At 31.9% G+C, this 121,896-nt stretch overlaps 9 protein-coding genes and 2 long non-coding RNA genes across 14 annotated transcripts; 3 read left to right on the top strand and 8 right to left on the bottom strand.

Moving 5' to 3' along the window:
• Positions 1-478: 478 nt before the first annotated feature.
• LOC145323123 (xyloside xylosyltransferase 1-like) lies at positions 479-6,313 on the top strand. Its single transcript, XM_080165511.1, has 9 exons — positions 479-546; positions 973-1,061; positions 1,778-1,822; positions 2,306-2,420; positions 3,033-3,164; positions 3,595-3,633; positions 4,584-4,616; positions 5,164-5,252; positions 6,145-6,313. The coding sequence occupies exons 3-9, from the start codon at positions 1,815-1,817 to the stop codon at positions 6,311-6,313; spliced, it is 585 nt and encodes a 194-aa protein (XP_080021637.1). The 5' UTR covers positions 479-546; positions 973-1,061; positions 1,778-1,814.
• Positions 6,314-6,900: 587 nt separating this feature from the next.
• On the bottom strand, positions 6,901-16,902 carry LOC145322767 (uncharacterized). The gene is made up of 14 exons (XM_080165023.1): positions 16,772-16,902; positions 15,473-15,634; positions 14,828-14,913; positions 14,331-14,455; positions 13,913-13,983; positions 13,281-13,499; positions 12,577-12,652; positions 11,930-12,041; positions 11,556-11,615; positions 10,512-10,672; positions 9,982-10,153; positions 8,699-8,780; positions 7,882-7,939; positions 6,901-7,495 (listed from the first exon to the last, which is right to left on the bottom strand). Exons 1-14 carry the CDS (start codon positions 16,852-16,854, stop codon positions 7,343-7,345), a joined length of 1,620 nt encoding a protein of 539 aa, XP_080021149.1. The 5' UTR covers positions 16,855-16,902; the 3' UTR covers positions 6,901-7,342.
• Positions 16,903-17,255: 353 nt separating this feature from the next.
• Positions 17,256-29,351, bottom strand: SecS (Sec synthetase). Of its 2 annotated transcripts, XR_013880803.1 has the most exons (18): positions 29,278-29,351; positions 27,800-27,894; positions 26,923-27,050; positions 26,426-26,524; positions 25,923-25,981; positions 25,205-25,269; positions 24,945-25,039; positions 24,192-24,364; positions 23,796-23,884; positions 23,131-23,224; positions 22,755-22,839; positions 22,381-22,462; positions 21,363-21,482; positions 21,031-21,115; positions 20,386-20,475; positions 19,600-19,722; positions 19,040-19,252; positions 18,378-18,573 (listed from the first exon to the last, which is right to left on the bottom strand). XR_013880803.1 is itself a non-coding variant. In XM_080165024.1 (17 exons), the coding sequence occupies exons 1-17, from the start codon at positions 29,318-29,320 to the stop codon at positions 19,203-19,205; spliced, it is 1,575 nt and encodes a 524-aa protein (XP_080021150.1). In that variant the 5' UTR covers positions 29,321-29,351; the 3' UTR covers positions 17,256-19,202. The 2 variants fall into 2 exon arrangements, 1 of the variants encoding a protein (XP_080021150.1); XM_080165024.1 differs by having other exon boundaries at positions 17,256-19,252.
• A 1,049-nt stretch (positions 29,352-30,400) lies between these two features.
• On the bottom strand, positions 30,401-32,906 carry LOC145322770 (acylphosphatase-1-like). 2 transcript variants are annotated; one of them, XR_013880804.1, is made up of 5 exons: positions 32,821-32,906; positions 32,236-32,315; positions 31,794-31,863; positions 31,156-31,481; positions 30,401-30,622 (listed from the first exon to the last, which is right to left on the bottom strand). XR_013880804.1 is itself a non-coding variant. In XM_080165027.1 (4 exons), the coding sequence occupies exons 1-4, from the start codon at positions 32,866-32,868 to the stop codon at positions 31,383-31,385; spliced, it is 297 nt and encodes a 98-aa protein (XP_080021153.1). In that variant the 5' UTR covers positions 32,869-32,906; the 3' UTR covers positions 30,546-31,382. The 2 variants fall into 2 exon arrangements, 1 of the variants encoding a protein (XP_080021153.1); XM_080165027.1 differs by having other exon boundaries at positions 30,546-31,481.
• A 3-nt stretch (positions 32,907-32,909) lies between these two features.
• On the bottom strand, positions 32,910-33,605 carry LOC145322771 (uncharacterized). The gene is made up of 2 exons (XR_013880805.1): positions 33,358-33,605; positions 32,910-33,137 (listed from the first exon to the last, which is right to left on the bottom strand). It is a non-coding gene; the product is annotated as an uncharacterized LOC145322771 (long non-coding RNA).
• Positions 33,606-35,276: 1,671 nt separating this feature from the next.
• betaggt-I (geranylgeranyl transferase type-1 subunit beta) lies at positions 35,277-42,552 on the bottom strand. The gene is made up of 10 exons (XM_080165026.1): positions 42,461-42,552; positions 41,884-42,010; positions 41,352-41,457; positions 39,950-40,059; positions 38,701-38,750; positions 37,931-38,046; positions 37,491-37,549; positions 36,826-37,032; positions 36,381-36,473; positions 35,277-35,615 (listed from the first exon to the last, which is right to left on the bottom strand). The coding sequence occupies exons 1-10, from the start codon at positions 42,548-42,550 to the stop codon at positions 35,410-35,412; spliced, it is 1,164 nt and encodes a 387-aa protein (XP_080021152.1). The 5' UTR covers positions 42,551-42,552; the 3' UTR covers positions 35,277-35,409.
• A 595-nt stretch (positions 42,553-43,147) lies between these two features.
• On the bottom strand, positions 43,148-48,097 carry LOC145323122 (U8 snoRNA-decapping enzyme-like). The gene is made up of 8 exons (XM_080165509.1): positions 48,018-48,097; positions 46,619-46,678; positions 46,162-46,247; positions 45,029-45,120; positions 44,507-44,592; positions 43,933-44,017; positions 43,648-43,698; positions 43,148-43,320 (listed from the first exon to the last, which is right to left on the bottom strand). The coding sequence occupies exons 1-8, from the start codon at positions 48,089-48,091 to the stop codon at positions 43,276-43,278; spliced, it is 579 nt and encodes a 192-aa protein (XP_080021635.1). The 5' UTR covers positions 48,092-48,097; the 3' UTR covers positions 43,148-43,275.
• A 3,434-nt stretch (positions 48,098-51,531) lies between these two features.
• LOC145322766 (uncharacterized) lies at positions 51,532-52,495 on the bottom strand. Its single transcript, XM_080165022.1, has 2 exons — positions 52,325-52,495; positions 51,532-51,745 (listed from the first exon to the last, which is right to left on the bottom strand). Exons 1-2 carry the CDS (start codon positions 52,348-52,350, stop codon positions 51,589-51,591), a joined length of 183 nt encoding a protein of 60 aa, XP_080021148.1. The 5' UTR covers positions 52,351-52,495; the 3' UTR covers positions 51,532-51,588.
• A 526-nt stretch (positions 52,496-53,021) lies between these two features.
• Positions 53,022-56,359, bottom strand: LOC145322764 (E3 ubiquitin-protein ligase HUWE1-like). Of its 2 annotated transcripts, XR_013880802.1 has the most exons (5): positions 56,227-56,359; positions 54,640-54,788; positions 53,946-54,082; positions 53,482-53,664; positions 53,022-53,114 (listed from the first exon to the last, which is right to left on the bottom strand). XR_013880802.1 is itself a non-coding variant. In XM_080165021.1 (3 exons), the coding sequence occupies exons 1-2, from the start codon at positions 54,708-54,710 to the stop codon at positions 53,971-53,973; spliced, it is 183 nt and encodes a 60-aa protein (XP_080021147.1). In that variant the 5' UTR covers positions 54,711-54,855; the 3' UTR covers positions 53,527-53,664; positions 53,946-53,970. The 2 variants fall into 2 exon arrangements, 1 of the variants encoding a protein (XP_080021147.1); XM_080165021.1 differs by lacking the exons at positions 53,022-53,114; positions 56,227-56,359 and having other exon boundaries at positions 53,527-53,664; positions 54,640-54,855.
• A 15,176-nt stretch (positions 56,360-71,535) lies between these two features.
• LOC145323396 (uncharacterized) lies at positions 71,536-72,767 on the top strand. The gene is made up of 3 exons (XR_013880949.1): positions 71,536-71,719; positions 72,235-72,313; positions 72,540-72,767. It is a non-coding gene; the product is annotated as an uncharacterized LOC145323396 (long non-coding RNA).
• A 23,540-nt stretch (positions 72,768-96,307) lies between these two features.
• Positions 96,308-97,204, top strand: LOC145323121 (uncharacterized). Its single transcript, XM_080165508.1, has 2 exons — positions 96,308-96,399; positions 96,839-97,204. Exons 1-2 carry the CDS (start codon positions 96,343-96,345, stop codon positions 97,202-97,204), a joined length of 423 nt encoding a protein of 140 aa, XP_080021634.1. The 5' UTR covers positions 96,308-96,342.
• Positions 97,205-121,896: the final 24,692 nt, after the last annotated feature.

The following is a 121,896-nucleotide window of genomic DNA, read 5'->3' as shown; positions in this document are numbered from 1 at the left end:
GACAATTTACTTTTTTTCTTCTTTATAAATGTGAAATTATTATTTAAACACATTATTGGATTGACTTTAATTTGTATAAAAATATAATTAATGAAAAATTGTTTTACAGAAAATTATTATTCAACTTTTTGTAAAGAAAATTTCTCATTTGTAGTTCAGGAAATATATTTGTTCAAAATTTATTTTTAAGTTTTAAAATACAGTTATATTTTCATTATATTTCAAATACATTTCAAGTAAGAGGATTTAAATTGTTTAATAAACCTGACAAAAACCTGCAGAATCAGATTTTTCTACAGAAAGCAAATTACCGTCAGACTATTTCTAAAAGACTGATGGACCAAGTGAATTGTGCACTGGATGCTGACAAACGTATGGACAGACCAAATGACTGGCAGAAAATCAGACAGACGGTCATTTTGAATAATAGAGTAGAGTTTAAAGTTTCTTTAAATAAATTTTGAACATATGTTTTAGGCACCTAAAAGTGATTTAAATATACAATTCTTAAAGATCAATTTTCCTAATATAAAAGGATGTAAAAAGGTAAAAAAAAATTAAAGTTTATAGGTTGTTTTTATGAAAAATCAGCCCATCCTTCTTATAGAAATAGAAGGATGGACTGATATGGTTCTTCTTTACAGTGGAGCTTATCATTGGCCCTAGGAAGGTTTATAACTATAGGGAAGGTACATAGACGTCTAAGGGGGGGGGGTAATGGGGTGATTACCCCCCCCCCCAAAGATTTTGGGGGTGCCGTAGGCAAAAATTTTTACCCCCCCCCCAAAATAAAAAGTTTGGACGCCCCTGGGAAGGTACTTACACCCTCCCAAGATAAATTGCCCCTGGATAAGTACCTCTCCTCCCCCCCCCCCACTCAAATGTAAAAATCAGGGTCGTAAAAAGTGTTATTGTTTGTTTGTCCTTTTGAGCTTCACTCTTATGGATGTTGTCATCCTTGTTTTATTACAGGCTTACAAGTTTACTCAGTACCTGTTATGGAAGACTTTACCTACATTTATCAAGAAAATCATTATTCTAGATGTCGACTTAAGATTCAGGTAGGAAATATAAATGTGCCTATTTTACCAGGGATCTAAAGGGATAAGACAATGGCCGATAAATTGATGTACAGCACCATTGATGATACACAAAATTACCCCTTATGTAGATTAGAATTAGTGTTTTGAACACTCAACTTAATAAACCAACCAATAAAAATTTACCAAAGTCCCCAAAATTTTTAAGCTAAGGAATAAGAGGACGTTAATATAAGACTTTGGGGACTAGTGTGATAAACAGTCCAATGTTCCCTCCCTCCATTCTATTTTACACAGTTCGAATAATTTTTTATTGGACAAGGTTGACAACATCTAAATCAGCGAAGCTCTAAAATAGGACAAACGATTATTAACACTTGTAAAAGAACTTTAAAAACACAATATAAATTTAAGTTTTGTAGCAAAATTGCGTAAGCAAAGAACGCTGTTTCAGGGCATATGTAAATTTTTAGGACTTGAATATCTGTTCAAGATTATAGACCTTCCACGCTTTCCTATTTGTATCGAGCAATGTAATATGTAGGATGATTATAACATGCCTAAATCAATAATCAGAGACTGACCAAGGATATAGGGAAGCTTCGCTTCTCTACCTAACTGTGATGTGAATCATCATGCAAAGTTTGTAATTCATATATCTTTATCAAAACCACAGGTCGTCACCATTTAAACATTTTAAGAAAAACATCCATCTAATTAAATAATTTTTATTTCAGAACAGACTTAAGTGAACTTTACAAATATTTCAACCTTATGAAAAGGTAAGTCTTGACATTTAAACTGAGTTAAGATTGGTACTAGGCCTCTAGGGGCACTTGAGCAAGTTAAACCCGCCCATTTTCAATTTTAGTTAAAAAACAAAAAAGGGGAGGGACGGTTTTCTCTTGTGGGGGTGGTGGTACCGTAAAATAGTTATAAACCTTACCTGGACCTACATTGTAAAAAAAGAGCAATGTCGGTTTAGACAGACAGACAGACACACAAACACAAAAACATCCTGCTACTTTTATATAAGGATATATATTTGTTTATAGGGTATAGTCTCTTTCGCTCCTTAATGGGCGATTCTTCGTTTTTTTTTCACAGTAGCTTTTCTCCTATTTCTAGCCCCTGCGGGAAGCTCTAACCCTGCGGGGCAATCATCTAACCCAATATAACCTAACCTAAAATAACCTATCAAAAACCATTCTAAAAATATGACGATTCGCCCCATAAGGGTATCTATTATCTATTTATTTTTCTAGTACAGAATATATTGGTATAGCCAAAGACTGGGGTGACTTCACCAAAGAAACAGAATGGTTTAACCAACAAAATTCTAACAAAAATATCGAACTCGGTGCTCCTGGCATATTTCAGGTCAGTGGTCTAAAGGGATAAGACAATAGCCGATGAATTGATGTACATCCCCAATGATGATACACAAAATTACCCCTTATGGAGATTAAAATAAGTGCTTGAAACGCTCAACTTAATGAATCAACCAATCAAAAAGTCCCCAAAGATCTTAAGCTAATGAACAATAAAACAATGTTATAAGACTAGTATAAACAGTTCATTGATCATGATCTCTCTGATTCCAGGTATACCTTGGGTAAGCAGGAATTTAGGGATAGGAAAATTCAAGATAAAACCGGTGCTCAGAGTTAATGATAAATCATGTATAACATAATATTATAGACAATTTTTCACAAATATTAAAAATAAAACCATAAAATTAATACCAGTTTTGTTATAGTAACGTTTTCTTGTTCATTGACTTAACAATTTTGAATTTGGATTGGCTGGTTCATTAAGTTGAGTGTCCAAAAGTTTCAACCACTAATTGTAATCTACAAAAAAGGGTAATTTTGTGTATCATCTTTGGGGATGTACATCAATTTATCGGCCATTGTCTTTTCCCTTTATATCCCTGAAATTTTTAGCAATTTAAATTTTAACAGAATCATAGATTATTATTAATTTTTTTAGCATTTAAATTCTGGTGTAGTATTACAAGATTTGGAGAAAATTCGCGCAAACAAAAATCTCCAAGAATTATTCAGTCCGATCTTTATGAACAAGATAGTTCAATACTTAAATATTCCTACTTGGGGAGATCAGGTAAATTTTGTTAATGCTAAGCTTCTAGTTAGCGAATTGTGCTTTTTTAACCCTTTTTACCATTAAACTGGCGGCTATGCAAATGCCCCTAAAGGCCTCTCTTTTAATATTAAATTATTATATAATATTAAATCAGCTATTTACCAAAAAATATTTTCTCTATTAGATAGGGTTTGTTATGTTTTCTTTTGCGATTTCTCTTAGGAGGATGGTGGTATCCTCCCCCAAAATAGCTATAAACCTTCCCAGGACCCAAGAGAATCTACACCGTGAAGTAGAACCATGTCGGTTCGGCGGTTAGCGAGATCCTTCGGTACACACAGACATCCTGTTACTATAATATAAGGATATGCTAAATTACAATACTCAGCTTATTTTTGTTTGTAATTGCTACGTTAATTGTGAATATAATTGATATTGTTTATTTTAGATTCTTTACACTCTGATTAATTGGAAACATCCAAATAAGGTATTATAATATACATTAAGTTAACCTATCTCTTACCCTTTTTTTTTTACAAAAGTAATAACTGACTTATCCCTCAAAGTGCATGTTCGAGCACAAAAACTCCCACTCCTTTATTTTAAAACTAGCAGCTACGCCCCTAGAGGCCTCTAGGGGCACTTGAGGAGGAGAGAGTCGAATTTAATAACCCAATTTCTTATTTTAGATTTTAAAAGAAAAAGTTAAAAAAAATTTGGGGGGGGGGGGGAATTTTTTTTGTTTTGGAGGGGGGGCTCCCCCCCCCTCACTTTTAATTTTAGTTCAAAAATAAAAAAATAAAAATTTGGGGGGGGGGATTTTTTTTTGGGGGGGGGGGGTTAGGGGTGTCCCACCCCCCAAGAAAATAGTTATAAACCTTCCCGGGACCTATGAGAAGCCACCCTGTTCAGGAGAACCTGATCGGTTCAGCGGTTAGCGAGATCCTTTGCTACAAACAAACAGACACACAGACAAACACACAGACAAACAGACAGACATCGTTCTACTTTGTATTATAGATAATTTTTAAAAAAGAGGTTGGGTCAGTTTTTTTCAGGCTTGATTAGGTTAGGTTATATTGGGTACAGAGATATTTTTTTAATCTATTCAAAACATATGAAGAATGGGGGTTTCTGTGGTCGCTATACACTATGAGGAAAAACACCTGATTTATTGTACTGAAAGGAAATGCTCTAATCAAAAAATTTAGACGTGTTAGAAACCTATCATATAGTTGTTCATAAAATTTATTATTGAAATTGTAATTTCTCTACAAGGTATAATGTCAGAGAACCTCTTCAGGCTTCGTCCCAAGAGGCTAAGGGCAAATCCGCTAGCCCTAAGGATAAATAGAACTTCTAAATTATTGACTTTGTTTAAAACAAAATTATTTTTAAACACATATACGTGTAAATTATATATAACTTTAATTCTAGGTTTTTAGGCTGCCTTGTAGCTTTAACAACATGGTAATTTTTAAAAGCTAAGCTTTTCTGTAATAGGGTTTGTCCGTGTTTCCGTAACAGGTAGATCTTTTAGTTAATTTAGGTCTACTAAAATTGTCCTATTTATTTCAAACTTTGTATTATGACTCCTGTAACAGTTAGGTACGTTATAGAAAGCGTAGCAACTCTATAATTTTTACCAGAAAGTCGGCACGCTCATTTTATTTTAGTTAAGAATTGCCAGGTTTAATTAAAAATGTTTATATTATATATTATTTTTGTGAAATGGTGCATTTTTTAGGATTTCTTGTTAATTGTTACAGCTGCGCCCCTTAATGAATTAATGCTTAAAAAATATAAATATCTTTTCCAGTATGGCTTCGAAACCGATTAATATCCGGTGGATTAGAACCGGTTCTCATCCATACTGAAAAATCATATTCAGCATCATACTACAAACAATTTTCTTCGAGTCTTAAAATACACTTAAAATTAATAAGAATTTTGTTAATAACCGTCTATAAGCTAAGGAAAGCTGTCTATAATACGATGCGCTAAATACCTATTGCAGCCATTGCTTGGTGCGTGTAGAAGGTTAGAAGAAACACATGGTATGAAAAATGTCACTAGTCCAGAGGATGGTTTAATCTGGTCATCCAGGTATAAGCAATATTCAGGGGTATATTTTCTGCATGGGATCCTATGCTAAAGAGGGGGGGGGGGGGGGGATAAAAATAAGTGGCAGGGGAAAAATATGAAAAAATAGAGTTCTGAAAAAAATTTCCTTTTTTTTTACCCTCAAAAAATATGTAAGAGGTAAAAAATGAATAAATTTTTTTGCATCCTCCCATCCATTCCCTGACTGTTTTTGCGGGATGAAGGACACTTGGGGGGTGTAGTCACCACCCTTTAGTTTGCCAGGGGTGTTCTGCCAACCTCTAATTGTACAAATGTTTTATCCCTTCCGACTATTTATCCTTGTTAAAAGCGAAGCTTTTTAATAATTAGGATCGGTCCGTCCGTCTGTAACGGATAGCTTTTTTTGTTAATTTATGCATGTTAGAATTGTCCTATCGATTTCAAACTTTGCATGGTGATTCCTGTAGTAGTTAGGTACGATTTAGAAAGCGTAGCAACTCTATAATCGTTACCAGAATGTCCGTACGTCCATTTTAAACATGTAGATTTTTAACTCTTTTAACAAAAAAATTTGTATTTGATAAAATTATCCGATTGATTTGATTTTTGGAATACTGATTCCTAGAACAACAAAGTAAAATGTTATAAGCGAAGCATTTCTATAATCAAGTCTTAAAAACGTAAATATGTCCTTAAACTTATCCTGTATTTATTCAGTTTTTCGACAAATTTAATTAAAATTTTTATTCGACATTTATACATTTATGTTCTGATTTTTCAGTTTTGACAAACTACAAGTATTAATGTTCGTTTGTCCTACCGTTTCAGAGCTTCGCTTATATGGATGTTGTCATCCTAGTTTAGATTATAATTTACTTTTGTGAAAAATAATAATCTATTTTTTTCTGCGCAGATACCCAAAATCCAAGTTCCAGACGTGCAGAGGACCGCCAGAAATCCAGCATTATGCCATGGACATCCAGTCAAGATGGGGAGCTTATTTCAATAAATTATATAAATATAATTATTTATTTAAATTGTCTTTTCAATGTTGGAATCAGAATTGGACCCACTGCTACTAGACTTATTGAAATATACTTATCTTTAGTAGTTAATTCTAATTTGCAATACTCTAACGCCCAAAGTTGGATATTATGTTAAGTAACATCCTACAGACAACCAACCCTTTCAGTAAACAACCTTTGTCTGAGAAGTCCTGTTTATGGGCCAATACATTCCCCCGGCTCTAACTATTTATTTCGCGCACCTGATGTAGCAGCAGTAGGAACCATTTTAAATGTTATTGGACATGACGCGATGTCAGACCGAGATCCGAGCCTATTACCTCCCCGATGACGAGCGGATGCGCTACGAGTTGAGCCACGGTCGCGGGTGTTCTTAGAAGTACTGGTCCATAACTTTAAAATATTTCTTTTAGTAGCGAAGCTACTCTTTAAATGTTCTTGTCTACCCTTCTATCTGTAATGCTAGCCTGACCCATTTTTCTATAAGTAGGAACGGAACTCTGTTCGTAACGATAGTTTTTTTTTTGTCTATGTAGTCATGTTAGCATTGTCATATCAATTTCAAACTTTGCATGATGATTCCTATAACAGTTAGGTACGATTTAAGAAGCGTAGCAACTAATAAAATACTATATTAGAAAGGATTTTATATTAATAAACATTTATTTATTAAAAATACCAACTTTTCACAGCCAATTACAATACTACAGTAAGTATAGATTTTTAAATTATCACTTTAAAAAATTCTATACATGATTTTTCAGTATGGCTTCAAACCCGATTAATATCCGCTGTATTAAAACCAATTCTCAGTCATAATAAAAAATCGTGTATAGCATCGTATTACAGACAATTTTCCACGAATATTTTTAAAAATCATAAATTGATGACAGATTTGTTTGCCCGGGCCTTCGGCCCCTCGTGTCTAACAAAACTGGTTTTAATCTTATTATTTTTACTGTAATATCTGCGAAAAATGTCGCAATAATAACTAGTATAGAATTTAAATCTACATTAGGTTCAGGTACAAGGATATTTCACCAGAAGAAAAAAATATTTTCTGAAACTTTAACCAAATGACAGTTATTAGTTAGAATCATTATTTTTCTTATCTAATTTATTTTCTGTTTTTTCTTCTTTTTTATTTGAATACAGTTTATTAAATCTTTTGAGGACAGATTTAGCCCAGGTTTTTGAAAGTTCGCCAATATTTTCTCCTTCGTGTAATTCATCACGAATCTGAAACAATAAAAATTAAAATAACATTTTTTTAATAATATTTTTTGATTTAATGTGCGATTATAGTTTTTTAGCACAATTACCATATATCAGGGATCTTAAGGGATAAGACAATATAAAAAAAAATATATACATTCTAATGTTTGTAAAAAAATGACTCCTTCTGTAGATTGAAATTATTGGTTGGTTGATGGGTTTTGACACTACTTGTTTAAAACAAAAAATTAAAAAACCAAAAGATTGTGTGCCAATAACAAGATACATGGCTAAGCTTTAAAGCTTTGGTTTCCAATGGTTACTCCCCCCCCCCCTCCCCCCTGCTATATAACAACGTCTTTAGTATGACGCGGTTTCTGACTCGAACCTGTTAATATAAACAAACAGACCTGTTTTGCCACAGCTATTATAGCAAATGTTGTCATCTTTTCACCACTTGATTGTAACCTTAAATTATTGATAATATAATGTCTTAATTAAATGTAGCCCACCGTTCATGAATAAAATTCAAGACAACACTTTGATTGCTTTACTTTTGTCTTGGACTGAAAGGGCCATTGAAAACTAAAGTCGAAAAATCTTAATTTGAACCGTTGGTGTTTTCCCTCAAGTTGCCAATCGAACACTGACCCCCCTCCCCCCCCCCCTATTTCCCAATGCCTAACCTGTTCAGGGCCCCTAACTGCGGTACCCTAACACTGCAGGGCTACCCAGTACCCAATTTTACCTAACCTAAAGTAATGAGGAAACAAAAGAAAAACTACTCCTCTCTCTGATTTTCAATCTATTTCATATTAATTTAGAAAGGGGAATTCTGTGCTCTAAAGGGCACCTTGAGGTAAATTGCAGAAGCATCTTTCACTAAGACTCAAAGTATGGTAGACCTGACCCATTCCCGACAAGTGGTCGTGTATCAATTTACGCTTAAAAATAATTACAATAGTTTTTTATCACATCGTATTATAAAGAGCTTTCCGCAGATATAAAAATATACAATTATACAAGATTAAAACCAGTTTTGATAGCCTCGAGATGTCGAAGGCACGTGCTAACAAAACTGGTTAAAACATTATGATTGTAGATTTTTATATTCGTAGAAAAGTGGACATAATACAATCCGATACATGATTTTTTAGTGTGGCTGAGAACTGGTTCTTATCCACCAGATATTCATCGGTTTCAAAGCCACATTGAAAATATTTTTACCTGCACAAAGCTTTCATAAGAGTGTGATCATATGAACCCATGATGGCAGGTCGACCCTTTTCTCTTTGCGAACTTTTGCCATCTAGAAATACGTGGACGATTAAATCCAATAGCAAAGTTTTTGTTACTTTTTGTTACTTTATAAGTTCATGCTAGTAGCTAAGCTCTTAAAGGCTTCTAGGCAGGGTTGGTAAAAACCCGGTTTTTTTTAAATAACCCAACCCAGTGGGTTTTATTAATTAAACCCGGTTTTTTTTGGGATTTATTGTATCATAGGATCTTGCTAACCGCTGAATCGGTATGGTTCTCCTGCACAGGGTAGCTTTTCATATAATAGGTCCAGGATAGGTTTATTTAAATTTTGGGGGAGGGTACCACCACCCTTTAAAGTGAAATCTCCCCCCCCCCCCAAAAAAAAAAATATTTTTCTTTTTGAATCTAAATTGGGTTACCAAATTCAACTCCTCCCTCCTCAAATGCCCCTAGAAGCTTCTATGGGCGTAATCGCTCTTATTAAATATTTTCGGTGTTAAATTACATTTTTTAGAAGGGTATTTTTTCTATGGGCAATTTATTTTTAGAGGGTGGCGGTAACTTCCCCCCAAAGTAATTAAAAATCTTCAACAGACCCGTGAGAAGCTTAAATTGTAATTGAAAACCATATCGGTTCAGTGGTTAGGGAAGTTATTTTGGTACATATAGACAGACATTTTGTTACTTTTATATAAAAAATAAGCAGTTAAAATGCAGTTATACAAAAGTTAAAATAAAATGTTTTTATAATTTCTATTAGTTGTTTGAAATTAGTACTCCTTGTGAGTCAAAATAGAGTAAACATTATCGACAAAAGGTACATTTTAAAAAACCCGTTTTTTTTTGGTTTTTTGAGTTAAAAAACCCAATAAAACCCAACTTGGTTTTTTTACTTGTTTTTTTTATGCCAACCCTGCTTCTAGGAGGACTAGAGTTTTTTTTAAAGGGGGAGGGGGATATTTTCCAGGGGGGATTTCTTAAAAAAACTTTTTCTGGACCTATAAGAAGCTTCACTTAATTCATATCTGTTCAGTAGTTAGCGAGGTATATACGACACACATACCGACATTTATTCTGTTATTTTTATAAAGTATTACGCAATATTCCACTTTTTTCAGGATTAATTTTTTTCAGTTCAATCAACTACCTATCTGTTTTTTTTATCAGGCAAAGATGGAAAATAGCCATAAAATCAAGAAGCAACAATTTAAGAGAAGCAAACAAATAGGAATAAAAATAAAAATCTTTACCTATAAGTTTCTCCCGCATAGATCTAATAGTAGATTCACTGACAGGCGCACTAAGTTCCGAGGAGAAGTGTCTCGACGCTGCGGCCACACCGTGCAACTGCGCATAATCAACTATGCGCATGCGCGTCGCTTCGTCATAGCGCACATATTTACCACGTGGAATAACTTTGTCCTAAAAAAACAAATAAAAAAAAATAAATGTGATTAGTAGGTACCTAAAAAAAATAATTTTTAAGAAAGTTTATAATTTACTTAACCAAACTAACCCTTTACCAAGAGAGGGAAGGGACATTGGCCTGTTTATTACACTAGTCCCCGAAGTTTTACAATACATAATCTTATTCATTGGCTTAATAACTTTGAAGACTTCTATTGTATTTTGATTGGTTGGTTCAAGTAAGTTGTGTCCAAAAGTTACAACCACTAATTGTAATCTACAGAAGGGGTAATTTTGTGTACCATCATTGGGGATGTTATTGTTCATTAATTTATAGGCAATTGTCTTATGCTTTTAGATTCCTGCTCTTTACCTTATTTGACTTGGATTTTCTTTGGTTTAATGAATTTGATTTTATGGAAAGATCTTGAGATTGTTCTTCTGCTATATTTTGCTTGTTATTTTCCATGGTTTTTAAAGCAGACTCGTACATTTGTTTATAACTATCACAGCTGGATACATTAATACCACGGCCTGTAATATTTCATTAACATTTAAAGGGATTTAAAAGCCTAAATTTTAAACTGCATTAGGTTCATATTATTGTAGGAATTTTTTATGTCTATAATTTTTTACACAGAGGGTCATTTTTTTCACGTAATTGCGTAAAGTTGGGTTGTAGTCAAATACTCTTATTAGTTCAAATTGTTCTTAATTTTGACCAACCGCATAATTAAACACAGTTTGACCTAATAAGCACATTTGACAGGAAGCTCGAACCCAATTTTATATTGCGAAAAAATTCACCCCTTTCTTTAAATCTACTACCTAGTCTTTTAAAATGTAAGTTAAATTAATTTTAGACTGAAGAGGGTGCCATGTTCACAGAAATATATTTCTAAATCCTTATACTAAAGTAACAGGATGTTTATCTGTGTGTTTGTACCGAAGGATCTCGCTAACCGCTGAACCGATCGGGTTCTCCTTAACAGGGTAGCTTCTCATAGGGTTTATAACTATTTTCTTGGAAGGTGGGACAACCCCGCCCCCCCCCCAAATGAAAAATACCCCCCTCCCAAAATGAAAAATCCCCCCCTCCAAAAAAAAATAAATTTATTTTTTAACTAAAATTAAAAATTATGGAGAGGGGGGGAACCCGGCACCGCCTCCCCAATTTCCATCCCCCAAAATATTTTTTTTTACTTTTTCTTTTAAAATCTAAGAGGCCTCTAGGGGCGTAGCCGCTAGTTAATCTATAAAGTAAAGACTATTGTTTCAATAAAGTAAATTTATCAGCATAAACTTTGTCTTAAAGTAATAACTCTTCAAGGTGGCAATATTATAAGCAAAAAAAATATTTGTCATTGCTGCTCTATTAATGAACGAAATTGTCATATTGTTCGAAAAAACTACTCACCTAATAATGTTGTGAAATGTCTTGATGCTAATTCCGAACCATACAGCTTGGCATATTCACCTAAAAGAGTTTCATTTTATTACTTTTGACTTTTACATAGCAATTAACACTTATCTTTAAAATTCCTATATAAAAAGAAGATATATGCACTTTTTTTCATTTACAACAAAACTATTGGACTCTCAAGAGAGCTTCATAATAGTCCTATCTATCTTCCCTTATATTTTTTTCATTTTCTAAATATATTTTTATAAAATAATGATATTTAATAAAAGTACTAAAATGTAAAAGTCCTGATACAAAGCTTTTGAGATTATTTATCACAACTATTTCTAATATAGAGCAAAACATAAGTGATAAAACATTAATTGTACCTATTTGAAGTTTAAGTTGATCAGAAGTGTTATTAAAACTGGTGGCTATACTTCTGATTGTGCTCTCTGCAATGGGTTGCCCTTGTTTCTGGCTCAACAGGCGTGAAGCTTCCTTCAAAATTGAATGAGTGTCAACATATATCTTTAGATTTCCAATTATGAAAACAATTTTCTTATTTTAAGACAAAAGAAAAGTAGGTAAAAAAGATAATATTTTTATATATGATCACCTGTATACAAAACAAGTTATTTTTATATGACAATTTTATAATGTAAAGTGCTACAGGTCAATGGCCGATAAATTGAAGTACATCTCCAATGATGATACACAAAATTATACCTTCTGTAAATCAAATTAGTGGTTGAAACATTTGAACACTTAACTCAATGAACCAACCAATCAAAAAGTTCCCATGGTTGTTAAACAGCTTAATGTCCCTCTCTGAAATTGTTACCTTGACACCATATCTAGAAGCATATTCTTTAATTGTACTCCTCTCTGATTTATATGCTAGGGGCACAGCCGCTAATTTTATAATATAAATTATTACCTTGACACCATATCTAGAAGCATATTCTTTAATTGTACTCCGCTCTGATTTATATGCTAGGGGCACAGCCGCTAATTTTATAATATAAATTATTACCTTGACACCAAATCTAGAAGCATATTCTTTAATTGTACTCCGCTCTGATTTATCAAAACTCATATATTGGCCTCTCCTAGGATTAAAATCTAAAAATTATTTTTACCAGTATATTATAATTCTTTGACTAGTTCCTTTGCCCCTAGCGTCTAGGGGAGGGTGGAGGATGTCAGGAAAATAGCCTAATATCTTTCCAAGACATTTATAATGCTTCTCTAAAAAGTACAACCAACAATTTCCGAGATCTTTAGCTTCAAACAAAACATACTACTTTAAAATGGAGGATAATGAATGAAAACAGTTGAAGAGTTGGGGTTGGGGACATTCCTCCTATAGTAAAATTTTTCTTTAAAAAGCTTTAAAAATATTCACAAATGTGTTGTTTCATATAGGTATTTTGTATTACAAAACCGAAAAAGAATTGATTAATTAATTTCAAGCTCTTACAGACAGGAAAGTTAAAGATGAAGTGACAAACCAAAATTCTTCATTGTTAAATAGATTAAAGAAACTTTCCTTTTTAATTATATTTATTTATACAAGTTTCACGATGTCTTAGTTTATAGCAAAAGATCTCACTAACCACTGTACTGATATGGTTTTCCTTTACAATGAAGCTTCACATAGGTCAAGGGAAGTTTTTGGGGAATGCCTGTATAAATATATACATATAAGCGCTAATACAATAAATAGTAAATACTTACTTTAATCTTTCTTCTTTTGTGTGCTCCAAAAACATTTTAACATTATCAACTATCTTCAACTCTGATTCACTCGACAGTCCCTTCTTTTTCGTGGATATTATGTTATTCCTTGCAATTTTTCTCAAGGATTTTGCTTTGGTTTTCTTTTTTACTTTTCTCGGGTATTTTTGGCCATCTGGAGATTCGGATTCGCTGTTGGAAAGTTCTGATTCTAGTGGCCTAGAAAAATAAATGATTGAAAACGTGTCGTGTGCAAAATGCAAGACTTGAATCACCAATCGGTTCAGCGGTTAGCAATACCCTTCGGTATGGACCGACACAACACAGATCCTGTTACTTTACTATAAGGATTAAAAAAAGTAAAGTATATTAAGAAGGTACGTATTAGACGCAAAAAAAAACTGTTACAAAATTTATAATGATTCAACAGGTATTATGCCTTTGTAAAAGTTAAAGGATGTCTAACTGTACTTATGTATTTTAATTCTCACTATTAGCTAAAACGATATGGTTTTTATTTATAGTGAAGGTTTACAACTATTATGAGGGAGGGTACCATCATCCTCCCAAGAGAAATACTTTATAAAAAATCCCCCACTCTCTAGTGCCCTTAGTTATTACATAACTTTTACCTTTCATGATAAGGGTGATGACAATTTGAGCAAAACGTCGGAACTTCTTTCATACTCTGGTTTCTTTTGCCCTTTAAAAAAGTATACAAGTAACTCATGGGTAACTAAAGCTTTTACAATAAAAAAAAATCATGAATAAACATATGTATTCAGTAAATAGTTTGTTATTTAGTGTTATATGAAGCAATTAGCGTCTGCATTCCTTAGAAGGGGTAAGAAAAATAGCCTAAAACCATTCAAAGGTTATAAATGTAAAATAGAATGGCCCTTAACAGTCTAGAGACCTATCTGAAGTTTCCATGTAATGGAAAATTAAACTAGTTCAGTGGTAAGAGAGATCTTAACGGACAAACATTGCAACCTTACATGAGAGGATGTAAAAGGGTATTTTAGGTCATGTTTTTAAATATTGTTTTACCTTTTGCAATATTTTTTCTCGTCTATGGTGTAGCAATAGCAGTTGGAAATCCAGAAATATATTATCATGTTCAACTATCTGGTTGGCATCACAGGTAGAGTCAATAAACCCCGAAATGGCAACATCTAATATAAATATTCAATAGCTTCAATACATACCTAGTCCTATTGCTGTTAAAAGGTGTAAATTAAGTTTCGAGTAGGTACCTAATATGTGTGGTTTAGGACATTCATAAAAAGAAAAAAATATTTTGACATTTCTACTAAAAAAAATATCTTTTTTTTTAGCTGAGATGATGTAAATTGTTTTTCGTACAAAAAAACATCTGTAAAATTCTTTTGACTTAAATATTTGAGGTAAAAAGTTTTTTTAACAAAAATAAAAAAAAGGGTGGGGGCTGGGTGGCGAATTCCCCCGCCTCTCTCCAACTAAAGTGTCTATAAGCCTCTATAGGGCCATAGTCCCTAGCTCTTAATATTGTAGTAATTTATGCATACCTAAATCAAAATAGGGAGCATTCTGAGCTAGTTGGAGCGGTGGTAAAATAGATGCCTTTTCATCCTCAAACTTTATACAGATTTCTCTAAATGAAAAGAAAAACTTATTATTAAATGGCTTTTTTTAATAAAATAAACTAAGGTAGGTAAAACAAAATTTAAAAAAAAATGATTATAGCAGAAGTTTAAATATTTTTCAGTTTGACTTTTTAGGCTAATATGCAGGGACACCCAAGGGGTGGGGGTACAGGGTGAACAGAGGGGTGAACACCTCTCCCCACTATACCAAAAAAATGGGATGGGATAAAAGCAGAAAATAGCACCATTTGAACCCGCCTTTTAAAATAAATAGCTGTCTTTGCTGATGTAAAGGGAAAAGTAGGTTGCGAGTAAAATCCGTAAAGGTTGTGTGTTTCAAGTTAAAAACAGTAGTAAAACGATAAAAATTTATGTTAACTTTTTTTAAAAAAATTTTTGTATATAGTTCTTTTCAATATAAGAAATACACATATTTAGTAAATATTATCGTTCTACTACTATTTTTAAGCCTTAAAACTCACACTTTTACGGAATTTATCCGCAACCTTCTTTTCCCTTTTAGATTTTTGCAAAAATAAAATAATATTAAATTATATTAGGTATTACCTTAAAAGTATTTGAACTTGGTGAAATATTTCCGTATTGATATTAACAATACGTATTTCTTCATGATTACTAAATGCTGATGACTTCAGTATGAATGCACAAAGTTGTTTAGAAACCATTGATGAACTCTCTTCATTAGTCAAAGTTTCTCCAAATAAACATCTAAAATAGGAATTTATGACTAGATAAATTTATTAGGCTATTTGATAAAAGTTAATTCTTAGGTATGTTATAAAATAAAAGTTAGGTTTAGGTAATAGTTATTTATCGTATGTTCGTGATTTGATCATGTTGGGATGGATATATTCTGCAAATGTTTGATCATATGGCAAAACTTAATATTTCTATCTCCCCATTATTTTGGGGATCAAGAGAGTAAAAATTACAATTTTTACCATGTGATTATTATATTAACATAATAATTTCGAATAGGGTTGGCAGTCCGAATATGGAATCCGCAATCCGTCCAATTTATGGACGTCACATTTTTAAACCCAGAATCCGAGTCAGCAATTTAAATAACAATTAAATAACAATTTAAATAACAGCCGCAAAGTTGAAAATTGCGGAAAAAAAGGTCAAAATGTCATTCAAAATCAAATTATCCTCTCGTTTTTTGATCGTTAATAACACGCAGGAATTTCAAGTCACATACAAATCCTTGGAAACCCTGAAAATATGGCAGGATGGCCTCCCAAAAATTCATGACCCAACATTTTTCCCCCATTGGCGGAAAAGTTAGAGCACTTCAAAAAAAACTTTTAGGAGGCCTGGCGTATTGGCCGCTGAGGGCCTCCCGGAGGGGCTAGGAAAAATCGGAAGGTACCTATAGAACCACAATGGCCGGCTCTAACTATCATTTAGTGTTGCCTTAAATTGGCGGCAAAGTTAACGCACCGTTTGGCCGACAGCAGCCGTCAAAGGTCGCGAAAATCGTCAAAAATCGCTGTTTTTGCGGATGTTTGGCGGGCCAGTGCGGCCAGACCATGCAGCCGACCGAATAATTTATTTATAAAAAGACCGTTTAAAAAACTGCAAGAATCCGCAATCCGGAATCCGAAAATCCACGGATTAATCCGCTTTAATTTTTGTAAGAATGCGAATCCGACCCAAAAATTCGGCGGATTGCCAACCCTGGGTAATTTCGAAACTTATTCCCGTATGTGAAATATTACGAAAATGCAATACCTACCTTATCTTTCGTATTTTATGCGATAATTTAAGACATTCAGTATAAAACAAATCCTACATTGAAGTTTAAAATACGATAAAAATGAATATTATAGTTATAAACACTACCTTCCTTCATTATCAAACAAAACAGACGCTGACCACTTTTTCCCAGGATAAATCTTCAGCCATGCTGCTTCAACACAAGACATCCTTGTTTCATCAAATTTCAATCTACATCCTATATATTAGTTCTTTCTGAAAAGATAAACATTAATATAATAAGTTTACTAGACTAGAATTTAACTTTAATTTTAGAAAAATGATAACAATTTGATATGAATTTAACATTTGAATCAATAAATGCAGCTAAACTATTCACCGTTCGCGACTGGAGAGATATATAGAAAGAGGGTCTTTTTTATGTAATACCGTAAAGTTGGGTGTTGGGTTGTATTCAAATGCTCTAATTAAGTAAAGGTGTTTTTAAATATAAACAAATATATATATAAATACATATGAAATGGTCAATAATTAAGAACAGTTTGACTTAAAAAGAGCATTTGACTACAACCCAACCTCCAAATTTATGATATAACGCGAAAAAAAATACCCTCTTCACTTTGGTTTTAATTACATGTATATGATGTTTTTGTATACTTCTTGTAGTTTTTTCTACAAGGAAATCAAACCGTTTCAAATTACTGAATATATCTTCCTCTACATATTTTAAATAAAATTTTAAAATATTTGAATTAAAATTTAAGTTTTAATTTGACAAAAAAAAAGAGTTCATTTGAGGCTTGAGGCTAAGGGACTAGTTCCCCTTCAAATACTAAGACTTAAGAGTATTCTTTCAAGTAAAGATACTAAGAGCTAACATTCTTTTAAAGACTTAAGAATAAAAAAAGGGTGTATAAAAAATGGTAGGGTTAAAAGTGCAGTAAAAAGATAAATATATAATAGAATAAATTGTTGTATTAATATAAATTTGATTGGTTTAAAGTTGTTTAAGTAAACTATTTTCTATTTGGTCTTTTTGAACAGTAAAAATACCTACCTAACTATGTTAATATTAAATAGATACCTACCTATTTTTAACTATTTGGTCTTTTTTAAGTTAAAATACTTTAAAATATCAATAATATTAAATAGATTATGATATGGTAAAACTAATTTGTAAGAATCAATATGACTTTACACACAAGCTACTTAAGGAAAAGACATTAAAAAGCTTCTAATAAATACAGCTTTAAAAATATCTATAATTGTTATTTATAAAAGCCAGCTTTTAAAGATTTAAAGGCATAAGTTGCATAGAGGAGCATAAAGATTTTTTTTATATAATAATATAACAATATTTCTCGTATTCATTCGAATCCGGTGGATAGGAACCGGTTCTCATCCATACGAAAAAACCATGTCTAGCATCGTATTATATCCAGCTTTCTACGAATATAAAAATGTACAATCATAAGATTAAAACTAGTTTTTTTGTACATTGTACATTCTATATCCGCGGAAAGCCGTTTATAATACGATGCGAGAAATAACTATTACATACATTTATTAAAAAGGAATGGACTTCAGTAGAAATCTTGTAATCTAGTAGAAGAGTGAAATTTTACCTACCTTACTAAAACAGACCATGTAGATATAGATTTAGTCAAGAAGAATTCTTGACTAATAATGATGTAACAATTATGTTAAAAAATCCCCCCCAACTCTAGATTACGAGATATCTATAAAAGTCGTCCTCCTTTTTCTAGGATAAAATTATCTGGTGACAAAATTGGTCAGAAAGTTTGACAACATGTATCGCAAAAAATTACAAATTCTACAGTAAATTTACAAAATTTGATAAAAAGCACTATATAAAGTTAATAATTATTGTATATCATTATTTTTTAAGTAGCGCAGCTACTCTTAAACTATTTGTATAACAGTAAAGTGATGAAAAGTTGTATGGAAGCTAATTGTTTAATTATTGCTAATACTATATAAACATATTCATAGAGCGTTCATACATTTACCAGGGAGGATGGGATAGTTTCACTCAAATCCAGTATCTATCAATAGGATGGTGTCTTAAGTTCCTTCCCCCCTAGCCAACGCCTTCTATTTTTACTAAAATATTAAATTTTTGACACATCTAAACACTATGAAACTTTTTTATAAAGGGATCTATGTAATCACCTACATAGCAAATAAAAAAGACTAAGATACAGGGATGTTTCAATTGCAATCTTTTGTTAAAGCCAAAAAGTACATAACTCTGTGTGTGTGTGTAAATATAATCTTAAGCTCAAGAATTTATTAGCAAAATATTGCTAATTATAAAGCTCTGAATTGAAAAATTTAAACATTGCAATGTTATGAAAATTGTATTACAATTACCTAACTAAAAATATTATTTCAACAAACAAAAACATTTCTAAGAATTATGGAATGTAAATTGTAAATGGCCTGAAAGTTGAATATATGTTTTACAGCACAGATGCTCTGAAGTAAATTTGACATTAGGTTTTTCTTTCTATGAGCACAGTTACTCTGTGATAATCTAAACCATAAGTTCTTCTGTCCTTCGTTGTAGCTCTTCTTCAACTTTATCTAAAATGAAACAATATTTTCTTATCTTTATGATAAAATCATCTTATAGATTTAAAACTTGGCATTTGTACATTTGTACAGCTCTTATTTTTAGTGTACTCTGTCAAGCTGTCTGTACATAGAGTAAAAAAGGGTTATTTTTTCGCATATTTTCTGTAAAATTGTGTGTAACCGTCTAGTCAAATGCTGTTATTAAGTCAAACTGTTCTTAATTATGACCAAATTTATACTATGAGCATTTGACTAATCCGTTAAAAACAATTTTACAGAAAATACGAAAAATTTTTTCATCCAATGTTATTGTTTTTCATTTACTACGCTACTCAATAATAAAATTTTCTATTTACCTCTATTATCCGACTCTGCCACTCTTTGATCTATTGGAAGAGAAAGATCTTGTTTACCCACGACACTAGCGCCACCACCACCTGCGGACACTCCGTTAACTAATTCTCCGCTATCTTCAACACCTATAACAGGAGTATTGTGCATTTTCATTATGACTTTGAGAAACCGATTAATATCCGCTGGATTAGAACCGGTAATCAGCCATGCTGAAAAATTATCGTATTACAGACAGTTTACCACGAATATTTTTTTAAAAAAGTGCTAGTTTTGTTTGCCCGGGCTTGCAACCCCTCAGGGCTAACAAATCTGTTTTTAATCTTATAATTTTTCATTTTTATATCCGCGATAAGCTATTCTATTTTGTAACTTTAAACCTACAATTTTTTAAAACCACTTGTGATATATGCATACTTTTCTTTAAATATACAACAACTGATGACTAGAGGCGTGCAGAAGGGAGGGGGTTGTATCCCATACTACTGTAAAAATCAAGGGGGGAGGGTCTATTCCATAAATCTTAGGTTTCTATCCCACTTCTCGTCGCTTACACCCACCTTAACAAGGGTATACAATACCACCCAAAAAAAGCTAAAGTTGGTGTTGTGTTAAAAAGTCAACCCCTTTCCCTCAGATTAGTATGAAAAAATTTAATTATTTAGAGAGGAGTGGACACTTCATGGGGACGTAATCCACCCCCTCTGATAATAAAATCATACTCCTCTTGTTATCTGTATTACACTCTACCCAACCTTAAAGATAAAAAAGGATTCAAATAACGAACTTACCATTTGTTCCTTCAATATCCTCAGATTTTGCTTTCTCAAGAACTTTACCCAATCTTTTTATAAATATGTCGATTTCTTCCTCTTCCATACCTTAATATAGATAGATATTTTCTCTAAATGTATTCATAGAAAAAATCACCTTTTAGCAAGACTGTAGCTGTTTAACATAGTTCTTTTTTATTTATTGTAATACAATTTTCTTAAAAATCCTCTGAAACATTTGTAAAAAATCCACATATTTATTTTTAATGTAAAAAATAGTATCTTTCTGATGATTGCAGAAGCATGAAACTCTGGGTAAAATAAAATAAAAAAATAAAGATGAAATGTTGGTTCACTTTTAAGTAAGTTAGGTAGGTAGGTATATAAATAGATACAATAAAAAAAAGTTGAATAATATTGGATTTACTAAAAAAATCCTTATAATAAAGCAACAGGGTGTATAATTGTCTCTACCAAAGGATCTCGCTAACCGCTGAACCGTTAGGGTTCTCCTTTACAGGGTAGCTTCTCATAGGTCCCAGGAAGGCCTATAGGGGGCGTATCCGCGAGTATTTTAGATAATTATAACAAGCTAATAAGACAAAATCCGTAAACCTACCTAAATTAATATCTAGTGGCTGCGATTCTAAAAAATAAACTAACCCATAGCTGCGGCAGCGGTCAAGTAAGCTGGGAAAGGCTGGTTTGTATGTCCACCCCATCCCTCAAATCTGTAACCCTCGATATCCTTAAATAGAAAACATTAAATCAGGGATCTAAAGGAATAAGACAATGGCAGATTACACCCCCTTTGATGATACACAATATTACCCCTTATGTAGATTTATATTAGTGGTTAAAACGTTATGACACTCAAATAAATAATCCAACCAATCAAATATAAGTCCACAAGTCAGCCAACGAATAAGAAAACAGCCCATTGTCCTCTCGCTCCATGCGTATAACACTTCACGTCAATATTAAAGAAAAGCTACCTTAGAGTTTTTAGCCACGACCCTTGTACCAGACACGCCTCTGGTGAAGAGCATAGATCCTAGATGAGTGGCAGACCTGCCCTCCTTACCAACTGTCATCGCCACTGAGATCGTGTTGTTCTAAAAAAAAACTAAGTTCTAAACCAAACAAACAAATAGGGTACAAAGAACAACTATAACTTGGAATTTGTAGTACAATAAGTATGTGTTTTTCTAATTGTGTGTATTTCACTTTGATCTGCCTAATTGGGGGTATAGAACATGTACATGTTTACAGTACACTGAGCACTATAATGATTTGCGTTAATATCATTGGATTTTTTCAGCTCCTTATGTCTTTTCAATGTTTCCCTATGGATTTTTTCATTGCTTTTGACCCTCTCGAAAAATATTAATCTTTGGGTTTAACATTTTCAATTTTTTTTGTTAGTAGTCGAAACATTACCTCAATGTACATACAGCAAAAGTGCAGAAGATATACTTAATGTATAAAACATCCACTGTACTATTGCTGAAAGTACTAATGGCAATCCCCCGTTTATTACTATTGCAATCCTTTTTATGGAACTATCCCTTTAGCATTTATAAGAGGCAATAACATTAAGAGGGAATGGATTTATCATTACTTGGATCTTAAACCAAATTATCATGTACTCTAATAAAGTGAAACCTGTAGCTTGCTCAAATAACAATCATCAATATCCACCCCCTTTACCACATTCCCTCCCCTCCCACTGATAAACGAACAGACAATGATGTCTATGTTAGCAAACTAAATTGACGACAATTTCCCCTGTCATAATATCCACGTGTATATTCTACCAGCTTCTACCAATAACGAAATTAATTCGGAAAAAAATCACGAAACCTATACGTGTTTTTCAGCTGTCGTTGGGGGGCAACACATCGTAAAATTGACGACCTCTCCATTTGCCCCCAAAATATTATTTTAGATTTATTTTGCTTGTTGGTTATACCTATTCCTGATATTCTACATCTATTAAGATGGGTTCTTTACCTTGGTTTCAAGAACATGAAGTTTGAACCTATCAGCCAAATGTTCCAATTGATCTTTCAGCTTCAGAAAATTATTCTTCCTCCTAAATATCAGATAAATTAGTTTTGATTTATTTTGAATAAATATCTAGGTGAAAAATAAACATAGTAGTTCTTTAAGATCTCAGAGACAGTTTACAGGAAGGAAAGGGACAAACACTAGTCCCCAAAGTTTTATTATTATATAACATTTTCTTATTAGTTGGCTCATCAACTTTGGGGACTTTTAGATTGGTTGATTTACCTATAAAGTTGATGCCCAAACGTTCGGCTATTGACGTATTCCTTTAGATCCCTGGAACATAATATTTATACAAGATCTCTATGAATGCTTACCTGGATAGCAAAGTTTTGAATCCGCTGGCCCCCATGGAAAGCAGAGTTATGAACATATCAATGGTAGGGCTTCCAGAAGCACGACCTAATCAAATATCATCTAAATGGTACCAGCTGTTTGTTCGGGATAAACAAAAAAAGAAAATGATAAAAATAATAAAATTCATAGGTAACAGTTTAATCTTTTAAGTACTCATTCTAATATCCGCGAAAGCTGTCTATACGATGTGATTTAGAATTTTCATAAACATTTTCCCTGTAAAGTGTAAATTGTTAAGTATTTGAAAACAAAGCACAATTTAAAAATCTAAAGTTGTATTTGAAAACATGGCCGGACCAAACATAAAGTAACTCAGAAGCAAGTCAACAAAACTACCTGGATAAGACTTGCTGACCTCAGCTACCAGCTGGCGGTCAAAGCCAGCTATAACAGCCCCACCCACAGGTACAAGGTAGTTCTTGTCAGTGCTCTAGATAGGTAGATAGTTAATTAGCTTTATTAAGAAAATATTAGATGTGCATAAGGGTGGATTTATAGACTAGATATACAGATAAACGTATAAATGATATTAAAATATAGGTATGTAAGTTAAATGTAAATAGAAAAGTAGGCAAAATGTTTCAAGATGGACAGACCAAATAGAAAAGTTGATAGAACTTAGTTTAAAAAATAGATTGTCAGACAATTGAAGTAGACAAACAGAAGACAGACAGATGAATAAAAATAAAAACAAAATACTCATGCCGATTTATCAATAAAACAAAAGACATTAAGAGATACAGACAGGCAGACAGTCAAATGGACAAAGAGAGACGGGTAATCATAATCACAGAGAAAGACAGACAAAGAACTGGTTATTCTATCAAAAAGATCGACTCTGCTAACTCTGAATATTTAATATATGATAAAATAGACAAACAGAAGGACAGACAAAAGGACAGACAGAAGGACAGACAAAAGGAGAGACAGAGAGACAGGCAGAAGGACAGACAGAAAAACAGACAGAAAGACAGACAGAAGGACAGACAAAAACTGTTTACCTGAACAAAGAGATCAACTCTGCCAACTCTAGCCGCTTCATCAATGAGATAACAGCATTTACTACTTTGTACTCCATAGGCATTGTTCACTAAATAGATATTAACTTAAAAACAAACAAACATTGGAGTAAAACACATCAGAGTTACTGTTAAAATCTTGGATTACATGTCTCTATAAACGATCTATTCTAAATGAACTATGTTGTTGATATAAGAAATATTTAAATGTATAAAGGGTAAGGACAGTGAAGCTTTATAGCTAACGTCTGTCTGTTTGAGTGACACATTCAAACATTAAAAAAAAAAACTTAAATGATAATGTTAAGGCATACGTGCCGAGTAAGGCAAGGCTATGTTAAAAACACGAATGTCAGTAAAAAATAAATCTAAACTTACCCAGATGCGGGATAGAATAATCCTTGCAAATCTGAGCAATCTCTGGAATACTGTCATGGGCCCGGGGAGCGAAGCAGCTCGTGGTTGAGAACACGCACAGCACGGAGGACGGGCCTAACTCTTCTATGCGTGCCTTTATGGCCTCCAGGTTGGTCCGTAATTCATCACCGACCCTAAATGGACTGGTGGTTAGTTTCATACTTATGCTATAAGGGGCGAAGGAAAATAGCTTAAAACCAACTCATGACAAATAACACAATCCTATGGGTCCAGTCGATACGAAAAAAGCCTTATTACTTTATTTTATACCCAGGATTTACTAAAAAAGTAGAAAAGCATATTTTTTGTGAATTTAGATCTCTAAAACAACTATGCTTATACTTAAGTCTTACATTTTTTAAACACATTTATTTCTTGGCTGGTTTAATGCTGTTTGTATTTAAAAAAAATGCCATGCAAGACATGTAAAAATTTAATTATAGAAATAGCAAAGAAATGTATTGGTCCTTAAACAGGTATAGCAGGTGCAACCCATTAAAATTTCTAGTTAAATAACAAAAAAAAGTTGTAGCAATAAAATGGTAGGTTTTCTGTAAATAGGTGTCCTGAATTGATGTCAATTAATATTTAAACACATAACAAAGTACCCAATATAAAAATCACATCTACTCTAAAAGTCCCTTACCTAGTCTATTAGTCGGTTCAATTAACAAGACTTTCTGGTTTAACCGTCCTATTAGAATAGAACTTTACCTTTCTAGTTGAATAATAATAGGTATGAATCCAGCAGTTAAAATACTTTTGAAGCAGGACTTCTGATCAATTCGAGACCATATCACATATTTAGCCTAAAACAAAATTATATCAGATACTAAGAGAAGAATATGTATTATGTAAGGTTCTTCCTATTAAAATTTCAAATCTAAAAATGGTAGAAAATTTAAATTGAAGGTAAAATTTTTTAACCCAAATATAAATAACTTTTCATTTTAGAGCCAGATAAAAAGTTGTACCTCTGGTCTTTTCTTTCTGAAGTAGAGAAGGCAAAGAGTCAACGCCATACCAGTTGCAGTAGGCACTAAATACAATAGACGTATAAGTATAGATGTATAAAACAGACAACCACCCAGTGGTGGGCAACTTTTTCGTCTGATCAAATTGCTTTCTGCACTTTTGTAGCTACTTGGCTGTGTTAATATTTTCGACGATATTGGCTGATATTCAAAGACATTATTGAAAGTAGGCAGAGGGTCCCCACCCCATTAAGATACAGCTATTAAACCTGTGCCCCCTCTATTCTTTTACTTTTAATACAAATACAATAATGATATAATAGGACACCTGCCATTCATGTTAAAGTATACAAGATTGAAAATAATAGGATAGATAGAATATTTCAACCAATTCAGTACTGAGCCCTAAATAGATAAGTTGATATACTTGTTTTTGTTTGTTTGTCCGTGCAGATCTGTTAACCAATAATAATAGAGTAAGAGGGGAGAGGGGGGGGCAAATATTTTAATTTGTCTTTAAAGTTTTTGTTATTGAAGCTGTAGGCTTTAAATTTAGGGTATTGGGTCTAATTGTGGCAGTTTTTAGCAGTTAAAGTAGTGTATTTCCTGTAGGCTTCCTTTAAAGAGCTGACAGTTAGGCAAATTTCACTAAGAAACAATATGTAGGTATACAAGAACAATCATGCATAGCACAGCGTAGTAAATATTACTTTCTTACCTAGAAAACATTGTTTTACCCGGCTGACACCAGCAACTTTTAGAGTATCCAGAAGCATACTGAAAAATTATTAAAAGTAGGTAAAACAAAATGTTATTTGGTTTCAGCTCTGTTTAACATTATCTTTTTAAAAGCTAATTTTAAATTACCAAAAGCTACACATATGAAATTAAATATAAAAGAGATAGTTGCATAAGGGGCATTTAGTAAGTTGAAGTACTTGGAGTATTGGACTATGAAATATCTTTCGTCGTATTTCTTCATTAGCTTTTCTCCTATTTTAGTCGCTATGGGTGGCTCTAATCCTGCGGGGCAATCATTAACATTTACCTCACCTACCTAAATTAACCTATCAAAAGCTAATGTGAAAATACGACGAAACCCGCTCAAAAGCTAATGTGAAAATACGACGAAACCCGCTAAATCGTTCACTTTCCTAGGTCAAAATTAACTTTTGTCGTACAGTTTTTAGATACACCTAAAACAGTGGAGCTTTATCTAACCTGTTTGTGAGTTTACTGATAATACTAGATCCAGCAGCTTTAGGCTGAACTTCACAAATATCGCCAGATCTACCAATACCATGCCCGAGACCAAAATGCCTAAATACAAGTGCTCCTATAATCATCAAAATATCAATGTTTCTCTTTATAACCTGCATATAATGCATAACAACCCTTGTTATCTAAAGCCTGTATTAGTTGGTCATTTTTTTGGTGAACTTTAGTGGCATGTCTTAAACTACATTCCCCTTATATTTAAGGGTACGTGTGTGACATTTTAAACTTGACATCCCCATTGGTTAGTTTTGATGGGGTGTAGACCCTTGTTATGTGGGGTGTAGAGGAGTGTATCCTACCCCCTTTTCTGCAAATCACTGTGTCCAATTGAACTGTTACTATTAGAAAGATAAAGAAAAAAAACATGAATAAAATTGCTGAAATATGAATAAATCTTATTCGTTAGGTTAACAGTTATTCGTTAGGTTTATTGACATTACCTGTTTCTTACAATATTAGAGAACAATCTAGCTTCTCTCTCTCCCACCCCACAGTTGGCAGAGAAATTGTTGCTATCTAGGGCGGACAACTCCCGCAGGGTTAACTCTATCTCCATGTCGGACCAGCCCTACAATATTATTCATGAACTCAACAAGTAGCATTTACGTCAATGTGTAGTGTAGAGGGATGATATACGACATAGTATAGTTGGTATATTGTTTAAAGTATTCTTCTTCATGTAAAGAAATAAAATACAACAAATATATCATTCCAGCAGAGATCTAAAAGGATAAGACAATTTTCAATAAATCTATGTACATCTCTAATGATGATACACAAACTTACAACTTCTGTAGATTAAAATTAGCAGTTGAAACGATTAGACCTTCAACTTAATGCAACAATCAATAAAAAAAATCATTAAAAGTCCTTAAATATTTAAAGTAAACAAAAAAGAAAAGTTTGATAAAACTTTGCGGACTAGTTTAGTAATGAGCCCAATGTCTCCTCCCTCTCAGGTTGAACTTTTTTTCATTTCGAGACTTTAATACAACCAGTTTCATTGTCTAAATTTCTATGTTGTACACTAAAATATCATTTTATTACTTAAAATGTTTATACCTACATAGTTTTGTACATAGTTTGCAACATGCTTAGATCCAATGTAAAGCTTCCTTAAAAAGTGTAAGAACACTCAAAATCAAACATGTACCTAACTAATTTTATAATAGTAATTTTATCGCATCGTATTATAGACAGCTTTCCGCTGATATTAAAAGGAAAATTAAAAACATTTTTGTAAGCCCCGAGGGACCAAAAAGAGTTCTAATCCAGCGAATATATTTTCGGTTGCTATACTGGAATAGTAATTCTTACTCTGTCAGGTAGTTTGCCTTGTTCCATGAGCCTGGCCAGCTTTGTCTCTCGTACACTTGCATTCTCCCATCCTTGTCTGGCATACCCCTCACCAACTAGATACATACATAGATAGATAGACTTGTATTCTCCCATCCTTGTCTGGCATACCCCTCACCAACTAGATACATAGATAGATAGATAGGTACACTTGTATTCTCCCATCCTTGTCTGGCATACCCCTCACCAACTAGATACATACATAGATAGATAGACTTGTATTCTCCCATCCTTGTCTGGCATACCCCTCACCAACTGGATACATAGATAGATAGATAGACTTGTATTCTTCCATCCTTGTCTGGCATACCCCTCACCAACTAGATACATACATAGATAGATACACTTGTATTCTCCAGGGTTGTCGAATTGGGCACTTTTTTTGATATTGGGCGGCACAATTGCCCAAAAGGGTTTTGGGCGGGTTTTAGGCGCCCAAAAGTGGTTTTGGGCACCCTTTTTGGGCAAATGTCGTAAAAAGGATATAAAATAGCCTAAAACCATACCTAGACTTATTATTAGAAATAAAATAGCCTAAAACCATCTCAGGACCTATAAAAGCTCCACTGGAAAGGAGAACCATACCGGTTCAGCAGTTAGCGAAATCCTTCTCTAGATACCAAAAAGCTTACTAATTTATATAGTTATAGTTAACTAGCGGCTTCAGCCCTAGAGGCCTCTAGGGGCACTTGAGGAGGGGAGAGTCAAATTTGATAATCCAATAATTATATTAGATTTGAAAAGAAAAAGTAAGAAAAAATTGGGGGGGGGGGGGAAATAATTAAATAATTTTTTTTTGGGGGGGGTTCCTCCCCCCATTTTTATTTTTATTTTAAAAAATTTAAAAAAAAGTTTTTTTGGAGAGTGTAATTTTTTTCTAGGGGCGATTTATAGGAGGGTGGTGGTACCCTCTCCCAAAATAGTTATAAACCTTCCCAGAACCTATGATAAGCTTCCCTGTTAAGGAGAACCCAATCGGTTTAGCGGTTAGCGAGATCCTTCGGTACAAAAACACAGACACACATCCTGTTACTTTAGTATAAGGATATCACCCAAAAAATAGGCCCGCCCCCCCCCCCTCTTTTTTAACCCCATCCCCTTTTTCTCTCCCTCTAAAAGGGGGGTGCCCAAAACTGCCCAAAAGGACCTTATATTGGTCGGCCCAAAACCGCCCGCCTAAAACTGCCCGCCAAAAAGCGCCCGCCCAAAATGACAACCCTGGTATTCTCCCATCCTTGTCTGGCATACCCCTCAACAACTAGATACATACATAGATAGATACACTTGCATTCTCAAAACCTTGTCTGGCATACCCCTCACCAACTATATGGGCGTATCGGCGCTAGAAACAATGAAGAAACATTTATTTAACCGTTATGGACAGATAGATATATATTATATACCCTTGTTATAGAGAAGCTGCTCTACAAAAATCTTACCAATTCTGGCAGCTAATTCACAGCACTTGGAACTGGAGGCCATTTTGTCACTGATTTATTCTTATTTTAGTCTGAAATTTATTAGTTATCTTTAAAAATTATAACATTAACAATTAACAGTGTGTTATATATTTTAAAGAAATTACCTAACTAAATTAAAATAAGATCTTGTTTAATATGTACTTCTTAATAGTGATATAAAGAAATGATTTAAGTACTTAGTATAAATATGTGTCTTCCATCCGTATCAAATGTTTTGCAACATTCAAAAGTACACTTAATATTAGAGCTTGGCAACCGCGTTTTAGACACTTGTAAGCCGTATGGAAATCGTGGTTTTACAATTTTCAAAATCAGCTGAATGTATAAATCCTTTTCGTGTATAATTTCAAAACCGATTGATATCCGCTGGATTAGAATTCAACTGATTCTCTGCCATACCGAAAAATCATGTATAGCTTCATATTACAATTAATTTTCCACAGATATTATAATACAAATCATAGAATTAAAACCAGTTTTTTTTATTCCGGCCCTTCTTTAATCTCATATTTTTTCATTCTAATATCTGCTTAAAGCTGTCTATCTATAATACGATGTGAAAAATATTTAGGTATTCTAATATAAATATTTGTTAGAGCAGTAAAATTATTTATTCACCCTACTACGGGTTTAAATTAGAGGTTTATTCACTAGTTAAGAACCACTTGGTTACTTGTTAAAAACATTGAACTAAACATGAATGTTTGAATGCATTTGATACGAGAGAAAAACTAGGAGTGTGATAAGTTTCCTTAAGGAACAATTTAAAAGTTCATTAAAATCCAGAAAACTATGAATTGGTAAGTGAATGATCCAGGGATCTAAAGGAATAAGACAATGGCCAATAAATTGATGTACATCTCCAATGATACCATACAAAATTACATCATCAATTTGTTGTTGAAACGTTTGGATACTCAACTTTTTGACCAAACCAATCAATATTTAATAAAAGTTCCCAAAGTTGTTAGGACAACGAATTTAAAAAAGTAATTTTAAAACTTTGGGGACCAGAGTAATTAACACCCCAATGTTCTCTCCCTCCCAGAAATGATGACTGATTAAAGACAAAATAATGCACTTGGATAAAATAATTTTAAATAAACTTATCTGAAAGTAAAAAATCTAAGACAAAACTTATCTCTTTCTTTAATTATCAAATTGTTGTTGGAAAAATCATGAGGTACAATATCATTGTCCAGTCCATGTTTCTAAACTTGCAGATTTTTTTTTATATGGTTTCTTAAAATAATTTAGTTTAAGCTAAAAAATATGTTGTAAAATGTAATTTACATATGTACCACTGATATATAATTTTTAAAAGCAAAGCTTTCTATAATTAGGGTCTGTTCGTAACAGATACCTAGCTCTTATCGTTAACTAGGGCATGTTATGATTGTCCTTTCAAATCCAAACTTCGAATGATGATTCCTAGAACAGTTAAGTAAGAAAGCGTAGCAACTCTATAATCGTTACCAGAAAGTCCGTACGTACATTTTAATCATATTGATTTTTAACAAGAATTTTGTCACCTGATATATTTATCTTATTCATCTGATTTTTGAAATACTGAGTCCTATTACAACAAGGCACAATGTTATAAGCAAAGCATCTCTAAAATAAATTCCTAAAACAAATGTAAGTATGTCTTGTCCATATTTTAGTATGTCCTTAAACAGTATCCTGTGTTTCAGCATATTTGCAACAAATTGTCTTACAAATATATATTCTGCTACTTCAGTTCTGACTGTTATGTTCGTTTGTCCTACAGCTTTGGAGAGCTTCGATTTTATGGATCAGTGAATTCTTGTTTTCATATGTTGGATGTTAAATAACATTTTTAGTTTACAATAACTTTATCACTGTTTGAGGTAAATTTCATATCAACAAGAATAATAATAATCATAGTAGCACAAGAACACAAATGTGCAAAGTTTCGAGTGTGTTTGTGCAACACAGTTACATCACAGACTTGGTGTTTCATCTTAGCATAGCAAAGCAACTTTTAATAAGTTAAAAACAAAAGTAAGCTTTTAAAAAGCATTGACAAAAAAATAAATAATTCATTTTCTGATTCCAAAATGTTCATAAGTATATTTTTCAATCTCTCTTTGATTGTTAAAAACTGCCTTGTCAATTCTGGAACTTGGTGACCCCGTGACCTGCAATGGTGTTTATTATTTGTTATTGATTGCATTCACAAACCTCACCAACTTTATTGTTTTGCTTTACAAGCCAAAAGGATCAAATCTTTGTTTTAAGAAAGCCCCAAAATTCATTCATAAGTAATTTCCTTTAAATTAAATTTCTATTTCCTTATAACCAGTTTGACTTACAAAATGCTACAGAGCTTTCCAAAACTTCTCTTGATAAGGTACTTTAAATTTGAATATATTGATATCATATTAATTGGGACACCTGTCATACTCAAAGCCAAAGAAACTCTAATAAATCAATATAATAAACACCAGAACCTGCAGCCATTTCTTCATTTCCAATACTTTATCCTCTGGCCCTTCTAATTCTCCCTTTACTGTTTGGTTCCTGAAATAAACAAAACGTATATTCTATATATTTGTTTTAATTTTTTTAAATCAAAAAGCAAGGATGACAACATCCGTTATGAAATTATAGAAATTTAAACAAATATGATCAAAATATCAACTACAAAATAAGGCTGCCAATTTTTTGCTAAAGAAATTTCAGAAACTTATACCTATCATATAGCAGGCGTTGGAATTCATATTTTCTCCGTCACAGGCAAAGAAATGTATTTACAGGGTGTTTTTACAGAAGTCTATCTTATATAGCAGTCGAGTTAATCACATTTCTCCCAAGTTTTTCCCATCTACCGAATGTTTCTATATTACGGTTTTTAACAGACATAAACTTCGCTACTGACCATGATAAACTTACTTAGTATTCATTATCCAGCCCCTTACTCCTAGTTTACTTGCTTGTTTGTCTGTATACTTACGGAAAAACACACCTTGCACCTAAAAAACAAAAAAAAATGTTAATCCTTGTATAAAAGTATCAGGATGTATGTGAGTCTCTCTGTGTGTGAGTCTCGTTAACCGCTGAACCGAAATGGTGCTCCTTTAGAATGTAGCTTTTAATAGGACCTGGGAAGTTCAATAACTATTTTTAGGACGTAAATAGTCCACAGAAAAAAGCCAACCCCGCAAACCATTTTATTTCATTTTCCTTTTAAAACTAAAATTGAAAATGTGAGTCGACTCCACCCCCTCCCCCGTCTTTACCTAAAGTACCCCTAGAGGCATTTAGAGGATTGTCCGCTGGTATTTTAAACAATTTCAAGGAATCTAAATTATAGCTGAGCACGTTTAAGGCTATTGGTATTTGCCTTAATTAATCTGTGTAAAAATAGAGGATATGTTTTCATGTGTTATAACTTATAAACTTAAAATGATATTGTGTTATTGCTCCGCTACTTACTAGACAATGACATACTTGTTCTTGATATAATTAAAATCCTACCTTTCCAAAAACTTCATATTCCAAAGCAATTAATTTTGAAGAACTCATTTTAATTAAATAAATAAATGTAAAACAAATAAAGAAAAATGTCTGAAAATATATGAAAAATATTATGTTTAAAAATACTGCATGCACTGGGATAAAAAAAAACATTATCATCCATTTCACTGTAACTGACATTTGACTTTAGAAGTTTTGCATTTGCATCACATATTTTGCAAACAGAGCACAATCTAACCCCCTAAAGATTATGCTAGATCAAATTATTGCGGGGGGGGGGGGGGGGTAGTGCTACCCTTGCTGAATACGTAATTTTTCTTAAATTTGGATCATGGAAAGAAAACGAAGTAGCGGGTTTCGTCGTATTTTCACAGTAGCTGTTCTCATATTTCTAGCCCCTGTGTGGGGGGGGGGGGATCTAACCCAATTTCCGAACCCTGCGGGGCATTAATTAACATTTGCCTAACCTAAATTAACATATCAAAAGACACTATGAAATATGAAGAAACCCGCTACTTCGTTTTCTTTCCATGATACCTAAATTTTTATAAAACAATTACAAATAGCTATTAAAATTAAAATAAAAACAGGCTAGAAAGAAATATTGCTGGATATTACATAAAATAAATACATTAACACAATATTAAAACATTTGCATAACTTATAATTTATCAAAAAATATTAAAATATAACATTTGGTTAGTTAACATTCACAACTAAATAAATAAATTACAATTATGAAGAGTTAGTCCATAAAATTAAATACTTTGTGCTTTTCTAAAGCTTTCAAATACAAGAACGATTATGTATAATAGAGCGGGTTCATATGGGAATTAGACAAAGAGGGGATATGCAACAGATAAAATTAACTTTTAAAAAAATCTGACGGAAAAAGAATTTTAAAAAATTGAGATTTAGAATGCGACCACTTAAAAATGTATTTTATTACTTATTAATATGCAAAGACGACATTTCAAAAAAAATTATCACAACTATGGCTTCATGGTGCTCCCAGAAAAGGCCTTGAGGAATAGAATCAGGAACTTTTGTCAGTTTCAAAATATCTCGTTCCTAGCCCTAGAAATTTCAAATAAACCGACATTTTTCCAGGTTTATTGAGAATTGTCCAATTTGTAGAGGTTTTTTGAGATTTTCTCAGGCTAGGAACGAGATTTTTTGAAACGGTCAAAAGTTCGTGATTCTACTACTCAATGCCTTTCCTGAGAGCACCATGAAGCCATAGTTCTGATTCAATAAATTTTTGACTCCCATTTACAAATAGCTATACAATTGTATGTCTGGTCGTCAGCGGTTATAAGACTTAAGATAAATTTTAAATCATCCAGAGGTGTATTATAATAATAAGAATCGTTTGCAGATCCCCGCTTAGGTCTCAGAAAAAAAATGTCAAAAATCGACCCACCCTAATGTATAATAACATCAAAGCCCTTTGAAATGATTAGCAATAAAAATAGGTGCAAACATTAAGAAATTGAGAGCGAGTGATAAAGATAGCAAAAAAAATAGAATAGTAATTTATATTAATATCGCATCGTATTATAGACTGCTTTCTGGGGATATTAAAATAAAAAATTATAGGAATAAAACCAGTCAAAAGTGGTATTAATCTTATAATTTGTATTCTAATATTCGTGGAAAATTTTCTGTATTACGGTGCTATACGTAATTTTTCATATGGCTGAGAACCGGTTCTAATCCAGAGGATATAAATCGGTTTCGAAGCCATACCGTAAAAGTATCTACATTACAGAAGACAGAATGACAGACAGAAACAGTCAATTATAAAGTAGCTTCGAAAACATTTAGGATGGACGGACAAAATACATAATGCTAACAGTTAAAGCAAATAATGGTAAGCTAACATTTATATTTCGATGTATAAAGTACGTTTGGATAAAAATTATATCGATTAAATTAATAAACACATTATAAATATTTCTTTTTTTACGAATATTTTGTATACATCAAATGTAAACTAATAATTCTTTCTATGAATATATCTTTTAGAATTCATTACAATATTAAAAGTTAAGGTTTACTTGACGTGATATTAAAGGTGAAATAATTGCATATTTGCTCTGAATGTAATACTATTTTAACTTATGGCTCCATAGACAAGGGACCAGAGGTGGATTCTTAAAAAACTTTTTGGCTCACTGCCACACTAAAATTAGTGAGGCTCGCTAAAAATGTTTGTGAAAAATCCTCCAAAATCGCTTTAAAAATCTACAAAAATTAAACAAAATCTTATGTTAATAGGTACCTAACCCTTTTAAGACTTTATTATTTTATTTTTGTAGATTTTTGTGCGATTTTGGAGGATCTTTCACAAAAATAATTTTGCCTCACCAGCGAACAACGACCCTAATTTTTTTTTAAATATCCTCCTCAGGATTCTGACAAACAATTCTAGTGAAAATTTTCCCACAACTCACTTTCTTCTTTTAGTCCCCTTATTACCCACTTCCCTTTAGTTAAAGAACAAAACATGTAAAATAGCCAAATTTTGAGCAATTTCAATTAGAATTAATTTGCAGAATCACAGCTCCTGGGTGTCTTATTTAGCTTTCATAAATCTTGCTTGGCAAAGCTCTGATGTATGGAATGAAGATGCTCCTTGGCTCTGAGTGTAATATTTAGGGCTGGATCAACCTGCTGGATATTGGGTTGGACACCTGCCAGGGGAGGACACCCCTCCATCCCGAGGGAGAGTCCTGCCCAGCCCAGGTAGGTGTGCACAGGATCTGAGTTTGTGTCCGGCCATTTACCAAAACCTTAATTGAACATAAGAGTAAAATAATAGATAGAGCATGGGGTTAAAAACTGTATGTCCCCATCCAGAGGACCCTGTGCCGACTTTCAATTGGGTCTTTGAAAATCAATCAATAGCGTCGGGAATTTTAATACAGCCAAATCGCTAGAAAAGAGCAGAAAGCAATTTGATAGTAAAAAAAGATCCTTAACAGGGGGATACAAGTAGTTTTACGGTCACATCTATACTTATAAATCAACTTATTATTATTTACTCATATAAAATAGTCAACTTTAAAGCCTTCTTTTTATAAAAAAAAAGTATATAAACACGCAGTAGGTATTTCACATATGCTTTCAGTCTTCGAGAAATAATTACAAATCTAATTAAAATCGGTTAAAATAAGAAAATGCAAAGTTGCAGGGCAGTATAGCATTACACTCAAACACAGATACACAAATTTTAAGGAAACCATTGTTTAGGAGGTCTGTAGGACCATAAAAATAACAATAACGAATTAATCAAAATTTTAATTAGTTGAAAAACTATTTTGCCAGTAATAATTCCATGACTAGTTCTTGTGCTTCAACAAAAAAATCGAATCTTTTAACTTTAAGCTGAATCTTTCACATGGACCTACCCATTATTGTATGGTCAGAAATAAAAATCAGGTATCTATTTTTACAGAGAATACCTATGGACCTAAAATAATTTTTTCCTTTATTCCTTCTGGCTGTTTCTCAAAACGTAGTTTATTTTGCGTCGCCGTGTATAAAATTAGTTTTACCTCCGGTTTCTGGACAATGAGTGGACAAAACAAATTCCAAAATCTGGTTCCAGTCCACACAACCAGATGCACCCAGTAATTTCAAAGCTCCACCTAGGATAGATAGATTAATCCAAATAATAAAGTAACAAGATTTTTTCTGTCTGTCTGTGTGTACCTAGCAGATATTTTTTGGTAAACAGCTCATCTTAACAAAGATTGAAAAGAAAAATGTTATGTGCCCCAAGAGGCCTCTAGGGGCGTAGCCGCTAGTAGAGGAATAAAATATAAATCAATTAGATAGACTTATCGTATCATACATACCTACATAGTAAGAAAAAATGATATCAGATTAAAGCTTCACTGTAAAGGAGACTCATATCGGATCAGCAGTTAGCGAGATTCTTTGCTTCAGACATTCTATTACTTTAGAATTAGTTACAGCCCATTAATTTTAAAAACTTACCAATCCAAAATGTGTAACAGGTATCATCATCCTTATCCGGCCGTCCATTAAGTCCTTGTCTTTGTCTGTTGACCAGCCAGCGGACCAGCTGTGACCTCTGGCAGGCGCTGAGCCCGTCCTCCAGCCTGTCCATCAGGTACAGAGAGGCAACGGCGCAGTAGGTTGATCCTCCGTGCGCCTCCAGGTATGGTCCTTGTGCTATTCCACCTTTACACAACAAACAGAATTCAAATTGATCCAAATTTGTAAAGAGATAAAAAGAAAAGGAAAACGAGGATGACAACATCCATAAAAGCAAAGCTCTGTAACGGTAGGACAAACGAACACTAACAATTGTAGAGTATCAGAACTGAATAATCAGAACAAAAATGTAAAAAAGTCGAAACAAAATTGTAAGTAAATTTGTTGAAAAACTACTTAGGTAAATACTATATACTTTTAAAGGACATACTTACATTCAATAGACATGATTACAGAGATATTTAGCTTATGACATTGTACTTTGTTGTCCTAGGGATCAGTATTCCAGAAATCAGATCAATTGGAAAATAATATCACATAAAAAGGTCAAAAATCGACATGTTTAAAAGGACGTACGACTACGGACATTGGGGTCAATTTTGCAGAGTAGATGTGCTAATTAAAGTTGAAATTAATATTTTTACCTTCATATGTAATACTGTTCTGTATGTAGTCCACTGCTTTATCCTGATCTATTCCAGTACTAAAATAGGAATTGGTTTTTAAATTTTTGATGATGATTTTAAAATGTTTTAATTTGTCAATTTTAGAGAGTTAAAAGGGGCCTCTACATGAAATTCTTAGTGTTGAGTTTCGCATTTAGGGAGGAGACATTGGGGTGTTTATTTCAATAGTCCCCAAAGTCTTATAATAACGTTTTCTTAATCGTTAGCTTAAGAACTTTGGTTAATTTTTGATTAGTTGATACATTTAGTTGAGTGTACAAACGTTTTAACAACTAGTTGTTATATATAGAAGGGGCAATTTTGTTTATCATCATTTGGGATGAACATAAATTTATCGACTATTATCTTATCCCTTTAGATCCCTGTGAGTTTCCTCATCTACATGTACAAAATCTTACTTGATATTTAAGATCTTAGAGATGGCAGCAGCACAGTAGATGAATCTCATATCGTCCTCTCCCCCCTCTGCAGCAGCCTTAAAGCTTCCACTGGGTAATTGCAAACTTCTCATAGACTGAAAAAAAATTTAGGTTAGGGAGGAAGGGGGCATTAGACGGAACATGAAGTTTATTTATAGTTATTTCTCGCATCCGCGGATATAAAATGTACAATTATAAGATTAAAACCAGTTTTTTTTTAGCCCCGAGATGCCGAAGGCACGGGCTAAAAAAACTGGTTTTAATCCTATGATTGTACATTTTTATATTCGTAGAAAGCTGGATATAATGCGATGCTAGACATAGTTTTTTCGTATGGATGAGAACCAGTTTCTATCCACCGGATTCGAATGAATACGAGAAACATTATCGCTCATTTTTTGGGTACTTTTCTTAATTCTTGATTGGGGGAGGGATGCATACTAGCAGTGTCTCAACTTTTCAAACGATTATTTTAATATGCAGAAAGTTATATATATCACAATTGGGGATGTATAACAAATTATCGTTCATTGTCTTAACCAGTAAGTTTTTTTTAAGTTAGATTGAAATAACCTTCATTTAGGCCTGCCCTGCATGTCTGAGATAAGTTACCAATGCGTTGTCAAAACTGAAATTTACGCCTGCATTCATTGCCTTTCCATGGTTGAACAATAACATCATCCGAATACATTATATATAGCGAAATCAAAAAATGAACGCTTAGTTACTTAAGCATAATAGTTAGTTACCTTAGCTATATTTTCTCTGTTGACTTTTGATAAATCATCTCCCAAAATAACTAAAAAAAAGAGTCAAATTATATAGAAACTAGTTGCTTCGCCCATAGTCTCTAGGGGAGGGCGGAGGATGTTAGGAAAATAGCCTTAAACTGCTACAAGATATTTATAAGGAATCCCTAAAAAGTTACAGTACAACCACACGAACCAGCATTTTCCAAGATCTTAAGGCTACGCTACTAAAAAGTGGTAAATCAATATCTTGAACAAACTAAAGATCTATAGGTATAATAAGTATTAATTAAGTCCTAATAATCATAAGCATCTAGCTAAAAGGAAGATCTAACTTGTTTTCAGAGTAGAACCACTAATTTCAAAGTTATAAAACTACACCTAAAGGGACCCAGAGCTATATAGGAAACTAGCGGCTTCGCCCCTAGCCTCTAGGGGCCTAGCCCCATGAGGTTTAATCAAACCAATTTTTCGTATTTTAGATTTAAAAGAAAAATTTAAAAAAAAAAATTTTTGGAGGGGAAGAAATTTTTTTTTGGGGGGGGGGGAGGGTAGTCGACCCCACTATTTTAATTTTAGTTTTAAAAAGAAAATTGTTTTTTTTTAAGGGGTATTTATCATTTTTTTTGGGGGGGGTAGGGGGTGTCCCACCCCCAAGAAAATAGTTATTAACCTTCCGGGGACCTATGAGAAGCTACCCTGTAAAGGAAAACCCGATCGGTTCAGCGGTTAGCAAGATCCTTCGCTACAAACAAACAGACAGACAAACAGACATCGTTCTACTTTTTATTATAGATAACTATGTGAATTTGTATTGAATCTAAAGAAGACTTAACGGAAAAGTATAAAACGAGACGGTACTTTAATATTTTCTATTAGCCATAGCAATGTGCAAGTCATAAGAACTTGTTGAAAATCATAAAGATAGGGCATTTGACCTGAAAAAGTGATAAATGAAAAGCTACCTATGATTGAAAACCTAGTACCTACCTAAGACACATAATGCTGTATGAAAATCATAACGATGAGACAATTGACCAGACAAAATAAGAAACAGCTTTTAGTGCTTAATAAAAAATAACGTTATACAATACAAATGATAGGCCAGTATTATTCATTTTACATTGGTCAATTGGCTTAACATTAGTCATTTGTATTGTATGAGGTCAATTTTAAATAGGCACTATAAGCTGCTTCAAAAGTAAGATATATAATAGGCACCTAAGCCCCAAGAAGATTGTAAACCTACCTAAGACACACAATGCTGTATAAGTCATGGCTATGTGATGGTAATCATGAACATGAGTCGCAGCCTCGCCACTTTTTATCTTCAGTGTTGATGAAGCACGGAAACCACATCTAAAAGAATTAGTACAAGGATGACATCATCCATAAAAGCGAATCTCTGAAACCGTAGGAGAAACGGACATAAACACTTGTATAGTGTCAGAACTGAATAATCAGAATGTAAATGTATAAGAGTCGAAGTAAAATTGTAAGTAAATTTGTTGAAAAACTTCTTGATACAGGATAATGTTTATTAACATGTAAATCTTATCCACAATATATTTGACAAACAGGACGTAAAGCAGTGGATAGATTCAGAGAAAACAAAAATTCAATTGAACCAAATTCTGTAAAAACTGTAGGACAACATTTTTCACAAAATGGCCACAACCCTAGCTATTTACAATTTGTTCCTTTTGAGCAACTTAAAAGTAATAATCCTTGGATAAGATTAGCACGAGAAAATTTAACCATTGTTAAATCGTAGAACTTGATTCAAAATGCAGTTGAAATTGTTTTTAAAAAATAATTTTTTCAAACTATACACCCTTCCCTTTCTTTCTTTTATTACACAGCCAGTTTGACCGCATCTCTTATAAATATTTGTTGTTTGGTTGTGTTTAAGTAAAGATCTAAACAGTAGCTGTGAATGTAAAAAAAAAATTTTAAAGATATATTTTAACATTTTGACTATTTTTGTATAATTCTTTTGCTTTTTTCATTTATTTATGTTGTTGTTTTCTATTACTGAGATGCGATTGATAATAAAGATTTTTTTCTTTGAAATATATTTCATTATGAAGCAGCAGTAGTTACTAATTTATAAAAGTTATGGTTGAGATAGATTTATAACTGTTAAAAGTGCTAAAAGTTTAGGACTTGATTATAGAGTTGCTTCGCTTATAATATTGAACTTTGTTGTTCCAGGAATCAGTATACCAAAAATCATATCAATTGTATAATTAGATAGGAATCACCATGCAAAGTTTGAAATCGAAAGGACAATTATAACATGCCTAAATTAACGAAAAAAGCTATCCGTTCCGGACGGACGTACGGGCGGACCGACCCTAAAAATAGAAAAGCTTCGCTTTTAACAAGAACGATTACTTAATATAGTAATAACTAGCGGCTACCCCCCTAGAGGTATGAGGGTAGAAGGGGGTTAACTGAAACTTTCCTTCCAATTTTAGTTTTCAAAGAGTAAATCATTTTTTAGAGTAGGTTTTATAACCCTTCTCTGGACATAATGTAAAGGATAACAATATCAGTCCATGCAGCGGTTAAATTAAGTTGAACTTTAAACTGTTTATAGGTAGGTAGGTACCTAATGTTTCAGGTTTGCGTAAAAATCCATTACATACCTGTGTTTTTCATCAATATCACAGTTGATTAGATTAGAATAAACCCAGGAAATTATATCTTCTCTCATGTGTTCTATCATATCTAGTCTATGTAATACATCTAGTCCTAGAAAAAATGGATTAATATTAAAAGATTAGATAGTTACAAGGTATATTATTTTATATATTCTACTTAAGACTTCACTCCTAAAGGCCTCTCGCGCTAAATGTACTTGAGATAGATGGGGAGGGGGGGGGGGGGGAGGGGTGTGAGTCGACCTTCATCCATTTTCAATTTTAGAAAGATAAAAATTTTAAGTTTTTTTTATTGGGTTAATTTCTCCTGGGAGAGTGGAGGTACTCTCACCTAAAGTAGTTAGGACACTTCCTTGGACCAATGAAAAGCTTTAAAGGAGAACCATATCGGTTCAGCGATTAGCGTGATCCTTTGGTAAATACAGAATGACATAATGTTACTTCTATATAAGGATAAAAAGAAAAGACAAAGCAAACATGAAGCCTAACTAACCATGCAGGACGGCTATTATAATACCTGAGACTGCAAAGTAGAGTATTGTCATCCTCTGCATGTCATAGCCCGCAGCTGAACTCGGCAGCATATTGAGGGTCATCTTCAAGAACTTGGCGTGACGGTCCATTATCTTCCGTAAACTTTCAGACTAAAACAAAGTTGATTAATCTGCAGCAGACACATAAAAATACCGGTACAAAAAAAGTTCTTAGGCACTTGTACTAAGTTATTTCCGGAGTCTTCAATCCCACAGAGTTTTAGGGTAACGACCTACATTACTTATATCAGGCTTTAGTATGACCACTATTAAAATTCTCTGAAAAGCGGAGTCAAATCGGTCCAGCGGTTAACGAGATATATGTATTGAACTGGACGACGGACGGACTGAGAGACATCATTCCACTTTATACTATACTAGTTGCTTTGCCCCTAGGGGAGGACGGTCGAGGTCAGTAAATGGCCAAACACCTTTAAAGATATTTATTAGCTTCCCTTAAAGGCGCCACCCATTTAGACCAGCAATTTCCGTGATCTTAAGCTTCAAACTACAAAAAACTTCCACTTTATATCATAGGACTAGTGATACGTTATTGTTTACCTTAACCGATGTCATTTTGTTCTGACTTTCTGATTTGTTCATTCCGCTACCGCCGTTTACATTTTCATTCTTTATTTCTGTTTCAACCATTTCATCTGAAAAATAAATAGTAAAATAATAGATAGGTAATAAAAAATTTATTTTGGATCAGGGAAAAAGAAAAAAAAGTAGCGGGTTTCGTCGTATTTTCACAGTAGCCTTTTCCATATTTCTAGCCCAAACAGGGACTATTTCCTAACATTGTGGGGCAATCATTAACATTTACTTAACGTAACCTAACCTTAAATAACTTATCAAAAGCTGCTGTGAAAATACGACGAAACCCGCTACTTCATTTTCTTTTAATAATCCTATAATTTTTACATTAAATGCTTTTTAGGATACTAGGATATGTCTGTCTTTCTGTCTGTACGACAAAGTCACCTTCACTTATTGGTGAGTTGGCTTTCGAACTTACAAAGTACTTCTTATGCATAGTTTTTGTTTTTTTGAGAAAGTTTTTGTTTATATATTGATTCCTTGAGTTTGTTTTTATGGTAAAATGTTTCTGTGGATTTGTAATGGAAAAGTTGCATTTTAATATGTACACAATAAATAAATATGTAAATGCTTGTAGTCAAAAACAAAAGTTATTATTTTATAGCAGTAGCATTTTTACCTACATATAAACGATATTATTATTTATATTACACGAGTTGAGTATTATTTGAAAATCAAATAATTGATTGTCATTTGTTATCGTTTAATATAAATTAAGTTAAACATATTTAATGTAGCAGATTTCAAAATTGTGAATATTTGAATTGTCTTTTCTTCTAAGTTTTTATTGATTTAGCTTGTTCTATAGCTTTGTCAACTTCCTAAAAAAAATTTAAAATTTAATACATTCGCAACAATAATATTTCTATTTATTAGATTTGACATTTTTTGCAACAAATTTTTTTAACAACAAAAAAAAACTGATAACATAAAGTAGTAAAAATTTATGTAGGAAGCAAAATATCTCAAAAATGTTGGACCAATTTTGGTTTATTAGCTATTTCTCTGAAACATGCACCTTCTAATGCACAGCCTAGTGAGGCAAGGGACTAAGATTCTGATACAGTAAAGTTGTCAACAAACATGTACCTTCAAATATATGTACACTTTTTCTTTGAACTAATTCCCTTGAATATTATTTTACTCACCTCTGTGGTCAAAATTTGTTTAAGTATTAGACAATCTAATAACTGGTTTCTGTGTACACAAAATAATTGTTAGATTTTATTTTCATATACTCTATCTTTAGGGAATGTTCGTTAGTCTGAATATATATTAATAACAATCGTAAAGCACATAGTAATTATACACAATATTAGCAAAGCAGTCTAAGGCCTTTACATCTGGTTTACTTAATTAGTTTCTCCCTTTAGGTAATGTTATTTATTTATTGATATGAAAAATAAGCAAAATCTTACAATAGGTATTTTCCTTGCATTTCCCACAAAGTTATTATTTAAAAATTGGGGAAGTCCACAGATATCTTTATCATTATTTAGGTAGGTGTATAATGGAACCCTGTAAAATAATAAGATAATTAGTTAGATAAGAAATAAAGCAAACGGGATAGTTACATTAAAGGCATTCTTTTAAATGTTAATTACCCTTTTTTTGGTTGTGAGAAAAATCCTAGGGATAAAGTAACAGGATGACTGTCTGTACCAAAGGATCTCGCTAACCACTGAACCGATATGGTTCTCCTTTACAGTGTAGCTTTTCATAGTTCCTGGGAAGGTTTGTGACTATTTTTTTGAAATCTAATAAAAATAGGGTTTTCGAATTCAACTCCCCCTTCACAAGTGACCCTAGAGGCTTCTAGGGGCGTTGCCGCTATTCTTTCTATATAGATGGTATAACACTTTAAAATAACAATTTATTTTATAATATAATAATTTTAAAACTAAGAGGCTTGAACTAATTTCTAATTTTAAAGACACAATACCTAGGCTTTTAATACAATGAGTTTTAATGATTTTTTATATAAAAAACTCATGATAAATATAAGACCTGATATTTCCTAGAAGTTCAATGCCAAATTCTTTAGCAGACATTACATTCTTCTCCATATCACAGAAAGCTTCCAATCCAATCTCCTAAATATAATATTTATAATTAAAACAAGACTATTTTTCAGAAACGTATGCCTTTAGAAATAATAGAAAAATAACTGTTCTTTCGTGCTTAAAGTTGTATTGTAATATTTTCAACAACAAAATTTGAAAGATGATGAAAAATATACCTACCTAGCCAAGAATAAATTGAAAATCCAATGTTTGAGCAAGTTGTCGTTTCTTTAGACAAGATACTCAGTTTAAATGGATACTTCATTCAGGTTACAAACAACTATAAATTCTAGCATGTCAGTATAACCCAACAAAACCTACAGGTTATTTTTGCCATTTAATTTTTAGAATGATACATTTGCAATAAAAATGAGGCCCTTTCTTTATTTCATGACAATAATGAGCACAGTATATAATTCCAAGTTCCAACCCAATTTTCACCTACAACATGTAAAAATAATGATACCTTGCAGTAGAAGTGTAAAACAATCTTCTTTTCCTGGCTATAATGTGCATATACCCAGTCTGACTCAATCAATCCAAGATCTAGTCCAATTTCTTCCTATGATAAACAAAAACTTTGACAGAAGCATGTAGAACTTGCTTACATGTGGTAGACTGGAGCACCGAAACCCCCCCCCCCCCCTCCGCTTAGTTTTGACAAAAATCAAAAATAAGGGGGGGGTAGTTTTTTAATGTCTGGAAAACGGCAAGGAGGAAAAGTGCTCAGCAAGGCAAAGACTTAACCCCCCCCTTAATTTTGAAGAAAATCAAAAATACAGGATTTACTTGATTTACCTCACTCAACTTTCTGGCGTGTTGTACAGTGAAAAAACTACCCCCCCCCCCCCCCTTATTTTTGATTTTTGTCAAAACTAAGCGGGGGGTTAAAAAACTACCCCCCCCCCTTATTTTTGATTTTTGTCAAAACTAAGCGGGGGGTTAAAAAACTACCCCCCCCCTTATTTTTGATTTTTGTCAAAACTAAGCGGGGGGGGGGGGGGTTTCGGTGCTCCGGTCTTCACATGTAAGCAAGCACCTTTTTTACTTTTATATTAGAGTTGTGAAATACCTAATAAAATTATAAAAATGTTTAGCTTAATCTTTTATTGGAACATCGAGAAACAATAAAATATTTAAAATATACAATAATCCTTTATACTAAAGTAACAGGATGTCTGTTTGTCTTTGTGTTTGTATGTCTGTTTGTACCGAAGGATCTCGCTAACCGCTGAACCGATCGGGTTCTGCTTAACAGGGAAGCTTCTCATAGGCCCCGGGAAGGTTTATAACTATTTTCTTGGGGGGTAGGACACCCCCCAACCCTTCCAAAAAATTTAAAATACCCCCTCCAAAAAATTAAAAATACCCCCCCCCAAAAAAAATTTCTTTTTAAAACTAGAATTAAAATAGTGGGGTCGACTACCCTACCCCCCCCCAAAAAAAAAATCCTCCCCCAAAGAAATTTTTTTTTAAATTTTTCTTTTAAGTCTAAAATACCTACGAAAAATTGGTTTGATCAAACGTCCTGGGGCAAAGCCCCTAGAGGCCTGGGGCGTAGTCGCTAGTAAGGTATAAAATAGTAAATTAAAATAATACTTGCCATAATTTCTCGATTTAAACCAGTTTCTGTATTTTCTCCTGGATCAATCAACCCTCCGGGAAAACCAATTTTACCATCAAATCTAAAACAATTTTTAAATAAATCTTAATATTTCACAATCAGGTGGACTATTTGAAAACGTTAAAACGGTAGGTGAATTTTATTACCTTGATGTTTTTTTTAAATGTTACCCCTCGCATTATCAGTATATAAAATAATATATAAACTGACAGGATGATATGTATAAATCAAGACTTATAGAGTTGCTTCGCTAACAAATAACTTTTAAGACTCTATTTGTTTTGATAGTTCATTAAACTATAATTTTTAGACTTATTAAAATATACAATATAAGGTTAATTTTCTTAATTAAATCATACGAAGTTCATAATGGATTAAATGACGAAATAGTCGGTCACAAAAAAATATCAACTTCATTATTATATACGTTACCTCATATGCATATTAACCAAGGCACGAATTGGATGTTTATCCCATAATTTATCATTTGACCTAAACAATAACATATCATATCATATGATGTAGTAAGAAATTTTTTGTCTGAAGTTTAAGATTTCAATAACCAAAGAACCGATTGTGTTTTCATTTTAGGGACTAGAGGTTATCATAAATAAAAATTTGTAATCTCTGAACACAAAATTTTAAAATAATAGTCAGTAGATAGGGCAAGGTAATGTGAAATTGAGCTATTTCAGTATTCAGGCTAGGACAATAAGATAACTTTTCGTAGCTGTTAGAGTTATTGAAAGTTGTCTGGGGGTCGTTTCAGGGTGTTGTTACATCCTCAAAATATATATCTACCATATTATGCTATTGTAACAACAACATAAAACCATACATTAAACATTTAGAATTACTGTACTCTACTATACTGTAGTTTTGTGGAAAATCTATGCTAGCTTTTATAACAATCTATGTCCCCCCCCCCCTCTCTTATATACATTGTGCAGAGTGTCTACCTCAACACCAACCTTTACCACTCCTACACACACAGGGCAGGGGTGCCCCTCAACACAATCACCGTTTGGAAGAAGTAGCAGTTCTTTGCGAGCTCCGGTGCTAGCACATCCAATTATATTTTCAATAGTTTTTTAAATAAATTTGCATACAAGGTCCTCGAAAGAGGGCTTTGGGAATAAGTATAGTCACAAAAAAATAAACAAATTAATTTTCTTTTAAGTAGTATTTAATGTTTTTCTATCTATTATTTCCGACACCCAGAGGGTTGGCACAGTCATAAAAAAATAAAGTCCAAATAGTAGTATGAAATTATGTTACAGTGCTGTTTAAAAGTTTAATAAAAGTTTACCCTTCCATGTGAATATTCTTAAATTCAAAGAGATTAAAGATGCATTATAAATACATTTTTGGGTACATTTTGGATACTACCATTATTCTTCTTTCAATCCCCTCTTTATTCTCTTAGGATAATTTTTTTTTTATTAATACTACATGTACTTGTGGTGTCCAAAGAAGGGTCATATTTAAAGGTATTAAAATGGTATGCTACAAGTATATGTAATTTCTTATTTAAATTTGTTATCTTAACAGTGTGATTCTGTATGAGTAAACCATTGAATCGTAAATATAAAACAAACATAGAATTAAAACAATGGATAAAATAGAGTTTAAAACTTGACGTCAATTTACGTCACTTAGTTCATCCAATAGGAGGAGAGGAGATGGGTTAAAGGGGATAGATGGGTGGTATCGTTATTTTAGCCAGCTACGAGTATCACTATATTAGATTACATAAAAATCTGGTACAAAACCCAAGTAATAGTATATGCATGATATTATGAAAACAATACTAAACAGACTAAATAATTACCTAGCAAATAAACAGACATGGGCTGCTTGTCTAGTTCCTTCTTTTCTGTAATTTTTGTCAACTTTTTCAAACATTTTAAATTCTTAACATTAAAAAAAGAATAAAATTATAAGTTAAGCCTTGATCCAAAAAGTACAGGCGCAACTAGCATATACCATGTACTGTTTAAGACCTCCAGACAAAGGTCGTGCAATCAATGAATTGGTTGTCTGTTACTTTACCTAATAGCTCGGCCAATAGCTAAATTTATAAACACTTTTAATGGAACTAGCCTTTTCTAGTAAACAATAATATCTTGAATCTTATGTCATCAAAATATTATTGATTATCTTTCTGCTATGAAGCGCATTTGCCGCGTGCAGATATAAAACAAAATGTCGTCTTTTACATAATAATTATTTTTTTTTTAATATTTAATGAGGGAAAAGAATAGTTATTTCTCACATCGTATTATAAAACAGCCTTCCGCAGATATGAAAAAAAAAATTTAAGATAAAACCATTTTTTAGGCTACGACATCTCGGGTCTAAATAAAACTGATTTTAATCCTATAATTGTACATATTTATATTCGTAGAAAACTGGAAATAATACGATGCTAGACATAATTTTTCAGTATGAGTGAGAAAAGGTTCTATTCCACCGGATATTAATCGGTTTCGATTAACATATTACAATAGCAAAGCTGTTCTACAATTAAGGAGTTTCTGTATATCCCTCTGAAACAAATTTCTTTATGACCTTAGAAGGTTGAGCCGTAGTTAGGTCGTACTTCCTTTATAGCTGCTTCGGCTTCCAGAGCCGCAGCCCGGCAATATTTCTGAATCCGAATCCCAATTAAAATCCAGTTGTAGACGGTTAAATTAGTAGAGTAAAGAGGTTTTAGTGTGTGTAAGTGTATTTTTTATTTAATAGAAAATGAAATTTAAATTGAAAATAAAAATCCTACACAGAAACGGAGAACAGACGAAAGCACACTGAAACCTCCCAAAAATAAAAAACTTCAAGAGTAGCTACATTACAAAAAGTTATGGGCATTTTTTCGCATAAAGCGGCTGTTTTAAAGTTTTTACCGCACACCCCTGACCTACACGCACGGCGAATACAGATAAAAATACATTATTACATTTTTACGGCTTAGAATGATCCTTCAAAGTTTTAAAGCCAAGCATCCTTATTTCTTTTTGCATAATTATAGGGTTAAAAGGTAACAGGTTCGAGTCACAAGAATGTAAAAAAAAACTTTGGATAATTTGTAGTAAAAATATCTTATTGTTGTTCTCTAATTTCCTGTCTAGGTCTGGGGAAGGTTTATATCTATTTTGGAGAGGATTCCACCAACAGCCCAATAAAACCCACCCCTTGAAAAAAACAACCCCAAAAAATCACTCTGTCTTTTTAAAAAGTAAATTAAAATCGTGGGGTCAAACCTAAAGGGGAGTAGTCAAAGGTTTAACACATTTTATTACGACTACTTTAATACATACCTTGAGATATAAATATCTTTTAACTAGGCTGTTAAAGCTAATAAACTGTCGGGTATTTTACCTTTAATGTCGAGATCGGTAGCAGCGCAGCTACTACACAACTAGGGACTTCCATACGTCGTTAGCTCAACTGAGTAAAGTCAATAATTTGACTAAGTACATCTGTAAAAGTTCTTGTTAAATGAGAGATTTAAAAAGATAGATTACAATATATTAACTGGCAAAGTTCCTTACAGATCTGTGTAAATCTAGCATATAGTCAGTTATTAATGCGCTACTCATGGGCATTATTATCGATTTGTTAGTTTTAATGTTGCTAAAATTTAGCAGTAAAACCCTATTTAATTCTCTTATTTCCATGAATATTCTCAAATTTACAAGAACAATCATATCCTGAACATAAAAATGTAAAATCAAAAAACCTGCCTGACCTTAGTGGCGGGGACCTTTTTTCGTCTGCTAGCAAATAGCTTTCTGCTTGTTTGTAGCGACTTGGATGTGTTTATATTTCCGACGCTATTGGCTGATATTCAAAGACCCAAAAGGAACGCTGACACAGGATCCCAACGTTGACAGACTTACATATAGCTATTCACCCCTCCCTTCTTTTACTTTAATTTCATAAGAGATAATGAAGATAAATATGCACACAGGACTCAGGAGCTCAAATTTTTAAAAAATATTTTATAAAGATACAGAAATTTTCACATTTAGTGATTTCTTGCCAATGCCAACTGACATTTTACTTTATTTTATAATCTCCATGTTTTACTTTTAAAATGGGATTTTCACATATATTTACATTTACTTTATTACAAACTTTGTCCGTCCGTCTGTAACTCTTTTTTAGGTGAAATTGATTATATTTATAATCCTCACTTCTTATGAATGTTGCCATACTTGTTGTTATACTTATTTTGCCATTTGAATCAGGGAGGAAGGGGACATTGGGCTGTTTATTACACTAGTCCTCAAAGTCTTATTATAACGTTTCTTATACGTTATTTAACAACCTTAGGGACTTTTATTAAATTTTTATAGGTTGATTCATTTAGCTTAGTGTCCAAAATTTTTGACCCCAAATTATGATCTACAGAAGAGGTAATTTTGTGCATAATCCTTAAGGATGTTCATCAATTTATCGGCCATTGGCTTATCCCTTTAGATCCCTGCATTTGAATACTATCCAGTGCAATGAGTTTAACAAAATAGGTAAATGTAATTACCAAGGGATAAACGATGCGATGCTGGAAAACCGACAGAAGTGCCAAGTAAGGTATACAATATATGCTATTGCTCACAGGGTCATAAGTACATTAAAAAGAAATTTCCAACTCCTATCTCAAATAGCAGTCAAGAAAATTTCGTTGATAATTTCCAACTATATCAAATATCAACCAGGTAATAAGAAGTAGGACTGTGATTGAAGTACAGACAATTTGGAAAAATTACAGCTCACTAAACTCCCCCCCCCCCCTTGCCCCTTTTCAAACTCTAGATGGGGGTTGTCCTTGATTCCCTCTGGAGATATTTTAGGGGTTACAGCCATCTTTTACTAAATTACAAATATACACAATTTTATACCCTGGAAAGCTGTGGCAGCGGTTTCCCCCCTCCTCCCTTACGGTAAAATTTTACCGTAACCGTGGTAAAAACACTTTTTGTGGTATTTTCTCACGGTTTTTACCAGCTTTTTTTACCACAATTTTCGGTCAAATTTTACCAGATTTCCGGTAAAATATTACCATTTTAGGACGCAAATTTATACCAGATTTTGACCAATTTTTACCACTTTTTTGGTAAAATCTTACCGCAAATTTCTGTAAGATTTTACCGAAAAAGTGGTAAAACTGTTCAACACCTGGTAATATTTTTGTCCTAAATTGGTAAAATTTTACCGGAAATCGGGTAAAAATTGACCAAAAATTGTGGTAAAATCGGGTGGTAAAAATCGTGAGAAAGTGGTAAAAAACGACTGACCCTAATTATAGAGAAGCTTCGCTTTTAAAAATAGAAAAAATTATAAAATTTTTTGTTGTATTTTTATATTTATTTAACTTAAACATAAAATAATAATTCTAATAATCAGCAGCCGTTCTCAATGTCTCGCAGCTGAGGACCCTTGGGTGCGCCGCCAAACACACAAGTGTTCTTGATTCTACTGCTCTGGCCGAAAACTGTTGCGCAACCTCCTGGATTTGCTGGGCACCGGCCCCATTCCCTCGTATCACTGATATTCAACCTGGAATAAAATTGCTCATTAGTTAATTAGATAATTACAGGGATATAAAGGGATAAGACAATGGCTGATAAATTGATGTTCATCTCTAATGATGATACACATCGTTACCCCTTCTGTAGATTACAATAAGTGATTGAAATGTTAGGACACTCAACTTAATGAACCAACCAATAAAAAATCAATAAAAGTATCCAAGGTTGTTAGGCCAAAGAATAAGAAAATGTTATTTGAAAACTTTGGGGGCTAGTGTAATTTACAGCCCAATGTCCCATCCCTCCCTACTAAATATCTAATCTATAATACAAAGTAGAACGATGTCTGTCTGTCTGTCCGTCCGTCCCAAAGATAAAGCCTATACTCGCTGTTTACGCAAATGTGTCAGAACTTCCCCCCCCCCTTACTCTCAAACCTAAATTTTTTCTTTTGAAAGCAAAAATAAAAGTGTGTAGGTTCGACTCCCCCTCTCCCCCCTCATTCATTTCCTACAGGCATCTTGACACGTGGCAAAAAAATCAGCAAACTTATCTAACTAAACATCTTTGAAAACGCAGAACGAGAAAAAATAAAGGGAAAGCTTACCTGGAAAACATAAGCAGTAACAACATCCGTGGCTAACAAGAACAGGCTGGGGCCATAGTACTCGGCATTACTGATTATATGCTTCAAACTGTTGGGCAAACTTCCCTCCATCACGTGGCGTATGGAGTCGCTGAACGCGGGGTCCTAAGTTATGGAGGATTAAATGAAGGAAGGAAGTGGACTGTTTATTACACTAGTCCCCAAAGCTTTATTTTCTTCTTTGTTGCTTTAACAACTCTAGGGACTTTTATTGAATTTTGAATGGTTGATTAATCAAGTTAAGTGTCTAAAGCTTTCAACAACTAATTATACTCCACAGAAGGGGTAATTTTGTGTATCATCATTGCTGATGTACATCAATTTATCCGCCATTGTCTTGTCCCTTTAGATCCCTGTCCCAAACAAGTACTAATATTAGATAAATTTAGACCTAAACCCCAGGCAGGGAGGGTAAAATGGTGTAAATATCATAATGGTATCCAAAGTTTCAGAAACAAGTTTACTTATTCGTCAACTCAAAAACTTTGAGTACCTAATTTTTATTAGGTAAATCTTGATTTAATTTCAATACTTCGTCTTTTGTCCTATCCCATAAGAACCATGTTTCCCGTTGTGTCTACAGAAACGTAAATTATTTTAGTACAATCTTTTTTTAAACTTAAACAATATTTTACTTCGTCTTAAATCATTTAATAACCCATTCCTGAATAGCCTTCTTTAAGAAGTTGAGCATAGATTTTAGCAAGGCAGCCCGCTAAGGTAGGCAGGTCAAACCAGGCTTGGGTACGTCCTAAATAATCAGATAGATTGATATTAATAATATGTTTTGTTATATTTAACTATTTTCAATAGTATAGGGCTACGTTATAGGATTTTATTTTTATTTAAGCAAAGTTTGTGTTATACAATATAAGATTAAAATCAATATTTCTTCATATATCCTATCTCTTTTTTACATTTTCGCATATCTTTATAATATTTTATCATTTCTTATTCAACTTCTATAAATGCCAGGAAAGGAAGTTACACTGGACTGTAAGTTTTACTGGTCTTGAAGGTTTAATCAACACATCTCTCATTCGTTGGCTTGCAACTTAAAAAACTTATCGTCCATTGTCTTATCCCTTAAGATCCCTGTATAAATAAACAATGCATACCTGTTGAATAAGATGAGAAGCTAGCCTAGAGCTAGAACCTGAGCCACTAGGACCAGCAATGGGATCAACAGCATCCGCATCCTGAGCCGCCGCCAGCTCCTCCTGAGCGGCTATGGCCGCTACGTCATGAATAGTTTCTGCCTCCTCAATAACTTTGGTTAGTCGTTCCTCTTTAGTTCCAACCTACAAGATTGTTGTTTATGTACTAAAACCATCTATTTCAAAATTGAAAATATAAGGGCACAACTATTATGCCGCTTAGGGGTATTGTACCAAACATATAAATCTTTAAATTTTTGATGACATGAAGCATACCCATGAAAAGTCTAAATTAATTGTTTTATTCCTGATCATACCGTCCCCCCACTAAGATTTTTTCTCAATTACTGAAAAGTCTTATACTGAAAACCAGTTCTAATCCTCCAGATATTACGGTTTCGAAGCCATACTGGAATAAGTTATACCTGGATCTGGAAGGGTTGATGCTTCCTACAGTGGTCCACCTCTAACTCCCGCCTGTTGATGAAGGTTGTTAGTCACGCGTGGGTCTGAAAAACTTGCCATGTCCAGGTTTGTGATTAGATCTATCACTCTTACAGCCCTAAATAATATTTTTTATTCCATCGTATTATAGATAGCTTTCTGTGGATATTCAAATAAAAATCATATAATTAAAGCCAGTTTTGTTAGCCCTGAGAGGCTTAAGGCTTAGGCTACCAAAACTGGTACTTGTATTATGATTTTTATTTGGAAAATGGTCAGTATACATGTTTTATCATTATGGCTGAGAACCGTTTCTAATCGATTTTAATTTGTTTCGAAGCCACGCTGGAAAAAGAATGAAAAACAAATTTTTCTAAACTTTTGAATATATTTCTTATTATAAAATATCTACTTTATTATAATATGCTTTGTTTGTCCGCTTTATACGTCTGTGATGCAATCTTTAACATGCGATCCTTTTCAAGACAGACGGCGAGAAACCAGTATATAATTTACTACGTCCGTCGGTCATGCTTTAAAAGACAAAGAAACTTATTTTTATAAATTGTGCGTATTTTTCTTTATTTCTATGATATACATTATGGATGATGTCAACCTTGTTTTTTTACCTAGCTTTCAGTGTAATACTTGTATATCAAACCATGAAAAACATACCTAGTAACAAAAGTAATGTGTTCCAATTCACTGCTGGCCAACTGTATGACCTTAAGGAGTGACTCCAACATGCCGCAGGACACCAGCGCCTCGCCGCCGCTCTCATACGACGCCAGGTGGTACAGGAACAGCCCGGAATACAGCAGACCCTGAATATTTTGGTTAGGTTAAAAAGTTATCATTCCTAAGTAAAGAACAGAATAAAAATATGGAAATAAATATTATATATTTAAAGTAATAAAGAAAGATGGATAAATAAAGATCGGTCTTGTATGTATTTGATTTGTTTGGTTTTATTTTCTTCCATTCTAGTTTGTAAAGAGAGTTTAAAAATGCATATTTTAAAAATTAACAATGCTGAGCTTACAAACCGCTGGATCGATCTGTATGGTTCTCCTATTCAATTAGCTTCTCATAAGATCAGGGAATGTTTATAACTATATATATATATTCTCACTCCTAGGAAAAGTAACCCTAATATTGTTTTTTTTTTAATTCTTATTAAAACTAAACAGTAAAGAAAGGGCACCCCAGTACATTTTACGAATGCTCTATACAAGGTGAAATTCCGAGATCTTAAGCTTCAGACAAAAAAAAGCCTTCCTACTTTATAAAATAAGACATGTGAAAAGCCATTAAAGGGAGTGTGAACGTAAAAATTTCTCATCTGATTATCAAATCTTAACATTTACTAAGCACATTTCACTACACTGATCAACCAAAAACGTCCTATTAACAAAAATATCCAGGAATAATGCCTTGATTTTATGGTATTTTGAGAGGGAAAAAGGAAAAAACAGGGAAAATCTGAACGTTTTTGATTCTTATAATGTTTGTAGGGATATTTAACTTGTCATATATAGTTGAAACAATTTACTTACTGTTAAGGATTTATTTTATGCTATAAAATTGCCAATTAGTTTTTTTATAACGTAGTTATAGTTAGGTAATAAAGACATATTTTAAATTCGTATTATTGACAAAAAAAATACCTCACTGTCTACAAAGGGTTGAATCTCATAGGTTATTTAAAATAATAATATCCTTTTTTATTGTGTTGGACAATAAATAACCCACTTTGGAGAATTAGTTTACACTTTTATCAGACTGTTTATAAAAAAATATTGCGTCTTTATTATTTACAAATTTGTAATTAAAGGTGGGCAAGAGATGGGCCATCTAAAGTTAATTGGATAATAATAAAAAACCTGTTTCTGGCTTTGTTATTGTATTTGGTTTTCAATAAAAAATATTGCTTATTTTATCAATTTCTAAGTAACTATACATTGGTTTAAAGCAAGGATTATGTTAAAAGTCAGCTTAACTGTTAGGAAAAATCTAGAACTATGTGAAAAAGTTTAATTTTAGCTATAATGGGAGAAAAAATCAATTTAATGGACATTTTATATAATACGGAAAATTTCTTCCTTTCCCTGTACCTTATAAAAATCGTCGGAAAAAGCCGTTTTTTAAGCAAACAAAAGCGCATTTTGCTCTATCTGTGAGATATTATGAATGAGATAATGTTAAGATTTGATATTAAGATGAGAAAAATTTACGTTCACAGTCCCTTTAAAGACACAATACCTGTAATAATAATGTACAAACTTTTCAACCAATAATAATACCCTGGCCTTTCTAATTATAAGCCTAGGCAGAGCCATGCTGGTGATGCTAGCTCAAGCGTGGACCGTGGTTTATATAGAACTGAACTACTGAAGCCAATAACCAATTACAGGGTTACGAAAGTTTAAATTGATGTTATTTTTTTTTAATGTTAATATTGAATGTAATATAGTTTTGTAATGACATATAAAATATATTCGATAGAATATAAAAAAAATATAGTGCATTCAATATTAAAAAAAATATTTAAATATATATAGTTGTTAACCATATATATGAATCTATTTCCGGCCGGGTTCTTAAAAGATAATGCCGCGTTTTTTTGACATTTTTTACGCTATGAATAACAAGCGCGACATTCGCGAAATCTAAAAGAGTATACAATGATTTATTTAATTATTTCGCTTTTGATGGTACGGCCTTCATAGAAAAAAAAAGATTATCTTCAATCCATTTTTGCTGCATATTAATTAATGCATCTTTTTAGAGCTGTGTTAGACATTAGAAAAATTGCTAAAAAAATAATTTAAAATTCAGTATTTTTATGTTATATACTCTGTTTGAAATTCTATCGTCAACGTTCAATCAATCAATGTCTAAAAAACGCCGAAAAAATGTGGCATTCATCTTTTAAAAACCCATCTCGGTGGTATTTCCAGTTGGCAAAGACAACATAAATATAGAAATCATGAAACATTGTTGTTCCACAATTTTGCCACATTTTTAAACATCTTGCTTAAAAAAAATCTTCCAAACAAATTGTAAATTCTACAAATTTAAATATTTAGAGAAAATTGAGTAGTAATTTACTTCTTGATTCAAAATATTTGATTAAATTGAATCAAAACTAATAATTATTTTTGGCACTCTATATTCAAATAATCATAAGCTTATCAATAGTGCGCATGCGCGCACAGAGGTGCCATAAATTTCAAAACTTAAAAATATAAGTTTTGTAGCGAAATTACTCTATAATTCGAAATCTCTGTCTTTCTTTTAGAAACATTCAGGGGAATATACGAAAGCTTATATTTATATTAAAGATGAAAAATCGATAAATTCAAATGCACACGGCACATCTGCGTACACACACACCTGGATTTTTTTTCTTTTAATTTTAATTCGTATGAAGCTAGCTCTAATAAGTAAATATTAAATTTGATATATTTTTGACGATGCGGGAGGATGTTTTAAAAGAAATGATGAAATAATTTTCAAGGTTTTTAAAAAAAGTTAGCTTCTTTTATGCGAAAAAATTCAATAAAAAGTAAAAATTTTTACCAAAAAGTTGGTCAAATTTTACCAAGTTTTTTTTTGTCAAAGTCCAAAAATCTGGACTTAGCCTAAAAATTTACCTTGTCAATTTTTACCAAAAAGTTGGTCAAATTTTACCAAGTTCATTTTTTTTGTCAGAGTCCAAAAATCTGGACGTAGCCTAAAAAAATACCTTGTCAAATTTGACCAACTTTTTGGTAAAAATTGACCAAATTGCGTTTTTTTGTCTAAGTCCGAAAATTCGGACTTAACCTAAAAATAAAGTTGTAAAATTGACCACATTTTTGGTAAAACTTCCAAATGTGGTAAAATTTAAAAAAAAAAAAAATTTAAATTTAGGCTTCATTGTATAGAAATCATTATTTTAAAGTACTACAATTGATTATGAAGAGCTGTAATTAATTTAAAACACAAAAAACGGGGTTTTTTGTTTCGTCAAATTTTACAAAAAAAATGGTAAAATTTTACTAATTTTTCGGCTAAAATTTTTGCTGGTAAAATTTACCACGAAACTGGTAAATTTTACCAGCTTGACCAGCTTTACCACTTTTCCGGTAAAAAGGGTGAAATTTTGTGGTACTTCGTAGAACCTGGGCTTAGAACCATCAATTTGAGGGGGAGGGTTCTATTTCGTCCTATAACATTGCATTTGAAAGTATTCTTCCCTCCTCAAATATTGGCCAGTATATATATCCCTGATATCCTGGTAATTACCACAATCAGAAAAAATTTTACAAACGACAGTAAAACATTTTTATTTGTCGCATTCTAATGCTAATTCTTTACATTCTTACAAAATAACAACTTAAAAAATTTCGAAGATAAAATAAAATAAAAAATCTGAATATAAAAAGCCAAACTTTCACAAAGATGTCAGCATTAAAAAAAGCGGAGCTCTGTAATGGTAGGACAAACGAACATTTACACTTGTAGAGTGTTAGAACTGAATAAGAATAAGTTCGCAATTAATTTCAGTCTTTTCGCAAGTATGGACGCAAACCTTTTTATGTTAATTTGTGTAAAGTACTTGAAATCTTTTCTTGTTGCTAAATAATACTTTAGTTTTAAAAATGGAGCTTTTCTACGTTTAGGCTAGGTGGCCTTTGTATTTTATGAATGTGAAATATTAAATGAATGTTTTTGATAGTTAACTCTAATTTTTCACATGATATAAATATATTTTCCTTATAGTTTTCTTTTGAATTAGTTATTACAATGGACATATTATTACTTAGATCTTACACCATATTGATTGTTCTCCAACTTGTAGCAGGCTAACTTTCTTTACCCCATCCCTTTCCCTCCCACTGAATAACCGAACTGACCAATAAATGATACATGTTAGCAAGTTAAATTGACGACATTTTTTTCCCTGTTATAACATCCACGTATATTCTGCATTAATTGTATACAAAGACAAACAAGGATGACAATATCCATAAAAGCGAAGCACTTAAACAGTAGGACAAACTGACATTAACACTTATATAGTGTCAGAACTGAATAATCATAATATAAATGTATAAGAGTCAAAGCAAAAGTGTAAGTAAAATGTGTTGAAAAACTGCTTGATTCAGGATAATGTTTATGGACATACTTACATTTCTAGGACTTGATTATAGAGTTGCTTCGCTTATTACATTATACTTTGTTGTCCCAGGAATCAATATACCAAAAATCAGATCAATCGGATGATTAGATCACATACAAATTTGTTGTTAAAAAAGTAAAAAAATCAACATGTTTAAAATGGACGTACGGACATTTTGGTGATGATTATAGAGTTGCTACGCTTTCTAAATCGTACCTAACTATAAAAGGAATCACCATGCAAAATTTGAAATCGATAAGACAATTCTAACATGCCTAAATTAACGAAAAAAGCTATCCGTTACGGACGTACGGACGTACGGACGGACCGACCCTAATTATAGAAAAGCTTCGCTTTTAAAAAGGAATTGGATCAAAATTGTAGCATCTCTATAATAACACTTTTAAAGATAAGAGTGGCTGCACCCCTTGCATCTAGGATCTCAGTCTTTAAAGGGGTAAGAAAGAAAGCCTAAAATCGTCCCAAAGCTTTAAACAAAAAATGAAGAGACCCAAACCATTCCTGGACCTACATGAGGCTGCTTTAAAAAATATAGGAAGTATGTCCATATCATGAAACTTTGTATAATAGACAAAGCACGGAATATAGAATAAAAAAAACCAACATTTTAAGTTATATCTTTTGTGTGTGATTATAAATTAATATTATTACCGTCTAGCTGTTTTACAAATCTTAATAGATACGAAAAAACAGAAGAGATATTTTTGAGATTGGGATATTCAGCTCTATAATCTCATCACGGTCTTTACTTATTGAAAATTTTCATAATAATTTTATATATTTTTATCAACTAAAAAATTCACGAAACCTTTTAAGAACATTTCACAAAAATTGTTATTTATGTTCATTAATGTTATTCTTTGTCCAAACTTTAGATTTATTGAGATTTTAGGTTGTTTATGAACTAATTACAATTACAATGAGTCCTTTTGTACTTCATTGACCCTTAGTTTTGCTAATGATAATATAATTAGTTAGTTTAAAAAGAATTTGCCGTGTATTAAATGTCAGGTCAATTTTAGCAAAGCATATATAATTTTTGCTGTATGTAAGAAAGGTTGATCTTAATGTAACAAGGATGACAAATACCACTAACAGTAACCATAGTTTTTTAAAGATGGTATTGATGAATCTATAGAGCAGCTATACTCTTAAAGATTGTAAAAAAATCTTTAAAAGTTTTAACTAAAGTTTAAAAGGCTTGACAGATAAATGTTATACATATACTAGAGGCTACGCCCCTAGCATAAAAGGCCTCTGTATTCAACAGGGCTATGGGTGGCTAAAAAAATAGCTTTGATCCATTTTCAAACTTAAATTTGAAAAAATAGCCTAAAACCATTGCAGGACATATGTGAAGCTGACATTGAATAGAGAACCAAATAGGTTCAGTAGTTATCGAGATCTTAAGCTACAGACATAAAACCCTTACTACTTTGTTTGATAGGATTTGAAATAAAATACAAACAACAACCATAACAAGAAATCTGATTTTCTCTTAACTTAGTGATGACGTCATGTTGAACAAATTATATTCATAGAAAAGCTTTGCTTTGTATAAAAGGTTAATTATCAGTGTAATACCAACAATTAACCATTTTTGCAGATTATTAAAGGGCGTGCAGAGTTTATTTATTAGGACTTTAATTTGTCTAAAAACCTAAGCATTTTCATATTCTTATCATAATTATGCATAGGTCTATAATTTTTTTTGTGGGGCATAAACATTACAATTTGGCTATGTCCGTTCGGTAGTACAGCATTTGTATTTTGCTTCTGTGTTTAAAATATGGTTTGATATTTCAACTTTTGTGCTTCAAATACGTCTTTGACGTATTGGTGTTTGGTGTTTCTAAGTTTTGACTCAATTTAAACAAGCTTTTAGGTGAAAATATAGATTAATGACTCACCTTAAATGATAGAATTATATATTAAAATAATAAATATAATTTGAATTTGAAAATTTTAATTTATTTGCACAAGTGAAATGTTTTTGCCTACAATAATGGACTTTTTGCTTGGAAACCTAAACAAGTGTTTTTTTTATCAATATGCATATCATCATTCATCAGTCTCTCTATTTCATTTTTAATTTATTAAAATTTCAATTTATTGAATTTAATATTTTACAACTTTAAAATAGCTTTAAAAAGAATAGACTTCAATTTTCTTTTATGACAATGCCTATCTTTAAACAAATTTTACAGTTCCAGTACTAGTACGCCAGGTAGACTATGATAGTCTGGTATCAGCCTTAATATTAGCTTTCTATAGTTATCACTCAATCTGGCTAAACTTAAGACCTCTTCAAAGTTGGTAATATTTCTGCTAGAAATATCTTTAATCTGGTGTATCTTTCTTGGTCTTCCTGTAGGTCTTGGTTGCTTTGGTGTCCATTGGATCTAGTGTATTGTGCCGAGAGTGAGCACAAATGACGGATTTTTCACTTACCGTTACTTACGGATGAACTGATGGACATATAAAGCGAATAAAATAGCAGCTTCTCTCCTAAAGATGTTTTTTTTTGGAACAAATTGATCAAACTCTAAATAGAAGAAATAAAGTAAACAAACTTATATTCAAGCAAGGATTCATCTTTTTAAAAGTAAACTTTTATGAATACAATATGTTTACGAAGGATTCTCAAACAATTATTTTATACAAGTACTTCACTTAATTTTAGTTTTAAAAGATAGATCCCCAAAAACAAGGATGACAACATCAATAAAAGCAAAGCTTTGAAACGGTAAGACAAACGAACATTAAGACTTGTAGAGTGTCAGAATTGTATAAGAAGAATATAAATGTAAAAGTCTAAGCAAAATTGTACGTAAATTTGTTGCAAAACTGCTCAAATCTAGGATACTGTTTAAGGACATACTTAAATTTTTAGGACTTTGTTTCGGTACGCATGCCTTGCCGTACACGAAATCTTAATCTCCAAGCCCTCCGAATGACCAACATGTGAATGTTTACAAATGTGTATTTATTACCATGAAAACGGTGAATCTAAAACAAAAATATAAAAATTAATTACATAGTATTAATGGTTTATTATTTTTGTAGATCGAGGTTGCGTGATTTCAATTTAATTAAAAATATAAAATTTCTAAAAAACTTTAAATTGGCACGAAACATATTAAATAGCATCAGAAATTGATAATTTTAGATTCAAATGATCAATAAAATTAAGGAAAATATTCGTATGTCAAAAGTTAGCAGTTAAATGGTCTATTTGTTGAAAAATTAATGTTTTAAATTTCTTCGTGAAAATATACCATACTACACTTATTATTAAGAATTAAGATAAATTCTTACCACATTATGATGTCAAACTAAGCAGAAGGCTTATTTGAGATATTCCACACATCAGAGCGCATGTATATTCAAGCAATACATTATTTTCAATCACGTAGCTCTTCACGTGGGACTAATCAAAGGATAAGTGCGCGTTTCTTTTGTCTGTTTACAAGCCACGCGCCGTGCGGAGATAGTTAGGAATGCCGCGTAACACACTCATTCTCTAGGAAATTTGGTGTAAGGAAACAGGGATTAATGGGTTCGAACTTGCCAGGGAATACAAGAAAAACATACCGAAACACACCCGTCTATTCACTGGGAATCGAACACAATACCTCATCTTTGCAATATGCGTGCAGACAGTGTCCACTAAATCACAATCTCACAACACATAAACCACAAGAGTTTAAAATGTTATGGCCATAAGGCCTAAAATTAATTATGGTAACTCGCGAATACCACAATAACTCAAACCGAGTCCACTACCACATAAGGATAGGAATAAGGAATGGGAAAAGCATTCAATATACATGAATTGCACATTTACCACTCACACATCTCATTATATCATGGCCTCATAATCTCAATAAAATTAGAATTACAGACCATGTAATTGCGAATACATGAATTAATAATCAATAGTACCTAAACTTCAATTAGGCACCTACATAATAAAACAGGTAAATGATTTTTATACTAAAAATCGCATCAATAATTAAATAATCAACTCAAACTTTTAAATCAAAAGAAAGAAAGATTAAATAATGACATTTTTTCTACTAAATCTTTTTGCTAGAAAAGAAAAGTAAAATTTCATAAAAAACTTCTCAATAATTAGCATTTTCCAGCGGAAAAATACTCGGGCTTACATCTAAACATTTTTAAGATAAGATAGGTAAGATCCTTAAATCTAACATGTTTAATAAAATAGATACTTAAATCTAAATAAATATGACTGTAAAAAATCATCAAACTTCGGAAAATTAAAATTTCATAATTTTAAATCTTCGTGAATCAAAACTGCGTAAAATTAAAATTGCAATTGAAATATGCAATTTAATTTTACCAAAATAAAACAAAAGCTCAATTATAAGAAAAGAACTTCTCTAAATGCTGAGTTTGCAATTTCTCTCTGTTTTAAGAAGAAAGCAACTTGTACATATTCATATAGTCAAAATTAAGGCAATTTGGGGCCTCAGTTAGAATGAACCCCTCAAGATACAAACTAACCAATCTTTAAAATATTAATAATGCCATGTTCCAGCTATCCTGACGGACGTTATGTCTTTCCATCACAATTTTTTGATACTGCATAATTTCCGACAGGATTTCTGGCGCAGGGCTCCATCAACTGAAAATAAACATAATTAGTGATGTTTAAATCAAATCAAAAATTAAAGAATCATGAATAATTCAAGAAACTTTAGAATCATCAATCAAAGCAATCAAAATAAAATTATCTTATGCTTTAGTTTTGCCGTTCTGTAGTATGTCTGGCCGAGGTAACAGAGCTAAGATACACTATAGAGCGGTCTTATTAAGCTTAAATCTTCGAACTCAAAGAATCTACTTAATTCAAGGCGAAAAAAATCTGCATTTTTCTTTAGGTACATCGGTTAAAAGGTAAATAGTAATAATTTTAATATGCATATAATATTAAATTATTTATGTGATTGTAATAAATCTTAAAGAAATATTTAAATGATGTAAAAATCTCATTTTGTTAATTTCTTATCATATCAAATTTCAATCCAACAAGGATAAAAATGTTTATATCTGTGCAGGTACCTAGGAAATTTTCCGTGAAAAGAATCCCTGGTCCCGGAAAGACTTAAATCATTGAAAGAACTTGCATAAACGTATAAAAAACTTAAGTTTGCATTTCAAATGAAAAAAAACCTTGCATCGATTTGAAAGTTTAAACGAAATCGTATCAAAATTTGCGTTTTTTGTCTTTCGGAAAAAAATCTTAAGAAATGGTTAATTTCTTTTTACAAAAAATAAATACATTGAAGCAGTATTTTAATATATGCGATAAAAATGAAGGTAGAGTTAATTTAAAATATGCATAGTTTATCTTAAATTAATTCTGTGGCATTCAGATAAAATAATAATCAATATTTTAATAATACCATACATCGTGTTCATTATTATAAATGCTTAAACATGAACGAAAAATATATATACCTAGGAAAATAATTGCTAAAGTATTTTCTCAAGGTTTAAAATTGTCCGAAATCGCTAGGTACGTATATTACTACGAATCTCTGCTCTCGGAATAAAAAAAATCTTTACGCGTGGATTAATAGGAATCCCAGCTTCCGGAGTGAACAAAAAAAAACTTTGTACATGAATTGTTAAGAATCTCTGCCTCCGGAATGAAAGAAAATCTTTGATTTGCTTACAAATTTAAACAAATATCTTGATTTTTTGCGATAATCTTTTAAAATAATAATGAGGAATATCTTAAACATTATCATAATAATATTACATGTTGTGTTCTTTACTTTAATGCATTATTTCATATGAGAATCTGAGAAATAACATTTTTTTAAGTAAACGTGAACCATAAAAAAAAACTAGAAAAATAATTTGTAAAAAATCTATTTTTCTCAATTTAAAATTTGCAAAATCATTTGGTATTTAATACACACAAACTTTTGCTTTTCAAAATCATACTTAAAGAAACAAATCTTTTTAAAATCTGCTTTAAAAGTCTAAACAGTTTTGTAGAATTTTTGTGCTTAGGTATGAACAATAAAATTAGTTGAATAATGAATACTTATTCTTTACAGAACCCATTTGGTTCCCTTCACAAGCCTAATATATAACTTGTGATATTTTTTCTTTAAAGATCATTTTCACATAATAGTTCATGTTGTAGATTAGATATGTGTGGTTTGAAAAATTTCAATGACTTTCTGGCGGCAACACCCGCCATATTTCTACCCGCCAATGCAGGCCTCTTGCCCTGTGTCGGGCGGCAAGGTTGGCAGCAACCAAATCAATTCTTGATTCATAACACCACCAGGGCACGTAATAAAAGTGTGGCTGTCATAAAACTTAGAATCATCTACAGGCTTTTGTCCGGCCGGAACCGAAACTCCCGTCGGCTCTTGTCCGGCCGAGACCGAATTTCTTATCGGCTCTTGCCCAGCTGGAACCGAAACTCCCGTCGGCTCTTGTCCAGCTGGAACCAAAACTCTGATCGGCTCTTGTCCAGCCGGAACCGAAACTCCCGTCGGCTCTTGTCTGGCTGGAACCGAATCATTCAGCGGCTCAACACCCGCCGTAACAAAGTTATCAACGACTACAGTATCGTTACCAATATCATCAGGAATAACTGCAGCACAACTAACATCATTATCAATATTAGCCACGGCAACACCCGCCGTAGCCATGTTGTCAACGGCTGCGGCACTAGCAGAACCAAAAGGTTCATCAGCCGCGTTACAAGCAGAACCAACAGGTTCAATAATAGCATCACAAGCAGCACCAACAGTCGGCTGCGGCTGAACATCTGAGCAGACAACATACCTACTCTTTGCTAAACCATTAGCACTAACAGCAAAATATCCAGATCCAAACAGGCTGGAGTAAAGCATGGTTTCTCCTACTGAACGTTCAGAGTAGGGAAACATCGATGGGTGCAGGTGCCCTACGAGCAAATCAACCTGCCCATCAACCAAAGTAAAATCTTCAGGTTTCATATCAAACAAAACAGCTGCCTCCACAGGATTTATGGAGCAGATCGCCTCTTTTGGACCAATGAGAGGCACTACCACAGGTTCTAATATGTGATAATTCTTGTGTCGATCAATTAAACATAGCTTGACCGTCGGGAGACGTTTAACTTCACCGTCAGCTAGAGAAATTCTTGCTGAACGTCCAGTAAAAGGTAACTGAAGTTTATTAACAAGTGACTGGGTTACCATTGTGGTAGTTAAACCAGTGTCCCACATAGCGTTCACTGGGACCTTCTGGCGATTAATGTCAACAACGTCTAATTGTTGTAACATTAACATTAGGTTCGCCTCAGGGGAAGTGTGTACTTCATAGACGGCGGCAGCCATATCAACACTCTCATGCAAAAGGTTGTTATGGGCCTGACCACAATTGTCCACTTTGCAGCCGCCTATTACATCTGCCTTCGGGCAATCCACAGATTTATGCCCTTTTTGCAAACAAATCCAACAGCATCCAGCACTCTCCACAATACTCTTCCTGTCTGACACTGACAGGTCATGAAATTTTGGGCACTTGTAAAGTAAGTGCATCTCACTACAGCCATTAACAAAACATGACTGCTTCATCTTAGATTTACCAGGTTTACCTACGGCGGTAGCGGCTGTCGCAGGGTTACCTTTCTTCTTAGAGGGGGTGTCCATATCAGTCGAACACCTCATTAAAATGGCGCCACGCTGTTCTTCAATAATCTTTAACAGCTTTGGGACGTTTGGGACATCCATCGAGCCCAATGATAAATTGAGCTTATCTTGAAAATCACGTGGCAACTTCTTGGATAACATCTCAAGAAGTATCACAGTCAACCACTGGCTAGTGGTAACTTCATCATCTTCATCATCTTTAGTCAGCTGCTCCAGCTGGCTAACTGCTCCGCCAAACTCTGCTAACACAGTCACAATCTGGTTGGAGTCCGACGGTTTAGACTTCTTCTCCCATTGGTTGAAAAGGCAGAGCATCTGACGTGTTTTGGACTTAAAACGTGCGTCAAGGTAGGCCCACTGAGATTCATGCGATTGAATCTGAATTAACTGGAGTCTAAGCTCTTTATTTTTACAGACCTTTTCACTGCTCAACAATAACTGTAAATACGACGGGTCTTGTCCTACAGTAAGCTTTTTAAAAGTGTCTTTAAAACTTACATAGGAAGCTTCCAGGCCGTCGAAAGATGGAAGAAGACGTTCGTCGACACGATTCATATATCCTGGCGTGAACATAGAACCGGCGACGAACTGTGGTGTGCCAAACGGTGACACAAATGGCGATGCGGTCGAGGCACCCGCCGTCGTCGTGGGTGGCTTCACAGGTTCAAGCTTAACCTCAGCCAGACGTTTCATCAAAGCAGACAAAGTGTTTATAATTGCATCAGGCAAGGGAAAGTATGGCCCTTTAATAACTTTCACAATCTTCAAACATCGATCATAAAGTTCAGCCTGATGGTTAGGCAAATTATCACCAACAACATCAACAACACTTTGAATGTCACTAAGCTCTTCTATAGCATCAAGAGCATCTTTCAAAGAACTATAGTCTTTTTGTACAGTAACTATATCAGAATAAATGTCACTAAACTCATCAAGCTCTTGGATTCTCAAACCAAGCTTGCTAAAACCGACCATGATGCTGTCAAATGTCTCGAACTTGTCATGGACAAGGATTGATTCCTTAGTGAGATGTCTAACATTAAGTTCTGAAGTATCACTGACCAACTTCATCACTCTATTTAGCTCACTGGTTAGGGCATCAACGGCTGGACGCAGCCGCTTACTCAATTGTTCACCTTTATTCTTTTTAGGACCCATAATTGTCACTAAAGTTAACTGTACTGATTATGACTATAATAATAATGTGTGGTAAGGTATCACAACCAACACATTCACAAAACTTCACAGAATGTTCTTAGCTGCATCTGTTCTGTCTTGTTTTCATTGTTTCGGTACGCATGCCTTGCCGTACACGAAATCTTAATCTCCAAGCCCTCCGAATGACCAACATGTGAATGTTTACAAATGTGTATTTATTACCATGAAAACGGTGAATCTAAAACAAAAATATAAAAATTAATTACATAGTATTAATGGTTTATTATTTTTGTAGATCGAGGTTGCGTGATTTCAATTTAATTAAAAATATAAAATTTCTAAAAAACTTTAAATTGGCACGAAACATATTAAATAGCATCAGAAATTGATAATTTTAGATTCAAATGATCAATAAAATTAAGGAAAATATTCGTATGTCAAAAGTTAGCAGTTAAATGGTCTATTTGTTGAAAAATTAATGTTTTAAATTTCTTCGTGAAAATATACCATACTACACTTATTATTAAGAATTAAGATAAATTCTTACCACATTATGATGTCAAACTAAGCAGAAGGCTTATTTGAGATATTCCACACATCAGAGCGCATGTATATTCAAGCAATACATTATTTTCAATCACGTAGCTCTTCACGTGGGACTAATCAAAGGATAAGTGCGCGTTTCTTTTGTCTGTTTACAAGCCACGCGCCGTGCGGAGATAGTTAGGAATGCCGCGTAACACACTCATTCTCTAGGAAATTTGGTGTAAGGAAACAGGGATTAATGGGTTCGAACTTGCCAGGGAATACAAGAAAAACATACCGAAACAGACTTGATTATAGAGATGCTTCTCTTATAACATTGCACCTTGTTGTAATAGTATTTAACCGTATTTTAAAAATCAGATGAATACGATTATTACATTACATAAACAAATTTTGTCTAAAAAGTTAGAAAAGCTTTGAAATTTTAAAAAGCAAAGCTATCTATAATCAAGGTTGATCCGTCCGTACGTAAAATTTAACATGAAAATTTTTGTGAGATTAAGTTAAGTGAAATCTTTAATGTGTTTGAAAATATTTCAGAATAGGTATAACACAAATTCAGATGATTTTGTCTTAACTCTATTGGTGTTTTATGGTTAAGCATTGACTTTAAGGAACCACAGACCAAAGATCTTATTACTAGAGACATCCAACCATTACCAGGACCAATCAACAACAGGTATGAATATAGATTTATTGTCTTTAGGCTATTAACATACTACTGAAATTACAATGATAATTAGTAATATTTTAAACATCAAGAGTATCTTTTAATATCAGATTATTCAATATTTTTAAGACCAAGACTTTGGTTTTGTTTAATAATCTACGAAGCTCAATACATAAATCATTGGGTTAAATTTAAAAGTAAAGGAACACAGTAATAGTGTCTGACTGATTATGACGTAACAAAAAAAATTAGCCAATTAGAGGCCGTTATTGACCAATGGTAAAATTTATAGTGGCCTTTCATTGGCTAATTTTTTTTGTTACGTCATAATCAGTCAGACACTATTACTGTGTTCAAAGTAAAGAATATTGTTTGGCTTAATTACACTTCAATTAAAATATAATAACGCAGTTTTATAGGTATATCAACGAATAAACAATTTCCTTGATTCATATCTGTTTAAAGTTTTCTATTACTGGCTAAAAAATGCCTCTTTTTAAACCTATGAAATTTCCCTATAAACACACGCCTGTACATACAGGGGGGCTGATAAGCACCTGAAGTGTTTTTTTGGTAAAGCTCCTGGAAAGAATGCCGCTGAATGCACATTTCATTGCGATAAGGATTTAGGAGAATGTTAATTCTGAGCTTGAAGAACTGAAAAAAGCCTCTCTGAAAAAAGGGTGAGACAGATTTGAAACATAAATATTTAATAAATTTTTTATATGTATTACACGTATCAATTTTTAATTAGGTATAACTTTTCCTCATTATAATTAATTGATTTAGAGTATTGTCTATTTTTTTCTACTTGGTTTTTAAAAGTGAAGCTTTTCTAATATTAAGGGTCGGTCCGTCCGTACGTAACGGATATCTTTTTTCGTTAATTTAAGCATGTTAGAATTTTCCTATCGACTTGCATGGTGATTCCTGTAGTAGTTAGTAACGATTTAGAAAGTATAGCAACTCTACAATCAGAATGCCCGTACGTCAATTTCAAACATTTTGATTTTTAACTTTTTTTAACAATCATTTTTAATTATTCGATTGATCTGATTTTTTTAATAATGATTTCTAGGACAACACAATACAATGTTTTAAGCAAAGCATATCTATTATCAAGTCCTAAAAATGTAAGTATGTCTTTAAACATTAATATCGTGTATTTAAGCAGTTTTCAACAAATCTATTTACAATTTTGTTTCGACTTTTATAAATTTAAATTCTGATTATTCAGTTCTGACACTGTAAAGTGTTAATGTTCGTTTGTCCTACCTTTTCCGAGATTCGTTTTAATGGATGTTTTAATGCAAGTCTGGCTTTAATAACATTATTGTACAGGGTCTTTCAAGATAAATGTATTTTTAAAAACATAATTATGCACAGAAAAAAAAACAATTTATATATTTGGAAAGCTTGTTAAATAACATTTATTTTTCAAATATTTAAAATGAACTAAAATTGCTTACCGTCCTGAACAACTTAACCTTATAGATCTTTTGACTTGAACATTAAAAAAGGATTACTTGAAACATAATTTTTGTTAGGTAATATGATTATATAGTTTTTTACCTTAACAATCATGGCAAAAACATCAAGATCCTCTAAAAAAATTGATCTATCAGGTAGGGATATCTCATGATTCTGCCCCTCCCCCCCCCCCCCACTAGAATCTGTCCTATTCGATTTATTGCAGTTTTCTGTGAAATGTTCCTGGTAACGATTTTCTCAAAAATATATGAACTTTTAAGGCTGCTAACAGATTAATCTCGCAAAAAATTTTAACTGACTAAAGAAGGCTTATAAATAATCTGGAATAGACATCATTCAAAAATGCAAAATTACCTTGCAATGCACAAAAAGGCGCAACAAAGACTTAATTTATGAGTTTTTTCTTCAGTGAACCTTTAATTGTGCATCATTGGATCTTGGCTATTCCAGATTATCTATAGACCTTTATAAAACGGTATGACATGTGCGTTCATCCGTTTGCCATCTAGGAGCCTTTAAAATTCATAGATTATTGGAGATAATAGCTACCAGAAACATTTTACCGTGAACTTCAACAAATACAACCTATTATGTAAAGTAGTTAAACTTTTTGTCTGTAGCGATTTCGATAATTACTGAACTTCTGAGTTCTCAATTTCAGGGAAGCTTCACATGAAGGTTTTGAAATCTCTTATTTTTAGTTTAAGTATTATAGTGGTTTTAGTTTATTTTCCGCCTTTTTTCCCTGTATGCTAGGAGAGCAGCTGCTTGTTTTGTGTATATGAAAAGAAGGTTTACTATGGTTAATATGATTATTTTCCTGTTTTAAGGCATTTAAATGAATGGACTGGAAATCGGCGTTATGTTTCATCTACTGTAGAAATAAGGGATTATACCAAACACTTGTATTAAAACTGCGCCTATTTAAGCAAACTTTGATTTGTAAATGAATCATTCTGACATTAAGTATCACGATGAAACTGTTGAACATTCTTAGCTGTCTTGTCATCCTAGGTAAAAAGTTTTGTTATTGACTGTTTTTAACTTTCTTAAGATTAATTTTAGGAGTTCGGCGCTTTCTCTCAAATTGCCTTGCGAGCACAGAAAACCAACCTTACCCCATATTTTTAAAATATGTTGAAAAAAAGGGAGGCGGTTTCTTAGAAGTAATCATAATAGTGTTTTGTATTTGTTTTACAAGCTAGGACCTTTGTTGGGCTTATTTTTTTTTAAGTGGGAGGGAGGGGGGAGCAAGTTGCCAACCCAAGTTCGAAAAATGTAAATTATTAACAACCACAACTAGTTGAGGGTTAGCAGCCAACACATTACACCCTTATGGGTGCTTTACATAAGGAAAAAGAATAAGAGGATGAAAACTCACCCCCTTTCCTTGTAAAATACTACTTCTCCATCCCACTGAAAAGCTGATAATTGTGATTTAAAATCAAGAAATTGTATCAATTTGTAAAAACGTTTATTTATTTCATTATTTTATCAATGCTATATCTAAAATATCGATTTTTATACAGGATGTCTGCTCTCAATGGCTAATGGATGTAAACCAACTCCATCATGCACAAAAAATTTCAGAGACGTTAATGGTTTCAAGTAAGAATTCAATGTTAAATTCATTCTGTCATATTTTTTATCCTGCAACCAATAAAAAAATCTTTCTTTTCATAATCAAGTATGTAGGCTCATTTTTCAGTTTTACAAATATAGAAAAAAATCTATTGCATTTATCTATAGCAATGTTTTGTTAAAAGCATAATAACGCTTAATGCTTAAAAAAAATAAATTATATCTATACTATTAAATAATTGGTATATTTCAGTAAGTGTGTAAGAGCATATCAGTGGGGTTGTTTCGTTCTCTCTGCCCCTTGGACCCACCACTTTAAAGGACTCTGTCTTAGTGAGGAAAGGAAGAAATGTGATAAAAAATATTGTTGTCATTAGTTTTATAGTATTGATGGATAATATTCTTCTGGACAAAACATTATTTTAATCTTTATTTGGAATTTTTATTTTGGAATAAATAAATAATTTTTCATTCTTACTAATTTCTTTTTTTCTCCAAGTTTGCAGCTCAGCCAAACATATATTAGTTATAGATATTTATGAATATACAAAGAGAGGTATTATTTATGGACAATTGGCTGGCAGCACAATCTTGGTTCACAAACATCAAAACTCGTCCTATTAACAATTTGGAATAGAAAGCTAGAAAAATGTATTAAAAATTGGACTTATTACCATGTTTACTTACATCGGTGTGTTCCTACTAAACAAAAAAATATAATATTTACTTCTTAGGTAGAGCAAGGATGTATAGATATTTCAATTTTTTTTTATCTTACAACTAGTGGTTAAAAATCCATTTATTAATAATAGATCTTGTGTTTTATGAAACAATCTGTTGCATTGTGTGCGTAATTATTAAAAGCGAAGCTTTTCTATAATTAGGATAGGTCCGTCTGTACGTACGTAATGAATAGCTCGTTGATTTAAGCTTGTGATAATTGTCCTATCGATTTTAAACTTAAGATAGAGAAAGGGAATAAAGGAGAGAAAGAGAAAAAAAGTAAATGGGAAAGATAGAGAGAAAGAGAGTAGAAGTAGCGCAGCATGAAAAAATCATGGATGGGAATATGGACAAGGAGATTTAAAGAGCATTTGTTAAAATCAAGAATAGAAATTCAAATAAATTTGAGAATAAGTCATTTTATAATATTTATCCTTTTGTAGAATGATCGACAGACGACTGGACAAAGTAAATTACCTACTAGATGCTCATAGGTTTTAGGGAATCTTCTGAAAAAAATAATGTTTCTAACTTTAATAGCTGCTGAGAAAATCACTAGCATTACGGGCTGACAGACTGACGGACAGACAAAGGGAATTATAATGAAACTTCGCTACTAAAAAAACATTTTTTTCATTTTCCTTTCAAAGACATCATTGCCAGCTTAATGATGAAGATAATTTATTAAAAAGCAAAGATTTTATAAAAAAGGATGTCTGTCTGGCAATTGGAGTAAAATCAGACCAATCGGATGATTATATAACATAAAAAAATGAGTAATATCCTCTTAAATTTTTTTTTTCAATTTTGAAAATTTGAGTCCCCCCCTCCCCCCCCAACAACAACGAACTATGAACTCTGGCCGCAGCGCTCGGCTCCCCAGCCTGCCTAGCCGCAGCGCTCGGCGCCCTTGCCTGCCTAGCCGCAGCGCTCAGCTCCCTAGCCTAAAACCTAACCTAACCTAAAATAGTTGTTTGTTGTTGTCGGGGGGGAGGGGGGGGGGGGTACTCAAATTTTAAAAATTGAAGAAAAAAAAATTTAAGAGGATAACGCCAAAAAATGCTGTTAAAAAAGTTTTGAAAAAATTAACATGTTTAAAATGGACGTACGGACATTCTGGTAACGATTATAGAGTTGCTACGCTTTCTAACTCGGACCTAAATACTAAGAAATCATCATGCAAAGATTGAAATAGGTAGGACAATTCTAATGTTCCTAAATCAACGAAAATAGCTATCCGTTACGGACGTACCGACATACGGACTGACCCTAATTTTAGAAAAAGCTTTACTTTCAAACAAGGATGACAACATCCATAAGTAGCGAAGCACAAAATTCGTGGATAGGTCTGACGGTCATTGTTGTTTTCTTCAAACGACGGGAAATTAAATTTTGATATCTTTAATGGAAAAAATTTTGAAAATCGGACCATAAACACCAAAGATATGGGGGAAATTGTAACAATTATAAACCATCATTGTTGTTTAGACGGTCATTGTTGTTTTCTTCAAACGACGGGAAATTTAATTTTGATATCTTTAACTGAAAAATTTTTGAAAATCTGACCATAAACACCAAAGATATGGGGGAAAATGTAAAATTATAAAAATAGCCAAAAACCTCCAAAAAGGTAGTCTGATATGAGGAAAAATTTAAAAATAGCCTTTAACCTGCTAAAAAGCCGTCCGACCACCATTGATGTTTTATAGTTAATTTATCATATTAGTTATGAAAATTAAGCTTACATTAAAAAATCAGTCCGAAATATTGAAAAATAGAGCTAATATATGCGATTTTAGTGTCCCCCCCCTTTAAAGTACTGATAACACAAAATAGTGATTAGTAAGAGATTGGGTGAATTTTTGCATACAATAAAGGTCAAATTTTACTAATTTTATGATTATTTATAAACAATACTTTCTTATCTTTAACATCTTAAAAGTGGCTCAAAAACACTAAAAATCTTTGAAAAAATCGCCTTTGAAGAAATGATTTTGCTCCCAAAATTCTAGGATTATATATGTAAGTTTGCTTATAATCTTTACTAAAATGCATATGAGATTCGATATTGGGAGCCAGTAAAAATTAGGAGCCAACTCGCGGAATTTGTATGTATATATGTATCTGTCCGTTCTTAAGATCTTGGTATTCACTGAACCGATCGGATTCTACTTGTATTGGAAGTATAATAGTGTGATGCGTTTGTGAACTCGAACCTTTATCCTTTTTGTTTTCCTTATCATTATTGGCAGTTTAGAAAGCGCCCAAGTTTAAATAAAGTTCATAATTGAACGCGGCATTCAAAACAACGCTTGCGCAAACCAAAACAAAGCTAGCGTGGCCATCTTTAATCTTTCTTTCAAGATGTGCGGAATATCTGTGTGATAAAAAACCATGTATAGTCAAAATTGTGGTGTTATCCGTACTGAAAAATACCTTTGAGTGCTTCCCGGCTTGACAAGATCAATGACCTCGGTAAGAATTCTTTCTTTAAGCATTTATAATAGAGTGGAGTGATTTTTTAAGACGGCAAATTAATCTTTTCATTTTCATTAAAATTAGACCAAGTAATTAATTTATTTTTGTACCAGAATATTTTAATAGTAGTCTATGATGATTTTATTTATGAATTTCAAACTCGCATTCAATTTTGATTAATTTTAAGCAAAAAATAACCCTAGCTTCTTTTATACATTTTGAAATATAATTTCGAAGTCACGCAACCTTTATAAGGAATAGACGATTGTTCCAAATAAGAAAAAGATTTATTTTCTTTTACAAGATTTATTTTATAATGTATTTAACATTTTAATATTTGATTATTAATTTTGTTATTTTCTATTTCAGCATGACCGTTTTCATACAATAAATTGTATTAGTAACTATGCTGGTTTTGATTTTTGTGGGAAGTAGCAGGTTTCGTACGTTTGTACATAAAGATCTGGTAAACGGCCAGCCAAATGCCGTTGTACCGAAACACTACTCTTCAGGGAATATACCTACTGGTCCTGTGGTGGTTTTAGGCTATTTTCTATTAGGCTACCCCCCAAAAAACAAAATCCTCCCATTTTTTTTGCTGAAGATTTCCTTGGTCCTTTTTTTTGCTGAAGATTTCCTCGGTCCTTTTTTTTGCTGAAGATTTCCTTGGTCCTTTTACGAATTTCGCCAAATTTTTTTTTTCATCACCGCTAGTTAACTAAATAACATCAATGGCGGTCGGACTGCTTTTTAACAGGTATTAGGCAATTTTTATATTTTCCACATTTTACCCCATATATCTTTGGTGTTTTTGGTTCGATTTTCAAAATTTTTAAATTAAATTATTTGAAAAAATAAACAATGGCAGTCAGACTTCCTTTTTGCAGGTTTTTGCCAATTTTTATATTTTTCACATTTCCCCCCATATCTTTGGTGTTTATGGTCCAATTAAAAAAAAATTATTTATAGATATTAAAATTCAATTTCCTGGCGGTTTATGTAAAAAAAAAACAATGGCGGTCAGACTGCCTTAAAGCAGGTTTTTGGCTTTTTTTATATGTTTTAAATATTTCCCCATATCTTAGGTATTTTAAGTCCAATTATTAAAACTTTTTTTGCAATGAAAGTATATAAATATTTTTTCCCCATTGTTATGCGCATCTAGTATGTAATTTACTTTAACCGTCGTCATCATACAAAATAAAACAAGGTTTCGTGTTTATTTTATCCAATAAATCTTTTCTTGATTTTAATAAATACACTTTAAATCTACTTGTACGTATTAACATCCCCGTTTGTTTGTGCTTCGCTACTTATGGATGTTGTCATCCTTGTTATTAAATAAAATTTCAATTAACTGACATGGGTAAACTGCTGTCAATGACACTTTAATGTAAGATCCAAAAACCAAGGACAATGAAAAGGGAACATATATCTCCTTTTCTGTCCAAACACCTGGGGTATTACGGGATACCCAACAGAAAACCAACTCTTTGATCACAAAACCTTTGTCTGGAAGTCCTAAATGTGTATTGTAATAAATTGCGCCTGTTTAGAGCCAGGGCATTCCCCTACTCTTTCTATTAATGTTGCGCTTCTGATATAGCAGCAGTAGGAACCATTTTAACGTCTTTAGTTTTGATGCAGTGTTGAGCCTTGATTCGAACTCATCACCTCCATACAGACGAGCGGATGTGCTATTTGAAATAGATAAAACTGATAATTGTTTCTACTTATTATGACGAATTTAACATTTTTACGGCGATCATTATTTTAAATCAAGAGACACCTTTTAAGCATTAACCTTATTTGGGTAGAAGTCGTTTTTTTTCTGTGACTATATTTTTTCTGTGACCCAAAGTGTGATATTGATTAAAATGTAAAATGCTCTTTTTTGTAGACTTTTTATGGATTAAACTAAATTCTGAAATTCAGAAATATAAATTATAAAGTAGCACTACTTGTTGCCTGGTACACTTTTCATCTGTTTATACACTGTCAGAGACAGTAATTAGTGCCATTAAAATAAAATAAACAATATCGAAATATCATGGGAAAAATTCCTTTTCTGTTGAACCTGTGGTAAAGTTTTTAATCTTGGTGTAGATCTTGCTTAAAATCACTCCCTTTTAGAGCTGTGTTGGAAATAAAAATATATAGGATATCATCATGCAAATTTCATGTCCATTAAATATCAAATTTGGTTTATCTTATATCTAAATTCTGTTTACCATTTATTCTTACTTTTTAGTAGCGAAGCTACTCTATAATTCACTTTGTCCGTCCGTCCGTCAGTCCGTCCGTCCGTCAGTCCGTCCGTCCGTCAGTCCGTAACGCTATGGGGGAAATGGGATTTACTCAGCTCCTATATAAGATAGAATGCTGAATTTTTTTGACAAAATTCCCATCATTAAGGAGCACAATTGACCATAAAACATCATTGGCGGTCAGACCGCTTTTTAGCAGGTTTTAGGCTATTTTTATATTTTTCACATTTTTCTCCATATCTTCAGTGTTTATGGACCGATTTTAAATTTTTTTTCAGTTATAGATATCAAAATTAAATTTCCTGTCATTTAAGAAAACAACCATGAAGGCCTGACTGTCTTTTTAGCAGGTTTTAGGCTATTTCTATATTTTTCACATTTTCTCCATATCTTCAGTGTTTATGGTCCGATTTTCCATTTTTTTTCAATTATAGATATCAAAATTATACTTCCCGTCTTTTAAAGAAAACAACCATGACGGCCAGACTGCCTTTTTAGCAGGTTTTAGGCTATTTTCATTTTTTTTTCACACTTTTCTCCATATCTTCAGTGTATATGGTCCGATTTTCCAAATTTTTTAAGTTAAGGATATAAAAATTAAATTTTCTGTTGTTTTAAGAAAAAAACCATGGCGGCTAGATTACCTTTTATCAGGTTTTTGGCTATTTTTATATGTGTTTATTTCCTGTGTTTTGAATGTTATGATTTCTGTACACATCTTACATTGTAACACTTGAACATCTATGATGAATAGGGAAACAGGAAACGCAAAAGATTCCTAGAACACTATATTTTTAAGTTCATAGTTATCTTTTACATCACCCGTAGGGTTTTTTTCAGTCCAGCTTCTTTAAACACGGGGGACTCTTCAGCTAATCACTTTATTACAGGATGCAATTCACTCTCTTACAAGATATAGTATATCATGGTCAAAATAAGAAATGCTTTGGTGAATAACTTTACACTTATAGTTAATGTTTCGAACATATACATGGTCAATAATATTTCCTTTGATATGTGTGGCTTTATTTATTAACTGTTGAAATTTGTTTTCTTTCATTTTAGAAATCACTATATTGTTTGAATCTTCAGAATAGTGAATATTAAAATCACCGCAAATAATAGTTTCCTCATCTCCAGACAAATTATTATTGATATAATCAAAAATATCCTTGATAAAATCTGTGTGGTTGGCACGACTTGAACAATACACATTTATGATGACTCTGTTTTGAGAAGAATATGCAGAAATTTGGTAATCCATTTTTGTAATGTCGAATAATTTACTGTAATTTTCACTTAAATAGGCCCCTACACCATTTCCTCTTGATAAACTGTTCAGCATTAGCACGTAGCCAGAAATATTATATTCTTCTGTTACTAAATAATTGGATTTTAGAAGTATGGTTAAATTTTTAAAGTCATTAAACAAAAAAAAAATAAAAAAATATCTTTTTTTTATGTTTAAAGAAAAGTTAAAAATAATTTAAGACATCTTTTGTTTAAATATGGTAAATATCATTTAGCAAACAACAAAATTATTTAGAACATCAAAAATAAAGTATTTATCCCTTTAGTGCTTATGTTTTAAACAGACAATATTTTTTAACTAAGTAAACTTAAAAAATAATTCTGAAAATCCAATCTAACCTGAATTTGAATTAAACCAAGTTTCTTGCAATAGAATAGCTTCATTTGAAAAATTTGATATTTGTTTCTTCAGAATGTCAAAATTCTTACTTAGGGAATATACATTACAGCAAACCAATATAATTTTATCCTTATTTAAATTTGTAAATGACGTCATAGCTGTGCTTTTTAGGTTATTTTCCTCATCCAAAGCTTTAGGGCAGTGTCTAATTTTGTTTTCTTTAAAGTCACCAAATACTTTAATTTGTGACAATTCTTGAACACGTGACAGCATAACATATGCTTGAGCAGGCTCTAATGTTGAATTTATATCTACCACTAGTGCTGTTGGTTTCTTGACTGTGATACCTTGTATTTTGTGTGTAGTAGATGCAAAAGCTAATCTTACTGGAAACTGAATAACTCTGCCTGAAGAAACATGTGTATTTTCTCTGTAAGGAAATTCTATTTTCCTTACAGGAGTGATACCATTATTAACTCTTAGTTCTTTTCTTAGTTTCTCTCCTACTCTAGGATCATCAAAGTGAACAAACAGAGTTACAAGATCACCATGTGTCTCTTCAAAGTCAATTATTGTCCCAAATGCACCATTTGTTAAACCATCAGAGGTATCTATGTTAAATGTCAACATAATTTTACAACCTTTTTTAAGTCTGAGATCAAATTTCAATGGTGTATTTTTGACATTGAGGGTACCATTTTCCAACCTTGGATTGTATATCTGTTTTTCAAACCTTTCTACAACAGCCAGTGACTGTTTTTCTTCTTCATTTATTAGTTGAAGACAGTAAGCATTATAGTCATTCACTATAGCATTGGTAGCAGTAACAAATAAAACATCTTCAGGAATAGATGAGAACTTGTTTTCAATTATCCTTTCTTTAAGTGTTTCAAGGTCAGTTGTCAAAGTTTCACCTACTCTTATTCTGTTCAGTATATCGGCATAAATTCTATTATTTCCTTGTCTGTGATTTTTTTTCAGGATTATAGGTTGAAATTTTTTCCAGATTGGATCATTAAAATAAGTGAATTGAAATTTGCTGTTTTTTGGCTTTTCAAATATATAATTTGATTTGACAGGACGAAGTTGCATTATGTCTCCAAATAAAAAGACTGCCACACCACCAAATAACTCATTAGGCTTTAATTTTATTTCTCCTAGGCGGAGATGCAACTTATATAATAAGTCAGAATTTATCATACTTATTTCATCTATGATAAGAATTTTAAGATTTTTAAACTCATTTCTCTTCAGATCTCTTTGCTTATCACTCAGACTCTCATAGGATGATCCAAAACTGAAGGAAAAGGCAGAATGAAGAGTTGAACCAGAGATATTAGCAGCAGCTACACCAGTAGGAGCTACTTTAAGAATATAAGGACAATTTAATTCATCCCCAGCTGTTCTTAAAATCCTTTCAACAGATTGCTCTATGACATTTATAGTGTGACTTTTACCTGTACCAGCACCTCCACTTACTATAATTAATGGAGGTTTTTCTGGTTTACAGTGACCTTTGACAGATTTTCTTAAAGAATTGGCATAGGTTGTAGCTATATCTATAACAAGAAGTTGGTCAGAGTCACACTTGAGGTACATGTCTCTTAATTGTTCATTTGTCACTAATTTTACTTTTTGAAACATGTCATGTTTTGATTTTTCATTGACAGGTTGTAATTCTGTCTCCAGGTTAAATGGGTAATCAGTTATACCTTCCTCTTCACAATCTAATTCAAGTTGTTCATTTTCAGGATCTAACTCATCCCCTATGTTATTTAAAGCAATTTTTTCTTGTGCTTCTTCAAGATCTATGCAATGTTCTAATGTTTGTATCTTAACAGCATGGATTTTTGCTTTAACTTCACTGTATAAAGTTTTACACTTACTCTCATCATAAGGATGCAATTGATGTTCTTTTTCATGTGGTAAAAATAACTGCATTTGGGAAATCATAAATTCATGATTATTGGTTATTTTGTTATACTTATGATACCGAATTACAAGTGGGGTTCTTAATTTCACATACTCAATTGTATCATTTATGTTAATTTCAATAAATTCAGGCAAACAAAATGATTTTTCTGCCTGTGGTAGCTGGTCAGTTTTAATGAAGTTACCTTCTTCAATGTCAGTTTCATCAGCCTTTTTACTTGGTGAGGGCAATGGTTTTTTATCCTTACACTTATAAGGGGTATATCTTTGACAAAATTGACTGAAACACAACAATTTTAAAGATGTGTTTATCTTAGTATTTCTAGCACAGTATCTATCATAATGTGATAGTTTCTCACAATACCAGCCTTCTTTACCTTCTACTTTAACAGCTCCTTTAGAAGTTTCACTTTTATATAGAAACTTACTTATATTTTCTTTTATGCCTGTAGCAATAAACACAGTATCCACATTAAAATAACTGAACATCATCCAGGGGATAAGACGATAAACTGCTTCACAAGGTCCTATTACATTTAATTACAACTTTAATCAGATTGTATTTTCAATATAAAGGGAATAGTAGCTTTTACAAAATTCTGTAAAGTTATGCATCAGACTTCTGTCAAATGCGCTTATTAGGTCAAACTGTTTTTAAATGTGCGTTTAACTATACTATGCATTTTGTCAACATTAAGAACAGTTAGACTTAATAAGCGCATTTGACTGGAAGCTTGCTCACAATTTTACAGAATATGGCTTTACTTTATGTATATGAAGTAAACCTATTAAGTCAAAATTGTTTTTTTAGTAGAAAACATAAAAGAATAATAGTTTTTAAGCAAACAAGGACCTAAAACTAACTTTTCTAATCTTTATGAAAAAGAAAAAGTGTAATTTCTTAAAATCCAACTAAAATAGAGGGCAAGATAGTTGATTCTAAATTATAACTCCAAAATAGTTAAATAAGTTGTAGATTAGTACCTATTTGTCTGTTTGTTAAAAAAGTGCTGGCTACCAGTTTCAACTTTTCATTAAAGTCTTTGTCTTTATTGTTTGATATCATTGTTTTTATAGCCTCTGTTGTTCCAGTGTCATCTTTACTAAAATCAATAAATTTCGTTTAAAATGAATATTTAGGTAAAACTTATGCTTTGTAAAATAGAGCAAAAATGCCTTTTTTCAACAATAATATAAGGTTACAAATAGAAAATTAAATTGTTAAAAACAAATTATTACGAAAATCAACCTAATATAAGTATTTAACTCTATTAAACATAAATCAAAGAGTGCAATTTGAAAATTGAATGGGTAAAGCAAATTTCATTAAAATCAAAAAATACCTATAATACTCAGAAATGTAGGTTATGACAGAATAATAATCTAAGCTCAGTTGAAGATCCATATTTGCAGACCAGGCATTGATCCATTCATTATTATAATTGTTAATGAAGATCTCATTTGGTTTTCTTTTTAAAATGACTGAATATCCTTTTTCATTGATTTTAAGAGCATTTTCATAAATTTTTATCAAATTTTCATCTGATGTTTCATCACTAATGTTGGAATATTTTAACACTGCCAATAGTCTTTTTCTTACAATAGAGTCTATCAGTTTGATAACATTTTTCAAATGTTCTGTTTCTTTATTACATAACGATTCAAGTTCTGGTCTAGACAAAGATAGCTTGTCTGAGTTCCATTTTATGGAAGATCTCAGGAGAGAAAATTCTTTTTTTTCCAGAAAAATTTTCTCTGAATTTTCATTTAAAAGCAAGGATAGTTTGTGCACTGTTTTCTTATAGAGATAGCAATTTGTTAAATCTTTTTCATCAATATTATTGATGCTTTTCATAATATCCACATTTGTTAAAGTAGCTTTAACTTTATCTAAGATAACATGATTTTCCTTTAACAATTGTTTTCTTTTATCTACATCTCTTTCAATCACTCTAGCTGGTATACTTATTATTGTTTTTAGAGAAGGATAACGAGGAAAATTAAATCTACAAGAATGACCATGTTTACGACAACTGACAGAATGTCTATGCATATTTACTTTTTTAACTAATTCCTCAGTCAATGGATTGTAAATGTCACATGTTATGTTATTGTCTATGAAAGATGTTAACGCATCTTCTTCATCACATGTTAATGTATTTTCATTTTTAATTTTATCAAATGAAGCTTTAATGAGGTTAGTTTTAAAATTGCCATTTTGTTGAGCCATTGCTTTCCAGTCAATCCATAGAGTTCCATGCACATGTGGTGATCCACGTGCCTGGAACTCTACCTGTAAATAAATACCCAATTTAATCAAATAAAATACTGGATGATCTCAAAAAACGCCCATTTCATAAAATGCCTATCTCAGAAAATGCCCATCACAAAAAAAACATATCTTAAAAAACACCTTTTTCATAAAATTTCTACTAAATTTTTGAAGAAAAAATACATTATTTCATATTTAGTATTCAATAGTATGAAAAGACTATATTTTGAATATTTAACAAAATTCTTTTTGCATAAAGACATGTCTTCTATGACCTCTCTTTAAAAAAAAAACAGTTAATAAATCAACCAGTAAATAAACTTGTAAACTAAAGAGTAGTTTCTAAATTAAGAAAATAGGGATAGTTTGAATTTATAGACAAATGGTGATTAAAATAAGCAGGGATATTTGAATAAGACAAGTACATTAATTTCACCCTTATCTTACCCAAAAGGCATAAAATTTAACCACTATGAAAGGTAAATCTAATAATCAGCCATAGATTCTTTTAAAAATGTTGTAATGAATATTACTTCTTATGTTTAGAATACACTGCATAGTTTTCATTTATTATATATTCTTATGAAAATAATAAAAATTTTGTGTTTTCCTGACTATTTATCCCTTTCTTACACCTCACCCTACCCAAATCTCACAACCCTATTTTAGGATATCTTATAGCAAATTTACAAGGTTTAGTCATATCTACAATATTTTAATTAAGATTTATTTTATCAAATGATTGTATTTTATTTATCGAAATCTGTTATTTTATTTTTAGTCGTTTCTTTACTCAAAGATTTGTCGTCTTATTTAACTGAATTGTAATTTAATGAAACAATGCACTTATAATGTAGTAAATGCATGACTTGATATGTTTAAAACTTAAAGCTTAACTTAATAAAGAACAATATTTTAATGGAAAAGAATAAAACCATTAGTATGTTTCCCAAACAGCCTAAAAAATAAATTAAGTCGTTTTATCCACAATACCTTTTAGTCTAATATTTTTAAATACAAGATGGATAACTATAATTTGAAACTAATTTTATCATCATTTGTTATGTACATCAATTTATAATCCATTGCCTTATCCCTTATGAAAAGCTTTGTAAAAACAATTAATTTAGACGATTTTAAATTAAGTTTACATCTAAATATACTTTAAATTAAGCAAAAAGAAAAGAGTTTACATAAATAGGTAGTGAAAAGTTTATTGGTGGAAAAGATAAAAATCCTTAAAATATAATATATATATTCATCTTAATCAATTAATTGTTAAAAATAGAACAGGGTGTTATCTAAGTAAAATGTGTATTAGGCATTTTTCATGATTGGCATTTTCGTAGATGGGCGTTTTTTGAGTACTACCAAAACACTATGCTATTAAAAAAAGTATACTTTACATTGGAAACTTTGAATGAAATATGAAAGATTGATTTTCACAATTAAAAAGTGTTTACCTTGTACCCATAGTATTTAATCTTTAATGGACTACTTGGAGCCATTACTATGAATTTGATGAAATTCTTCAGACGATGTTGAAAATTGATGGTGGTTGTTACCACATTTTTTTGGATTAACTCATATTTGTCAAAATTACTGGTTATAAAGTCTTCTAATAACTGGTCATTCACATAAACAAACTCCTTTCCAAGATTGAACTTATATTGAACATCATAATCTTCAAGATGTGATGTAAAATTTTCAAAAAAAAGAGAATCCGCGCAGCTTAAAGTAAAAAAAAAATGGAAAGGTCCATGATTCTCAAGTCTACCCATCAGCTCTAACCTTTGATATATGCAATATGAAATATTTTAAATATAATTAGGCTTTATGTGATGGCTTTTTAAATAAAAAAAAAGAATACTCTCATGAACAGACCCTTACCCCTTTAATTGAAATAGATTGAAAATAAAAGGAAGTGAGGTATTTTTTTTCTATGCTTTAACCTTCAGCATTAATATTACAGCATTATAAATTATTTTAATAAGTTTTTATCCAAAGAACGATCAAGATTCAAAATGAAATTAAAAATGGCCAATTTATGCAAAATCTCATATTGACAGACAAACATAGGCGTCCAAGGGGGGGGGGGGTAATGGGGCGATTACCCCTCCCAAACGATTTTGGGGGTGCCATAGGCACCACCAAAATTTTTTTCATTTTACCCCCCCCATTTTAAATTTACCCCTACCCTGGGGGTGCCATAGGCACCCCCAACCATTTAGGAGGGGGTATTTACCCCCCCCCCCAAACAATTTTGGGGGGGTATTTACCCCCCCCCCCCCCTAATATTATATATTAATACTATATATTTAATAAAATTTAAATTACCCCCCCCAAAAATTTTACCCCGGGGGTAAATTTTGGGGGGGGTAAACTAAATTACCCCTGCCAACAGGTAATTACTCCCCCAAGCATATTTTACCCCCGGGGTAAAAATTTTGGGGGGGTAAAAAATATTTTTACCCCCCCCCCAAAAATAAAAAGCTTGGACGCCCCTGCAGACAAACATACATTCTACTACAATGACAACTTGAAATTATTTTCTAATGCTTTTTAATACTTTAATGAAACCTAAGTAATGTATTTTTTAAATTTTATATATTGCACATTCCTCATTTTCTTCCAATAACGAGGGGTATTTTTTATATTCTCTAATACACTATAATGATCTTCAAGATGGTAAGTGGCAATGTTATCTGAATTAACTTTCTTTTTACCACGTAGAAATGAAATATGAATATTGCGCTCTAGTTGAAGCTGTTCCACAAAACATGTTGCAGCAAACAAATATTGGCTGTTAGTAGCAAAGCGTGGATCTATGTTCAGTATTCGCTGTACGAAGTACTGTTGAGGTGTAAGTTTTATTTGGCGTTCTTCATGTAAACTATTTTTACCATCTGGAAGTAAGTTTGGAAAGGTTTTAGATTCCCAATCTTTCTCATATAAAATATTTGTAGGTACTTTTCCTTCCCCTGGAGCTAAAGCAATTATTTGATTGTTTGAAGACTCAGTATTAACTCTAGACTCAGGATAGTCATCAATCATGTAAGTTGATTCATCACTTTGAAAATTCCACTGGCCTATCAAATTTTAAGATATCAGATAACTAAATTTATCTATAGCCTACATTTTAAATTTTTAAAAAAAAAATATACAGCTACAAAAGTGAAGTAATGGAGTTTTATATTAGATTTTTTTAAAAGCTTGATTATCAACCAAACCAAAATCTATTAGATGTAAAGTATTTTTGATATCAATTTACTTAATTAATAATAATTTACCTATTGCATCATAAATTTCTTGAATATCTAAATTTCTCAGTTCAATGTCGGCAATTTTAGAATTTTCAGAGTCTGTATCAGATGAAATTTCATGGTCAGGCTTAAAATCAGGGTCAATATCAGAGTCATCATCACTACTGATGATATTTCAATTAACTTATTCATATTAAACAACAAATGTTATGGAAACAATGTTTTATTTTAAACTAGCAGCTATGACCCTAGAGATCTACTTATTTTTTTAATTTTAGATTTAAAAATCAAAGTAAAGAATTTTTTTTAAAAGAAGGTGTATCAACTTTTTTTTTTATAGCTAGCCGGTTCTTTTAGTAAGTAGTAGATGAAAATTTTTTCATAGAATTCAGATATGCAATCGGTTTTTTTCTAGACCTCTTATTTTTTAAGTAATTTAAGTTTTTAAAAAAAATAATTAAGTCGGTTTTAAGGTACTAAAACGCAACAAAATAAAAGAAGAAAATGGCCAGTAAGAACAAAAATAGTAAGATCTTTAATTTGACACCTTACTTTTAAAATTCTGTTGAGTAATTATTGAAAAAATCTATTTTTTTAACCTCGGTTTAATAAAAACTTTAGACCTAAATATTTTCTCAAACAGACATAAAAAACATGGGTTCATATATACCTTTAGAATCAGAAAAATATTACGAATCCATTGTAAGCAAAATTGAAAAAAAGTAAAAAAATCAAAAAATCAAAAAATGGCCAATTGTATTTTTTGTTCTGGCAACACTATCATCTTCCCTTTTTTACCCCCTCTTTACCCCCTCTATACCCCCTTCCCATTTTTATACTCAATTCAATAGTTAAGACGTTGCCAGTACAATATAATATGATATTTTCATATAATTCCTTTTATTGTAGTTTATATACTATATTGTTTCCTTTTTTTTTCAATTTTGCTTACAATGGGTTCGTAATATTTTTCTGATTCTAAAGGTATATATGAACCCATATTTTTTTACTTGTGAAATGATAAAATTGAGTTCAAAGTTTTTATTCTCGTTGGTTTAAAAAAATCGATTTTTTCAATAATTACCTGACAGAATTGAAAAAGTAAGGTGTCAAATTAAAGATCTTACTATTTTTGTTCATAATGGCCATTTTCTTTCTTTTTTTTGTTGCATTTTAGTACCTTAAAATCGACTTAATTTTTTTTTTAAAACTTAAATTACTTAAAAAATAAGAGGTCTACAAAAAAACCGATTGCATATCTGAATTCTATGAAAAATTTTACATCTACTACTTACTAAAAGGACCGGCTAGCTATAAAAAAAAAGTTGATACAACTTCTTTACAATTTAAAAAACATAAGCCTGCCCAGGACCTATGAGAAGCTACCATGTAAAGGAGAACCATACTAGTGAAATCCTTTGGTACAAACAGACATCTTGTTACTTTTTATAAGGACTAGCGGTTTCGCCCCTAGCCTCTAGGGGCTTTGAAGAGGTTTTTTCAAATCAATTTTTCGTAATTTAGATTTTAAAAAATCAATCTACAATGAAATTCTTTTTTTTTGGGGGGGGGGCGGTGTATTCTTAATTTTTTTGGGGGGGTTAGGGGTGTCCCAACCCCCAAGAAAATAGTTATAAACCTTCCCGGGACCTATGAGAAGCTACCCTGTAAAGGACAAACCGATCAGTTCAGCGCAGTTAGCGAGATCCTTCACTACAAACAAACAGACACACAGACAAACAAACAGACAGACATTGTTCTACTTTGTATTATAGATATAATTAATTGTATTCCTGGTAAATTGATTCTCAGAATTTATATCCTTTTCAAATATTTCTAACTCAACCTCTTGTACTTGACTGTAGTGTGGATTACCAAGTTTTTTAAAGGTCTTGATGGCTTTATATAATCTTGAAGTTTTAATATATGACTGGAGATAACTATGTTTATAACTTAGTTTCCGTTTAAATGAAACAGGTATGATATCAGACTCTGTATTGGCTGATGCTTCTGGAACAGTAAAAACACTGGCTTGACTCAAGTTTCGTGGTAATCTATTTATAGTGCTATTGATATCCTCAGTATTAATTGGTACATTTACAATTTTTCCACGTAAACCCTTCATTCTTGACTTAGGCAATATTACAAATTTTTGAAATAAAAGATTGAGTGATATTAAAGAGTTTTCTAACTCTGTTAGCATTAACTCTGGATAGTTCTTCAAATCAACAAGTTCCAGTTTATTTTTATGACATGTGGCTGGATACTTTCCAATCTTCAATTTTAGTCCACAAGTATTGCATAGATATTTCCCTTTTAAATCATTTGGATCTGGATGACCAGTACATACACTCAAATTATCCAAATCAATAACATTAGATATCCAAGTATCATTTATTTTAAAAAGTCCAGTAAGATGTAACTTTTTGTGACAACATTCACATTTGTGCATTCTTCCAAATTGAAGTGATTTTCTGAAAGCTATGAAACGTTCATATTCAGAACATTTTGAAAGTTTTGACCTACTATTTGCTTTAGATTTTGTCTCTTTCTGTTTATATGATTGTTCATCTTGACTACGCAAATTTGACCTACTATTTGCTTTAGATTTTGTCTCTTTCTGTTTATATGATTGTTCATCTTGACTACGCAAATTTGATCTACTATTTGCTTTAGATTTTTTCTCTTTTTCTATATACAATTGTTCATCTTGTTTTCTTTTATTTGATCTACAATTTGCTTGATATACTTTGTCTTTCTCTTTAAGTAATTGTTCATCTTGACTACGCAAATTTGACCTACTATTTGCTTTAGATTTTTTCTCGTTTTCTATATACAGTTGTTCATCTTGACTACGCAAATTTGACCTACTATTTGCTTTAGATTTTTTCTCGTTTTCTATATACAATTGTTCATCTTGACTACGCAAATTTGACCTACTATTTGCTTTAGATTTTTTCTCTTTTTCTATATACAATTGTTCATCTTCTAATCTTTTATTTGATCTACATTTTGCTTGATATAATTTGTCTTTCTCTTTAAGTAATTGTTCATCTTGACTACGCAAATTTGACCTACTATTTGCTTTAGATTTTTTCTCTTTTTCTATATACAATTGTTCATCTTGACTATGCAAATTTGACCTACTATTTGCTTTAGATTTTTTCTCTTTTTCTATATACAATTGTTCATCTTGACTACGCAAATTTGACCTACTATTTGCTTTAGATTTTTTCTCTTTTTCTATATACAATTGTTCATCTTCTAATCTTTTATTTGATCTACATTTTGCTTGATATAATTTGTCTTTCTCTTTAAGTAATTGTTCATCTTGACTACGCAAATTTGACCTACTTTTATGCTTGGCACTATTCTCTTTTTCTCTATAGTTTATTTCATTGTTTACTTTTCTTTTCTCTCTAAGCAATGATATTCTTCTCTTCCCACTATCCTTAAATGCTTTGATTTGATCTTGTTTGGAATATAAGTCTTTGCAGGCTAAACTATTGTTAAGGTGTTTACCAAGCTGTTTGAAATACCTACTACAACCATTACATTTTACCAAGCTTTCTTTTTCCTCCAGTCTTAAATCTACTTCTTTTCTCTAAAATTTCTTTTATTAAAAAAACGAATCTTTTTGAATTTACAGTTTTCTAGAAATCAATTAAAGTTAAAGATAATATCTACATCAAAAAAAGCACAGTAAGTGTAAATTATTAGAGTATTTTCATCGAGAAAATTATATTGGGCCTTCATTTAAAATTAATTACAAATCCCTAATACCCTTAAAATTTTGAAATCCCTTCTTTTGCACCCTCAAAAAAGCTGAGACATCCTTGACAGAATCTATGTTTTTATACACTATTACTTAAAATTAACTCTAATTATCATGTAAAAAAACATTGAATCTGATATTAAAGTTTTTGGATGTATTAATATCTAGGTAGTTAGTAAGCAAAAATTAACAATGAACTAATTTTGAGATAGAATTTAAAAAAATTTAAATTGTTAACTTAAACTTTTTTATTCTTTAGCACACTGTGTATTTGAAATTTTGGAATATTTCATATTTGGCATCAAAGGCTTTCTTTCAGTCCAAAATTTTATCAGTTTGTTAACTTTATTAGTAAACTAAAGTTGAACTAAAATTGTAAATAGATTTATCTTATCTACTTTTTGGATGAAATCATTACATTGAAAACAAAATAAAAGAAATTTCCTTGTATTTCTGTTTGGATTTTTTAATATTGTTTATTTTGATATTGTCAAGTTCTTCATCAGTATATTCTAATTTGCATGGAGGCGATGATTTGAAATGTGAAAATAATTTAGCTTGATTGGTAAAACAACCCTTGCATAATTCCTAAATATTTTACTCTTAAATGTAAGTGTACTTATAGAATTAGTTTAAATTTTTTTATCTTATATATATGTTGCTAGTTTTGATAATTCTTAAACAAATTTAGTCGACTGGAATATGGAAACAAGATTAGTTTTCATGAAAACTTTTGCCTTTTAAAAAAAAATACTATCCATTTTTGTACAGACATATCAAACATCTGATAGTTTTGGTAATTTAATTGAATTAAAGAGTAAATGGCTAAAAAAAAATTTAAAATCATAAAGACAGAAATAAATAAGATACACATAATGTGTTTATTTTTCCTTGAAGCCATACAAATCATAAAGCAAAAAGACAAACTTAAAAAGTTGTAATTATATTAAGAGTTTTCCTGGTCATTGTTGATATTTATCATAGGACTCATATAACTAGATTCTTCGTTATTTGTTTCAATATTTTTATTTGTCCTTTTATTCTGAATGTAAAAATATGCTATAAAACTGAATAAATATAAAATCTAAAATCAAAAAGCATGGCAAATCTAATCATTAAATTTTGAGTATTTAATATTTTTTTAAAAAGAACAGATTTCAGTAATATATACAGAAGCAATGCACAAAAATTAATATTTTCCTGCTGTCATGATTTTAGAATTTTACTTTAAGAAGTAGTTATTCATAGACAAGTAAATGCAAGATAGAATTATGTAATCTTGAATCATACTGTTTCTAACTAAAGTCTATCTTAATACCAGTATATTAAATTAAAGTTTTATAGCACCTGTAGATTTTTATCACAATAAGTTTTCATTTGGTCATCAATATTTACTATCAAATCTTTTTTATGAAGCTCATGGGAAAAGTAATATTCTCCACATCTTTTTGATTTTTTCACGTGGGTTAAAATGTTATGTATTTTTACATAACAACCCCTACAGGTTTCTGTATTTTCATCAGCCTTTAGACCTTGATAATCATCTCTTGAATTGTCAATTAATTGTGGGTTTAAGTCAACCCAATCATTCTGCAAAGGTGACAAAATGATATTGATTAATATAAAGATTTAAAACAAATATAATCTTGAATTTTCTTATCCCTGCTCTCCTTCTATTCAAACACGTTGAACCCCCCCCCCCCCTCCCGCTGAATGAATGCTGAAAAAATTTCAGAGGAAAACAAAAAGATCTCTAACCTCCCTTCCCACTTCAACTTAACCAATCTATATCTTAAGTAAGATTTGACACTTACACTAAAACCTACTTTTGGACCACAGAAACCCCATCTTTTATTTCTTATTTAAATTTTTGGCCACTGCGGGGGACTCTAAACTATAGGGTTTTTAAATCTTTACTCCTAACCTGATCTAAAAAAATCAATGATATGTTTCTTTTTTCCAACTACCAAAAAAATTATTACTAAACCAATATTATTTTATCTCTTGCCTGGGAGGGACTAATTTGCTGCAACAATCGACACTTTGTACATGCATATGAAAGCCAGAAATTAGTGTCTGATGATAAAAGGATTTGGTAATGGGCATCTTGTTGAAAACCAGGTCTTTCTTGGCCAATTAATATTCGGGCGAGTAATATTGGCTCATCATTTGTCACATTTAGAGTACCAGCAGGTACAAGCGAATTGCCACTTTGAGGTATGATTTTTTTGTTTTTTTCATCAAATATTAGAAAATGCCTTTTAAGAATGTGGGACATAAATGGAATTATTAAATCAAATAAGTAATGGGTATGGTCTTTTTTTGCTTTCTCCCATTTACTTTCATCTTCTAACATCAATCCTGTATCAGTATAAAAGTGTCTAGCTTTGTCAACAATTGCTTTACGCAAAACTTTTAAAAACTTATGTGGGCTCCTATTGGTAGATTCTTCACTTTCATTATTAATGTCAAAATCAACATTTTCATATGTCACATTATATTCATTTTCAACGTCACGTATAAATTTGTTTGAGAATATATATTGGAAATGGGATTCATTTTGTTTTTGATAACCACTTAAAACTTTATGTTGAAGTAAACTTCGTAAAAAGCAGTCACCATCACCAAAAGTTTCCAAAGATGGAATAATTACAGGTAAACCAGAAAAGTTTCTCTTCATCAAGCTTTTTACTTTCTCCATTTTGAGACTAGAAATGAAAATGACTAGTAAGAAATATTGTTTTGATACAATGAGATAAATATTTTTATTTTTGTTTTGATATGCTATAAGAGATAAATGTAGGACTTAAAATATATTAAATTTTTACTTATTGCTAATCTACAGTATTGTTAATTTTTAATTAACAGAAAATGTTTTAATCAAAAATGAGATTTAATCAAATTTCCCCCTCTCAAAAAAATATGGTGTATAAATTCTTACCTCGTAAAAAGGTTCAAGCTATAAATAATTTTCTTTAAAAAATCTCTAATATAGAGAAATTATTATATTCAATTGTCTATAATTGTTGAAATGCTGTTATTGTCCAGACTATCTCTAATATAGAGAAATCAGTATTCAACAATATTATTGTCCACACTATCTCTAATATAGAGAAGTTATATTCAACAAAGTTCAACACTAATGACAAGAAACGTCTATAATTGTTGAAACTCTGTTATTGTCCACACTGCGCTGTGCAGTTTCAATATTAAACTATTTAAATAGGTAAGGAATATTTTCTACAACTTAAAATTATATTTATGTTTAAATTACAACGTTATATAAGGATGAAAATTAAAGAACAAATTTCTTCTATAAGAAAATTGTCTCAGAAATATTTCTATAAAGTGATCATTTACTAGCCTTACTACGTAATTTTTGCACAATAAATAAAAATGACAACATCCATAACAGCATGGCTCAAAGAAAAGACGAAACATTAGTTTAATATTGATGAATCAATGTATATAAAAAATATCAGCCCTTAAATTACATAGATAATTAATGCATATTATAGAAGCACTTATATTAACCTATCTATATTGATATCAATATGAAATATTATAAAGATTCTAACATCTTTAAACTTTTTATAAGAGCTATTCAGTTGTACAGTCCTGCCCAAAATATATAAAAAGCTTTGTTTTTTTAAAATAAGCACTTAATTTCAATAAAGCATATTTAAATACATATACGATTTTATATTCCTTACCTTACCTTCTCAACTATAAATCACTTTTATTCACTATATAACACACATATAACTCACTTATTGCTTATATAAATTTGTAAAAATCACTTGTAAACGTAAGGATCACTATTGGTATGATAGGATTATAACTTAATCAAATTAGAACTAATTAAAAGGGATAAGATGTGTTCTATTTATAGATATTTAATAGTAAGTTCTAGAAAGTTCATAATTTTTTGAAAGTTTTTTTAAAAAGATTTGGGGTTAGGGGGTAAGGGACAATTGGATCATTTTGATTGGTGGAAAATTTTCTAGAAGTTTCTATGAAAATCGTTGGTATTCTAGAAGTTTCATGAAATTTTTTGGGTTTTTTTATGGTTCTATGGAATTCTTCAGTGTTCTAGAAGGTTCTATGAAACATTTCTTGTTCTATAAGGTTATAACAAATATTTTATATTCTAGACGTTTCTATAGAAATATTTAGTGATTTATGGTTCTCTGAAACACTTGTTGTTCTAAAAGGTTCTATGGAAATTTTTGTGTATTAAATGTTTCTATGGAAATATATTGTGTTCTAGAAGTTTCTACAGAAATATATAGTGTTCTAGAATGTTCTATGAAACAATACCCTTTTCAGGATATAAATTAGTTAAAGTTGTTATTTTTTTATGTGCTTATCTGCTGTATTTGTCCCCATTATGAAACAGCAAAATACCTCCCCCCCCCCAAAAAAGTTTATTTTATCCGTGATGTAACTTTAATTCTAGTCTTGCCCTTTGACATTGTGTAAATTATGAGGTACCAGTAACCAAAGTATTAAGATGTTTCATTATTTTTAATCAACAGGAGTATTTTTTTGATAATCATTCATGGGGATGTAGATGAAATTATTGTCTGATGTCTTATCCCTTAAATTCCCTAATATTATTAAGGACATATCAACCAAGGATCTAAAGGGAAAAGACAATGGCAAATAAACTTAAGATCATTCCCAAAATACCCCTATGAACTCTCACACTGTAAAATTATCCTATTATTTTTTTCAGAGAAAATGAGATCTTGATCAGTACCTAGTATGAAACCAATTTTACTTAATAATATATTTACTACATAGTAGAAAAATGTACGGAAATGTACGGAAAAATGTACGGATTTTTTTTTAGCATGCACGGAAATGTACGTTTTTTTTAAAAAAAACCTTGTGGCCACCCTGTAAATATATAGTGTTCTAGAAGGTTCTATGAAACATTTATTGTTCTAGAAGGTACTATAGAAATATTTGGTGTTCTAGAAGTTTCTACATAAATATATAGTGTTCTAGAAGGTTATATGAAACATTTATTGTTCTAGAAGGTACTATAGAAATATTTGTTGTTCTAGAAGTTTCTACATAAATATTTAGTTTTCTAGAAGGTTCTATGAAACATTTTTTTTTCTAGAAGGTTCTATAAAAATAATAACATCAACTTTCTTTTTATATTACATTATTTTCTTACAAGCTTCGCTACTTATGGATGTTGTCATCCTTGTTATTTATGTAATTTGAACATTTTCTAGGAATGTGCATTATCTATAATACAAAGTAGAATGATGTCTGTCAGTCTGTCGGTCCATCCATCAGTCTGTCTGTCCGTCCGTCCGTCCCTTCCGATCTCGGTAACCACTGAACCGGTTGGATTCTACTCTTCAGGGAATATACCTACTGGTCCTGTGGTGGTTTTAGGCTATTTTCTTGAGGGGTTGGACACCCCCAACTCCCAAAAATTAAAAAAATTCCTCATCGATTTTTTTTTATGATACAGATGATACCAACTATTTGGTGCTGCATCACATGTACTACATTTTTTTAATTACCTTTTGTGGCAAAGCCCCTAGAGGCTAGGGGAGAAGTCACTAGTGAATTATATTTCAATTGATATTCCCTCTCCTTGGAAATAATGTGATGAATCAGTTTAGTGTTGTATAAAAGTGAGGTGTGTGCTAGTCGATAGCATTAATTGATCATGTCATACCAGATCATGAACTTAGCTCTTGGACTAGTGCTGACAGTCACAGCACAGGTAAATGATAATTGATATTAATATAAACATTTACACTTTCATATAGGATTCTAATATATATATATATATATATATATTGTATTTCTAAATATTATTATTTATTCTAGTATTTAAAAGATTTGAAAAAAATAGTATTTTTTGGTATATTTAAAATAAATATATTGAACTTAAAATAAGTATTTGTTATGTAAAACTTCAAATTGTTAAACTTATTAAATCTTAGGCATACAAATTATTTCAATAGTTCTATTTTTTACTTACATATAGTTACAACATACATCAAACTTATCTTTGGTTAAAATTGATAAAACTGAAAAGTCTTGTTTCAATGTATTAATTGTTTCAAATTATTTCAAGTTATCCTTTTAAAATATATTTATCTAATTATCTTATGTATAATTTGTCTTATTTTTATTGCCATTAATAAAAGCATATTTAGGTCAATGGGCAGCTAGAAGTGTTTCATAGCTGTTTCAATGGATCTAGCCTGGAGGGAAAATTTCAGAAAGCTTTTGATTCCTGTAATGTTGATGAACTGGACCACTGGGAATTCAATATTCTACACAGTAAAGCTGCTGATGAATGTGATGTTGATGCCTTGACAGAAGCATTTCGACAGCAAGCTCAGGATGGCATTTGCATTACAAGTATGCTCGATTGGCTGAATGAAGATAATACAATGAATGATGCAGCAATGCAGGCTGATATTGCTACCCTACCAAAAGAAATTATTGATGGTGTTCAACCTCTAGAATGTGTTGTTGCTCACCGTACCGCACTTAAAAACTGTGCTATTTGTATTTAAAGATTTGTTTACAGTTAAATGAAATAAAGTAATGTGTGAGCAAAAAAAGAAAAGTTTTTGACATTAGGTTATCCTGTCTTATTTTGATGCGAATAAACTGTAATTTTTCATAATATCATGTTATATCAAATATCATGTCATTAGAACTTGCGATTTCTTTCAAAATTATACCAAAATTTTGTATTTTTTAGTTCAGTAAGAGTTGTCTGCTTTGGGAATAATTGTTTTAATGGCATTTTTTGCGCTAGTACCCAAAGTCTTTTAAATTAGCAAGAACAAGAAAAAATGAATATGTCCACAACAGCCAAAAAAAATAAATTTGGTAATATCCTTTTAGAAATTTTGTTTTCAATTTTGAGTACCCCCCCCCCAATAGCGAACTATGAACTCTGGCCGCAGCGCTCGGCTCCCTAGCCAGCCTAGCCTTAGCGATCGGCCCCCTTGCCTGTCTAGCCGCAGCGCTCTGCCCCCTTGCCTGCCTAGCCGCAGCGCTCGGCCCCCTTGTCTGCCTAGCCGCAGCGCTGGGATCCCTAGCCTAAAACCTAACCTAACCTAAAATAGTTGTTTGTCGGTGTCGGGGGGGGGGGGGGGGGTTGTGGTACTCAAAATAAAAAAAAAATTTCTAAGAGGATAAATTTTAGATACATTGTCCCATCCCTGTATCCCTGAAAAGCTTTAGTTTGAAAAATTAATTCATATACTTTTGTTTATCTTCATCATGAAACGTTTTATTTCCAAAGAGTGAACATGAAGCATTTTTAAAATTACTGTCATATTGCTATAACAATAATCATTTGGGGGAGGGGCGTTTTCGCCAATTTCTCTCGTTTTTTTGCTCTGATTTCTTTTCTAGACAACACACAGACCCAAGACTTGCAATGACTTTTTAAGTCAGGCAATTTGTGATAGGGGAGAACGGTCACGTTATCTGATTTAATTTTCCTAGGTGTCACAAAATATTAATAAATTCTTGTATATACAGAAGATTAGCTAATTAGTAAAAGATAATAAAATCAATACAATTGCCCATTTCAGATTGATGGTGCTATTGCCAAGGCTCTAAATATTGATAGAAATGCGGCCCTGGAAAAGAAAGTTAAAGTATCAACCAAGAGAATACCATTTGTTATTACTTTCCATCCAGCTCTACCTTCAATCAGCACAATCCTAAAACAAGGTTGGAAAATAATGGTAAAGGATGAGAGACTGAAAAAGATATTTCCAGAACCACCTTTAGTTGCATATCGTCAGCCTAAACACAGCTCTCTCCGGGAAATATTGGTAAAATTAAAGCTACCTGAACGTAAAAAATGAAGTGTTAAAGGTATGAAAAGATGTAACTTACCTAACTGTCCCTCCTGCCCTCATTTTTTAGAATTGAGAAGGCTTGAATAAAACGAAATATATTTTCTATAAAGAAGTGTGTTTGTTCTTACTGTGTAGTTAGCTCTAGCCGCGCGTTTTTTGAGATTTTGTAATAATTCTATTAATTTCGAAGCCGAAACCAAAAAATCTTAAAATATAGGTTGAAATGAAGTAAAAAATAAAGTTTATTAAACTAAACTACATTTTTAATTTTCGGAGCCAACTTGCTCTCGGAGCTGGCTTCTTAAAAAAGTGCCTACCTACATTAAAATTAAAGCAACAAGTTCTCTATTATAGAAATCTTCTTAACAGTAGAAAATAAATTTCTTGTTTTAATTTTATTTAAAATTATCATTCATTTAATATTTAACATTTATAATTATTTTATGCAAATATGATATTACTCATTGTCAACTTTTTGATAGCAGATCTATATTGGAGATACAGCATTTTTTGCTTTCAGACAAAAGGTTTTTTTATTGAAATATTTTAACAAGTGGTTGCTATCAATGTTTTGATCTTTTCCAGTTAAATGCGGGTTAAATTTTATTTTTAATTAACTTAATTTTTCAGAGTATAAATTATTTCTACATCTACAAATCCTAATCCCCATAACTTAACTCTTACTATTAGATATAGACTTCTTAAACTGTGAATATGTCAGGTTAGGGGATATTGTTATACCTTATTTTTATATATTGTTACTAGCGGCTAGGCCCATAGAGGCCTCTAGTGGCACTTTAAAAGTTTACCCTCCCCCAAAATAGTTACAAACCTTCCCTATGAGAAGCTACCCTGTCAAGGAAAACCCTATCGGTTCAGCGGGAAGCGAGATATTTCGGTACAAACAGACAGACAGACATAGTTCTACTTTGTATTATAGATAAAAATATACCCTTTTTTAATTATTTCAGCTTCTCTATCAAAAAGGAATTAAGAAAATTGTGTCTTAGGAGGGAAAAGTGATAATATATAGAAACACTCTCTAAATCAGCCCATAGAGAAATAGCCCATGAGAGAAACAACCAGGTCATACTATTTGTTAAAAAGTGTACAGATTTTAGTTAGAGAAGGAGGTTATTTTTTATTTCATTCGTTTAATGGGTCTATTTTTTTATTTCATTTACATAAGGGGTCTGCTATATATGTAAATGATATATTAATACTAGTCTATTAGGGAGGGATTTACTGACATTTCGTAAGAGTATTTGATTGTGTGCGTGCAAAGTTCTCTCAAATTAAAAATTTATTTTCCGACAATACCCCCTATTCATTACTGTTGTTAAACTTGTTTTCTTTTTTAATTTTCTATACTTTGTAAATTAAATCGTATGTAATTCCATATGTTATCATACTTTTCGACCTGAATAACTAGAGATTGGGAATGTTAGTTTGTCTGTTTGTCACTCCATGTCACAATTATAAATCTATCAAGGTTCCGTGGTTTTTCTGAATTTGTAATTATAGTTTATTATATTCTACTACATTTTCCACATAAAATATTTTTATGAAGGTTTCGAGATTTTCTATCATTCTTATATCTCATTTTCTTCCTCTCATTTTTTTCTGAAAAATGATCATTTGCTTTATAATTTATTTTATACGTTTGTCAGTCAATAATTTTTTGGGGGCTTTTTTAATTGTGAATTTTTCAATTATTGTTTTATTTTTGCATTTAAACTATAGTTTTAAAAGCATTCTTTTTCATCTTATTTTCTAATCATGTAACAATAAAGAACTTAAACAAGTTTAATTTATCTTCCCTAAACCTATCCCTAAATAAAAGTATAATTGGTATTTAAGAATGGCCTTTAAATAGTTTTTCTCTCTATCAATTTTAAAAAAAAATGCAAATTTCCGCAAAGTTATAATATGAAATAACAACTAACCTAAATACAATAGGATTCACACTCAAAAAAAATATGGTTACTAGTGGCTTCGACCCTAAAGATTTTTATTTAGTTTTTTAACGTAAAAAGAAAAAAGAATCTATTTTAAAGGGGGGGGGGGGGGCCACATTTTTTTATGGGGGCGATTTCTCGGTGGTAACCTCCCAAAAAATAGTTATACAATTTCCAGGACCTATGAGAGAAGCTACATTGTGAAAGAGAACCATATCTGTTTGGCTGTTTGTGAGATCCTTCGGTACAGACAACGTACACACAAACATCCTGTTACTTTATTTTAAGGATTAAGATAGAAAAAGTATTTGTACTCCAAACTCTTATATGCCAAAGAATTTGAAGTGTTTTTTTTATTTTATTTTAAAAACCAGAAATGAAATATTTACATTAAATATAAAAGATCTAAATGGAGATACCTTATAATGAATAAAATTCCTAAAAAATATATTGAACAAGAATAAATATGTTCAAAATAGCGCCATAGAAGACCACTTTTGCCATATTTGCCAAAATAATGGACATAACAAATAACACTTTTAGGCGCTTTCACATAAAGTAACTTGTTGCGCACGTATAACCCTCCCCCCTTTCATTTTTTAATCAATGCTAAGGATGGGAGTTTTTCGTCCGTTTGTTTATTACTTCAAGTCAGGTTAGGTTAGGTCATATAGAGTGCTAGATTAGATTAAAACACTAGAGGGATTAAGGGTTAAATTACTGTATCTCCCCATCGAAGTGTCCTTGTGTCAACTCTCAATTGGGTCATTGAAAATCCACCATTGTGTCGCATATATCAATACAGCAAAGAAGCAGAAAATAATTTGGAAGCAGGCGAAAAACTTCATTAAAAAAGGAAGGGAGGTAGATATATGTTTATACATCTATACTATAGATCTGGTGGTACTAGGTAGTCCCGCATGATAAGATCACCAGAGGTACATGTCCTGCATGGTTAGGTTACCCTGCTGGGGTTAGGCATTCAAAGTGGCTTACCTAAAAAAGTATTGACATACAAATAGCCACAAATGTAGAATAGGTTCGACCCTAAAAAAATGCTACTTTACACTAATTGCTTAATCGAGCCCATTTAATCTTTCTATAACGTGAATACATTCTGACAAAAAAAACATAAAAAATAATGCGCTAAAAAATATTCTGTATGCCAGCCGCTACGCCTCTAGAATTTAGAGGCTATAAGAATAGCTTTAAACAATCTCAAGACTTTACATAATAGTAAAGTCTTGAAAAAACTGTAATTGCTAATCTATACTTTGGTTGTTTTTTTTGTAGACCCAAATTTATCTATTTTAAAAATCTTATCTGATTAATCGGAAGCGTTTGTTAGTATTTTAAAACATAAAAAACATAAAAACAGTTCGAATTTTCCTTTTCATTTTATTTGAACCATACATTAATTCTTTCTATTTTTGAAGTATTTTTATGGTTAGGGCAACTTTAAAAAACTAGCGTTTGTTTTTTTGTTTTTTTTGGGAGGGGGGGGGGGGTTGTGGTTGTCCCACCCCCCAAGAAAATAGCCTAAAACCACCACAAGACCAGTAGGTATATTCCTGAAGAGTAGAATCCAATCGGTTCAGTTGTTACCGAGATCTTAAGAAACGGACAGACAGACGGACGGACAGACATCAAGTTATTTTGTATTATAGATTACTCGGCTTCTATTTCAGATAGGTAAATTGGTCTAAAATCTTTGTTTTTTTTCTGGACAATAAATTTATGAATATAGATGTATAACAAGACAACTACCTAGATCCCCCTTTTGGGGACCTTTTTCGTCTCGTAGCAAATTGTTTTCTGCTCGTTTGTAGCGACTTGGATGTGTAAATATTCCTGACGCTATTGTTTGATTGAAAGTCAGCACAGGGTCCTCGGGGCGGTGACATACAGGTATTTTCCACTCTATTGCTTTTCCCTAATTTCTGGATAGTTTTTAAGGCTACTTGTTCCCCATAAATTCAAAATAATTGTGATGGGAAAGTCTAGAGACAAAGCCCTAGTAAGTATAATTGTAGTTAGGTGTATCTATAATACAAAGTAGCTTGATGTCTGTCCGTCCGTCTGTCTGTCCATCCGTCTGATGCATAAGATATCGGTAACCACAGAACCGATAGGATTCTACTCTTCAGGAAATATATCTACTGGTCCTGTGGTGTTTTTAAGCTATTTTCATGGGAGGTGGGACACCCAAACCCCCCCCCCAAAAAAAAAATTCCTCTTATTTTTTTAGTCAGTCAATTTAAAATGTGGTGGTCGCAGCACCAGAGGTACTTAATTTTATTTTTAATTTTATCTTGGGGCAAAGTCCCTAGAGGCTAGGGGCGAAGCCGCTAGTTTATGTATATTGTATAATGTATATATCCAGTAAGATCTCCTAAACAAATGTCCAATCGGTTAACAATTCTAAAGGAAGATTGGTTGGATTAATGTATGATAAACAATCTATATAAACATTCTAACTTTAAAAAATGAAAAGAAAAAAGAAATAAATTAGTTTAAATTATATTGTCCTCTCCATCCCATGTAAACATTCCAACATACAGAGGTAGATTCTTAAAAAAAAATTGACCCGCTAATCACTTAGTGGGGCAAAATTGTTTTCGTGAAAAATCCACCAAAATCACATTAAAAATCTACAAAAATTAAACAAAATCATATGTTAATAACCCTTCTATGAATATGTTAATTTTTGTAGATTTTTAATGTGATTTTGGTGGATTTTTCACGAAAACAATTTTGCCCCACTAAGCGATTAGTGGGACAAATTTTTTTTTAAGAATCCTTCTCAGGTCATTTTAAAAAATGCCTCTGTGTGTTATTAAAGATAAATTGATCACAGATAATTTAATTACAGTCCAATAGAGAGGGTGTGCATTCGTTATAGTTAGATTTTCAATGGTGTAATTATAGCTAAATAGTGGAAGTTTCGGTGTTTATTCATTGTAGGGGTTTCAAAACAATTTGATCATATATGGCCTAATAATTAATAGAATATCTGTAGCAAAACTTAAGGATAATTTGTTGAATTCAATAAATAGTCACATAAAAAGTGTTTTAAGTGTGCATTCATTGAAGCAAAGTTTTAATTAGTTTTATATTATCCTATTATGGTTATAGATGGCTAAAAATTAATAACTTTAATTTCTTTAAAATATATGTAGTTTAAAGATTTTACTTTTTACTAATCAAGTGGATTTTATTTTTCATACACCTTAATTTGTGTTTTTTCCTCTTTACCTAAAGAGGTAATTCAAGGACGTCCAAGCTTTTTATTTGGGGGGGGGGAGGTAATTTTTATATCATAGAGGCAAGGACGTCCAAGCCTTTTTTTTATTTTGGGGTGGTAAAAATTTAAATCAAAAGTTCATTTGGAGGGGGGGGGGGGAATCATCCCTTGACCCCCCCCCCTCCTTGGACGTCCCTGAGGTAATTATATATACATGCAGATTTTAAACCCCTTCCCCCAGGTATCATCCCTATAAAAAATACTTTTTCTGGTACTCATTACATTCAAATCCTAGAATAAGTTTATCACTTTTGCCCAAGCTAAGCGTTTTTTGAGGCGTTTTAATTGGACATAAGCATTTTTATGCCACTTGAGTAGAGTTCCAGAGACTCTCAATAGCCTAAAAAGCATAGTGCAATATGAAGCCTTTTAGGGCCTGGGTCTCATCTGTGATTTTAATTAAATCTTTTTTTAGGATTGTTTGTGTGTATTTTGTGGCACTTAATTAGTATTATTCTGTTCTACTATTAAAGTGCAGTGGGCTTCAGATAATTTCAGCCATCTAGAGATTGGTAAAACCATACGGGGCTGCCATTTGTAGTTTTGTATCTATAAAGAGCAGATTTTTAAAAGAAAATTAGGTTAAAATGTCTGTAATTTTGGTCACGAAAATGGTCAAAATAAATATTTTTGACTAAGCCCAATAAGTACCACTTTTGCACCACTTTTGATTACTGTGACGCGAACAAATGAGGGTTTCTCCATCTCTATTTTAGGGGTTTTCTTTCCCACTTCTCCACTCATCTCCCTCATTTATGACATCACAGGAATCAAAAGTGGTGCAGTTTGGGCTTCGTCATATTTTAGGGCAAACTTGCATATCTTTAAAGCCTTATATCTTTTTATAAGTTTACACAGCTATGTCTAACATTTACACACAATTAGTCAACAGAGGTGCGGATACATTTTAATAGTGAGTCTGTCTGTCTGTCTGTATTTCTATCTGTCTTTCCGTCTGATTTTCTGTCTGTCTGTCTTTCTATCTGTCGGCCAGTCTGTAATGCTAACTTGATACAAAGTTATGACAAACATTTACACACAATTAGTCAACAGAGGCGCGGCTACATTTTATATAATGAGTCTGTCTGTCTGTCTGTCTGTCTGTCTTTCTGTCTTTCTGTCTTTCTGTCTGTCTTTCTGTCTGTCTGTCTTTCTGTCTGTCTTTCTGTCTGTCTTTCTGTCTGTCTTTCTGTCTGTCTGTCTTTCTGTCTGTCTATCTGTCTTTCTGTCTGTCTGTCTGTCTGTAATACTAAGTTGTTACACCTTTATATCTAACATTTAAACAAAATTATTGCACAACCGGCAAAATACAGCTAGATGTTTTTTTTTTGTCAAAATATAATAACCTCTGCCATAAATACACTAGCAGTTTTACATTCAAAATTGTCAATTATACACCTATTTCTTGCCAAATTTACATCTAAACTTTTTAATGTCAGAAATACATCTTGTACATTTTCTAATGACATTATAACTACACAACATTTGGACGAAAAAAACCAGCACCTAGTATAAAGCTGTAAAAAGTTACAGCACCCTACTCAAAGAAAAAGATGAATTGTTGTTGGTCCGAAGCATCTAAGGATATAGGGACATGTCAATGAAAGAAAAACATCTATTTTTAATATTTCTAATTATCTATTTTTCTAAGTATCCATACATCTTTCTATCTATCTACCTATCTATTTATAAAATGTTCCTATCTATCTATTTATCCATTGCTTTAAACAGTAAAAAAAACCCTTTGCTTATTGTATATTTGTCAATATATTAATCATCTATATATCTTTAGAGCGTAGCTACTATACAATCTATAACCTAAAACTGTTTGTATGTACGCGTATGTAAGTGCCTGTTGATAACTGATATCGCCCACCCTATTTGTGAAATTGTTTTTTTCAATGTCTCACCCCTGAAGGGGCCTACACCTGAGATGTCCTAACCCTGCGGGGCTACACAATACCCAATATTACCTGACCTAAACTAAAAACTATGCTTCTCTTACTTTCAATTAATTTTAAAAAAAGTGCTCCACAGATTACTTTGAACGAAAGCGACAAATTTTAAGACTCTAATGATAGATTATTGACATTAGAAATCACAATTTTAACTAAAAAAACTCCCGTTGTGCCACTTACATATTTATTGTCCTTGTTTAACCATTTCATAAGCAGATAAAAAAGTGTTTTCCAAAAGACAAATAATAAATTAAATTTTAGATATATAAAAGCTAAATGATAATTTTAAGGAATTAATTAGTAAGTGCCCCATATTAGACACCTAACTCTTTAATTGTATTATATTTGTTTTTAAGTCCTAATTGTATTTGTAATTAATAGTTATTTTTAATCATGGCATTCCCCAATTATCACTATTAATTCCGCGCATCTGACGTGGATTGGGCTTGGATTCGAACCACATCATTTCCCTAACTGTCGAATAGATGTGCTATACTTTACACAGGAAATTTGCGACACTATAAAAACATTGGCTGATAAAATTCTGATCGCATATGCTGAACAATGCATTAGCAAATCTTCATGCCAATAAATATATTATTTAATACAACAAACACGAAATCATCCATAGAAAGAGTTGAAAACTTTTATCAAATCTTGATTGGGTGTTACAAACTACAAGTCTACATAAGGGGTAATTTTGTTAATCATAAATTAGGGTGTACATTAATTTATCATCTTTTGTCTTATCGCTTAAAAGGACTCTCCACAGAAAAATCAACTTTGGATTTTTGAAAATCTAACCTGAAACTATTATTCTCTGTTCAATTTTAGGCATTTTTTGTTTTTGTGGCATCGCGATCGAAGCCCTTTGAAAATTTTGTCCGCCGCCTATTTGTACTGCCGCTATAAAAATATATACTACACTTTCCTCCACTCAATATGTGTTTGCCGCTAAAGAACATTTGCTCCATTGCAACCGGCCGCTCTACGATTTATCCTCTTCCTTGACTGGACAATCCTGCCGCCTCCATTTTGTGTTCGCCTCCGCCAAATATAACCATCTTTTGCCGCAGTTGCCGCATTCATCGCCCTTCTCCGCCGCTACTCCGCTATACATTGCGTACGTAGCTATACACAACACCCCCAGCCTCCATTTAATTTCTGAACAAGGGAGAGGGGAGCATGTATTAAAAAGCGACGCACAGCGGAGTAGCGGCGGAGAAGGGCGATGAATGCGGCAACGGCGGCAAAAATAGAAGCTAAAAATCACTAAAGCAGCACAAATTAAATGGCGGGAGGATTCACTTAAAGGAGGTAAAAAATTTCAAAGGGCTTCGATCGCGATGCCACAAAAACAAAAAATGCCTAAAATTGAACAGAGAATAATAATTTCAGGTTAGATTTTCAAAAATCTAAAGTTGATTTTTCTGTGGAGAGTCCTTTTAAGAATATAATTCGCACCAGGTTGAAGATTTTAAACAGAAAGTAACAGCTAAGTTGCATATAGACGGACGGACAAATATAATGATGAATCTTCGATTTAAATATGAGTTGTAGTTCAAAAGAAACAAGGACGACATATGTTACTAGTGGCCATTTTTTTAAAATTTTTGTGGGTGGGGAGGGGGGAGATTTTTTTAGATGGTCGATTTGTCTTGGGATGGTGATGTTACTCTCTTCCAAAATAGTTATAAACCTTACATGGACCTACATTGTAAAGGAGAAACATATCGATTCAGCGATTGCATGAAATGACGTTTGTCTATCTGCCTGTGTGTCTTAAGCTTAAGATCTTGTTGAAATTTGCATTGGAGCTTAGTTTAATTTGCATTGGAGCTTAGTTTAATTTGCATTGGAGCTTAGTTTAATGACTATTTTTTTTTTTTTTTGGGGGGGGGGTAACTCTACTCTGCCAAAAAAATGGTCAGTAGAAAAAATACCTCCTCAAGTGTTTTACTTTTGATTTTAAAAAATTAAATAGTTGAGGGTCGACTTACTCCTCCTTCCCTTCACCTCAAGTGCTCCTAGAGGCCAATAAGGGGCACTGCCCCATATAAAGTAATTGTTTTCAAAATTGCTTCACATTTAGTAAAGGTGAAAATAAAGCCTTGCTATTAATCATTAAATATAAAGAAAAAAGAGGTCACTACACACTTATTAAGTGGAAAATCATCATTTTAACAAAGTTAATCATCTTTTTTATATCAAATACTTTTCAGTTTGTATATTTAAAGAAGAAACATTGAAATTTAAAAAATTGCATTTGAGATGTAAAATGATTTATTTTAATTAGAAAAGCAATTTTTAAAATTTTTTCACACCCCTTTAATTTTTTGGAAGCTATGTGAATTTTTTAAAAGGGGTGTATCCACCTCCCTTAATTTTGCCCGGGGGTACATCTTCTTTTTGTACGCTTCAGTCCTTAATTAAGTAAGCTTATTTTTGTCTCTAGCAAAGGATCACACTAACCGCAAAACCGATATAGTTCTCCTTTACAGTAAAGTTTCTTATTTGTCCAGGGAAGGTTTTTTTTTTCTATCTATTTTAGGGGAAGGCGTTTGCACCTTCCCCCACCAAAAAGAAATTTTCTAATGAATTAAAAAAAAAACTTCTAGGGGTGTAACTAATAGTATGTAATATTATAATTGTTATTGTTGTGCTACTTATGTGTAATAGTTGTCCTTGTTTTAATAAACAGTAAATTTATAGATTTAGATAAATGTTATCATTTTGAAATTTTGATCAAACCTAAAGTCCATTTTCTAGTTTATAGGTTAAGCTTTTGTAAATTAATGTTCTGTAACAAAGGCGAGAAGCTGCAGGCTAGAAAAGGATGCTAGACACCCAAATAGACCGAGAATGTACACAAGTTTTAAAGTTTAAAGGCATATCAGTATTAAATTATTGCTTTTTATTTTTAATCAATTTTTGAATTTCTTTGTTTTGGACATTTCAGAAGAAAAAAAAACTAAAAATATCTTAAAAATCGAGAAAAAATAATTTGTACAAAATATAGACTGAACAAAATCGGAATTGGAATCAGAGGAATCGTCTGTGAACATTTCAGAAGCAAACATCATACTGCAATTAGGCTACAAATAAACAACAAGAAATTCTAATTTGATGGCTGAAAAATTTTCAACCAGTCAAATAAAATTTAAAACTAAATATTCTTTCATCTAAAGACTTAAAAGTCTAGTAAAAGGCATTTTTCTATAAATAAAGAAAGAAATTATAATCCATTTATATTTATGAAAATTAAAATTTTATATTTAATTATTTGATAGAATGACAGATGTAAATTTTTTGTAGAATATATCTGTTAGATCTAGAACGATGACACAACTTTGAAAGACTTTTTGCTTAAAAATATTTTGAGAACAAGTGGGTCTTGATCAGGGAAGAAGGTGACAATAGCGGAATAATTTAGTTACACCCCCCCCCCTCTCCAAAGAAAATCTAGTACTAGTATCAGAATTCCATACATTAGTGGAAAATTGTGAGACCTATCCCTGGACCCCTGCTGTTATTAGCAATCATATTACTCATATCAAATAATAAATATAATTCCAATTTATGATTCATTGTAATGGGGCTATTACAAAGATACAGAATACCCCCAACTACCCCCCTTCTCCCACTTTTTTTTTAAAATGAGAGGATGGGTTTCTAGTAATGTTTATTACTTTAAGTAAGGTTAGGTTAGGTTATATAAAATACTATACCCCCCGCCTAATTTCAATTAGTATCAATTAGTTAGTTAGAGTTGTGAGTGCTCCACTGGCCTCTTGTGGAAAAGCATCATTCTAAATTTATTATGAGTTTTTAAAAATGACATTCAATGATTTTCGAGAAATTCAAAAGGCTTGGATTAGGGAAAAAAAGCTTGCTTTACATAGAAAAGTAAGGTTCCTGTTTAGTTGGGGGAAAAAGGAAGAATTATCCATTATCAGCTGCAGCCAGCTACCCTAAACCACATCAATCAAACTTTAATTCAGAAAAAAAAAGAAAATCTTTGCAAGGAGAATTTCTCTTGAGAGTGTGGTGGTACCCTCCCTCAAAATAGTTATTAATCGTCTCAATACCTATGATAGGCTACATTGTGAAGGAGTACCATATTGGTTCAGTGGTTAATGAGATCCTTCTGTACAGACAGACAGACACTCACAAACTAACAAATACCCTTAAAATAGCGGCTTAGGGGTACTTGAGGTGGGAGGGTGAAAGTCTTACTACTCCTACAAAGATTTTAAATTTAGACTAAACTCAAGTTGGGAGGGGACATTGGGCTAGTTATTACACTAGACCCCAAAGTTTTATATTAACGTTTTATTATTCATTGGCTTAACAATTTTATGGACTTTTATTGAATTTTGATTGGTCGGTTCATTAAGTTGATTTTCAAAACTTTTCAACCAACACTTATAAAATACAGAAGGGGTATGTTTGTGTATCATCATTGGGAGTGTACATTAATTTATCGACCATTGTCTTATACCTTTAGATCCCTGGGTTGTGCAAAGTATTTTTCAAAACATCAATAATACCTATCAAATAATAATATAAAGTATAAAATTGTAAAGTTAATAAAAATAGACATATAGATAGAAATGTACAGATAGGTAGATAATTGAATGGATAGATACAAAGATGGTTATTCTCTTCTCATTTCTTTAAAGAGATTAAACATAAATATAATGATAAGTACCTAAAAGGGTAGATAGAGAACATAATATGGAATTCGAAATATAATTAGGCTTTCTAACACAATCCTAGCCAATTTGACATAAAAAAAAAGAAAGACCTGGCAAACATCAATAATTAAAGATAGACAGAGCCATCATGTCTCAATGTTTGACGTGTCTGTCTTTTTTATACCAAATTGGCAAAGATTGAGTTAGAAATCTGGTTAAGGTGTCTATAGAAATTTTTTTCTCGTATTCATTCGAATCCGGTTCTCATCCATACGAAAAAACTATGTCTAGCATCGTATTATATCCAGTTTTCTACGAATATAGAAATGTACAATCATAAGATTAAAACTAGTTTTTTTAGCCGGTGCCTTCGGCACCACGGGGCTAAAAAAACTAGTTTTAATCTTATAATTGTACATTCTATATCCGCGGAAAGCCGTTTATAATACGATACGAGAAATAACTATTACATGCTCCATCAAAAACTAAAATCATTATGGGGTTTATCTCCAAGATTGCAAATACTTAAATTAGTTTAAATTGTGACCGATTGGTTTTTTTTAACACCCTTTAGCTTCTGCTGTATTATAATTTGAAAATATATAAGAAAGGCAAAACAAATTTAAATTCTACCTCTAAAGGAAACTCTCCAAAATCTTGAAAGTAAAATTTTGATTTGATTATTATTCAAGTATAATTCAAATATATTGAAAACTTATAATTTACTTTAGTTAATAATGAAATATAATTGAGTTAAAAACTTATATTTTGAAATTTGTTTCATTTGTAATAAAATTTTTGATAAACAAGACTATATTAAAAACAAAGATGTAATAAAATGAAATAAAACAAGGATGACAACATCCATAAAAGTGAAGCTCTGAAACGGTAGGACAAACTGACATTAACACTTGTATAATGTCAGAACTGAATAATCAGAATGCGAATGTATAAGAGTCAAAGCAAAATTGTAAGTAAATTTGTTGAAAAACTGCTTGATACAGGATAATGAGTATGGACATACTTACATTTTTAGGACTTGATAATAGAGTGGCTTTGCTTATAATATTGTACTTTGTAGTCCCAGAAATCAGTATACCAAAAATCAGACCAATCGGATAATTAGGTCACATACAAATTTGTTGTTAAAAATGTAAAAAAAATCAACATGTTTAAAATGGACGTACGGACATTTTAGTAATGATTATAGAGTTGCTACGCTTTCTAAATCGTACCTAACTACTAAAGGAATCACCATGGAAAATTTGAAATCGATAGGACAATTCTAACATGTCTAAACTAACAAAAAAAGCTATCCGTGACGGACGGACGTACGGACGGACCGACCGACCCTAATTATAGAAAAGCTTCGCTTTTACAAATACAGAATACAATATCAATATGAATTATTAACATATTATACAATTTAAAATAAAATTGTCCTCAGTTTCATATTTTTTGTTTACCCATTTTTGAATTAGTCAAGACTTTTATAAAAAAAAACAAGGATGACAACATCAATAAAAGCGAAGCTCTGAAATAGAAGGACAAACGAACATTAACACTTGTAGAATATCAGAACTGAATAAACTGAATATTAATGCATATGTCATTGTCTATACAAAATTGTAAGTAAATTTTTTGCTAAACTGATTAAATACATGTTACTGTTTAAGGACATACAGACGTATTTTTGGACTTGATTATAGCGATGCTTCGCTTATAAAACTATACCTTATTGTAATAGGAATTAGTATTAAAAAAATCAGAGGATTAGGATAATTTTAACATTCAAAAATTAGTTGTAAAAAAATCAGCTTATTTTGAATGGACGCACGGACTTTCTGGTAACGGTTATAGAGTTGCTGTTCTGTCTAAGTCGTACCTAACTGTTATAGGAATCAGCATGCAAAGTTTGAAATCGATGGGAGAATTCCAACCTGTTTAAATCAACAAAAGAGCTAACTGTAAAGGACGGTCGGACGGACCGACCCTAATTATAGAAAGGTTTCGCTTTTAAAAATATAACCATAAATGTTAATTTTAGGTACCCTATGAAATCCTTGTAATAAAGTACAGTATGTTCAAGAATCTCGCTTACCGATTTTGGGGAAGGGTACCACCATCCTCCCAAGAGAAATAACAAAAAAAAAAAAAATTTTTTTGCGTAGAGACTTGAACGCAACATAGACAATTATTTCTCAAATTAGACATTTAAAATAAAAAAATAAACATTTAAAGTGCCACTAAAGGCCTCTAGGGGCGTAGCCGCTAGTATATGGTTAATATAAAAGCAGCTAAAAAGTAAAAAGCTGCTTCTCAGCTGTCCGACAACCATAAAGGTTTTATAGTTAATTATGGTTCATAACGATAGGAATATTGACAAGAAGTTGAAGTCGTTTATCTTAACCCTTAACGGTCGAAGGAGTGAGGGGGGTGTTAAATGCCCCCTCCCCTCTCCCTTCCGGAGTTTTCCATCTCATTATTATTCCCAATATTATCTTATTTGGATAGATAAATAGAAGATAAATTATTATCAAACCAGAGCATGAGCCCTTGGCTTCTTAGAAATATATTACAAATACCACCCCCCCCCCCCCCCCCCCACCCCCACTAAAAAATCTTCAAAAAATCCCAAAAGAATATATACAACCTGCAGGTTCAAATCCCTTGATTTTTACATATTAACTTTTCACATTTCAATCTTTATAATTTAGGTTTAATGACATAGACTAATAAAATATCAACAAGAATGGCAACATCCATACACAACATTAAAATGTATAGAATATCTGCACTTTAAGAAACAGAATATCATTTAGATGTAAGTACAAAAAAACTTTCTTAAATGCAAAATGCTTAATAAGGACATACTTACATTTTCGAGACTTGATTATAGAGATTATATAATTTTAACATTTTGTTTTTAGGAATCACCACTCCAGAAATCAAATATTGGCTTAATCATATCATACTAAATATTGGCGCTTAAATAATTAGATAAATAACTACTTGACTTTCTTGTAATTATTTTAGAGTTGCTACTTTCTCGAAATTGTATCCTAAAATGCAATGTTTAAAATGATGTAACGAACATAGGGGTTGTTATGAACATACGGTCGGGCCGACCCTAAATATAGAAAAGTGTCGCTTGTAATAATATTGTTGTTCAAATAAACCAATGACCAACGGGTATTTTCTAAAAAAAAGGTTTGAGTCATAAATTCTTAGTTTTAAAAAAATAGCGTAGCTACTCACTAAGAAGCTAATCATGTCAGTCTGTCGGCCCATTTTTGTTCATTTTTTTTAAGGCTGTTTTTTATCTACCTTTACATTTCCCCACACCAATGATTCAGAATTAATTCGTGAATAAAAGAAATTTTTTGATTTATTTCTTCGCTTCTGATGGATTTAATCTTCCTTGTTTAGTATTTGGATTTTGAATCATAATTTCGGTTTAGATGCTTTTACATGACATGGACTATTCTTTTAACTGTTTTTAACAAATACAGTTGTATACAGTTTCAAACCTGGTCTTATTTTTCCTATATTATGCCACAATTATGCCATATAGACAGTATAATTATAAGTAAAAACAAATTGCACGCCGAATTTATGTCACTGATAACCATCCTCATATATTGCCATGTCGATATAAAACATGGTGGTTTTCCTAAAAAGCCTAGAACCCCTTCCCCCCTTCCTTCTTCCCCCTTCCCCACCGAGTAAAATATGGTATAGGGGGTAGTTTTTTCATAGTAACCCTAACCCTTTAGGGCTCCCCTGAACCCAGTAGAACCTAACCTACCCTAAGATAAAACTTACCATCCTCTTATTTTTGATTTATTTCAAAAAGATTAATGCAAAGGGGGGGGGGAGTTCTGTGTTTTCTCGGCATTTTGAGACAAACCGCCAAATTGCTTTTTTAAAGAATGCTACAGTTTATACAATTTTAACAATGGAGAATTATTCATCGCATCGTATTATTTTATGATTTTTTAAATAGTCGTGGAAAATTGTCTGTAATACGATTCTAAAATATAGAATCTATATGTACATGAATTTTCAGTATGACTGAGAACCGATCAAATCCAGCGGATATTAATCAATTTGGAAGTCATACTAAAAATTAAATAATCTTCATATGACCTAACCTTGCATTGTTAGTCGGTAACGCACTTGTCCCAAAATTTTATTGAGATGAAAATTAGATTTATTCTTCAGTGTTCATACAAATTTACTAATTTCCAAAGGCTGAATTTTAGCAAAGCAACACATTGAGTTTTTTGTTTGTATTTTTTATTTTTTTACTCAAAGATAATGCCTTGGCCCATTTACAGTCACAACATGTTTGTATTTACAGCTTTACTTTAATATAAAATGTCGTGCAATTAAAGTGTTGAATAATACCTCAGGGATAGAAGATAACATGGCTTATGGCAGACAAACAACCCTTTAATTGTACTACTTTTGCCAGAAAGTTTTCTTTAATCAAAGATATTACTTAGCAACTTTAAATTATGGCTTGCAACAGACATAGAAATAAGTGTATAAGTATAGATGTATAACCTAGACAACTACCTAACCCAAGTGGTGGAGACCTTTTTCGTCTTTTAACAAATTGCTTTCTACTCTTTTGTAGCGACTTGACTGTTTTTATATTTACGAAGATATTGGCTGATATTCAAAGAATCAATCAAAATTCTGCAAAGGGTCCTCTTCCCGTGGGTAGAGTTACAAAAGCTCATGCCCCTTCATTCTTTTTAAAAGCGAAGCTTTTCTATGATTAGGGTCGGTCCGTCCGTACGACCGTCCGTACGTCCGTCCGTACGTCCGTCCGTCCGTCCGTCCGAGATAGATAGCTTTTATTCGTTAATTTAGGCATGTTAGAATTGTCCTATCGATTTCAAACTTTGCATGATGATTCCTGTAGTAGTTGGGCACACGATTTAGAAAGCGTAGCAACTCTATAATCATTACCAGAATGTCCGTACGTCCATTTTAAAAATGTTGATTTTTCTACTTTTTTAACAACAAATTTTCAAGTGTTCTAATTATCCGTTTGATCTGATTTTTGGTATATTGATTCCTGGGACAACAACGAACAATATTATAAGCGAAGCAACTCTATAATCAAGTCCAAAAATGTAAGTATGTCTATAATTATTATCCTGCTTCAAGCAGTTTTTTCAACAAATTTACTTACAATTTTGCTTCGACTCTAATACTTTTAAATTCTGATTATTCAGTTCAGATACCATACAAGTGTTAATGTCCGTTTGTCCTACCGTTTCAGTGCTTCGCTTTTATGGATGTTGTCATCCTTGTTTTTTTTTAATGTTAATGATATAGCGTTAGTTGGTATATTGTTTACTTTTTTGCCTTTTTAATCGCGCTATTGTAGGCACACCAAATTATTCATGAGTCTGAAATTTGTTTGATGGGTGCTCATTTGAATCAGCAAAAGAACTTGTTTTTAAAATAATACTTAAGGCTTATTGAAATGGTAAGAGTATAAGACTTAGGTACTGTCTAACTATGTACAACTTTTGACTATCAAATTTTGCTATTCTGCCCATTGTTTTCATGGTGATAGGTTCTAATCTTAGCCAAAAATAAACAGGAGATAGGAAGAATGTCATGGCAAAAAACAGGTGCAACTTGTTAAAATAAAAATCAAGGAATTGCATAAGAAGATTATTCAATCCAATGTTAGGTTGTCTGTTAGTTGTTATGTAAAGTAGCATACTACAATTATGAGGCCAGAAAAATTGTAATGAACTATGAAAGAAACTTTACAAATGTGATTTTGCTAATTCGCTAAGACAATGTTGAATTGATTGAACACTGCTTGATGTTGATGTGCAGTTGTGATAGCTTCAAATAAATTTAAACATTGTTCCCACTACTTTGTAATGGACTACTATAACCCCTCCTTCCAGCATTGCAAATTAGATTCAAGAATAGTTATTTCTCGCATCGTATTATAAACGGCTTTCCGCGGATATAGAATGAACAATTATGAGATTAAAACTGGTTTTAATCTTATGATTGTACATTTTTATATTCGTAGAAAGCTGGACATAATACGATGCTAGACATAGTTTTTTCGTATGGATGAGAACCGGTTCCTATCCACCGGATTCGAATGAATACGAGAAAATATCTCTAATACATTTGTTTTATAAGTGAACAGGATGACAACATCCATAAAAGCGAAGTCAGGGGTAAGACTTACGAACATTATTCAGATATCAATAATTATGTCTAAATGAAATTGTTGCCAAATTGCTTAATTACAAGATACCGAATAAGGACACACTGTTTAGGACCACTTTTTAGTGATTTTTGCTTATGATATTATACCAAGTTGTCCCAGGAATCATTACTTAAAAATGATAAAATTGGATTATTACCCAAAATTGTATGTATGAACTTTCTGGCAATGATTATAGAGTTGCTATGCTTCTGAATCGTATCTAACAGAAATCAACATGCAAAGTTTGAAATAAAGCGGTCCAAACGTATATGCTAAATTAAGGGAAATTGATTTGAAATTTAAAGTATCTTTATTACATGCCATAAATATCGCATATTTAATATGTCAGGAGTAGGAACAAGTCAATAGACCAAGTCATAAATCATGTCATAAACAAAACCTTCAGTTTATCTTGTTTTAAAATATTATTAGTAGCGAAGCTACTCTATAATTTACAATATCCGTCTGTCCGTCTGTATACTTCCGTAATTTCTGAATTGTGGGAAACGTGATTTTCTAGGCTCCTATAAAAGATAGAAAGCTAAAACTTTTTGACAACATTCTCATCATTAAGGAGCACAATTAACTATAAGACATCAATGGCGTTCGGACTGCTTTTTTATCAGGTTTTAGGCTATTTTTATATTTTCCAAATTTTCCCCATATCTTTGGTGTTTATGGTCCGATTTTCAAAAATTTTTCAGTTAAAGATATCAAAATTAAATTTCCCGTCGTTTGAAGAAAACAACGATGAAGGTCAGACTGCCTGTTTGCAGGTTTTTGGCTATTTTTACATTTTTTACATTTTTCTCCATATTTTTGGTGTTTACTGTTTATGGTCCGATTTTCGAAATTTTTTCAGTTAAAGATATCAAAATTAAATTTCCTGTCGTTTGAAGAAAACAACAATGGCGGTCAGACTGCCTTTTAACATGTTTTTGGCTATTTTTACATGTTTGACATATTTCCCAATATCTTTGGTATGTTTGGTTCAATTTTAAAACTTTTTTGCATTAACAGTTTCAAAATATTTTTTCCCATTGTTATGTGCATCTAGTATGTAATTTACTTTAACCGTCTTCATCTTACAAAATAAAACAAGGTTTCGTGTTTATTTTCTCCAATAAATCTATTCTTGATTTAATAAATACTTGTACATATTCCCATCCACAATTTTTTTGCTTCGCTACTTATGGATGTTGTCATCCTTGTTCTCCACTACAATTTATTACTACTTGGATCTTAAACCAGATTATCACTCTAATAAAGTGAAACTTGTAGCTGGATAAAATAACGATCCAACCAATCAACCCGATCCCCTCCTCTTCTATTGGATGAATGAACTGACCAATAATTGATGTCCATGTCATCAACCCAAGTTGACGACAATTTTCTCTATGTCATAATATCCACGTATATTCTACAACCATAAGATAAAATTGGAGTAAATCCAATTACCCAATGATAAATAACAAAATTGCCCCTTTTATAAATAAAAATTGTTTATTGGAAAGTTTGGTCTCTGCTTTTTGGAATCAAGCAATCAGGATTTATAAGTACCTAAATTTAAATTTTGGGTACTCGTATAATATTTAATGTCCTTACACCCTTGATCCTCAAATTTAAATTCATAGGTTTTAATTTTAAACCCTAATGTTTTATAATTGTAAATTGGACTAATGGAAATTAGATGATTCAGTTGTGTATAATTATTAAGCAAAAAGTTTAGCTAATACTCCTAAGCGAATATAAAATAAAATGTACAGTATATTAAAACAAGGATGGTAACATCCATAAGAAGCAACATAAAGAGTAGACAAAATAAGGTATAGAGTAGATGCTCATATGTAAATAAGAATCTTCAAAAAGGAGAGATAATGTTAATTATAATGTATGAAGGAATTTTAGTACAAGACATTTATAGCAAAATAATTAGCTTTAATAGGATTCTTAAAAATAGTTTATCTTTAGTTTATTTTTTAGAAGTTTCTACAAAAAGCTTTGCAAAGCACTTGAACATTATACTCCATGCTTTAAACATACGTACTTTCCTTAAAAAATACCTATTTTACTATAGAGCTGCTACGCATTTTGCTCTGTATTATACCTCATCCAAGCAGGAATCTTCACAAATGATTTAAAACAGACAGGACAAATCTAAATATAAATCTGTTTATAGTGCCTATAAGAAATGACGTCATACTGGCCTACAAATGGTAATTTTGGCCTTTCTTTGGTCATTTGTATTTATGACCTCATTTATTATAGGCTCTAGAATAATATATCTAGTGACTCAAAAATATATGAAAGCTATCCGTTACACAGACAGACTGACAGACAGACGTACCCTAAATATTTGCATGAGTAATGACAGGGATCTAAAGGGATAAGCCAATGGCCGATAAATTGATGTACATTCCCAATAATAATACACAAATTTCCCCCTTCTGTAGATTACAATTTTTGTTTGAAACGTTTGGACACTAAACTTAAAAAGTCGCCAAAGTTGTTAATCTAAAGAATAAGAAAATGTTTTTATAAAACTTTGGTGACTAGTATAATAAACAGCCAATTGTCCCCTCCCTCCCTGGAGTAATGTACATATTATTCTGATAAAAAGTTTGATGTCAAATTAATGTTAAGAATTTATTTTTGATTGGTGGCCGTATGCAAAAAATTTGACATGGGTGTTTTTATAAAACAGTATTTTTTTGGTTCAAGGACAAAAGCAGGAGTAACAAACGTCGGACTGGACAACGCGGGAGCTCGTTAAAAAGCATTAAGTTAATCAAGTATTTCTATACAGGTTAGGTTAGGGATATGAATATACATATATGACCCCGCAGAGGTGGTTTTTGTCCACTCTGACGTTTGTCACTACTGCGTTTGTCCTATGACCTTATTTTCAAACAAAAAAGTAGGCAGAATATGTAGCTTTCCTTTCGATAACAACCTTTGCACGGCGACTTATGTCTTAATTAGGTATAATTCAACACTTCAAATTATAGAGTAGCTTCGCTACTAAAAACATTATAATCATAACCAGAAAGTTGACACCAAATTTTCTCATAAATGGCGATTCCTAGAACAATTAGAGACAGTATTAGTATCAGGTCGTCATATATTTCAAGATTTTTTAAAAGCCATATAATTTAACAGGGTGAATAAAACCTTATCATATCAGAAATATAGAGTTAAAGAGTGATATTAGAAAACATCTTAAAGATTTTTTGACATTTGAACCAAACTTAAACATCATTTTGTTTGTTCTTTTAGGGAAGCTTTACATATTCTATCAAAATAGCCCTTTTCAGTGATGTACATACGTCTTACAATTTTTCTTTTCAGTAAAGATTTGTAGGGGTCTCACAGTAGTTTAAAGCATTGGACCATCCACCATCCTTTCTTCTATTTGGAAAGAGTGTAAAAGATTTGTATTTTATTAGTAGAGCTTAATTGTTTATTGGCTCTACTTTAAAAAAGATTATAATGAGAGAGGTAAATTGTCAAACAAATTCCTTCATTAAAAGGCCTCAAAATGTCCTTCAAAAACTTTTCCAATTTCATTAATTGATAAAATAAATAGAAGGAACGGAATAAATGTAATAATTACAGATATTTAACCAAGACAGCTACCTGGCTCCCATCTTGGGACCTTTTTAGTTTGCTAGCTTTCTGCTCTTTTGTAGCGACTTGGATGCTTTGACATTTATGACGCTATTGATTGATATTCAAAGACCCTATTAAAAGTCTGCACAGTATCCACGGTTATATAACCCCTTCTCCCTATATTGGTTTACTCTAATATATGGGATGATTTCTCTGCCATTTACCTATCCCTATATCCTCTGTCATGACAATCAGTCACATATTGGTAGTTGATGAAATTTCTTGATTGAAAGATTGAAAGCTAGATGACGAATTCCAAGGATATTGTTACAATAATAACACAGTACAATCTTAGCCTAGTACAGACATCTTCTATACTGATATTCAAGTGATGCCAAATAAACCTGGAACCCTCCTCCTGTAAAGTCAATACAATACTCTTTCACAATGGGTTAATAATAGGAAAAAAGTGAATGATTTCAAGAATAGATACACATTGGTCCTGCAAATCTTTACGAATCTTTTTATAGTGCACATAAAAAATGAAGTCATACTGGCCTACCATTGGTTAATCAAAATGTGTTCTTGTCTGTCATTGGTAATTTAGTCTGGGTATTGGCCTATCATTGGTCATTTGTATTGTGTGACGTCATCTTTTTTATAGGCACTATAAACAGCTACAAAATTTTTAAATATTTTTGTCCCCCATAGAAGCTACAGTAGGTCACCTATAGTGCTCAGATTTATCTCAGTAATACGTCATATTCCGTCTAGCAAAAATGTTAGAAGCGCAGCTACTCTTTGCCTTCTTGGCCTTTGATGGTTGGTCTTTATTCAAGTAATACTACTCTATGAGGTAATTTTCTGACAAAATGTAAATTTCTTACTTTAAAATCTGGCTATTTCTTGTTGATGAAAATTACAACATAGTATTCCTTATATTAAAGTAACAGGATGTCTACTGTTTATCTGTAATCGTTAAGTCGATATGATTTTTCCTTACACCCCCTCTATTTTGGTTTTAGGGAGGCAAAAATCTTTGCACACCACTGATGAAACCCTTGAATTAATGATGGATTAAACACATAAACGAAGGATTTTATTTTAATTCTTATAAAATCTTGTGTATTAAAAGGATACTCTTAAGCTTTTTCTATCATCCTATATACTAGAGTTAAGGTTGTGTGCCAATTAAAAACTCTAAAATGACTGTACTTCGTGTTCAGGTAAGCTTTGTATATGTCTGTTTAGCCAATGAATATAGGATATATTGACAGGGGATATCTTGTTTTAACTTATTTGGGCAGTTCGTTCATCCAGTATGAGGGTCGTTATTTTAGCCAGCTGCCAGTATCACTTTATTAGAGTACATGAAAATCTAGTGCAACATCCAAGTAATAATATATCGATTATTAAGCCCTCTTTAAGATAGTTATATCATCAAAATAAAACATTAATACCAAAATATACATAAAAAATACAAAAAATACCTATTTAAATTAGTTATTTCATCAATATAAACCATTAGTCGGAAATACCAAAAAATACATAAAAATACAAAAAATACTCATTTTTTTACATAAGTTTGCACATATTTCC

Source organism: Acartia tonsa, chromosome 6 (genome assembly GCF_053477335.1).
Source record: "Acartia tonsa isolate MP-2025a chromosome 6, ASM5347733v1, whole genome shotgun sequence".
NCBI lineage: Eukaryota > Metazoa > Arthropoda > Copepoda > Calanoida > Acartiidae > Acartia > Acartia tonsa.
This window is presented reverse-complemented; position numbering and strand designations above follow the sequence as displayed.

Coding starts and splice junctions, on each gene's coding strand:
- LOC145323123 (XM_080165511.1), top strand. Junction 3,165..3,594: donor TTCCTACTTGGGGAGATCAG/GTAAATTTTGTT, acceptor TGTTTATTTTAG/ATTCTTTACACTCTGATTAA. Junction 3,634..4,583: donor ATTGGAAACATCCAAATAAG/GTATTATAATAT, acceptor CTTTAATTCTAG/GTTTTTAGGCTGCCTTGTAG.
- SecS (XM_080165024.1), bottom strand. CDS start 29,320: ATGGCCTCCAGTTCCAAGTGCTGTGAATTAGCTGCCAGAATTG. Junction 25,982..26,425: donor ATCAGTAAACTCACAAACAG/GTTAGATAAAGC, acceptor ATAATTTTTCAG/TATGCTTCTGGATACTCTAA. Junction 23,885..24,191: donor TTATTCTATCCCGCATCTGG/GTAAGTTTAGAT, acceptor ATATCTATTTAG/TGAACAATGCCTATGGAGTA.
- LOC145323121 (XM_080165508.1), top strand. CDS start 96,343: ATGTCATACCAGATCATGAACTTAGCTCTTGGACTAGTGCTGACAGTC. Junction 96,400..96,838: donor TGCTGACAGTCACAGCACAG/GTAAATGATAAT, acceptor AAGCATATTTAG/GTCAATGGGCAGCTAGAAGT.
- LOC145322770 (XM_080165027.1), bottom strand. CDS start 32,868: ATGAGTTCTTCAAAATTAATTGCTTTGGAATATGAAGTTTTTGGAAAG. Junction 31,864..32,235: donor GGCTGGATAATGAATACTAA/GTAAGTTTATCA, acceptor TGTTTATTTCAG/GAACCAAACAGTAAAGGGAG. Junction 31,482..31,793: donor AAATGAAGAAATGGCTGCAG/GTTCTGGTGTTT, acceptor ACACCATTGCAG/GTCACGGGGTCACCAAGTTC.
- LOC145322766 (XM_080165022.1), bottom strand. CDS start 52,350: ATGTTGTTACTGCTTATGTTTTCCAG. Junction 51,746..52,324: donor TTACTGCTTATGTTTTCCAG/GTAAGCTTTCCC, acceptor ATTTTATTCCAG/GTTGAATATCAGTGATACGA.
- betaggt-I (XM_080165026.1), bottom strand. CDS start 42,550: ATGGTTGAAACAGAAATAAAGAATGAAAATGTAAACGGCGGTAGCGGA. Junction 37,550..37,930: donor TCTAAGATCTTAAATATCAA/GTAAGATTTTGT, acceptor TTCCTATTTTAG/TACTGGAATAGATCAGGATA. Junction 36,474..36,825: donor CTGTTACACATTTTGGATTG/GTAAGTTTTTAA, acceptor TATCTATCCTAG/GTGGAGCTTTGAAATTACTG.
- LOC145322764 (XM_080165021.1), bottom strand. CDS start 54,710: ATGTTGGAGTCACTCCTTAAGGTCATACAGTTGGCCAGCAGTGAATTG. Junction 54,083..54,639: donor CACATTACTTTTGTTACTAG/GTATGTTTTTCA, acceptor AATATTATTTAG/GGCTGTAAGAGTGATAGATC.
- LOC145323122 (XM_080165509.1), bottom strand. CDS start 48,091: ATGTTTGAAAAAGTTGACAAAAATTACAGAAAAGAAGGAACTAGACAA. Junction 46,679..48,017: donor CATGTCTGTTTATTTGCTAG/GTAATTATTTAG, acceptor GTTATTGTTTAG/GTCAAATGATAAATTATGGG. Junction 44,593..45,028: donor TTTTACACTTCTACTGCAAG/GTATCATTATTT, acceptor TATTATATTTAG/GAGATTGGATTGGAAGCTTT.
- LOC145322767 (XM_080165023.1), bottom strand. CDS start 16,854: ATGTCTTGTGTTGAAGCAGCATGGCTGAAGATTTATCCTGGGAAAAAG. Junction 12,653..13,280: donor ACAAAAGAAGAAAGATTAAA/GTAAGTATTTAC, acceptor TTTTAATCCTAG/GAGAGGCCAATATATGAGTT. Junction 11,616..11,929: donor TCAACTTAAACTTCAAATAG/GTACAATTAATG, acceptor AAACTCTTTTAG/GTGAATATGCCAAGCTGTAT.